At 36.0% G+C, this 144,179-nt stretch overlaps 4 protein-coding genes across 8 annotated transcripts in view; 3 read left to right on the top strand and 1 right to left on the bottom strand.

Annotated features, from left to right (window-relative positions):
* LOC127979655 (transmembrane protein 170B) overlaps positions 1 to 10,882 on the top strand; it is a 16,095-nt gene extending 5,213 nt beyond the window's left edge. For both annotated transcript variants that reach the window (XM_052585244.1, XM_052585245.1), the window contains exons 2-3: positions 3,038 to 3,208; positions 6,139 to 10,882. In XM_052585244.1, the coding sequence (XP_052441204.1) occupies positions 3,038 to 3,208; positions 6,139 to 6,269 (302 nt within the window). In that variant the 3' untranslated portion in view covers positions 6,270 to 10,882. The remainder of the gene's footprint in view (positions 1 to 3,037; positions 3,209 to 6,138) is intronic.
* A 21,606-nt stretch (positions 10,883 to 32,488) lies between these two features.
* Positions 32,489 to 89,044, top strand: LOC127978728 (zinc finger protein 40). 4 transcript variants are annotated; one of them, XM_052583598.1, is made up of 9 exons: positions 32,489 to 32,633; positions 37,302 to 37,458; positions 74,876 to 74,929; positions 78,647 to 84,354; positions 84,460 to 84,596; positions 84,686 to 84,861; positions 85,549 to 85,650; positions 86,446 to 86,990; positions 87,243 to 89,044. In XM_052583598.1, the coding sequence occupies exons 2-9, from the start codon at positions 37,419 to 37,421 to the stop codon at positions 88,392 to 88,394; spliced, it is 7,914 nt and encodes a 2,637-aa protein (XP_052439558.1). In that variant the 5' UTR covers positions 32,489 to 32,633; positions 37,302 to 37,418; the 3' UTR covers positions 88,395 to 89,044. The 4 variants fall into 4 exon arrangements, with proteins under 4 accessions (XP_052439558.1, XP_052439561.1, XP_052439559.1 ...); XM_052583601.1 differs by having other exon boundaries at positions 86,446 to 87,152; positions 87,243 to 87,391; XM_052583599.1 differs by having other exon boundaries at positions 32,540 to 32,978.
* Positions 89,045 to 90,762: 1,718 nt separating this feature from the next.
* LOC127978729 (endothelin-1-like) lies at positions 90,763 to 94,224 on the top strand. Its single transcript, XM_052583602.1, has 5 exons — positions 90,763 to 91,725; positions 92,115 to 92,265; positions 92,368 to 92,505; positions 92,802 to 92,906; positions 93,316 to 94,224. Exons 1-5 carry the CDS (start codon positions 91,665 to 91,667, stop codon positions 93,452 to 93,454), a joined length of 594 nt encoding a protein of 197 aa, XP_052439562.1. The 5' UTR covers positions 90,763 to 91,664; the 3' UTR covers positions 93,455 to 94,224.
* A 42,108-nt stretch (positions 94,225 to 136,332) lies between these two features.
* Positions 136,333 to 137,979, bottom strand: LOC127978824 (endonuclease domain-containing 1 protein-like). Its single transcript, XM_052583744.1, has 2 exons — positions 137,594 to 137,979; positions 136,333 to 137,129 (listed from the first exon to the last, which is right to left on the bottom strand). Exons 1-2 carry the CDS (start codon positions 137,900 to 137,902, stop codon positions 136,599 to 136,601), a joined length of 840 nt encoding a protein of 279 aa, XP_052439704.1. The 5' UTR covers positions 137,903 to 137,979; the 3' UTR covers positions 136,333 to 136,598.
* Positions 137,980 to 144,179: the final 6,200 nt, after the last annotated feature.

The following is a 144,179-nucleotide window of genomic DNA, read 5'->3' as shown; positions in this document are numbered from 1 at the left end:
CGTCTGCCTCAGTTTACTGATAACACAGTTTAATGGAAGACTCTCTGTGTTGCTATTGTTGATCTGTTTATAGTGGTGTGTGTGTGTGTGTGTGCCTGCATGTACGGTTTACAGGCCTCTCAGTCTGGATGTTATGTCTCACTTATCATGTGAATGGCAGTTTATAGCTTAATCAATGCATTGTGTCTGTGTGTCAGTGTTTAGTCTGGGTTACTGAGACATAGGTGATATATAGGTGAGTGAGGTTGCTTTGATTTGATCAAAATTACTGTAAAACAGTCAAATATTATTACAATAAAAATAAACAGTAATTTTTAATTATATTTCACTATTTCACTGTTTTTTTTATATATTACTGTTTGCAGTCTTGGTGTCTTCTTTAAAAGAAAAAAGTCCAAATGTTTCAATGGATGTGTGTACTAGATAATGTACATGTACTGTAAATATAATATAAATGTGTTAATTTACAAATGTACAGATCCTAAGGATCTAATGGCATAACATCTCTTCATGCTTCAGGGTAAACAAAAGCTATAATCAGCACTGTATAGCGTTGCAAGTGCAAATATGCAGTTTGTTATTTGACGCGTTCACTTTGACATGTTAAATTACGGCTGTCAGCAGTATTTCTGCCTAAGCGTGTGGTTTCTCAAGCATTTCTCATTTATGTGGAGCTGCATTGCCCAGAATTCATGACAACAGCAGTGTGATGATCGGTTTGGTGGTTGAGCTACAGTACGAGGCTCGTCCATGTCCTGGAATCTTCTGGAAGGCTCCAGAGCCGACTCATTCTTATCAGCGGAGCCAAACTGCCCATTTACTCCCCTCAGAGCTGTGTGGACAAGACACTTAAATAATAACAGTCTCCAAGCTCATGGTACAGTAGATGGAGAGAGGTATATGGAGTGTGAAAGAGAGAGTAAATGAAAGTAGAATGGACAGTTTATGAGAAAGCGAGGTTGGAGACAGTGAGACACAGAGTATTTATTGAGCTTCACTGTTTTAAGTACGTGGTGTTCTGCTCTGTTCTGATGTGTTCTGACTCAAGACTCAGAAGTACTTCTTCAAATACTGGCATATTTGGCCATGTTGACTTTAATACAGTTTGCATTTATTTTATTTTATTTGTTTCAGTAGTGCATATCCATACAGAATTCTGTCTTTTTTGTATTTTTTAGCCAACATATATCATATGCACCACATGTGAAATTGTTTAATGGCATTATGAGAAAATGACAATTTTTTTGGACTGACTGATTCTTTTGTCTTGCCAAGGCTAATTTAATTTCCAGCATTCTGCGTATCCTAAACATACACAATGACATATATTTTCATGCTTTTTGCATAATTGGACTAAATTACAGCTTGACTGAAAATGACACGCAGTAAAAGATTGTTCACAGATGATACTATTTCATTCCTTCATTGCTAATGGGATTTTGGCAAAACATTTTAATGTTTTTGAAAGTATCTTATGCTCACCAAGGCTTCATTATTTGATTATAAATACAGTGAAACAGTGTATAAATACAGTAAAACCTTAGTTTCTCAGTAAAATTAATATGATGTAACAAAAAGGTTGCATTTAATAAATTAACATATGAAGTGTACAAGTACTGTATGTTTGATTTGTTAATTTATGATAGACCTTGTTAGTAGCTTGTACCTGTGGTTGTTGATCAGTTAGTACTCTGTCAGTAAAAAAAAATCCGTTATCCATTTTTCATTTTTCATTATCCATTGTTACCCTGTACAAAATGCAAAGCATAATTTAAAATGCAGGTAAACAACCTGTGAAAAATCAATATGGAAAATTCCTTCATATTAACATAGTAGATTGTGCCCTATTTTAACAGATACTGTATTTTCTTAGAGTGCAGCATACTAACTAACTGATAATACACTGCCCAAAACCATTGTTCAGAATGTGTAGTTTTACTAGTTTACTATAAAAAAAGTGTTCAATAATTTAGTGCTGTATTTAAAAATACAGTTATTTATATTTTAATATTATATGACATTGCCCAAAACCCGCGTAATTGTCAAAATATTACTGTTATTTTGTCATGAAATGTAGCGTACATTTATACTTATATAAATGTATACGCATAGAGCAGCCTTAGCTCGGCTAGTCCTTCCGACATTTCCCGCCGGCTCTTTATTTATTAGATTAAACATGAGATACAATTCATATTGGGTAGAATTAACATGCATTGGTAGTCTCATGAATCTATTATTTGTTCCTGGTCATATCGCTTTGGCTGAGCACAAAGTTATGTTTAACTTGTGTATGTGTATGTGTATATACATTAAACTTCACCGTAGTACAGCAATTACTGTTTAGCCTATATTTTATGGAATTGTTTGCTTTTGTCTTTATTTCCTCTTATATAAGCCTCTTATATTTTATTATTGTACATTAAAACGGACATTTCACAAAAAGAGGCAGAGTTGTGCTTATAGTCACGCTTTATCGCAAGTCTAAGGGTACTGTTGTCGGTGGAAACACAAGCTGGACCAGGGTGTTTGGTCCCAATCATACCCTATTGTACTGTACTGTACTGTACTGACCTGTATCACTCGGTGGAAACGAGCCATTAGTGTTCCTTTAGCAGCAGTTCCGCAAAAAACAGTTCCTCTTCACTCATGAAAGCAGAACATTTTTTTTTTTTTTTTAAAGAAATAAGAACAAACAAGAAACCAGAATGTGTCTTGTATTTTGTTATTAGTTTATGTGGCAGTGACACAGAAAATCATAACTATGCATGATTTGGTTCAAAATTGTTCTCTACCATATTACATTTGCAGTGTGCTGTATCTCTGCTGTGTTTTACGATCTATTTCCAGTGTGAATCATCAGTAATAACTGTTTTACCCAATATTTAACTGGCTGCCACTTGCTGAATGAAACACGCAGCTGACATATTCATGAATAAGCTTCCTAAAAGAAATGCTGCTCATGTGCATTTTTGGAAACCAGCTAACTTTCTAATCGGTTTTTCTAATCTCTTTCTGTGTCTGTGTGTTCTGTCTGCAGAAATGTGGTACTGGGTCTTCCTGTGGTGTCTATTTTCGTCTCTGTTCGTTCACGGTGCCGTGGGTCTGCTGATGTGTGTGACTCTACAGCGTCATAAGAGAGGACGGCTCATCACAGTGGTGCTCATCAGCGTGGGGTTCCTGGCCTCTCTCACCGGCGGGGTCATCACAAGTCAGTACTTGCTCACTTCTGCTTTTCTTATCAGCTTTTGTGGTCTAAGCTATTTTAGAAATAAGTGTGCATGTTCTTAAACCTAATATAACATTGATATTATTAAATGTCCCTGGTTGTTTTGTGCATGATTCATTAATGCATAGTTTTAAAAAGCTTGTTTGTTACATTACTTCATTTATTTGCTTAATTCTGAAAGCACTTTTTCTGAAGTAAAACTGAGTTGTGTTTGCTTGTGCATGATGCTTTTGAGTTCTGGGAGATTTCTAGACAGTTACTAAGGATTTCACATTTACATTTAGTCATTTAGTCAATTGGGAGATACATTAAGCATTATTTTTAAAAATGCAAACAGACACAGGAAGCGCTTGTAATACCATGTTTTAGGCATTGTTCAAAGAGAAGAAATAAATAAAGATAATTTTTTTTTTGTTTTAACGATGAAGTCAAGTAGCTTTGAAATAGACAAGTTTTCAGCTGACACTTGAAAATTGTCAGGGATTCAGCATTCCAAACAGAGTTGGGAAGATCATTCCACCAGCCAGGAATGGCGAAAGAGAATGTTCTGGATAGTGATTTTGAGACTCTTTGTGATGGTACCACGAGGCATCGCTCACTAGCGGATCTCAGGGAGGGGGATGTACAGTATATCTGTAGTAGTGAGTGGATGTAGGAGTGCTGAGCCTGTGGCCGTTCTATATGCAAGCATCAATGTCTTGAACTTGATGCGAGCTGCCACCAGTAACCAGTGCAAGGAGATAAAGAGAGGTGTAACATGGGCTCGTTGAAGATCAGTCGTGCTGCTGCATTCTGTATCATTTGTAGATGTTTGATTGTGCTTGATGGAAGTCCAGCCAGAAGACCATTGCAGTAGTCTAGCCTAGAAATGACAAGGGCCTGGACAAGAAGTTGTACAGCATACTCCGTTAGAAAGGGCCTGATCTTTCTGATGTTGTGCAATACTGATGTTCTGATGTTCTGATGCCGAGATATCCACCAGGCAGCATGAGATCCGTGCAGCTACCATCGGATCATCTGCTTGAAATGAAAGATAGAGCTGTGTGTCATCAGAATAGCAAAGGTAGGAGAAGCCATGTGCCTGTATGATGTAGTGTATATGGAGAAAAGGGGTGGTCCAAGAACTGATCCCTGAGGAACCCCAGTGACCAGTTGATGTGCTTTGGACTCCTCCCCTGCCCAAGCCATCCTGAAATACCTACCAGTGAGATAGGATTCAAACCAGCGAAGTTAAATCCCTGTGATGCCCAGTGATGAGAGGGCAGAAAGCAGCAGATAGATCCAGCAGAATAAAAACAGACATGGTCTGTAACCATCTGTAGGTGAAGTGTTTAATGTAGGTTTTTTTGAGCAGTGGGGTTACCCGAGCCTGCTTGAATGCAGTGAGGAAGGTGCCTGTGAGCAGAGATGTGTTGATCATGTGTGTGAGAGCTGGTAAAAGTGTAGGAGATATTGCTTGGGGAAGGTGTGAGGGGATTGGGTCCAGAGGGCATGTTGTAGGATGGCTGGAGAGAGACATTTTGATACTTCTGCCTCTGTGAGGGGACAGAATGAGAAGATGGGAGTTTTAGCAGTGGGTGTGTTTGGTTTGGAGTCCTGTGTGTGGGGCTGAGAATTGACCACTGCTGGTTCTGGTTTTGTCTGTGAAGAATGCTGTGAAATCATCAGCTGATATAGAAGTGGTGGGAGGTGGTGGAGGGGGACAGAGGAGAGAATTTAATATTTTGAAGAGATTACGTGTGTCTGGAGAACTGTTGATCTTTTCATGGAAGTACAGAGTTTTGGCAGTATGGACTTCTGCAGAGAAAGAGGAAAGCAAAGACTGATGCATGCTCAGGTCTTATGGCTCTTTTGATTTGCGCCATTTTCTCTCTGTTAATTTCAATTTAATGTTACTGTTTCTGTCAATGATTTAAGAACTATGTTGTCCGAAACCGAAAATTAAATATATTTGTTTGGCTGTCAAAATTTTGGTGCATCTTTATAATGCAATATGTTAAAGATGTTTTAAGGACAATTGAAAGGGTGTCAGTGAACTAGCTATTAGCTGTTCTCAAGTCAGACACACAAATGGAGTTTGACTCCATTTATACATAGCCGCACATTGTAGTGCCCATTCCCAGTGGCCTGCTTTATTATTAATATGGATTTTGAAGAGAGAGAGAAAGATAGATAGATAGATAGATAGATAGATAGATAGATAGATAGATAGATAGATAGATAAAAGTGCTATCCAGTCTAGAGAAGTCTTTTATTGTTTATTAGTAAGGCTCCCAAACAGGACCTTGAGAGCACCTTCATTCTTCCAAGATTTAAATTAAACTGATCATATTTCATTTTCTTTAATTTTATGTAGATCTCCCCATCCTAGAACATTTATTGAAACAACCATGAGTTTATTAATATATGAGAAGCTAAATTATGACTAATCTAATTAGTCTGGTTTCTGCTGCTGTTTTCTTTGCTAGACTGAATTTTGAATTAGTCTGAGAATCAATATTTACAAGATATTTGCCTTTTTTTAAAAGCAGAAATTCAGTGGAAAAAATTTGGTGTCTTAATTTAACTTTTTAACTCTTAAGACTGCAAAACTGATGTTGACTTTGCAACAGCCACAGTCTCAAAAACATTTCAGATGTGATTTCCCAAAGGAAGGTTTTATCATTTACACATTTCTTTTTCGTGGCTTAGTAGACCTGAAGGTCTCTTGTAGTTTATATGTCATTTAATTATTAACTTTGCCCTTAGATGTTCTTTTTTAAATCCTCAGAACAAACAAACATGATACACTATCTATATATCTAACTGCCTATCTGTCTATCTTTAAGCTTAACATTTCAGACTAGGGTTTCTCAAGCCAACATCAATGTTTGTCTACAGTTTTATGTGAATGTTGATGTCCCCTGTCTCAGGTGCAGCAGTGGCAGGTGTGTACCGATTGGCAGGGAAGGACATGGCTCCTCTCGAAGCTCTGGTGTTTGGGGTGGGCCAGACCGCTTTCAGCGTCATCATCTCATTCTCACGGATCTTGGCCACTCTTTAAATGGACTGAAAGCATCATTGACTGACACAAAACAGCCAGTTGACCAGCAAAAGAGCCGGGGTTGAGGTGAGTGGGGTTAAACCACAGAGGTTTGTCCTGCGGTACAAAACAATTAGCTTTAAAAATCACTAATGGCAAATGGACAACTATATGAAACCCTCTGGAATGGCAGTCTTGGAGATTTTACCATTTCAAGAAGCAAAAATAGCATTATAGGCCAATGACTCAATCAACGTGCCAACTGCCTCGATGGAGGATTGAGATGAATCTTCGGATGTCTGTTTGTCTTTGTTGAACATTTGTATTGTTTTTGCACATGGATCGCTTCAGCTTTATGTAAACCGGGTGGTTTTGGAGCCGGAGCTGGGCTGTAACGCCAAGATGGATGCATTCGAAAACATCCTCCAATAATTTGACTTTCAGTGTGTCTGTCTGTCCTCTAACACACTCTAATTCTGCTCTGATAAACATTCCTGTTTGTATTAATATAGATCTTTCCCTCTGGTCCAGCCGTTTTCTTCTTCCACTTTGCACTTTCTGCATTTTGAAAAGGTGTAAGATCTGTAGAAGGTATGCTGGGATGCAATATGGACATTAATTCAAGGAGGTTAAGATGTAATCTGGTCTCTTTTAACCAATATAAAGGTATCCATAATGGAAAAACGCCTTTTAATATGGTAACACATAATGGAACATTAATATGAATTTTAACTGTGGTATGTAATCAAATGTCAGTTTTAAAGCAAAGAGGACAAGTATATTTAGAAAGTCACTATGGCCTACAACGTATTGTCCTGTGGAATCCATCAACTGCGATTATGTCATGGAAACATTCAAATCTGATCTTGTTCTTGTACACAGTATTTAATGTCTTCATGTATAATCCTTTTTTATCCAGCATTACTGTGGCAATACTCTCCCTGCTCAAATATGGGGACTTAAACCTCAGGCCTTAAAACACAAGAGAGACCAGTTTGTTAGGCTGGCTAAATCTGTAATGATGAAGAAACAAACTCATCTAGATCTTGAATGGACTGAACCTGTGTACATTTTCATTTTTGGGGGAACAATTCCTTACTGGAAAAGGTTTTGAATGGTGAAATGTGTGGAATGTGATGACAGCGGTGTGATTTAGGATGCCTCACTGCTTCAACTAGCTTTATTATTGACAAAACTTTCCTTGTTTTACCATTTCCTTCTTATAAACACCATGAATTTTAATGCCATTAATAACCTAATAGTTCAAGAACCATTTTACCTTTTTGGAAAATTCTATTTAAATTCAAATGTAAATTTTTGCAAAGAATTAAATAGTTTTTATTTGGTAGCACTATGTGTATATATAATGCATCATGAAGGTATTCATAAATATGCAGAGGCAAGAATCACTGTTATTATTGGTATAAATATATATGGTTAGGGATTTGGACAAACTACTATTAAATTGTTTAATGTAGTGTATGGAAAAATGGATGCAAACATTTCTGCACTGAATTTTTGTTAAAAACGCATCATAATAAAACCTTTAAATGATAATTCAGTTTTTCACAGAAAATGTAATTTAATGCTTTATTTGATGTCATGCTGCTTTATGTTTAAACTATAACTATAAATAGGAGTATACTAATGTATTAAAATTATTTAGTAATCAATTACAGCCGCATTTTTAAGGCATTATAAAAAAAATTGAATACCTATAAAATGCATTATATATATGCTTCGCTTCGTTGCATTTGGTATGCATCTGATTGAATTATTATTTTTAAGTATTATTTACTTTTTTCAGAGCATGTGAGCCATTTCTAAAACTCAAAAGGGGCGTTTCAATGTTTCGCCTTTTAATAGCCATCCAATCTCTTTAAGACTGATGCCAAACTTCACCTGTTTATTACTGTATTACAAAAGAGCATATTCCTAATACTTGTTTGCCTATCAACAGTCCATTCATGTATGGCTGTTGTGTCAAAGTGAATAATATGATTGTTGGTTTAATGAAACAAGTGACGTCTGAAGGCACTGAAACACAGGATCATGGGAATTGATTCCTTTTGCTTTATTGTTCCGCTGTCATTGACGTAATGTTTATTTAAGCCAAAGTATTCCATATCTCTTCAGCTTTAGGACTTTTTAATTGCATATAGTTTTTATGCAAAGCAACTTTTGTTTATGACTTTTTTTATATCATGTGTTTTTGCTTGTCAGACTTCTCAGCACTGAAACATGAAGTCTGAACAAGACTACTCCTGAAAAGACTGATTTTCCATTTGATACTGTGAAAAACATTCAGACGTTATTGATGAGGGTGTTGGATGTAATGGCTTTCTTATTTCCAATCTTATGCAACTAAAAGTTCACTATCAGTACCAGACCAGCACTGCAGAGGGCACCAGTGTACTGTGAACGAGTGTGAAACCTGCTTCTGTCAAAGGAAATGGATTGTGTCTGTAGAATTATGCAGGCCTCATGTATCGATGCATTATGTATGGAGTCGAAAAAATAATCACTTTTTGTTGATTATTAATATCATGTATTTGCTTTGTAATTGATTCATTTGGAAACTCATTACTGAACTATTCAGTTCTAAACTGTATAGTAAGACATTTTACCATGTTATTTAAACAATTTTTGTATAAACTGCTATACTGCTATAACTGTTATTTAGCATTTTTTACTTGTTTTCCAGAACAAATATCTAAGCATTCTTAACTGTCACCAGCCCCCTCAGATTTTTAAAATTAGACATTGCCTTACAATGGAAATGGTACTTCAAAATCGTATTAAAAAATATATTTTATTATAAATATATGTTTGGATAGTGCACTTTAATGTCTGTGTTCAAATGGGGGTGACATGAGTATCTACATACAAGCTATTAAGTCTTATTTTCTGAAATTTGGATCAAAATTAAGTGAGATTAAGCTTAAAACGAGACGAGAAATAATAAAATAAAAACTTTCAAATTCAAAGGGAAAATAAGTCAAGTTGGTTTTTCTTAGTCCATTGACAGATATTTGTCTTTTTAAGCATAAAAGTACTTCTTTTTATTTTATTTATTAATTAATTATTATTATTATTATTTTAGAAAAAACTAGATCTTATATTATTTTGCTTCCCAAGTTGATGTATCTTGATTTAAGACAGTTTAGATACTTTTTCTAAATACTGAATGCTAAGTAAGAAAATCATTTATGGAGTAGGCTAACCCTGATGATAACCACAAAATTGCATAAAAAATCAAAAACTTGCAATTTGATGTCATGTGACTACATTTGAAAACTGTTACATAACACATACAATTTCAAATTGTTCTGAATAAATACAAAATAAAACGTTGAGCGTAATGCATAGTATATAGAAGGCATAGTATTCCATTCTGAACGCAGCCATAGACGTCTAATATTGTTTTGACAAAATGTTTTGTATTTGAGTATATCAATTAATTTTAACTTAGTATATTTATGATTTATTCATTACACATTTGTAAAGAAAGAAAAAAAAAGCAACTATAGTTATTTTTATGCATTTTTGTGACTTTAGAGCCCTCTATAGTTAAGTGTAAAACACAGTCATAATTACAGCGGATAGCTGTTCTATTGCATTTGTTACTGCTGTAAAGCAGTCTGCAGAATTTCGTACCCGCTCACTTCAAAACTTCTTTCGGGAAAGAAACAGAAGCTATTCACCTTATAAGAAGTCAGTGAACCATCAGAATGATTTTGGAATGGATATTTCAAGGTAAAAAAAACTTGACAAACAATTGCTTTAAGTTGTAGGAAAAAGGATGGATAATTGGCTAATATAATGGCATATTTTAACATATCATGTGTGTTTAACATGATTAGCATGATGGGTGTCTGGAACACAAGCTTCAGTTGTCTGTGTTTATGAGTGAAGCAGTAGATGTGTTTAGTTTGCTGTCCGTGTGTGTACCTTTCCTATGAGGTGTGATTGATTCAGATGTTCTGATAAAGTTTGACTGAGCAGAATTGTTTTGAAATACTTTTATAGCTGCCTTTATGCGTTCATATAGCTCTGCAAAAACCCTATAACATCTCTTAATCTTTCTTTGTTGATGTAATTTATTGTTTGCACAGTTTTGAGGGCTTAGCAGCGTGAGTATAAAGCGGGCGTCTTTATGACCAAATCATGTTCAGAGCTGCTGATTGGTCAGTTGGTATCAATAAAACATAAGCGCCTGAAAAAAAGTCTTATGTTGAGTTGAAGATGTGACGTGAATGGCTGGTAATATTTCAGGCCTTGGAAAAACTTGAGATGGAGAATATTGCAATACAGAGAGGGACATATTAGGACACATCCCTGACAGAAACATTCAACACAGTCAACGTTTGCCTGCTGTCACGTGTCTGTACCTCAGTGATTGCATGCAAAAATGCAACTCCTCTCGGACTTTAAAGTGTGCAAATGGATTTCTGACAATCCTTGTTAAATGCCACTCCGCACGAAGTGGAGTGTGTAGATAGTGTAAGATATGTTCTATTTTTAATTTTGTATGAGCAAACAGCTGTGCTTTCCAGCACCTCTATTTAAGTACAAATGCTCCTCTGTAAAACACTCTGCGGTCAGTTGAAATAAAGTTGTTTTGCAGTAAAAATGACCTTGTGGTCCTCACTTACTGAGATTTTCCAACTCTCTATGTATATATTATATAAAATGCTTCGTATAAATAAATATATATGTTTATTCTACACTATAAAACAAGTTTGGGGTCAGTAAAACTTTTTTAAGAACTTGCGCTCACCAAGGTTGCATTTATTTGATGAAGATGCCATAAACACAGTAAATGTGTTAAATATTATTACAATTTAAAATAATGGTTTTCTATTTGTGTGTGTGTGTGTGTGTGTGTATATATATATATATATATATATATATATATATATATGATAAAATATAATTTCAAAAATATATAAAAATATTTCAAAATATAATTTCAAAAAAATAAATCTTACCAACCCCAAACCTTTCAGTGAAAGTGTGTATAATTTATAATAAATATTTTGTCATTTTTTTATTTACATATAAAATGTCATTTACTCCTTTTTCATGTTTATTTTTTTTGTTAAATGATTCAGATTAGGGGGGCAAACAGTTGACATTTTCTTATGAATTAAAGCGACTGATTGTCATCAACCCTTGACTCAATGTCTGGACATAGTCTGGTTTTAATATAGTCTTGGCAGACATTTGATCTTTTGGCTCCTTTTTGCTGGATGCAGGCTGAATGTTACAATGTCATGAATTGTATAACCACCCAGAAATCACAATAGAGGTCAGACTGACTCGTTTACTTTTTATAAATCACTGGTTGCAGAAATATAATGCGACAAGAAGCCGGTTCATTGCTTCATGGGTCATTTAGCCTCTACAGAGGTGCTTCATCTCTCTCAGCCATCTTTCCACAGTGTACCAAGCACGAGGCGCTGGCGTGGACGTGCAGAAGCAGTGCACCCTTACCACCCTCCTGGAGACACTCCGAGGTGCCAAGGTACTATTTTCAGAGCCACTGTTTTAATCGGAGCACTAAATATGTTAGAAATCCTTTAAAACAGATACGTGACGGATGTACAGGGGCTGCCAGAGAAAATAAGAAGTGATGTTGTGCCACACGGCACGACTCTGGCTCTGTTCCCAAATCAACAAGCTCCTTTGCTGTCCAAATAAACAACTACCTTTTAAGGCAGCAATGGAAAGCAACTCCATGCCAGTTTAATGAGTTTGCAATTAGACTTTTACGTTTGCAATACACATCCAAAGTGACTTTGTGCCACTTAATTCAAAGCCTATGATGCAATATTATAGTAAGCATACCAAAACCCACACAAATATAAAGAAAGAAATGCACCAAAACTGAGTAATATAGTCAGACTAAACTACTTCACATTATCAAAATGTCTGATTGAAATTAATTTTAGTATTTATTAGCATTTCTTTCTCTTTGTCTGCCATCTTCTATGTCCACCACTGTCTTTGTTATATATAAATATAAATATGAAACATAAGTATAAATGAGCAAAAGACAAGTCCTCCTGCTTTAGTGTCCTCCTCAAATTCAAATTACAAAAGTTGTTTTGTATGGACAGAAAGCATAAGCAAAGTATTTACTTCAATGTTTCTAATAGCTTTTGTCAAAAATAGAAAAAGTTATACTAATATACATTATAATATTTGAAACGTCTGACTAGGTTTTTTGGTATAAACTATTGTAACACTGAATTAAATTTTAGTGGGTGTCTTCTGTAAATCATGGTAAAACGATGGTCATTATTGATGATTAAAAAAAAAACAGGACCAATTAAAAAAAAATAATAATAATAATCAAAATTTAAAGCTGTATTACACTTTTATTGTTTTGAAGCTTGAAAAGCCATTTTTATTTTTGACGCACATATACAGTATATCCTGTATATATCCTTTCTGTTTTTACATCTATTTAAAAAATGTTCAAAAACCTAAAACAGGTCTGCAGTAAACCTTTGGTAACAGTTGTGTGATGAAACAAATGTCATAAGACTGTGTTTTGGGACAGAGCTACTGTTCAGTAGTACTGAATGATGGCTCAGAAAAATCATAACCATTCCCAGACAGTCTCCAAACTAAAATATGGAACTAATGCCCAGCGATTGTGTCGTCTGTCAGCCACATCACTCCCTATTTTGTCTGCACAAGCACATCAAAGCCCCAAAAATGAATATCCACTAGAATTGGCCAAGGGCAAAGTATCCTGTGTTGATGCCTCAACCCCATTTGGATGCTTAGACCTCCGAGGAGCTTTTTAAGTGAGCACAATGCTCATTCCTTTAACAGCACAGCCACGGAAGTTCAACAAGATGGTACAATAGAGTCACAGCAGAGGAATTTAATCAGCCGCTCCGGGAGTCAAAAGTTCCCTGCTGATTATCGCTCCGTTTTGTTATTGTGTTATTTTATTCCAGGATATTGTGTGCATTGTATGTGTAAAGTGTGTTTTAACATTTCTAGTTGAGTTCACTGAGGGTTGGTACAGTGTATCTACCAGTGATTCATAAGAGACATGTCTCATATTTTATGCCCCGGGGACTATTTTATTGCTAAAATATCGCTCTTTAATTGTGCACGTTTCTTATGTTTCATCTATGAATATCTCATGCGCTGCTTTTAAAGGAATAGTTCACCCAAAATAAAAATCTGGACAAGTGTAGCATTACATCACTTGATCACCAATGGATTATCTGCAGTGAATGGGTGCCGTCAGAATGAGAGTCCAAACAGCTGATAAAAACATCACAATAATCCACAAGTAATTCACGGCACTCCAGTCCATCAATTAACCTCTTGTGCAAGCAAATCAATCACTGTTTTTTTTTTTTTATATTGTTATATCTTAAAAAAGGGGGTATGTTTGTAGCAATAGCCAACAATACATTGTATGGGTCAAAATTATCGATTTTCTTTTATGCCAAAAAATCATTTGAATATTATGTAAAGATCATGCTCCATGAAGATATTTTGTAAATTTCCTACTGTAAAATATATCAATTTAACTTTTTGATTAGTAATATACATTGCCAAGGACTTAATTTGGACAACTTTACAGGTGATTTTCTCAACATTTAGACTTTTTTGTACCCTCACAGCCAAATATTGTCATATCTTAACAAACCATACATCAATGGAAAGCTTATTTATCACGATTTAAGAAGACATATAAATCACTCTCTTTTTTTTTTTTAAATGGACCCTTAGTAGAGCTAAAAATGAAAAAATGAAAACTGAAAATAAAAGCTAGTTTTAAAACATTGTGAAGTACTATACTAGTAAACGTTTTTATGTTTAAGAGAAACAATTGAAAGCACTTTTGTGATGTCTCTTTCTTCTGAATGTGTTTATGTGCTTCAGTGTGTTAAGTGTCAGACATATTATTATTCAGTGACATAGAACAGCATTTTGTCATTGATATTCTGTTTTGTCCCATTGGTTTGTGATCAAATTCCCGTCCCCTCGACCGAACCAGTCTTTATTGTGAATGTGTTTGACCTGGAAATGTTGGGAACACAGCAGGAAACTGCTGTAATGTGATCCACTTAAGAAAAGCCGTTTCCGTCAGCCCTTCTGGAATTTAAAGAATTGAACAGTGGGTCAGAAAAACAGATCCATTATCAAGGGCCAACAGTACAGTGAATGATTTCATATCAAAACAAAAACAAGAAGTGACTTTCTCTGGACTGCTGAACCAGTCACACATACAGTGTGGTCAAGTGATGGGGCACAGAGGACATCTCAGTTTGTCCAGTTTAAACCAGTTCAGCATTTTTGTTTGCAAGTGATAGCATTTCACTTTAAAAAGAAAACATCTACTTATTTCAGCTATGGAAATAGATAATAAACAAGTGATTTATTTGAAATTCTTTCAATGTAATGAATATAAAGCTGAGTTTTGGAGACAGCTGACTAAGTAAGATAAAGTCAACTGTCTCCAAAAACAGCATTTGTTCTGATTAAAGCCTGCTAGATATTATTAGGAACATTACTCAAACACTTTGAAGGACGGCCAGTAATTGTTTCTGAAATAATTAGTTCTCGATATTTATATAGCACACAGGCATTGGTCAGATCCAAGACTTCATGATGTGTGCACTGCATAAAAGGCAAGTTGTTATGCATGTACAATTTGTAAAAAAAAAAAAAAAAAAAAAAAGACATCCTGAACCTGAGGTTCAGTTGCTATTTTAAACTTTTAAGTATAATCAACTTGGTTGTACCATTGTACCAAGTCATTTCCACTTAAATTACATTAAAAAAAGTATTAAACATTTTTTTTAATTGATTTACATAATTGATGAGTTAATGCAAAAATGCAAGTTTCCATGACATATATTTTACAGTGTATCCATTTTTTTATAAATTAATTTATTTGATATTTTATTATTAGTTTGACATATATTTGATTATTTTATTTTATTTTTACTTCTATTCATTTTATTTATTTATTTATTTTTAAGAATGTAAAAAAAAAGAAAGAAAAACAGAAAGCTTGCTTTCCAGATCTGGACGCCTTTGTCTATTAATTTGTTTGTTTTTGTTTTTGTTTATCCATCCGTCTGTCCGTCAATCCATTTATTTATTATTTGGTTATTTATTTGTTTTTATATAAAATCAAATACATTTTTATTTCTATTACATTTAGATAAATTACTTTTTTTTTTTTTAATTTAATTCAACAGAGTTGTGCTGAGTTAAATACCACAGTGAAATAAATCTGATGATACTACATTTTTATTTATTAGTTTTATTCTTAATTTCAAAGTCAGTTTAATAATTTCTTAACTAATTTAGATGGCAATTTAATCGAGAACAATTAGACCTTTTAGATTTGTCTTTAATAGTTTGACTGCCACTGTTTCTGAAATTCTTCAAATGCTTTCACATCTGAAATCCTAAACTAGAAACTGATTTATGTGATTGTAAATTAAGCCATGGATTGAATTTCTGACTTCCAAATACTGTTGTTCTACTCTGTAAATCTGATGTATGAGCTCTCAGATTGACTTGTTTTATTGGTAAGACATGCTCTCGTGTCTAGAAGACATCCAGACTATAGAACTCCCTGCATTCTTGAACTTGGAGAGGGAGGGTGGCAATGAAGTAACAATGTTTGCAAGAAAACCTGACCCCATAAAGTGATCTTGAATGATGAATTCCTCCCTGGAAGCTTTGAGCTCCATGACGTGCTCCAGCAGGACCTCCAGAGCTCAGCCCCTCCCGATCCCATGCTCTGGGGATTTATGATAGTCAGTGAATCACACTATTTTTAGCAGGGCCTAGAAAATGGACTTGATCTTCTGCTCCATTGTTTCATAGCGTGATCTCGCTGGCCATTGCAGCCAAACACAAACAATGGCGTATCCTCGCCCCTCTGCAGGCGCCGAACAAGGTGCCTGTCCTTTGTTCCATTCCTCGGGGGAGTGAACGGTGGAGGGCTTTGTCGGGACAACAGCGGGCGGTCGCGTGCAAGGACAGGCCAGCTGTCACCTGCTGTCCCGGCGCCAGCCACCGACTCTTTAGAAGAGAGCCGTGGACACGTGTCACTGACTAAAAGAAGAATCACTGCCTTTGTCTTTTACCTGCTTATTTGTTCTTTGTTCCAGAAAATCCAAGAACATTAAGACTTGTATTAGACTCAGATATGTCAGTTGCATAATCAGTTGCTTTCTAAAAAAAAAAGAAAAAAAAGATGCTGGTTTTTATTTTCAGATGTGACTAAATGAAGTTCAGACATTAATCACAAAGTGTGGCTCAGTGTTATTTTAATGCAACTGATATTATTACAGTTTTGTTTGTTTGTCTATTTTTTTTATGTTAAATTTTATTTCAATTTTAGTTTAAGTTTTATACATTTTGTGTTTTTTACACCTTTATTTTTTTTAAACTTTTTTTAATGTGCTCCCTTTTTATTATTATTATAAATATATATATATATTTTTTTTAACAATTTTTGGTTTTAATTTTAGTTAAAGTTAATTTTAATTCAAATAATGTTTTTTTTTTTTTTTTTGTTTTTTTTTTTTGTGTAGGTAATAAACCTGGTTTAATTGTCTAACCATAACCACACGGTGGCGTCTGTGGCTCTCACTTTCTGTGCAGGAACATGTGTTATGGCCAAGCATTAGCTGATCTGAAGAAAGACACCATTACCAGACTCTTTTTGTTTGGATCCCTCAGTTATTGAGACTGTGTTGTTTAATAAAAAGTAAGATGTTGGATAACCATTTGGATACGAAGAGTGTATAGGGCTTCTAGTAGGCCAAGACAAATTTTGATTGACTAATTGCAATGACTTCAGGTAGATACTTGTAAATTTGGCCAGAACTAGATGTCTTACGAGGTAGCATAAAGTTGCTGCTTGGGCTTTGAAATTTATTATTTGAAAATTTAATTACTTGGGATATGTTTCTATTCTGGATTCCTGTAGCTAACACAATAGATCATGGTGTAGAAATGCCAAGGTCATGGGTTTGGTTCCCAGGGAATGCATGAACTGATAAGCTGTGTGCCTTCAGTGCAGTGTTGTTGCTTTGGATAAAAGCGTTTGCTAAATGCATAAATGTTTGATGCAAGCCAGCCTTGAACCTGCATGCATGCTGCTTACCAGTGTGCCATGTCTCCAGCTAATGCGTTTAATCAGATATTGTCAAATGTAAAATGATAATGCATTTTAACTTTAAGAAAATATTACTGTGATATTGCTGGCTACCAAACATTTTTTGCAGATGTGGTCAAGTAGATATTTTTTATTTTTATATTTTCCATGTTTATTTTAAGTTTAGCTAACGTTTACTAATGTGTTTTATAAATTTTTTTAAATAGTCCTTTTGTAATATTTTTTTTTCTAAATTTTTGTATTGTCATTTTTTATTGTTTATGTATTTAAATATTTACACTATTTTCTTTTTATATATTTTGTCATTTTTTTATATAAGATTTTATTTTAGTTATTTTAACTCATAATTATTTTTAATTAAGAATTAAACGATAATTAGATTTTTTTTTTCCAGTTATATTTTTCACGTTTCTGATGGTGTGATATTTTAATATTCTGACATCATTACTAAAACCCTTCTATGTGTGTGTATATATTATATCTTTAAAAACTAGTTGTGAGCACATTAGCAGTGCTTGGTCTCCACATCCTCATCACTTCTTTGAATAGCAATCAGCCCTGACTTTTCCCAGGTTTTCTCCATCAGTTATGCAACCTTTCTGGTTCTCTGTGAGCATGTGAAATGCCAAAGCGTGTCGGCCTCAGCAGTGGTGCACAAGGTGCAGGTCCCCAATCCTTCACAATGGCTTCAGCTCTATCAGACCTCCCCAGACATCAGCTCGTGGATCTCACCTTCCGGTCTGACCAGGGCCTGACATTTTGAAGAGGCATTCAGGCAGTGCTAATGAGCCGTCAGCAATGTTTCTCTGCAGATTTGGCCTCTCCCTGCCACCCTTCGCTCGGTGCTGTTTTTATCCAAGACATTCCAAGCAGTTCCACTAACCTTTTCCATGCCAAGCCCTTGGAAAGCCATGATTAGCTGGGGTTTCTTAAAGAAAAATGGTAAGGATAACTGAGATTACATAAGGCAAGTGACTTTGCCAAAATTGTACTAACTTGCTCTAGATTTTCTTAAACTAACAGTATACTAAACAAAATTTGGTATAGGATTTCCAATTTCCACTCAAAAATTGCAAGTAAATTAAAAAAATAATTACAAAGAAATGGCAAGAACACATTGAACCAAGCATTACAATTTCAAATAGAAGATTTTAAAGCAGATTTTCTTGTAAAATGTATTCCAATAATCTTTATTTTAATTACAACTTCAGCAAAAGTATACATTTTTTTACTGTGTAGTTGAGCTGTAAGAAAAAAATTAACATTTTGCACTTACACTCACCATAGCGCCCCCTGAGGCGATGTTGAGACTGCAGTATATACTGCATAACATTACTTGATGTTTATATGTAATTAGTTGTAAAATCTTCGAGCAATTTCTAAACCCCAAAACACACTGCATGATTTTAGCAATCCTATAAGATCACTGCATGTCACACTGCGACGTGGATCTAAAAGGAATCACTAAACGGACTAAAAATAAGATGCCTAATCAAACATTTCTTCCAGGCTGAATTCTTCAATGTGTGAGGGGTAAAAACAAAGTGAAAGGGAATGAGTCATCACCGCATACCCTCCCTAGTCTGAGTAAAAATACACACATACAGACGCTCTCAGGAGCATATGGTCTCTACACGCCACTGGTATTACCTAACTCCATGTGGGCGGCAGCCATCGCCATGTTTAATTCATCAACACTGAATTAAATCAAGCGAAAAACTTTGAAAACCGTTATTACAGCTTCTCTTCTATGCACTTTCATCTCATTTCTTTGCCAGGTTTTGTCTGCTGTACAGGTTCTCAATAAAGAATGAATCATGCATCTCATCAGTTATCAACAAAAGAGAATCGAGTTCGGGGACACTGTCTGCGAGCAAACTTTCCAAAATGAATTTATTTCAGCTACAACAGTTTTTGCACGGCATTAAATCAGTGGTTCTCAACTGGCTTTACTTCAAGATGCACATTTTATGTTGAGGATCAAATGGTGGCCAAAATTGGTCGTCTTAAAGTATTACATTTCAGTGGTAGCTAATAATTAATTGACAAGATACAAATTTGCAACTGTGATAAATTTGCACCAAAATACTGATGGATTGAATGCACAGCCTTAGACCTCAACAAAAAAAAAAAAAATAGGCTATTGTAGTTTTTTCCCTTATGCTGCAACATATAAGCATGCAATTTTTTTTCTGTCCAATTTTTCTGCACAATTATATCGTTAATTGCATTGCATTTAAAAAAAAAAAATTGGAATGGTGACCTACCAGTTGCAGGTTAATTTAATACAAATAACAATTAAACAGCTGCATAAAGCTGACATAAAAATAGAATTGAAATATTAAACAGTTTAAATATGCAAAACCTGCTAGCATAAATATTGGATTGTAAGGAATGAGTAATTAGGAATTGTCCTTGTGCTTTGGATTAAAAGCAAAAATGGCTCAAGCTATTCACTATTGTGCTGTTTTGCTTTAAAGACAGACCTTAGAGACCATTCATGTAGAAGCTACATGATGCAAGTATCTAAAACAGGGCTGTAATCTCATGTTACACAAGCAGACCCTTCAGGTTTGTGGGATAAAAACAAACGTGTTCTGTCTACAGCCCACAGGAGGCGCCAGAGCACAGACTGGAGATAAAGAAGCTGAAGTAAAGAAGTGAGTCAGGAGTCAGGACAGATCTGTCATGCTCACAATTCACTCGCTCTCATTTTGTTTCCAACATAAATGCAGTTATATATATATATATATATATATATATATATATATATATATATATATATATATATATGTGTGTGTGTGTGTGTGTATGTGTATATATGTGTATATGTATGTGTATATGTGTATGTATATATGTATATGTATATACATATGTATATACATATATATATATATATACACATATGTATATACATATATATATACATATGTATATATATATATATATATATAAATATGTATATATATATATATATATATATATATATATATATATACATATATATATATATATTTTATTAAACATAGGCTATCCTCACAACTTTTATTTGGGTTTGTTTCTCACACAAAACATTCACATGTCTTGAAAAGAAGAACACAATTCATATGGTCGTGGTCCTTTTGAAAATATCAAATGTGGAGAAGATGCTTTGAGTTCCACAGAAAAAATTAACTTGTTCACTCCGGTTCAAAACCAAATGACCAAATAATCATATTTAAAAATGTATGACAGTCACCATTTCAGACTATGATGGAGATGAAAAAAAAAAAATAATCGAAAGTTTGATTAGCCAATTTGGTCATTTGGTTTTGATCTGAAGTGAACTTGTTCACTCGTTAACGTTAGATCAAGACCAGATTATCATATAGTTTCAATTTTATGACAGTCTGAGATGGTTTCTGTTTTGGAGTTTCGATTTTACAACCATCTGATGACTTTGGTTTCTCTTTCTTATTATGAGAAGATGAAGGTTTTATCAAGAAATCAAGATATCAGTTTACGAGATGTAACATAACTTTTTGACTTTGATTTATAGTATGCAGTTAAGATACACATAATATATGAACATAACACTTTACACAGATATTTTAACCAATACTGACCCAGATTTTATTATCTAGCCTAATGGTGATGCTTCCAGGATACTTGGAAATGATGTGAAGATAATCCAGTGCTTTAAATCCAAAATCACTGGGCAGATGTGTGCAGGTTAGGGCCAAATCTAAAAAGCATGAATGTATGTGTAATGTCAGTAATATGCAATCTCTGTTCTTCTCTCTCCCATCAGCTTTTGAGACTCCAGAACTTTCCTGCTCATTGGTCAAGCACTCTTATTGATTGGTGTTGTGCTTCCATGGGGCGTTTCAGTGCCAGTTACCCAGAGATGATGCCCTTTCTTCAGGTATTTGGCAGTGCTGTGGACCCTTGAGCTGAGGAGCTAGTGGAGGATTATTAGACATGGTGTGTGGACCATAAATCAGCTGATGTTTGATCCAGCAGAAGTCTCCCCCGAGCAATGGGATTCACCCACTAAAGACGAGGATGGGTGATGTTCTGTTGCCAGGGTTTCGACACAAATCCAGATCTGTTCAGATCATTTGAGAGAACAAAATGAATAATAGCTAAACTGATTCATGGCTTGCTTTTAACTGAAGCAATATTAAGGATGTTTTGCTTAAGAGAGACTTGGATTACGTTTAAAGACATGCTGTGGGTTTTATCATCAGCATCAAAGGCATGCTGCCAGTTACCACAGACAATCATGTCAACTCCTTCTTCAGTTTGCAAAACAACAACCTCATTTACAGTAATGCAACTGCAGTAGAAGTTTACCTTAGGGCAAGACATTTCACAGGAATAAATGTTCAAACTGACATAGTGTAACACATTTAAGATAATTTTAGCAAATATATGATCTTAACACTTCTGTTTTTTAACACTGCCAGAATGCATTAGTCCGATGTATTAATGCTAAATTTAGACTTGTGGATTATTGCTATGTTTTGAACTCTTATTCTGATGGCACCCATTCACTGCAGAAGATCCAGTGGTGAGTTAGTCATGTAATGCAAATTTTTTCAAAATCTGTTCTGATGACAAAACAATCATATCTACATCTTGGATGACTCTGGGGTGTGTACATTTTCAGAAAATTATCTTTTAAGCGCAATACTGTAAACATGCTTTTGCATGTTTTCACAAACTTACACCACGAATGCTGTCCACAGAGTTCAAATTGTTTTGGAACAATTCATTTGATTGTGGTTGGAATTTTGCAAGCCACCAACCTGAATCAAACTGAAATGTGGAGTGATTTGATTTATTTTCATTTGGGAGGGACTGGAAAAGCCCAGGCTGATATTTTCCTCACTCTCTGAGTTATCTGTACAGGTCTTTATTTAGCACGTTCCATTGAGACATAACCCCGACCAACAATCATCCTGCTGGTTCTTCTGGAAAATTTGACACTGTTCTGTATTTGTTAAGGACAACATTGTTTAAAATGGACTTATGGAAAAAAGTCATGGCCATGATTTGGAACCATAAAGAAATACTTGAATTCTTCATTGTCAAGTCAAGTCTAGTCAGCTTTGTTTATTATTTATCAATAATGCAAAATGACAATAGTGAACATTCAGTTTTTAGTTAAAGGTGCGGTATGCAGGATTGTAGTCCAAATTCAAAATATTAGAGACTGTTTTTTTTCACCCAGCCCCTCCTCCTCAGACTTGACAAACACGCAGGTTGCCACATTGATGGAACAAGCTTACTTGATGATGAATGAAATGAAATACGCTGTGTTTTCCACCAACTGGCAATACGGGTCCCGAAATACAATTGGGTATACAAACCAAAACAAAGATCTACATTCCGGCCCGGATCGCACATTTTCAAAGGGGACTGTAGCATTAGTTTTCAAATAAACAAGTATGTTAACTAAGCAAGTTTCTTAAATATCTGCAAACACATTATGGAATTTTTATGCTTTAGTAGAGCCAAAATCTTACATACAGCACCTTTAAAGGCAGTTCATCATTGAATTCAGTGATGTCATCATCCAGCTCAGTTCAGTTTAAATAGTATCTGTGCAATCAAGTTGACGATATCGCTGGATATTAAGTGTCCCCAACTGAGCAAACCCAAAAACCAAAACTCGATCAGTGACCGAATGGAGAAAAACCTGATTGTGCAGAGGACTCATCTGTTTTCTGTGGTCTTGTCCTGCTGGCCGTTGAAAATAAAACACATTCTCAATACTTTCTGATCTTAAATAAGATTTCTTCTCATAACATTCTAGTCACATACAGATGGAAAAGAATATATAATTTGTGTCCTCCAATTGGATTGGTGAGAATTTTTTTTTTTTTGCCAGGACATTTAGGCTAAAGATTTTTCAATCTGCCATTCTGAATGAACATTTCCATTAGTATCCATAGGAACGCAAATCCTAAGTACTTCAACAGTGACAGCAGATTTGTGTTTAAACTTTAAATCATATTAAATTGTTCTTCCACTCCACTTCCACTTTCAACTCTAGAACATCTTTTATTACCATTACAGACATAATGATTAGGCTTTCATGGGCAGAATATGAATGAATGAAGAATTTTGGACATCGTTCCTTGACCTAAATTTACCCCCCCCCCCCCACTCCATTTACATAATGACCATTATCTGTTAGGTTTAGTATAGAGGGTACGTTTTGTTCATTTGAAACTCAATCAAGTGCTATCCTTCAGCACTGCGCACTGTAGCCTTAATTTCCAAAGTGCTACAATAAATAGGTGATATATTCCTCGTTTGTAATTATCTTTGGGTAAAGGTGTCTGCTGAATAGAAAAATGTAAACGTAATATGATATAAGTGAGCTACCATAATAAAATGTGGCCACAGTCACATTCATCTGATTTGGAGATCATGAAGTCACTTATGAAGCCTCTCTGGGTTGCCAAGTCTGTGGTTTTCCTGTGTAATTGAGCTACTTTTAAACTGGTTCTGTGGGTTGATTTTTCCTTGCTGGTTAAAGGCTTGATATATTGTACATATTGCATTTGACTGAAGTGCTTGTACTGAAATATTTTACCCATTTCATATTGGAAGCAGTGACAAAACTGTGCTAGTTGATAAGTTTTGTGAAAGAGGGGCGCCGTCACGATTTGAGCTTCTTCATGAAAACAGAATATGGTTTACATCATTTTAGGATTTCAAACAAATGTGTCAAAATACTAGTGTTTTTAAGGCCTTTATTTTAAAGGCAAATGTGAGTACATTTTAAATACTCTCTCATCACAGACATACAGGAAATATATTTTGGCCTATATTTTATATATCTCCAACCTGAACACTTATTAACTGCAAACATCTCATACCAGTGGGCCATGAGTCATTGCCTGAATCATATCAGCAGAGCCAGCTGCAAACACACTATAAAACAAGTCCGCTCAAAAGACACGAATAACCACAGAATGGTTTCCGTAAAGGTGAAGCGAGAGGAGCCAAGACCATTTAAAAAAAGGCAAAGAAATAAATCAAGAGAGGCAGATTAAATGGAGTTTAATAGATTGAGTCCATACCGGAAGCAGCATGCATTAGGAACACCTGCGCTGAAGTCCGGAGTGAAATAACATGTAATGCAGCAGTCTAGCAGATGGCTGCGAACAGAGGTCAAATGCCAGATGAATGAAGTACGGAGGAAATACTGCTGTCTGAAAAAGCACTTAGCACTGTTGCTTTAGGTCAGATCACAGAGCGAAGACAGATGAGGAAGGACCCCAGAGAGGACAAGACAGAAAAGTGAAGGGAACCAGAAAGTAAATGACCTTGGTGCAGTGATAAAACGAGGATCATACAGCCACGAGCTCGTAAAAAGATTCACAATGTTGCTATTGATATCACTCGTGTCGTGTGTGTGTGTGTGTGTGTGTGTGTGTGTACCGAGAATGGCCATGCTTTTCTCATTAGGACTGTTTGGGATACTCCGAGGTTTTCCAAAATACGGAAGTGTTGTTTGTTGATCCCACAGGCATGTTTGCATGAATTGATTTCACGGCACTGAAATGTAAGCAGATTTTAACAGCAGGAATATAAGGGCAATATTGTGGTCATGCTTGCCAATAGAGGGCTTTTATTCATTTTTTGACCTTTCTTTTGCTGTAAATAACTTGAGAAAGAAAGTTAAGAGAAAAGAAGCCAGTTTGTGAATTGTTTTTGAATTTACATTCCTTACAAATAAAGTATCACAGTATTTTTATTTATTTTGGACAGTCTGCCATAGTATCATCATGTTTTAATACAGAAATCAGCCTTTTTTAAATGTGCAACAGCATAAAAAACAGCAGCACCTTTTGATATTTAAATGCATTAAATAATAATCAAATGGTGCATGTTGCATAAACAAATGCAAATTAAATGATACATTCTTTATAATATAAAAAATATTAAGAAGAAATTTATAAATAAGTTTGCTTTGAAGTACATTGGCGTAAATGACACGGTAACATGAATATAATCTTACACTGAAATAAACTGTGTACAATTTTCACTTAAAAAAATGCTAGTAAATTCAACTAAATGGCAAGCAACACGCTGATTTTAAATACATTTTCAAGAAGAACAAATTAAATTGTGTTCTCTTGTAAACTGTACTCCAATAATGGAGAACTGTCGAACAGTGTACAATATCACAGTGTTCAATCACTCTACCATCATGTAAGAAAAACACATTCTAAAAGTACAGATCACCAATATCTAGAGCCTGAAATTGAGCTCAGTTCTCTTAGATGCAGGTCAATTGAGTGTCGACCCTTTTGTTTGAACGTGGCGTGGGGCAGAGGGACATCTGAAGCGGGAGAAGGGGGGGCGGGGCATTGGAGTCAGGCAGTTGCCTTGGCAACAGCCTCGGTTATGTAACATCATATGGTAGTGTATAAACAAAGAAGTGAGTGCAGTGATGAGAGACTGCGCTTCCCCCGCCCTAGACTACTTAAAACCATTACAACACATCACATCATATCCACATTACATAAAGCTGCTCCGCAGAGCCCACCGGACAGTTAAACACTTGACTACAGATTGTGTTATCCGCGCTGATTGACCATTTCAAAACAGAGATTTAAAAATAATCTGCATAGAAAAACTGCCATGGTTTCAATGCTGATAACAGAATGATAAATGATTCAGATATAATTGATTCTGATTTGACAGGAAAAAAACATAATCAGCCTTTTTTTTTTTTTTGCTTCAGGTTTTTTGGCTGCCTGCCACTTTTTACATATATTTTTGCCAGTTTCAGAAGGAAAGAATATGAGAAAGCAAGGCAAAAGAAAAATTTGAAAATAATTGAAAGTAAACCTGAAGGAATGAAAAGAGTGGCACTGAGAAAAGTAAAAAAAAAAAAACGAGTATAGCAGGAAAAGTTTAAAAGAAGGAAGATTTCAAAAGGAAGATTTAGAAGCATAAAAAGATAAAAGGAATATATATGCAAAATAAAAAGTGAATGTAAAAAAAAAGTAAAATAAAGTGATGGATGGATGGATGGATGGATAGATAGATAGATAGATAGATGATCCATGTGATTTGAGGAAGATGAACTCTGTACTAGTGGCTCATTGTTCCTAACAGTAGCAGATCTTCCTTCCAAGATATTAATAGCTCAGAATTCCCTTTGCTTCCAGTGTGGAAGAGCAGACTACTCTGTTTACTGGTATTGTGTGATAACTATTATGCCTATTAGGTTAAGGTCATGGTAAACCCTGGTTAAAGGGGTATTTAAAAATGGAAATTCATAATTTCCTACATTGATTTTGTTTGAAAACTAATTTTATTTACTTTACTCTGCAGAAGATATTTTTACTTTCTGGTCATGTGCTGGTCCTAAGCTGGTCCTGAGCAGGAGCTGGTAGTTTAAGACCAGCACTTGACCAGCTAAGGACCAGCTCATACCAGCTCAAACTAGCAGTCATGCTTCAAAACACAATTGTTATTATTATTGTTATTATTTAACAGGGAGAAGAGAAGATGAATGTTGCAAAACAGGTTTGGTTCCCTTTTTTCTATTGTTTTGACAAAAAAATGGAAGTCAATGGGACCAGGAACTGTTAAGTTACCAGCATTCTTCCAAATCTCTTCTTTTATGTCATCATCTTGTTTAATTCAGCAGCTTATGCGCAACAATTCCTGAATTAATACTTTTTTGAGCATTAGCTGAAACTGGGCAAAGCATTTCTATTTCCCGGCATGGGAGTGGATTGGGAGAGTAACCTAAATGTAGAAATAAAGTGTTATTTTATGTGTTTTTGGAGAAGGTTTAGAAGCAAAGAAGACTTGTTAGTGTTCAATGTTCTGGTATTTTGGGGATTTAGATGTGTTTATGTTATAGGTTTAGGAGGGCTTGTCCTGTTAATGTACAAAAAAGGCACAAAAAATTAGTATTGCATGCATAAATATACATTTCAGTGATTTGGGAATTGTAAATAAAAAATATGAGTTTCAGCACCTTGTAGTTAATAGACGATTCAACTACACAAAGGATATACAGCAGTGTATCAAAATGTAGCCCTGCTAGCCTCTTATGCTAACATTTAATTTGTTTATCCTGAAATAGCCTCTAATTAGAGAGTAAATGTAAATGAGGTCCAAAGCTGACATAGAATAGCATGTTCAGTGAGCATTCGAAGGCTTCAAGGGAGTGTAAAATGACACTGATTTCTATCTGCCCTGGATGAAGTGCTTGCTAGGGTATGCAAATAGCTTATTTTTTTTGATGTGGTGCGGCTGAAACACGATTGCTCCCAAAGGACGTCTGTTCAGACTCCAGAATGCACTTAGGATCAGACTGCATGTCACGAAAGCGGCGGCGCACACGTCTCTCGCGTTGTTCAAGGGATGATGCAACACGCCTTATTCATTGAATGTTGACAAACTATAGCTAGAATTACATGCAATTACAGATATCCATATGTTGATGTGACAGGAGGTCAAACCCATTTGGTTACCAGCATTTTTCAAAATATGTATTTTTAGGTTCCACAGAGGAAAAGAAGCCATATTGGTATAAAAAATATATATTTTGAAGAACGTTGGTAATCAAATGATCCATTTGACGTTCATAGTATGGACAAAATATGGGGACTGAGGAAACAAGTTGCTCAAGTTTAGGAGTAGGAATGTTGTCCCATTCTTGTCTAATACAGGCTTCTAGCTGCTCAACTGTCTTAGGTCTTCTTTGTCGCATCTTCCTCTTTATGATGCGCCAAATGTTTTCTATGGGTGAAAGATCTGGACTGCAGGCAGGCCATTTTAATACCTGGATCCTCCTTCTACACAGCCATAATGTTGTAATTGATGCAGTATGTGGTCCGGCATTGTCATGTTGGAAAATGCAAGGTCTTCCCTGAAAGAGACGACGTCTGGATGGGAGCATATGTTGTTCTAGAACTTGGATATACCTTTCAGCATTGATGGCGCCTTTCCAGATGTGTAAGCTGCCCATGCCACACAAACTCATCAGAGATGCAGGCTTCTGAACTGAGCCCTGATTACAACTTGGGTTGTCCTTGTCCTCTTTAGTCCAGATGACATGGAGTCCCAGTTTTCCAAAAAGAACTTCAAATTTTGATTCGTCTGAGAACAGAACAGTTTTCCACTTTGCCACAGTCCATTTTAAATGAGCCTTGGCCCAGAGAAAACACCTGCACTTCTGGATCATGTTTAGATATGGCTTCTTTTTTGACCTATAGAGTTTTAGCCGGCAAGAAAAACATTGGAGGATTTCGATATAAGCCAAGAGGAGACTGAAGTAAGGAAACTTTGCTTCTTTTGATTCTGTAAACAAACGTCAGTTTTCACGAGACTCACAGTCACATGCGCAACGCAGACCTCATATGTCATGATCCCGGAACTGCTTCTGTGTACATTTGTTAATATTACATTACATCATTATGTTTTGAATAAGGATATTTCTTACACACATCAGGTTGCTACAGGAGGCCTTTGTTCACCCTCCATGTGAGACACTTTTTTTTTTTTTTTAATGGAAGGCCGCTTTTTATTTCACTCCCTTTGGACTGAAGCAATGCAACACCTGCTGGCTGCAATGAAACAGCTTGAAAGATCAAAGACAATAGACAATTTTTAATATAACTCAGATTGGATTCGTCTGAAAGAAGAAAGTCATTTACACCTATGATGCCTCAGGGGTGAGTACAATTTTCATTTTTGGGTAAACTAACCCTTTAAGGATTTATGCAAACGCTATAGACTAAAACAACAAATACTAACCAGCTTAGCTAACTAATATCGCTTGAATAAGTTATCAAAAGTTTTGTAAATATTTTTAAGCAAACTTAAGAAAGACAGAGAGGCATAAAATGCAGGATGCCATTTTGTAATCGGTGGTGGTTAAAAGCGAGTGAGTCACCGTGTCAGAATATGGAGAGTGTGCGGGTGGCTGGTTGTCACCGAGGCATCTCTGAATGGAACATCATCACCCCCTCATACTCAGACGGGTGCTCTGCACAGGGACCTCAAGACTACGTGTGATATGACGTGCTCCTGCTCTGCGACAACAGTTCGTGGGGGGGTTTGTTATACTGTATGCACCAACTGAAATTAAAAACATGCAGAAAATGCAGTTTGTATTTCTGATTTAATACAACTTTTAATTTGTAATAATGGCAATTTAAGTGAAAAATTAAATGAATATACTTATATTAGACTTGTATGAACACAGCAATGGAGCCTGACATGAACAAAACTGCTATCTAAACTCTCTGAAATCAAGATAAATTAATATGCAACTCAGAATGACTTGAGGTATTAAGTCTTCTTTTCTGTAAAATGTATCAAAATTAAATGTATACTCCTAAAACAATCCAAATCATTTCTATTAAAAATTGGGGTAAGAATTTCTTTCTTTCTTTCAATTATGTTTATTTTTCTGACCCCACTGGCAGAGTTCTCAGCTAAATCTCACTTAATTTGTATATATTTATTTCTGAAACAAGACTTAATATCCAATGTTGCTTATATCTTGATTTAATAATGTTTAGATCTTTGTAATGGAAAACAAGTCAAAAATGCTATTATATTTTAGTATAAAATGCATTTTCATTTGTTAATATTAGTTCACTTTAATCTTTGTATAACATTTAATAATATAACATTAATCTTACCTAATTACATTAGTTATCGAGGACTAACAATGACAACATTTTAACAACTGAAAACAGTATTCAATGGACCTGAGTTAACATGAACCAAAAATGAACTATTATCAACAAAAATGAATAAATACTTTAACAAATGTATTGCTTATTGTTAATGTCAGTTGTTGCATTAACAGATGTGTGGACTAATTGTAAAATATTAAAACACAAGTGGATGATCAAGATCTCCAAGATCAATATCTTACATTTAAATGGAAGCTGGAAAATCTGATCAGTTACAAATCTGGGCTGCGTTTGATCGTATCTTCATTGCTTTCAGTGGGTCTATGATGTTAAGGAAAAGCAGCCCAGATTAGGGAACAAGAAATAGTGCAGAATCCTAACTTTCTGTGTATTTTCAGGCTTAGATGAAGAATCCCAGATTTTCAGTGTACCAGTGATCCCACTGTATGTGTGTGCTTGTTTGGGCATTTAAATATAGAACATAGAGAGAGAGGCAGAGAGGGGGAGAACACATATATCTAGCGTGACGCTGTTCGCCCCCTATTCTTCGTCACCAGCACACGTATGTATGATTCCCTGTGGGCTTGTTGCTGGAGGAAGGATAGAACAGAAGTCACCTCATCCACCTTCATTAAAGAGCTATTTATATTCTCAGGGCTGAAATACTCTGACCTTTCTCATTAAACGATGTGTCATTTTTGAACACAAACACCCATGGACATACTGTGAGACGCTTTGGATGTGGGTTAAAAATAGCCGAGAGGCATTATTTGTGCTAGCCTATCTGGTGATGCTCAGGGTGGCTTAGTATGGTTTTTTGGCCGATATGTGGTGTCCTGTGGTTCTGTACACACACATATGACTCTTGAGGTCAACATTAATTTTCATTACTGTAACATGAGGCAATTGTTTACATATTCAAAGAAAATAATGACATCATTGAGAGAACAAGCAAAACATCCCTCAATAAATCAGTTTTAGTTTTAAGCACCATAACTGTAAAAACCTCTTATTGCTATTTTAATGTTTTGGTAATGCATTGATTAGTTGGTTTACCATGGGCTGTGATTGTCTCTCTGAGCAAGGTTCATTGCCGACAACCAGATGGTCAGGACAGGCTTAACTCCAAATATAAATTGCAAAGCAAACATTTCTTCTTGCATTTGGGTCTATCTTCTGAAAATCAGTGTTTTTTTTTTCTTTCTTTGAAATATGATTTTTATGTTTAGATATCACCACTGTAGGTCTTCATGGATTCTGTAAAGCTGCTTTGCAAGATATGTATTGTGAACAGAGCTAGCCTATAAATATATAATATATATTTAAAGCATAAACAACCATGAATATAACATTACATTAATAGTTTTATAATATGTTTCCTTTCGACATGTACTGATTTGTCATTGGCGGTTGTGTAAACTGCTGGGTAGATTACAATATGTAGTTTGTTACTAATTACAGATTACATGACGAAAAGTGTAGTTACGTAATCTAGGTTTATGTAATTCTGTAGTTATGTATTATGTATATGTAGTTATGTATTCTGACTGCTTTGTAGATTACTTTTAGATGACTTATTACCTAACTTGCTTTCAACTTACCATTAAATGTACCACATTCAAATAAAAAGAAATCTGAAAGAAAATATAATTCATTCTTTAAAATGCATTAAAATTACATAACTCTATGGTTTTATAAAACGCTTTTCATATCTCTTACACTGGTTGTCTGTGTAGACAGTCAAAATAAAGTTGATTTCCCCCTAAGCTCCTCCTTTCTCGGTACCTAGTTCGCATACTGCAACTAACCGCAACGGAATTATTAAAGGGATAATAGAAAACCTAAAAGTGGATAACTATAGTTTTATGCATTTTATATGCACATAAATGCAAAAACTTATCAGTGGCTGTAACGTGCATATTTTTCTTTGAAACATGAGTCCTAAAACGAGCCCACTCGGTGCTTTCAGTTTTGCATGACTGTGAAACATTACAGTCGAAGCGTTTACAATTCCGATATGATTTTGCGTATAATTACACCGCAATCACACTCTGTGCTGTATTCTCCATTGTTTGCCTGAATCTGTGCGGGAAAGCCCAGCGCTGGTTGAGGGGCACAACGTGACCTAACAAACAAGGAACCTCCGGGAACACCGTCAGTCCTGAACTATGCGCACATGGGGCCTATCTGAGGGATCCCGCGAGAAGCGACGCTTTACAAATGACTCTTAAAATGAGCTTTTGCAAATGCCTCTCGGTAAACCGCATTCATTTCGCATTTGTGCTATGTTTATGAGGAAAATGTACAATATTAGTCACTCAGGTGGTGCTTAACGCGTTTTATTCATGTGCTCCATCGGCCGTCAGGACACCCCCTGAGCGCGTTTGCTTCGCTTGGGAGGCGGAGACGGGACCCCCGTTGACGTCAGTGGGCCTGTCGGTTTCCTGCAATAGAAAGTGAGGGAAGATAGAGCGAGAGAGGGGAAAAACAGACCTCTGACCGTTGAAACCCTTGACAACAGTTCAGACTGCACCTGTAAGTACCGAAAGTTAAGAAATACACGCGACTTAATAAGCGTTTAGACGCATAGCCCAGTGTGTAGCGAACGCATGCGGTGCGTAAACGCACCTCAAAGAGCTGTTGTTTTGAAACACAATGTTTCCAAAAACATTTATGGGTTGTTTAAACTAGTGAGCATGTTTGTGTGAGTTTTACGCTGATTTTGCCTGGCGTCGGTCGATCTGTCTGTACCGAGCCGGCCCGTGTTTTGTATCTCGCCGAGAGCGCACGTCTCCAGAATCCTAATACGCGGGGTGTAAATGTTTATCAAGCCCGCAACGCTGCTGGAGAGAGTCTCCGAAGCACCGACCGCGACGGCAGGTAAGCGCCAAAACACCTTCCCTTGACAATGGGATGCAAATGAAAGCATTCCGAATGCGCTTTGCACGTCTTCGGCTGGTTTAAAGGGCATTTTGTTGTCGAATTAGGGAAGTGTTTCTTGTTCATGTCCTGTTGCAGAGGGGTTTTCCCCGGCTCCGCCCTCTTCATGTGTTTCTTAAAGGCAGTAATGCGCAATTCATCCAGTGCGCACCTGGATTTGGCACTGGACTGTGGCATGTAAGCTTAGTGGCTTTTATTGAAAAACGTGGTGGTTTTGTGTCAGGCTTGGACACATGGTTGGCTCATCGCATGCTGTTCTTATAGGGTGTAAGCATGTCAGTTTGTCACTGGCACGGTCTGCCTTACAGGAGCAACCCCCGTTTAGTGCCATCTTATTTGCCATTGCACGCATGCCAAGTAGGCTATTTATGTGTCCTATGTGCAGCAGTTTCTGTTGGCTCTGTGGTTTCAGTGTGTTCCCTTATATCTTGATCGATAGATTCTTTTAACATTTTGCATTCATGCATTTTGCAGATGCATGTCGAATTTTATTAGTATGTGTATTCTCTGGGAATCAACCCCCCTGACCTTGGTGTTGCTTGTCTGGCTACATACATTGTGATATAACGTAGTATTGAAATTCTGCAGTAATACTGAAACATTCTAATTCTGATGTAGCAACATTACAATTATTCTGTAACATAGTAAAATCTCAGTTCTGCAACGTCCTGTTCAAATTCTGCAGCAACATGTTGAAACAACAAAATATTTAAATTATTCAGTAACACTGTACATTTGCAATTTTGAAATGACTAAATATTTAAATTCTCCAGTAACATTGTACCATTCCAATTTCAAAATTATGTAATATTCCACTTCTGCAGTAACATTGCATAATTCAATTTTTGAAATTATGAATGTTGGAATGTTACAATGTTACGAATTGACATTAATTCTTTACTAACATTGTAACGTTCCAATTCTGAAATGATGTAATATTCAAATTATTCAGTAAGATTGTAACATTCCAGTTCTGAAATGAAGTCATATTCAAATTCTACAGTAACATTTTAGCTTTGAAAAAAAAAAATCTAATTCTGCAGTAACTTTCAAATTCTTAATTGATACAATTCTGCAGTAGCATTGCAACCTTTCAGTTCTGCAGTGTCAATATTCAAATTCTGTAGCATTCCAATTCTGAAATAGCTAAATATTTAGATTCTGCAGAAAAAAATGCAACATTTCAATTTTGCAGTGTCATATTTAAATTCTTCAGTATGTATTATCGTTTATGCATAAATGTATTTTTCCAGTTCTGCTATGGGTAGATGAAATCATTTTGAAAAGTAGAGATGCAGTGTAACATAGGCTACATCATTTTGTGGACTGTTTTATACCTATAATTCAGGAACTACATGTTATATTTCTGCTTTTAAATTACACTCGTACTCGTCACATTACAGAAAGTTTAAAATAAGTGTGGAAAAAAAGTGTTCGAAAGACAACCAGTTACAAGACCAAAGGTACAAGTTTACACTGTAACAATATATATATTCTTATATTAGTATTTGTTGATTAAAAAAAGAAACAAAGTAATTGCACATTATGCATCAACATATTTATAAGGGGGGATTTTTTTCTATTATTTATGATTTATTTATTGAATTTTCAAAACAACCATAAGACAGACAGCAAGTAATAAAACTAACAAACCTCAAAGGAAAAGGAGAAAAAAAAAACTAAACTAAGTAAAAAAAAAACATAATAATATATAATAATAATTATAGTAATAATAATAAAAAATAAATAAATAGCTTAGTTGGGGAATGTTATTTCAACACACACTGACTGTCCTTTGACAGTATTTCTCAATCCTTGTCCTGGAAAAAAAATATCTCTCTAATCAAACGCACCTAACTCCATGCCCTGAAATGGATGCCTCAAATATTCCAAAATGTGCAGTGCAGGCGGGCTTCCTGGACCTGGAGTGAGAAACACTATTCTAGATGTGCGTGAAACCTGGTGTATGTGCTGTGTGTGTGAGTGTTTGTGTGTATGCTGAAATCCTCAGGGAGGTGATGTCATTGCTGTAGAGCTGCACACAGAGGAAAATCATGCACACTCGTAGTAAGCGTTATATAATGTGGTGAGACGTAACATTCGCGTGGAATCTGGCACACGCCGTGACGGGATGCATGCGGGAATGCATGGGCGAGGCATGTCAGATGTTTGCTTTATGCTACAATGGAGCCGGGGAACATACAGAAACAAAAACTTCCTAAACATTGAAACAAAGAGGATCTTGTGCAGAATGTGGGGCTTATTTGCATCTATTCCTGCAGAGCCAAAATAATGCCTTGGCCATTTTGAGAGCTGCAGTTTTGAAATGTTTTAAAGACTGGTGATTTTCGTCATAAACAACCTGTCAACATTATTGTGGAGGATATATATAAACCAGGCTGATTAATTGGATATTTATCAGCACTGATACGGTCTCTGGATAATGCACATTTCCTATTTTTAATGTAGTTGAATAATATATCTCTCCATCTCTATCAGTTGACAACAAGTTGATGTTCTCTGGTGTTTTCATTGCATTTATGGTTTGGGTTCATTTTAAAACTGTGTGTTTTAAAGTTTAGGAGGTATATATTTTTTATCTTTTTAAATAAATAAAATTTATTTTTTAAATAATAAATACGATTGTATATTCTATTTAGCAAATAAATGTATTTTTCATAGTTATTTAAAGGGTTCGTATGATGTTGCTAAAAAGAACATTATTTTGTGTACTTGGTGTAATGAAATGTGTTTATGTGGTTTAAGGTTCAAAAACACATTATTTTCCACATACTGTACATTATTGTTTCTCCTCTGTTCCCCACCTTTCTTAAATGCATAGTTTTTTACAAAGCTCATTATTCTGAATAGCGAGGTGTGCTCTGATTGGCCAACTATCCAGTGGATTGTGATTGGCCGAATGCCTCAAGCATGTGACAGAAATTTTATGTCCCTTAACATACTGTGATGCATGTCCCTGCGCAACAAGACAAATACAATAAAACCCATTACTAACATTTGTTGCGTCCAGTGGGGAAATAATTATGGATTATAATGACCTATACAGTTTTTTTTATGCGTTGTGTTGCATCGCGCTGCGTAAACATAAAACCGTGTCTGTATTAGTGATCAGAGAAACGACAAACAACAAGCTCTACTTTACACTGCTCTAAACTCGTGTTTGAATCATCAGTGGCAAATTCTTTAAATATGAAAACATACTTACAGACTGTGAGTCAGAACAGTCGGCATTGTAGTCTTCTCTCCCAGGATCAGGGAACAGTCCTCCCTAAAATGTGCAGCACACATCTGAATATTTGGGTTGAGCTGTTCTGGAACAGTGTTATAAATACAACTTATCCACTGATTTCTAGTTCTGATCTCTTTTGGAAGGCCAAACAAAGTAGTTTTGCTTTCACAGTGAAACACAGCATCTCCACAACATGGCACCGGTGGCAACAGTGAGAATCAAAGTCACGGTCTCTTTCTTTGCGTGAACATTTGAGCGGCATTATACAAATCTTCCTACATCGTGACAAGGGCTGTAACGATATGCAATATGAAATCAAAATCGCCATACGCAGGTCCACGAACCTGTATCGCAATGTGAGGAGACAGAATCGCGACACACCCCTCCTAGAGTTATCCTTCCTGTTCAGATCCAATGCTACCACATTTTTTATAAAAATATATATTTTTCCTCAAAATATCTTTGGATTGTTTAGTCTTTGCAACTTTAGGAATCGTATCTATTCACAAACATCTTGTAATGCTACAAAGAGAAAGGAAAACTTAAATCGCCTCATATGACCCCTTTAAAACATATTTGTGGGCCCTTTTTTATTGTGCCGTTTGGATATATATGTTAAATTGCTGTAAATTGTCCTGACAATATTTAATATGTTTAATATATTTATATTTGCACTTTGAAAATTCCCTGGAGAGTTTGCAGCGCAGCAGAAATAACAGTGTAATTTTTCTGTGTTTGATGTCTGATAAATGCAAGTGTGTGCAAGTGCAGTTAGTCAATGCATCGATGACAGAACAGACTATTAAGATCAGAAATCTGATTACTGCTCACACTTCTATATCTGTGTCAGTCCAGCTAAAACATTGCTTCTTACTGACAACACTAGTGATCTGTCACAGTAGCTGGAGCGAGAGAAAGACAAAGCCACACTAGGGTTGTTACCAGAAGCAAGAGTATGTGTTTGTGGTCTGTTTTGTTTCTGCTTGAGTTTACTTGTCTCTCATCTGTCCCAGATGTGCAGAGGGTGTCTTTCCTGTGCGGAATAGGAGTCTTTCCTCCCTGTGTCCAGCTGCATTCCATCCAGCATCTTTCCTAGGATGTGTCACTGAGCCAGCGGAAAAACCCTGAAAATGCCACGTACAAAGCAAAACAACCCTAAAAACCTGAAAGGTAAGTGTGGTCTTCCGTTTGACCAGATTTCTGTTTGCTTAAGGTTGTTTTTGTTGGGTCATGCCTTTTCCTGTCTCTGTGTGGTTGAAGTGTCTGTGAAGTTTCTTCATAGAAGGGAAATATTTGTTTAGTAAATAGAAAAGCGTAGGTTTCCCAGTCAAACTGGTGCATTTATGTGTGACTTGGGCTATTTTTGTATATTTTTGTTCTGTGTGAAATCACACATTTATTTACCACAAATTAGTTAGTCATTGGGAGACTTGTGTGAGTGAAAACTGTATGGTTTCAGTTCTATGTGTTTCAGAAAGTGTTTCTAATAATCCTATTTTGATGATTCTGTGAAGTCAATTGACTGGCACAGTTTTCTTTTTTTTTCTGTGTTGGTGTATTTCCTATTAAAACAGGAAGTAGTTACTGGCAAGTGGCGTTTGAGGGAGGGACATCCTTTTTCTATAAAGTGATTTTGTGGATCAATATTTATTGACATTTTCCGGAAGAGATGTATGCTAACTGTGACTTGTAGTCAATGTTTAAGAGTACACTAGCATGTAGAGAAGACCACAGAAATTAAAATGATAACTGTTTCTTGATTAAAAGCAATTTTATGATTTTAGAAGGTTATGAAGGTGTTGTCACATATTGACATGAAAGTTCTAGATTTTATTAGTAACACTTTGGTCTTGTAAAAATTATTGATCTTTAATTTCTTAAATGACAAGCAGATTTTAAATAGTGCCCTATACACACAATGAGAACCATCAGGGAAACACACATAAAACTAATGCAGAAAACTAATAACAAAAATTAGAAAAAACTAAATTATAATAAACATTAAAGTTTTGAGAGAATGTACTGTTTTCCACTGTAAATTATTCAGAAATTCTAAGCTTACAAAAAACATAAATGTGAGACTATTTTACAGAAAATGGTATATAATGCAATATTGGTTAACCGCAGATTACACACCAGAATTGTTTTTTTTAATGGCATAAGCATTTTTCACACAGAAATTGATTGTAAATTTCACAAATAGTTACAATGTAGTGACAAGTAACAGATTAAATTAAACATGAAATAATGAAAACTGTAAAATGGACTAAAATAATCCGGTATTTATTTATTTTTATTTTTGGTAACACTTCAGAATAAGGTTCCATTAGTTAATGTTAGTTAATGTATTAATTAACATGAACAAACAATGAATAATACATTTATTACTGTATTTATTCATCTTCGTTAATATTACTTAATGAAAATACAGTTATTCATTGTTAGTTCATGGTAATTCACAGTGCATTAACTAATGTTAACAAGCACAACTTTTGATTTAAATAATGCATTAGTAAATGTTGAAATTAACATGAACTAAGACTTATAAATGCTGTAGAAGGATTGTTCTTGCTTAGTTCATGTTAACATAAGTAGTTAACTAACATTAACTAATGGAACCTTATTCTAAAGTGTTACCTTATTTTTTATTTAAACAGTGAACTGAGCTAATTAACAAGCTTTACTTGTCACTTTTTTTCTATAAATCTTTTTTTTTTTTTTTACAATGCAAAACATTTTTACAATGCATTAATAAAAAGGTACCAAGCAGTTTTGAAGATACAGTATACTATATCAAATATAAAATATATCAAATACTTTATTTAACTTTAATCCTCTCCAGAACAAATAATGTTTTAGTGACGTAGGGCCTATTACTCAAATCTAAGGTTCCTTTAAATGTTTCTGTAATCGCGGGAAGGAAATGCACAAATCATGTCCTTACACACAGAAATTGTGCTCCCATGCGTGACGTTTCTGTGGAATCCTAGACATTTCCTTTTTACCAAGAAAGCCCCCACCTCAAAGTCCGGCCACAATTCATGCCATTTCATGTTCAAAAGCGAAGTTCCTTGTCATTTATGAAATCGAAACTCAATATTTTATAAAGAATCTAAGTGCAGTTTGAATGTTGAAATGCAATAATGAAATGCAATAAAAATGGCTTTGGGTGTGTGAATGAAAATGGCTTTGCAGTAATGGTTTGAAAGAACGTAAAGTATGAAAGAGAAAGAAAAATAGCCGAACAAGGAACTAGAGGATTCCCTCCTTTGTGTTAGGTGGCTGTGTTATTGGTGTCATGGATACAGAGGTGACCTCTGTCTATCAGCAGAACACACCCATTCTAAAGCATGTCATAATCGAGTCAGACGGTCAAAGCTTAAAAGCATAACGCTTTCATTGTTCTTTGAAGTTGCTGTGTTTACTGTTAGGTAGCATGTTGAAATCATTGCTAGGTGCAGACTCCGCCAACATGTCAGTCTGTGTTTTGTTTCGTGCATGTGCGTCTCGTGACTTCAGAGCAGAGCAGGAATGCTTCAGTGACGCAGTTTGCGGGTAAACGGGCAGGAAGTAAGGAACCTCTTCCCCCCGTTTGGACTCAGTATGTTTACTCTTCAGAAACAGCTGGTCTCCAAGCACACATTGCTGGCATCACATAGTTGTCAACCTTTAATTCACCTGTTTTCTATATAAAAAATTGTTAACCATTGAGGGACAGTGTTGGAGCCAAAGATAAGATACTAATCTGTCACACATATGTTTTTTTATGCCTTTAAACCTTTTTAACAGTATTTTACCATTACTAGCTAAAGGGGTATTTAATTTATTTGTTTAGTTACCCTCAAGTTGTTCAAAACCCATATGACTTTCTTTTTACAGTAGAACAAAACTTCACAAAGGTCTTTTTTAAATGACACTTCACGTTAACCATCGTTTTTAGCTCCACAACAGGCTTTTAAGTTAAATTTTTGACTCGGTATTAGTAAATTATTTCCTCACAGAACGATATCTTACTGCAGAAGATGTGAAATGTGGAATAGTAGTCATTTAGACTGCTTTATTGAGTTTATTTGAAGCTTATCAGGTGTAGCCGCTAGTGCTGTTGTTATGTAGTGTAAAGCTGTGTGAAATATTCTTCACAATTTTGATTGGCGTGAGGGTGAATAAATAATCACTGAGTTTTCCTTTTTGTGTGAATGATTGCTTTAAAAAGTGCTTTTAAAAAATGTTTAAAGCAACCTTCTTTTTGTTAGAATGTTGTTCCTTTTCATGAGTGTTTTGTTAAATATAATAGAAGGGGGTCAGAGCGCTTGAAAAATCCGTACAGTAGTGAGTTTTCCGCTTGTAAACGTACCGTGAAAGGAGCACAAGGTGTTGAAAAGCTGGAAAAAGCGTTTCTGGTGGAAAGACTTGAAGTCATGAAATTCCAAAGTCAGTTTATTGTTAATTTAGCTGTTAAGGGGTTTTTCTGAGTGCATGACTTTATATAAATATACTGTTTAAAACTATTTCAGGGTACATAAATACAGTAAAAGCCGTAAAAATGTGAAATATTATTGCAATTTAACAGCTATTTTCCTGTGATGCAAAGCTGAAGTTTCAGCATCATTACTCCAGTTTTCAGCGTCACATGATCCTTCACAAATCATTTTCATTTTCTGATATCCTAATATTAATAATGCTGAAAACATGATATTTCAGTGGTATAAAGCTGTTTGAAAAACAAGTCTGCTGAATATTATGAATTTACTGTCCTCATCCTTGTTTTTTTTAACAGTTCGTAGAAGTCCAATTTGTATGCGTGCAAATCATTCTGTTGGGATTGCCTAGGAAAAAACTAAACTGTGGTTACCAAAACAATGTAAATTAGTCGCGTCCTGGTGTCTGCTTCCTTTAAACCTGTTCTGCTTTTCTGCAGAATGCATTAGTTGTTTATTTGCATGCAGAAAGACCGTAAAGCATGCTCTTTAGAAATGTGGGAGTATGTTGAATGTCAGACCACGTTGCCTTTAACCGTCCTCATAACATTTTAGAGTTGTATTGTTGGCGCAGTGACCGTAGGTGGGAAAATTGTGGCATGCCAATGCAGGAAGTTTCTCCTGCGGGCCTTCCTTTACTTCCCATTTCTAAAGCGCCCATTAAAACGTTCTCTGAGACATTGAATCAACTTGCTCTCGGTCTAACACACTTCACCCACGCACAGGTGGTGCGGCTCGCAGACTGTTGCAGCTTGTGTTGGTGGTAGATGACCGCAGAACACAGAAATGGAAAAGCCCTTTTAGTGCAGCACTTGCTCAGTAGTCGTACGAGACAGACGCTGGAACGTCTCCCCCAGAGAAGCTGTTAATAATTGACTCTCGGGTTAGTTTGCTGACCTCTGTGGAGTCCACGTGGGCGCTGATAATCTCAGGTGTCACGTGCATTGGGCTTCTCACGGCCGTGATGGATGGGTCACTTTAAAAAGTTTTTCTGGCAGATGCCACTGTTTCTGTCTCAATTCAGTCTGACTTCTCCGTTGGCACAGGATGAGACTAACCTCCTTTAGGAAAAATACGGAGGAGACACACGCATAGTAGCGCTGTCGAGTGTTTATCAAGGTTTATGAGGTGTGGGAGGTTGATTCGATGTCCTCCTGCATGGCTGAGCCAAGTTTGACGTCAAAAAAAAAAACAACAACCTCTGTGTAGGAGTCTGTATATCTATAGACACACAGTATACGATTTTGGGTTTGACATTTCAGGTGGGCTCAAGCTAAAAAAAGAGCCTCTTAGATCCACCTATAGAGGCTGCTTTTGCTGATGCATTTAAACACCCTCTTTACACATGAAATGATCAACAGCCATTGTTACACCCATGTGCGGTTTGGTAGTTCGCTGTGAGGTTTATCCTAATTGTAGTTCGCAGAATTATATTTCGGTTGTAATTTGTTATTAATTATTTGTTCTAGGATAAAATTTGCCAGTAAATGAACATTCCCATTCTCTGTTCAAAGGAATAAAATAGTCCCTTTGCAGAAAATTGCCACAAAATTGAAACAGAAGCTATAGCTATTGTGGGATATAAGATGTAATGTCGGTTGATGATATTGCTATAATCGAATAAGGTTTTCTTCTCTGGGAAAATTAAGCAACATGACTTGTTGAGGCAAAGTCACATGACTTTTTAACATGCATATAGGAAAATCTGATTTCACGGTAGTTTGAGTATACCTTTTTACAAAATTAAAAATGTATACATGTCAAGTTATTGGATAAATATTTTACAGATTTTTTTTTTTGTATCTCGACATTTGTTTAAGGGTCCTTAAGATGTTTCCATGTTTTTAAAAGAAGCCTCTTATGAACGCCAAGGCTGCATTTATTTGATCAAAAGTACATTAAAAACAGACATTGAATAAAAATATTTTATAATTTAAAATAACTGCATTCTGTTTCTAATTTTTTTAAATCGACTATTCCTGTGATGCAAAGTTTAATTTCATTCTGATATTTTGATTTCCTCCAGAAACATTTATTTTTTCTGTGTTGAAAACAGTTTGTGTGTGTGTGTGTGTGTGTGTGTAAACCATGATACATCTGATTCTCAGGATTCTTTGATGAAGTGAATGATAAAAAGATCAGTTTTTATTTTGATATGGAAATATTTTGTAAGTTTATAGATGTCGTTAACGTCTTATCTTTAATCAATTCAGCACTTCCTTACTGAAAATGATTAGCTTTTGAGACTTTTTGGAGTAAATTTTAAGTTCTGAATGTACAACAAACTGTTTTATTTCAAAAGATCAAAAACATAAATTCTCATATCATGACCGGTTGAATGATGCGTTAACCCAGGGCGCACATTTGTTTCAGTGCTGCAGCGGTCTGACCCTAAGCATCAGAGGTCAAGAGGTCAGGCTTGGGGTTAAGAAAGGGTCTTGAACCTAATGTAGGTCCTGAATTCTAGTCTGTCTAATCCCAGAGACAGACCCCATGAATATCCCGGAGTTGTTTCTGTCTAAAGTTGAATGGTTCTGGCATTTCTGTTCTTTTTATAACATTTCAAACGTAAGGCTACAGTGGCAGCTGATGTGAAATCAGCAGAAGCTGTCCTTTCACACTGAAATATAAATCAGTCAGTTATTTCATGAGAATAAGGTTCATGTTTGAAGGCCTGGTCTCAAACAAAGAAAATGAATATTTCTGAAAAAAACATGATATCGAAATTAAAGCAGTGCATATAGATGTGTTGACATCGCCATTTATCAGATGACAGAACTAGGGTTTCCCTTTTTTTCTTCTGCTTCCTCCTTTTTGTTTTTAAGTGTTTTGCTAACCATTTGGTAGCAGAGCTGTTGTGCTTATTGTAAATCCTTTAGTTTTATGATCGTTTGCTAACTTTTGACTAGTCTTTGTTTTTATGTTCTCACCAAGGTAAAAAAAAAAACCATTCACTCCGAGAAATATTAGTATTGGTTTTGGAGTGAACAGGACTTGTTGAAATATGGTAATTATTAGCAATGACAGTATTAGAAGAGTTTGTTGTTTATAATATAATATAATATATATATATATATATATATATATATTTTAAATGTATGTTTTATTATAAATCAGTGGAAGACAATTTTCGCCACAAAATAAAAGATCGTAAAATAATAAAAGGGTAATTTTGAGTTTTTATCATTCATTTCTGACTTTTCTTCACAACTTTTACAAATTACTTTTTTTAGCATGTTTTTTGTTTGCCACGAAATAAAAAAATCTCACATTTCTGACTTTTCCCCCCCAAGAATCGCAATTCTGAGTTTATAACTCGCAATTGCAAGAAAAAAGTGATAATTGTGAAATAACCTTGGAATTTCAAGTGAGAAAAAAAGAATTGTGTGATTTACCTTTTACAATTTCTTTATTCTGTAGCAGAAACAGATTTTCATATGAATCTTTTTTATGTGCTTCTTTAAAAAGTTCTTAAATTTCAAAAAAGCAATTGTATGTATACATTGTAAGTATACACAATATTATGCATTTAAATATTTATTTGAATTATTTTTATTACTGTACTACATTGAGTTTTAGAGTTAAATGTGATTTTATGAACGAAACTGTTACACAAGAGGTTCAAGAGTTGACTCAGATTTGTGAAGATGTAAATTCAGTTAAGTTCAGACCCTGACGATGTAGATGAACTCTGGTAACCGTTTCAGATCATCTCAATAGAGATCCTATGATGGAGTTTTGATGAGGCTTCAGATGGCTGGATTTGTACCTGTTGTGTCATGCTTATGAGGGCAAAGCATTATTTCCGCACTTTACTGTACAGTTTGAGTAAGTGAAACCCATGCTGTTCTCTCTCTCTTTCTCGCGCTCCTTGTTCCCTGCGGCTGGGATCACCCTCCGTTTTAGCAACAGTAACTAAAACAGATGCGCAGCAACAGGTTTGGCCATGTCTGTTTTTTTTCAGGGAAATTTAAGAGTGTGTGAGAGAACAAAAACTGAATGAGACAATTGTGCATGTCTGTGTTATCAAAACCAGTTTTGCTCTGGTCAGCTAAGATTTTTAAAACCGCTTCAGGACATGTTTGTATAATGAGGTGAAAAGATATAATTCTGCTTTTTATTCCTTGAAGGAATAATTACTTTTCCCCCATCCACGGAAACACTGACTCTTTCCAGTAATTAAGCTATAAATTTAACAGCTTAGCTCTTAAAAAGTATATTTTTACTGCCCGAAAAGAAACTGGGTCCAGCATGTTTTGGTTTTGCAGTCATGCACCATGTTTCTTTGTTTGCTCAGCATGGGCTTTTCCTGGCATAGGTGGAGAAATGCAGGCCATTATTTTAGGGTCATTGGTCAGAAACTAGTTACACTTGTCTACTGTAGTGCGACAATATGTCTTCCATTCTAATCAGTGAGATGTTGCACTTGTAGTGCAAAAAAAGAAACTCAATTGCACATTAAAACGTATTTCACAGTTGATGGGTAAATTATACTTTGGTGTATTTTTAACACACTATGTGTCTCGTTTATGAATAATGAGGAATGTATGTGTAATATTAGTGCATTATGTCAGTTATTACATTCGAAATGTACAATGTATTAATCCTGATTCTTGCCTACTTAGGGTGGAATTTTTTTTTTTGTCATGATTCTCCTATATCTGTATCACAGAAAAAAAAAAACTTGTGCTTTATGAGTGAGACTATGATTTGTATGCACTAATTCTGATTCTCACGTACTACTTAGGGGGCAGTGTCTTAATCGGGATGCTGTCTTTCTCTTTCTGCTATGTGATGTGACGTTTGTTTGCTCATATAAAAAGTATTTGAAATCTATGATAACATAAATGACTGACAAACTGGTTAAGATCTGTTACAAAAGCAAGGTGTCACGTTTCAGTTTGTGATAGCTTTTGTGCAACACGCCAAGGTTGTGTCGAGATATATATTTTCACAGTTCTTTGATTTGTTCCTGTTATAAAAGAATCCCTTACAAAAAAAAAAAAAAGTACTATACCAGTAGTTTTTGCTAAAAGCTACAACAAAATATACTGCGGTAACTCGATATCAGCCTCCATTGTCTTCGCTTTTGGCTTTTACAGTAGCATAAGTAAGTGTAGTATCAGTGTTTTGGTGGAAACTACGGTTACCATGGTAAAAATGACCCTTGTATTCTTCTGTGAGGCTTTTAGATGTTCTGTAAATCCTCAAATTGCTTCCTCTCATATGGTTTACAATACTGCCGGAGTAAAATTGCAGCTCACTGCTTCCCTCTTACTGCATACAAGGTCTTTTTTGGCTATTGTTCGTTCTAGCATTTTTTTTTTCTCGTTCATTCCACCCCCACATCATGCCTGAACACCATTCAGACTTTCGTTCTGAATGTCTGTCAAGCTCTGACTGTGTATCGGACCGAAGTGACTAATGCTGGACAGACGCCACCCACCTGCTATAAGCTGAAAGGGTTGTGCGAGTGTGTGTGTTCTTATACTTCAGGCTTGCGTGTTGCCTTATTTTCTCCTCCGAGCTGATTCACAGAGGTATTTCGGTGTGAGCGCTGCAAGTTTAATATTTCGAAGAGATTGTGTGTTTACATGCACATTTTCAGGGGATACGCCCACATACGCCCGTATACAGGAGTTTAGGCCTTCGGGTTTTGTGTTGAAAACAGCTTTGTTTGGCATGACAGATTAAGAAACCGTGTGGAAACAGTGTGTTTTGTTTCTCTCTCTGTGTTTTCACGCAGTCAGTGCACCACATGCTCATTGCCGCTGTGTCTGTCAGCATGCTGTAATGCTCTTTTCTTGTGTCTGTTTAAACGCATTGCAGTTCAAACACTACGGCACACTAGTGGACAGAATATTCCAGTGTGTTTTGTTTCTTGCGGTTACAAAAAACGCTGCTTGTGAATAAAAAAAAAATAACTCCAAACTTGTTAAATTTTACTATGCGGCTTTCAAGTTCATAGAACGGCACAGATGAATTAAATCCCAGAAATGTATCCCAGATCCAGTGAACATTCCTGCTGGTCTTAAATGTGTAACCCTGCAGCGATTGTTCTTTTTAAGCTGAACAGCGGTTTTGGGTGCGTTTGAGTCTTGAGGGCTTCTGTTCTAAAAGTCATAAAACTGCATTTGTGACCCGTTTTGTTTTCATAGGATTTTATTTCTAAGTGAAATAATGTTCAACAAGAAAAAATATATAATACAAATGTAAAACTGATTCATAATGTATTCACATTCATAATGTGTGTGTGTGTGTGTGTCTAATAAAATACTAAAATCTGATGTACGGTAAAAAAAAGGCAGCTGTGGTACCTTACCAGTTAAAAATATTAGGGATGCAACAATACCATTTTTTCAGATCCGATCTGATCCGATACCGAACATTCTGAGTATCTGTTGGATTAGCGTTGCATTTCCTAACAGGTGACGTCAGTCAAAATGGAAAGTCATTGTTCAAGTTGATAAAATATTGCAAACATTGAGTATCATACATTGATGGATTGTGCACAATAAGCCTATAGCAATAGGAAAGCAAATAGACAAAATTTTGATTTCATCTCAACTTTAAAGCAAAGACGTCATCTAACGTTGCACACTTCATTTTTTGTGAATGCGGCTTTGTTTGAAAGCAGAATTGCTCTAAAGATGTCAAACCTTGACTGCAGACCACCGGAAACCCTTATAAGGGTGTTGTGTAGGGCTTGCCTAAGAGTGTGTGCGAGTACGTGTATGTGTGTGTGTGTGTGTGTGTGTGTGTGTGCGTGTGTGTGTGTGTGCGCTAGACAACACTGGCAAAGCCTAGCGGTTTACACAAGCGAAGCTCGATCTAGCTGTTGCTAGGGCAACAGGAGCAGCATGAGACTGTGTGTGCAGGTGCCGTTCCTGCGTCTGACTGCGGGAGGAAGCACGGCGAGAAAGAGAGGGTCTTTTCTTTTTTAAGGAAGGAGGATTGACTGGCTGAACGATTGATTATCTGTGGGAGAGACCCCAATGGGAATGGGAGGATGATGAAAGAGGAGAAGAAAGGATTAAGAGAGAAGGAAAGGTAGTTTGATAGAGAGACAGCCCTGAACGGGAGCCCAAGGACCCAGCGGGAGTCCGGTAACCCGAGTGACTTTCATACAGAGAGGAAAGGATGTAATAATGCAGTAAATTCAGACATAGCAACTAATAAATTGATTATGTCGAGCTCCAAAAGTGCAAAAAAAAAAACACTATGAAAGACTCATGCTATATTTCGGGTCTATTCGCTGGCCAACACTGTACGATAGTGTTTTTGGGAGGTTTTTATATTTTGGGTGAACTATTCCTTTAAGGATTTATTTAGCCTATGTGTGCGTGTGTACTTAGATCTCACAGCCAGGAAAATCTGCTGCCTGCGCTGCGTTCTCTCTTGTGTGTTGTGTGTGTTTTCAGAGGCGCACAAAAGCAGATTTCCCCAGCACAATGCCAGATTCACCCGGTCCATTTTGGAAATTCCTCCAGTTCTGAAGGGGAATCTGGGCTTCTCCAGCAGCTGTGCCTACCGCTTTCCTCCTCCATTCACACATCTCCAATCCCTCGTGTCTTTTCTGAGGTCACAAGCATAACAGACAGTACAGAGACTCTGTATCATGAGACTAAAAACAATGAGGGCAAGTGTTTGTGGCAGATATCTGGTTTTAAGCCCAGCTGATGCTGTATATGACTGGAATGATAGCAAATGAGATGTAAATAATTTTAGCAATTTTGTGTGCACTTATTTAAATACACACTGTCAGTAAGCTATTTTTTTTCTAATCAGTTTTATTCAGCAAGAATGCATTCAATTTATCAAAACAGATATTTACAATGTTAGAAAAGATTTTTCTCTCAAACAAAAGCTTTTTTTTTTTTTTTTTTTTTACTTTATATTCATCAGAGAATCCTGAATAAAATGTATCAGTTTCCACAAAAATATTTAGCAACACAACTGTTTTTAACACTGATAATAATAATAATAATAATGATGAGAAAAATAAATGTTTCTCCCTAACACCATTACATCCAAAGTAGACTTTGAAATATATTTAAATCAAAACTTAAATTGTAATAATTATGTAATAATGTGTTTGGTCAAAAACATGCAGCCTTTGGTGAGCGTAAGACACTTCTTTCATATAGATTAAACAAATCTTACTGATCCCAAACTTTTGGGATGGTAGATGCTGTCAGAATAATACAATACATAATGTAGCATTGTAATAAGATAAATAAGTAAAAAAAAAAAAAAAAACAAGGTTGTGATGTGTTTCAAACATCCAGGTGAAATGACTCTATCATGTGGTCAAAAACTGTGCATTCTAAACATTCATAGTCCTATAAACCAATGAGAATTTCATACAAATGTGACCAGCTTTTGAAAATTTAATTTGCGATACTCCTGCTTGATTTTGAGACTTTTAAAATAGATATAGTACATTACCATCTGCCAAACATTTTGAGAAAATCTCTAAGACAGTCAGGAATGGTTTTAGAGTTTACCTTCTGTTCATCACAAGTGTTGCCATCACAGGCTTTCTCTTGCCCTTTGAATGTTGCAGTCTGTCCCTTAAAGGAAATGTTTGTGTTTCTGTACAGGTGTAAGTGTGTAAAATACGACTCTTCCCCTTTAAAACTGATTCACACCCTCAGTGGAAGAGAGCGAGAGAGTGAGTTTTGACCCTCACCACAATCTGTCCACCAGCAGGACACTTCCCTCTCTCTCTCTCTCTCTCTCTCTCTGATTTCAGCCTTGGCTTTGTCCTTGTCCTTCAGAGCTAAGTGAATTTTGTTATTTTCAACTCAGATGGAAAAGTCACATAATATCACATTCATGAACAGGGCTTGACATTAACTTTTTTGCAAAGTTACTAGCCACACAGCATTTTTACTAGCCACATTTTTGTTATTGTGAAATTACCTGATAAAAGTTGACTATGCCGTGCTAATATTTACTTGAACTAGATTAACAACCCTTTTAAATGTAAAACCACTGTACACACCTAAATCAAGACTACATAAATGTATAACAATACAGGTCATTATCATTAGCGCTGATGAGGTTGTGTGTAAAGCTCCTTTTTTTAAATTAAACCATGTATTAAGACAAAGACATACAAAAGTAGCTTCTTATTGCATAATAAAAGAGATCCATGGATGTAGAAGATTAACAAAAAAGATAAAAAACTAAACTAAAAAAAAAAAAACCCATTTAGGATTAGAAACGCTGTCTGTTTAAATATCCGAATCAGACTCAGGATTACTTTATTGAATCACACTGGGAAATTCTTTGTTACAAGTTGAAATGGAAAGTAGGTCAGTCTTATAACCTCACGAAAAATGCATGCCATAGTTCGGACAAAGTTGCTTTTATCTTCATTAAAATTTGAGGGGAATGTTCCTCTCATAATAAAGAACACATTTCAGTTTGTGTAACTTTTGTGCTCAGGCCCTAACAATGACCCGCATTTGGCCCTGTTCATGAATACAATGAATACATACAAATTTATTTGTATATCGCTTTTCAAAATACACTTTGTTTTAAAGCAACTTTAAAGAAAATCATGATGTTAATGTTTATAATATCTTAATATCTTTATCCTCATATTTAACAATTGTAAATTTTATTTCAGCTTAATTTCACTTTAAAAGTATATTTTTACTTTTAGTATCTTCGTAATAATAATAACAACTCTGCATTAAAGTCAATGTAAATTGTCATTCCCAACTAACTGACTGACCACTGTAGCGTGGGATTTGATTATATCTATAGATTTGTATTATTTTTTTTATCCAGAAAATGTGTAGTCCAAAAGGATTTAGGAACTTAGATATTCCTTCCTTTGAACCCAGAATAGAGAGAAAAATCCATTTAAATCCCGAAGATGAATATGTGATGACATCATAATTATATTTCTGGTTTATTATGATAAAGGGAGTGAACTAAATGATTTGAGAGGCACAGATGATTTAAATCGAAGAGGTTGTGAAATATAATAATGCTCAGTATTGATTTCTGCAGAGAAATGACCGTCAGGGCGTGCTTGGGAATAAGTCACGCTCACAGAAGGAGTCGAGATTGATTGCTGAACAAGAGCTAAAGAGGCACGTGAAAACGTGAGTGCAACAACCAGATGAATTTGGAGAGATTATGAGCAGGAAGGGGTTAAACCAGTCTGCCGTGAACATACTGAGAGAGTGAGCTGGAATGAATGGATGTATGAAAAAAATTGAAAGTTAGATGAAAGAAATGATTGGCAGAAAAGGATGAATGGGGAAGAGGTGGATTGATGTTGAGCAGGAGACGTAGGCGGAGTTTAGAAGGGGCTGTCTCCAGACGAGAGCCAATAAGGATTTTGTCTGAGCTATGGAGAAATATCAAAATTTAAGAATTCACATCTTCTCATTTTATTGGTACAATATTGTTATTTTAGTGTTTAGAATAAGTAAATTTTAGGCTAAATTAATTTAAGCACCATATCCTTAAGTGTCGCGAATCATGATTCTCAACTTGAGCAAATGTAAGAGGACTCTCTTTTTGTTATTTTCCCAAACAGTTTGGCATTTTCTGTTTAATTTTTAATTTTTTAATTTTTTATTTTTTTTATGTTGGATATATGTTATATAAATATATAAAAAGTGTTTGTGGCTCGTCTGCCCGTGGGTGCCCCCCCAAGCATAAAAGTGAAGCTCCACCTATGGCAGGAGATGGTTGTGGTTCATGCGTGTGCTTATTTGCCCTCCGGCAGAGCTCATATTGATGCATATCAGGGGCCGTTCCTTCAGCAGCCGTTGCTATGGGAATTCTGCAAATGGGGGTGTTCGAGCATTCCTGTGAATCTCCTCCGAGTCTTCCCTCTTCTTTCATAGATTCACAAAACAGAAACAAATTAGTTGGAAAACGCGCATTTCCTGTTTGGGGAACAAACGGGCGGCAACTGTCAGAATGAAGATTTCATCAGTGTTTGCACTGGAATGCTTGACTGTTGTGCAATTTATGTTGTACACTTTTGAAGTACTGCCATTTAAAAAAGCCTTTTTTTCAAATAGAGAATACTAAAAGAAATGTTTCATGGGTTGCTCTGCATTTGTTTTCAACATTGATAATAATAACTTTTTCTTGAGCAGCAAATCGGCATATTAGAATGTTTTCATTAATGATGCTGGAAATTCAGTAGGAATAAATTACATTTTAAATGTATTCAAATTGAAAACAGTTACATAAAAATATTTTACAATATGCCTGTTTTTGCTGTATTTTTTTTATTAAATGTAGCCTCGGTGAGCATAAAAACCTTGTTTTGAAACAACAAATTTGAATGAAGCATTATGCAAAGATACAATTTTAAACAAGTCACATGACCTCTTTATTTAGCGTGTTTAATTTAGCCCTTGAGTTATCATCTAACAAATAAACTATTTTGTGTAAAAATGTCTGATCACATGAATAAAAATTGGTTAATATTGTTTACGTCGAATTGAAACACCTGGAGATTGACGGTCAGATCTACTGCGTTGCATTGTGGGTTCAGTGATTTGCATAATGCATTCTACAAAAACCAGCCAAGCTGTGTGGTAGGATGTTATTCACAGCCTAGTCTTTGTTTTTATTTCTAGCTTGTAGTTAGTATTTTAGGATTTTTAGCATTTAAAGTATGAGTCTGTTTGTGAATGTGTGAGGGCTTGTTTATAGGATATAGGTTGTGAAAGTGTGTGTGATTTTTGTGTGCTTTGAGCGTGAGAACCGCTGGGCTCTGACTAACTGCGCCTGTGTGTGTAAGTCTAGGTGTACGATGACTAACTCTGTGTCCATGTGTGTGTCTGTATGAGTGTGAGAACAGAGCTCATCCACCCATAACACGCAGCTCTAGCAGGTTTTAACCAGAGATTCACAGACAGCTGTGTAGGTATGCATGAGCTTGTGTGTGTTTGCAAGCTTTCCAGTGTGTTAGTATCTAGTACACAGCTGTGGGACTGTGGTCCTCTATTTCTATATGTGTGTGTGGGTGTAGTTTACCACAGCAGATGACAGAAACATGTCATGATTATTACTGGCCATGTTTTTTTTTAGTTTTTATTTAGCACTTTTAGTCATTTTACATAGCCTGTAAATAGTCATTTGTGTGTTGTGATCCCTAAATGTGGTTTACAATATGAGTTTCTCATTGCCCGACACTGATATATAACTCACTTTTGTCATATAACATGCCATGTGATCTAAGGAAGTGAGATGTACACAGTGCCCTTATGCTTATTTTATATAATATATATACAAAAATTAATTAGCGTTGTCATTGAGGCTGTCTGTAGATTTTGAAAGACAAAGAAATTAGCACTTCTGTTAATGGGCAAAGTCAGTATGATTATATTACGATGTAGATCTCAACAGATTTGAATGAAATTGGTAAGTATCAGTATCAGTTTATGGTGATAATCTTAAAATGTTTCGATGTAACATCTCTGTACAGCCTAATTATGTGGTTATTGGTTGATGATCTAAAAGATAATGTTATATAAATGTGATTGTTAATTGGAAAATTATTCATCAAACAGCTTATACTGATCATAAAAAAAATATGTACTGTAAATCTGAATGTATATCTCAGTGTTTTGTGGTTACTGGTTTTGGCTGGATAACAAATAATTGGCCAGTTAGTTAGTAATCTCAAAATATTGTTCATTTAGTGGTTTAACAGCCTGTTACTTCTAAATATTGTAATTTTAATATCATAATATACCAAAAATGTTTATATAAATCCCAGATTTTCATTTGGTTATTGGTGGAAATTGATCATCAAAAATGTACATTATTTAAATATGAACATTTATTTTGTATATTGTTAGTTGTTTAAAGGCCATTGATCATTTCAATTATTAGTTATCTGTTGAGTTATCCGAGAATATTGTTTGATTGATTGGTTAAAAGCCTGTAACATTTTAATATTGCAAGTTGCAACTCAATATTGTAGTGTAACCTTAATCTGTTGTGATTTATTGACATCAGTTGACAATGGAATAACCAGCCCTAATAATATATCTACGTTTTGTTGTCCACTTTGAAATATCAACTGATTTAATGTGTTATTTACCAATGTCTCATAATATTGACATTTTAATATTGTAATGTAGCATAAATCTTGATACAGTTCTCAGAAAACCACCTGACGTTTTGGTAATTCTCCATTTTTGACAATCTAAAAGCGTTATACTATTATATGAATGTTTATGTACATTTCAAAATATTTGTTGATAATATTGACACAGTCGATCATTGTATTGATTACCGGCATCAAATGACAACTGGGTAATCAGCCTCCAAATAATATCCAAATTTTGAATGACTGTTGGTAGTATAAAAATGTAGTTGACTGTAAATCTCAGAATACTGGCTTAATTGCTGTAACTGGCCTGGTAGACTCAGATGTTTTTGTGTTTGCATCTGTGCATGTTTCTAAGCACGTTTATGTTTTTTTTGTTGTTGTTTTTGAGTGGGCGGCCATGCTGTGTGGAGTGTGTGGGCCCGAGTCGTGTATTAATAGGAGTGTGTGGCGGTAACGTGGGCGGCGACTCTCTGCAAGTGGGTTAGAAGCTAATCTGATGCTGACAAACTCTCGGCTTCCACCGCTGTGTGCGTGGCTCGAAGCGTTCAGCCGAAGGAATTAGGCAGCCAGATTCTTATAGACCTTCCGTCCTGCTTTGTGTCTCTCCCTCTCTTTTTCATTCGCTGAGAGAGGAAGTCAGTGTGGTGGTAGTCAGGGCTTTCCCTGATTTAGCGCAGGGATTAAAAACACTGAAAAAAGTAGCTGGCAAAAAAAAAAGAGTTCAGGAGGAGGAGACACAGATACAGGGAAGGAGGGAACAAGGGAGGGTTGGTAAACGGTAGCTATAGAGTGAGTGAGTGAGTGAGTGAGCTATCAATACCCAGCCGGCTTTTCAGACGAAAGCGAAAGAAACAGAAAGAGAGAGTTTCTAGGCGAGGTCTGTCCGCTGTGTTGTGGTCGGAGGTGGTTATGCGGTGTGTGTGTGTGTGTGTTTGAGAGAGAGGACACACTCTGAGGGGAGGTCCAGGCGTTCCCCAGCGGCGTTCCTCTGCGAATCAGGGAAATCCAGCTTGTCCTGATACAGACACACTTTCACTGGGAGACAAAATACTGAAGCAGCCCTGCCGTATATCAGCACTGCATGCTCAGGTACTCGATGTGGAGGTGTGCAATCATATGTATGCTGACTTCTTCTTTTTATAGTCTTGTTGACTAGTTCTGTTTTAAATATTGTATGATTGACTGTTTATGTCTTGTATGATTGGTCAGATTGGTGTTGCACGACTGCCTGGTTGATGTTTGCATTATATATATATATATATATATATATATATATATATATATATATATATATATATATATATATATATATATATATATATATATATATATATATATGCTTTGGGAAATTGCAGCTTTGAATTTGTATACATTTTTTGTTTGTTTAAAATTTAGCTTAATAGGTCAGTTTAAAAATGGTATACTATTTTCTAATTGTTGCTAAATTATTTCTAATTGTTACATTTTTAAAAGAATGGTTGAATGATTTGGACAGTTTGATTATTATTATTTTATTATTGAGTTTATTATATATATTTTTTTCAATAATATTTTGTTCAGTTTTGTGGTTGTAATGTTGAAAGTGTGCAAATGGAAAGATTATTCTGCTAGATGTTATTGTTTGTTTGTTTTTAAATAACTGCTGCAAGTTTTGCCAGCTTTTTTGGAGTGTTGCATTATTGGTTAGTTATGAATTATTATAATTTTTTAATGTTTTTTTTGTATGTATGTATTTATTAATTTATTTAGCATGGTGTTTGTATCGTCTGATTGTTGCCCTTTTTAACTGTTGCAGGAATAGGCCAGTTAATGTTTTTTAAAAACTAGTCAGCTTTACAGTTGTACGTGTGAAAGTGTGAAACTGGCCAGATTTGTGTTCATCCATTTTTTATAAACTGCAGAACGATTGGCCAGACTAACGCTTGAGATTTTGGAGGGTTGCATGATTGGTCAGCTTAATATTTTTATTTTATGAGCATGTTGTACATTTGGTCAGCCTTGCAGTTTTTCTGTTAATTTATTTGTTGTTTGATAGGTCAACTTAAATTTGCATTTTTGTTTTGATACTCAAATTTTTTTCTTGTGCATGTCAGATTACCCTAGGTAATCTTATGGTTGATTAGTGCAGCAAGGTCATGAAACTCTCTGTCTGGTCCTAGGGTTAATACTATTAATAAGGCCTACTTTATCACTGACCATTGCCAGAACAAAATTATACATGCTCTTCTTCAATTTTTTTTTTTTCCCTGTGTGACTATTTTGCTACCAGAGATTCCTGCTAACATTTGGGAGTCGTGATTGAGGTTCGGTGGGGTCACGGGGGATATTTCCCCTCCTCCACCCCGAGAACTGAGTGACTGATGGGTTGGGTGGAGAGGATCAGCCCAGAATGGATAAGCCCACAGCAGTTACGTAACTCAGTCAGAGATGGGCGCAGTGCTATAAACACACAGTACAGACCTGGCTCGAGAGTTCTGGTTTACATTAACACCAGAAAGACAAATGACCCCCATTAGCATTACCAAGAGTACTGTTAACAGAGTCACAGGATGTTTCATGCAACCACGTGTGTTTGTTGGAGGAAGAGAGTTTGTTTATGGACTGGGAGTTTGAAATTGTCATTTGATGTGAGACCTTCATCATATGGATGAATCAGACAGAGAGAAAGACAGGGAGCTCTAAGCATGAATCAAGTTAGCAAAGTAATGTTTGTTTAAGCAGGGCTCAACGGTAAAGATATGTGTGTGTGTGTGTGTGTGTGTGTGTGTGTGTGTGTGTGTGTGTGTGTATATATTTGTTATTACATAAAAAAAGGTGAAAAAGGAGGTGTGGGGGAATAGAGGAGAAAAAAATTTGATGAAATTAAGGTGTATGGCTTAAAATGTAAAGATGAAGGGAGAAATGGATAATTGTTATTTGTAGATTCTCCGCTTTGCTCGTCTCACTGTGTTAGATTACATAATGCTGCCTCCAGCCAGGCTCTAATCGGAGTGGGAAAACACGGAAAACAACTCACAAACACACACACACACTGTTCTGATGGTCTGTATCTCGTCATGTTGCTTTGGCTGACTCTGAAGCACCGGGCAGCCTGACATACACACGCTCACACACATGCTGCTTCAAAAGAGCCAACAGAAATCAAATCTTATTCTCACAATATTTCCCGTAATCTGGTGCCACAGATTTTGTGTATTGGCTGCATCCTAATTCAAATAGGTCCTGTGTAGACTAGGATTAGTGCAATGTTTTCAGTGGATTTAAAAAAAAATATGCACTGGTGAATATATTATCCACATTCCCTTGTGATTTGAAGGAGGAGTTTTGACAGAACAGTCTAAAATGAACACGTGTCATATAAGAGTACGAATGGGATTTGTTTAGTAAAGTGTGTAAAATGTTAGTTTACTTATGACCTTCGAGTTTCAGCATTAGATTGGTTTCAGGTTGAATTGTACAAAATGTAGTCTTCTCTTTGATGATGCAAGTGTCAAGATGATCTCATTTTACCATAAGAAAGAAAAATACTTGTTGCAACTTCTAATTTACATTTTGCAATTCAATTCAGTGGAAAGGTTGTCATATATCTTTTTGTTCTCCAGAATTCCATGTTGGAAATTATGGAATCATCCTTGTGTCACCTAGGAAGAACAAAATCAAATTGCTGTATACACACTGTAAAGTGACAACCACATTTAAATTAGACTGAACCTCCTAAGTTATCAATTTTATGTGTCTAGGGAACAGTCATTTCCTAAAAATTCCTGAATTGTGGAAAAGGGTGAATTGACATCCAAATGTAGCTGTTGTGTGTACATGGCCAGTGTGTTATGTGGTTTACAAAACAGTCCAGCCACACAAAACATGTTCATACTTCAGAATCCAAATGATTGTGACTGAAGAGAACAGATGTTGGTGTGTTTTTATCAGGTGATCACTACCGGATACAGATCCAAGGCCAGGTATGAAGGTATCGAAGGCTTGGGATTTTTTCTGGCATGTGCCATTCTGAGTCAGTCTGTATGAAGACAGGAAGTGTAAACTTCAGATGAACCAGCCGGAGGGACTCTCAGTTATTCCCAAACAGACAGAAAGAGCCCAGAGGGGCAGAGAAACACCTGTCACCTGTCTCCTGAGACTCTCTTTCTCACACACACACACATACACATATATGCAGGAAGTCAGATGATTAGTGTGCTGTTCTATTGACACCATAACATGACTAGTACTATTACTCATCCTTTAATAAACTTTGCTATGTAGCTCTGCTGCATTTGTGCTCCAGACATGAATGTCTCTCAATGCTTGTGTTTTGTTGGGGAGAGGTGTGATGTTACTTTACGAGGCAGATGAATGTACATTATTCATCTGGCAGACAATAAAACCAAAAAAGCCCAATAGACTTACATTACAGGAGGAACCTGAGTAATAACTAGAGGCCACAATCTGGAATATCACTGAGACATTAACCAACCAGAGCATCTTAGCAACAGCACAGCAATGCCATAAAAACCACTGGTCATGCTAAAACATGTTCGTTATTTCATCATGTAGATCATGTGACACTGAAGACTGTAGTAACGGCTGCTTAAAAAAATTAGATTCGCATCACCTTGTGAATTATGTTTAAAATATTTTCAAATAGAAAACGGTTATTTTGATATAATAATACTTCACAATATACAATTTCCATAAGAAAACTCCTTCAAGAACATAAATTAACATCTTAGTTATTTCACATTTTTGTCTTACTATCTATTTCTCTCTCTCTCTCTCTCTCTCTCTCAGCTTAAACTGTCTCAGGCTGTTTTCTAGTCTTAGCTGGTCTTTCAGCTGGTTTGAGAGAGGTTTTGGCCCCTTTTTCAGATTGTCAGACTCTGAAACAAGATTGGTCAGATTATGAGACCAGCGTAAACCAATTAAGACCAGCAAACCATCATAAGATGTTTTTAGCTTTGCCTTTTTTGGGGTTTTATATGAGCGGCAACCTCCCGCTCTCTCTATACTCTATATTCTCTACTAGTGAAGCCAATAAGGAAGTGACTAAAACTGTAATTCATCGACTGGCCGCTTGAGGCTGGCTGCAAAATGGAGTCAGTCCCATAGACTTCCCATGTTAAAATGCCCAACTTTATAGCAGAAAAAAAAAAACATGTTTACAGCCTGGTGCAAAAAAAAGATTTTGGTCTAAATAGCTAATTTTGGCCTTCATGACAACTGTGAGGGGGATGAATTTTTTCATAACTCATCTGTTTAAATCATATTAAGACTTAAAGTTCTGCATAATTAAGGGCGTGGTCACTTGGGTGACAGGTGTTTCGCCGCTGCTATCATCGCTGTCGCACTAGGTGGGCGTGGCTTCAGCAACCAACTCCCTCCTTTTTGCCTATTTTCGATCGGCCAGGAGAGTCGCGCGGTGACGCACTACCAAGATGGTGACGGCACGCTCTGCACACTTTAAGCTTCAAAAACGCTCTTAAGGAGTTTACGGGTGACGTCACGGACACTATTCCATGTTTTTATACAGTCTATGGTTTTATAATAAATTCCCCTGCTTGGCAAAAAAAAAAAAAACTAAAACCAGCCTATTCTGGTTAGAAGGTCTCATCTGGTTTAAGGATGTAGCTGGTTTAAACTGCTAGTAAATTTCTCGCAAACAGAAAAGTTCACAGGTAGCTCTTTTTTCTTTCTGCACTCATATTTGTTTAGGAAATAAAAATCTAGTTTGAAAACCAGTCTACAATTTGATGCTAGCTATACTGTTGTGACCAGTAAAATGGTTAACATGATGCATGTTTACAAAAACACCTCATTTGGATTTAACTGCTAAATGGATTCAGTTGAATTTTGTAGAAAGTACAGCTCTTTAGCCAATCAGTAAATTAAGGCCTAATAGCATCTACATAGTGTTATTGTTAATTAAAGCCTTGTAGGAAATTGTACCAATTTAATTTCTTCCGTTCTGTTTCTTTTACAGTGACACTTTGGAATTTCGTAACATATATAATCCAGGTTACCCAGCAGCACTAATTCAGTGAGAGAATTCCATGAATGAATGCTAAACATCACTGTCTTAATGAGCTCGGAGGGATTAGCATGTTCCCTCTAAACATGACCCATACGAATCTCCTCGGCTGCCCCGTAACACATGGCGTTTCCTGCCGTTTTAGCCCTCGTCATAATTACAGCGCTGTTGACTTGGCTAAATCCATTTAGCGGGGAACTCACAAATTCTCTTCCACATAGGCGGTAGCAAGTGTGGGCTATAGTTGTCGGCGGACGCTGCCTAGAGAGATTAATGTTCTGAGAGGGAGGAGGTGGAGAGTGACATGAGAGGTTACGCTAATTTAATGCGTTTGCATAAAGCCCGAAAAATCCTGCCCTCGATTCTATCAAAGAACTGCTTGAGATTTTTTATTTTTTTTTGGTTCTTGTTAAAGTAATGATGTCATGTGAGAACAATCTAGTATTGGAACAGTTTTCATAATGTAAGCTGTTTTGTATTAAGTTCTTACAAAATGGAGTTAATTATGCAGTATTATGTTTTAATATAAAATAAATAATATACAGTTTTTAAATGTTTTTTTTTTTTAAAGTGTCTTGTGCTCACCAAGGCTGCATTTGTTGGTTTGTTTTTTGGTTTGTAATATTTTTACACTTTAAAAAAAACCTGTTTTCCATTTTAAAATATTTTAAAGTATACTTTATTTCTGTGATGCAAAGATACATTCTCAGCAGCCTCTATGTCTGTTTTCAATGTCACATGATCTTTCAGAAATCATTCTAATATGCTAAATTGGTACTTAAGAAACATTTATTATTATTACTATTATTATTATTATGAAGTTGTGCTGTTTGTTCTGTTCAATATTTTTATGGAAATCCTGATATTTTTCTTACAATTCTTTAATGAATAGAAAATTCGAAAGTACAGCATTTACTTTGAATGAAAATATTTTGTAACATCATAAATTACTTTACACAATTGCTGCATAAAATTATTTATTTATTTATATATTTTGGTATTTTTTATTTATTTTATTTTGTAGTCTGAAATTATCCTTTGTGAAAAATATTGCATGTCTGTGGTGCTTATGTGGGCATCAAACATGGGCTGTTTTTGCCAGTATAAAGAAGCAAAATCCCAGAAAATAAATAAAAATATAATCTAGAGAGGAAAGCCAGTCTTTACTGCGTTAAACAGTCCATCTACAACACGTTGTGTAATTACCGTAAATGGCACGCCAGCATTCAAAAGAATGCATTGCCCTTTTCTTCTTTTCATACGGTAATATTAATTTTTGATGAGAGCTGGATTCTTTTGCTTCGCTGGAAGTAGGGATAAAAAAACCTCAGTGGCATAAAGGGCGGGAGTGAATGTGCTTTTGTGTTGGTGCGATACAGTCGCGATGACAGCTGCATTCTACACGAACTCCGCAATTCTCCTCTGAAAGGAAACGGTGATGGAAGAGAGATTTCTGCCTCCACTGTGAGGCCTTTTCTCTTTCTTATTATTCAAACTGTCCTTTTGTCACATTCAGATCAGTTTCAGATTCATATGCAAAGAGACTCTTATTGCAAAGCTGGATTCAGTTTGAGGGAGTGAGAGAGAGAGAGAGTGATTTCCTTTCAAATATGTGTAAAACAGGTACGTTTAAGCACAGGTACATTCATTTCTAGCCTCATTAGGTTCTAAGGACTTTGCTACAGTAGTTTGTTTGCTGCTACTTTTCTAAGGTAGTGAATGCATGATTTTCAATAGATGTTAAAACTGGCAAATAATTCCACAGAGTCTCATTTTTCTCTGTACATCTTTAAACGTGTGAAGTGTGTGTAACAGTCCCCTCTATGACCGTTTAACCATTTATTTTTAACTAACCAGTGAGGGGCTTTGGCTAACCTGCCAAAGTGTCCCCAATATGAAAGTATAAACATCTTATAAAATAAGAATATGGGGATTTCCTACGTGATTGTTTGTTTTTGCACTTACTTTGACCTTTTATTCATATGTAGCCTAAACAAGAATGTGTTTATGTAACTGTGAGCTGATAAGGTTTGAGTGTGTGTGTAATACATGTGTGAAATATGTCTGGGTTCTGGGATCTTTAAATCACTAGAACTTTGATGAAATTACAGAATAAAACATTCTTTGTGCAGTATTCTACACGCTGTTTTTTGTGCTGATTGGAAGCTATTTTTTTTAGGGTGTTCACACAAATGCACACACAGAAATGTTTCCAGAACAATCAGGGCTGAGAGCTTTTTTTTTTTTTTCCAAAAACAAATTACAAAGTGCAATCTTGTTATCCTGACTATTTAGATCTCGGATTAGGCTGTGTCTGTTTCTAAACCGAGCGCTGATTGGAAGTGACACTAATTTCCTTTGCCAAGCGTCATGGAGTTTTTGCTGTTCTGTCCAGTGCCGAATATTGGAAAAGCGGTCAGGAAGGACTTTGTGAAGAAGACCAAAGTGGTTTCAAGTTCAACATTTTATTACAACATTATTTAATGGACCTCAGCTGACTTTAGCTAAAAATGAACAGTTTTTATTTTTATTAACTAACATTAAAAAAAGATTGGTGAATACTGTTACAAATGTGTTGCTCATTGTAAGGTAATGTTAGTTGTAACTGATGAGACCTTATGATAAGATCTGAATTATGAGCTCAATTGTCATAAAATAAAAAACAAAACAAAAATAATAATACTTTTTTGGTAATGGTTTATATTACAGTATATCTAATTATACATTATAATGCTTACTATAATTATGCATAATTTCATGCAAATAACTAGGGGTGTCCCTGACTAAAGATTTAGATAGTCGAATCACAGTTGTTGAATCTTGCCGATAGTCGACTGATAGTTGAATCATGTGTTTGGGGGCAGGGGACAAAAAGTCAGACATTTGACAGCCATAATTCTGCATTTCTGTTTTTAGCGCCGCACGCTAAAGATGACAACATGCAGAAACACGGCAACTAAACTATAAAAATGCACAGTGTTTTATTATAATAGTTTAAAAAAGTGTAAATGTATATGACAGTCCCAGTCATAGTTGTTAATATTCTGCATTGTTGTTTGTACAGGCCCGGTTCTACAGGGGGTGCTAGAGGGTGCTGCATTGTAAAATGTGACAAGTTGACTGATTCACTTCATTTTTGTACAAAGATCATCAGTTACATTTTACAGTGTAATCACCCTCAAACGAAATCAATAGCACCCTCAGTTAATGCTGTGATAATGTCATTTCATTGCAGATTTGGAAAACTATCCATTGCTTTATGGTTTGAGCTTTGGAGATCAGTTTCTTTTTCAACATCTATAATATATAATATATATTAATACAATATATATATACACAACATATATAAATTGGCTGAAATGTTTTGAAATGACTGCTATCTGTAACCTGATAGAATCGAAACCATAGAATGTTTGACTATTTGTTTTTTTTTTGACTATATTGTTTTTATTTTGGATTTTGGTTTGAAATGTGACCTGGACTTGTTTTTGTGAGGTTCATTCTTTAAGTTTATCCTGTGTAATCATGTTTATTGTGATGTCCAGAGTGGGTTCAGCCCAGTGTTTAGAGGGTTAACCCTGCCCGAGAGAAAGAGAAAGTAAAAGAGAAGTCCAAGAGAGAGTCTTGCACATAAAGGAGGGATTGTGTGGGATTGTGTGAGGCAGGATAGAACAGGATCACCCACGCTCAGCCCCAGCTAATGATGACATCATCTGTTTGTTTGGTCAGGAACGGCTCGGCCTGCCCTGACAGGGATTCCCCGTCCACTTCACAGGGACACCGTGTGACTCCGCTTGTGTGTGTGTGTGTGTGTGTGGTTGAATGCCTGCAGTGCACAGTCACATTTATACAAGTGCCTCCTATTTTGTGGAGTAAAGGGTGTGGTTGCTTTAACTGGGCAAGCAGGACTTCTTAGAGGAAAGAACACACACACACACTTTTGTTGCTGATGCCAGAATTACGTCTAGGTCATAGTTCAACCAGAACTTTCAGAAATTGTATTTTGCATAAAAAAAAAAAAAAAAACATTTTATATTATTTTTGCAAAAAATAATTTCCCAGTGACAAACTGGCTCATCTCCCTTTCAAATGTGACTTATTGTAATGTAAAAATTATGATTTATTAAAATTACATTTATTTATTAATCATTATATTTTATATTACTGCCTTATAATAATTTGACAGTTTTGTCAGAAGATTGATGGCTGTTTTTATGATTCTTATATTTATAAAAATGTACAAAAACTCAGTCAGGAGCAGTGTTATGTTAGTCTCATTGTGATACTATTACATTTTTGATCATATTTTGTGCTTGTTTTAATTTTCTTTTTTCATTTTAGTTAAAGTTGAGTTGGTTTGTTTATTTGCCATGTTTATTATTATTTGGTTGTTTGTTTATAGTTATACATTTTTGTTCCAGTTTTATTTATGTTTTATTTTTTGTGTATTAACTAAAATCTAAATGAGAAGTCCTGCCTTCGAAACCAGCTGAAATAAAATAAGTTTAGGGTTTTATGTTTTATTTAGTTTAATTTCAAATTTGTTATTTTGAGTAGCTAAAATCTTTTAGTTTTAGTTAACTATATAATAATAACCCTGGTCAGAAGATTCTGAGTGAGTATCGTGTCTTTAATGAATGAACACATGGCTGTGTGTGTGTATTTGCATGTGCTGTCCACTGTTAAATGCCAGAGTGCAATAAGAGAAACTGATGTTATGGGAGGCGACAGGGAGCAGCTATTCTGCTGTCAGTCAGGCAGACGGCTGTAAACGGACAGCCTCACACACATATACACACACACACATATACACACACAATGCTGCTGCACTCTGTTCCAGATCACTCTGGATGCGATTTATTATCCCGACACAATGAGGAAATGAAAACTCACTTCAGAGGAGTGTCACAGATTTAAACATGTCAGCTCTGCCTAAAGAAAACAGGTTTGCCAGTCTTAAATTCTTAATTCTGAAAATATACTGATTCTGTATTTAGGGTTCTGTTTCAGTTGATATTGTTATTGCAAACAATTTTCTTTTTGGGAGGGGGGGGGGTCCCTTTTGTTTAATGGATCTCTTATTTCTCTTGAATACTGTTAAAAGGGTGAATAGGTAAATGTTACAAAATTTCGTAATTCTAAACTTAAGTTGGTTTTACTTTTGGTGTGTGTATTTGGGTGAATGTCATTTTTACAACTAATTATTCAATTTGTTTTGATTCATATAATAAATACATTTATGTAATTCAAAATAACAACTAATTAAAACATAAACACCGGAATCTGAAAATAGTCAATCATTTGAAAAAATCATTCTAAAAAACAAAACTTGTAACCTGTTGCTTTCACATCTGGTTGCGGATGTATGTTTGAAAAACATTGAAATATTGACTTAATGGTAAATGGGCAAATTTTTGAGTTAGGGAAGCTTTGTGTCATTGTCAGTTCACACTTGTGTTTCCCTGTTTGTGAATTGTGAAATGTTTCCCCCATCTGAAATGTGAAAAAAGTAAATTAATTAGCAGCATTTTTATAGTATATTGTCTTCTTAAATTTTCTTTCTAGACATGGTAATTTCAGTAAGTTTGCGTTAATAACTTTGATGTCATATGGCCAGCTTTTGACATATGAACCTCTGTCAGTGTTGCTTTTTTGTTTTTGGTTAAATCATGAAATATTTTGAGTCAAATTAGAAAACTTGTACACTATAATAATTGAAATTCATTCAATCCATTTAAATTTTTCTAAATTTCAGATATGCTTGTTGGTAATGTTTGAATTCAGCAAATGGATTATATTATGGAGTGGCCAATACTGTTTTTTAAAATTCTGTTTGTGTGCATGTCCCCCATTTCATTTCTTGAAGTTCATTGTTGTTTGTGTACTCTTTATTTTAATCCATTGCTCTGGCTGGGAGCTGTGGTGTCAGACTGTAATGCACTGGGTTGGTTTCATTTCCTCTTTATAGGAGGTACAAACAGGAGCATGCTATTTTGTGCAAAGGCTCATATTCGACCGCCGATTCTTCCCGTTTCCAGTGGCGCGATGTCTTTAGCAATAACAGCCGTGAACATTGCAGCATCAATATGAGACATGCAGCACATTTTTGTTTATCCTCATTCGCTCTTGAGCGAATCCACAGAGCAACAGAGCGAGTTTAATCATTAGAGCGTGTGTGTGTGTGTGTGTGTAAAGATGCGCAATGCGTAAAAGTGACTCCCACTTCCGAGTGCAGGTGAACAGCGACGGGAAACACATCTACCCTGCGGATTCTCTTTGTTAGTCTGTTTAGCATTAGTGTTCATTAATTATTTAACACAACAAGTGGTAGTCTCAGGTAGATCAACCATTGATGAATAATTAAAGCTGTGAATGAGGTGTGTGTGTGTGTGTGTGTTTGCGAGAACAAGAGCGAGCCGATGAATCATCCCCGTAGCTGGATCCAGCGGGAACCTCATTGAGAGACGCAGGGTAATTTATGAAGGGAGTCGGTGTGAAAAATCTCAGCATGAACCACAGGAGTAACTTGACTTTCTTTTTAACAAAACGATTAAATCATTAAGATTAATCAATTATTAACAATCCCGAACACACTAGCCAACTGCATAGCAACACCCTGACAACCACCTGGAACACCCTAGATATAAAAACACACTGACAACAATTCAGAACAACCTAGCATCACATAACAACTCCATGACAACTACCCTGAACACCCTAGCAACTGCATAGCACACTGCGACAACCATCAACCCATCTAGAACACCCTTGGTTTCCAAAATCAAGAAAGAAATATATAGAATATGATGAATGTAGATGAATAGGATGCACTCAGTCGTCTCACGCTCTCTCTGCGTGTTTGCATTATGGGATATAAATATAAGCGTAGTCTAGGAGGTGTATGTTTGTACTGCACTGGATCAATTTTTCACCAGCGTGCCCACGCAGACTTCACTATCAGCTCCGTCTACTGCTGCATCCACCCACCACTTCCTGCGGGGGCAGTCTCGCCGCACATGTGTGTGTGTGTGTGTGTGTGTGTGTGTGTGTTTGAGAAGAGCTGACAACAAATGGTACTGATTTGTAAGCATTCTCGGTGGGTGAAGCGAAGACGTGTGATTCGATGCACACAGAGATGCTAGTGCACAGGATATCACTGACAGATGCGTGTGTGGGTGGGACGTAGAGGTCCTGATCTAGGAGTGTGGTGTTAAATCTCAGGAAAGCAGATTAATCTTATTTTGCATCTGTAGAGGTGCTGTCAAACATTGCAAACAGCGGTTCTCATTTCTGAACTCTGTTGGAAGCTAAATGCATTTTAAACTGTGCAGCATCTGTGACATAATGTAGATTATCAAAGAAAATCCTTGTTTTGTTGTAAATTTGGCAAAAATTGTGTTTACAGTAATGCACTTATAATAGAAATCCATGTATTGTACTGAAATAAACTTATATATTAAATGTTAAATATAATCTATATATTATTATTTATTTTTTTATTATGTGATATGAAGCTGAATTTTCAGCATCATTACACTCCAGTCTTCAGTGTCATGATTCTTCAGAAATCATTTTAATATGATGGTTTTCTGCTCATGAAACAATTATTATTATCAGTGTTGCAACAATTGTTGCTAAATTCTGTGGAATCTGTGATATATTTATTTTTTTGTCAGAATTTTTTTGATGAATAAAAAGTTGAAAAAAGTTATTTGAAATAGGAATCTTTTGTAACATTATAAATGTCTTTGCTGATCAATTTTCTGTGGTAAACACAACTTCTATTCAGCCCTTTCCAGCTCCACCACTTGTGAATCTTTATTGATTTATAATGTTATTTTTTTTAAGTATTTATTGAGGAAAATGTAGGATGCTCAAGTACAGCTCTGCATTTGAAAGTTTCTTTTCACTTCGCTCTCATTCTTCGTGATTCCAGCCGTCTCTTTATTGTTATGCATTATTAAGAGCGGCCGTGGGCTCACAGTAATGCGCCTTATCAATAATGTGCCATTCTTTGCCGCTGACTCTAGAAACATCTAACACAAACTCTCCAGATGTTCCTAAAAGTGCTGCATGTTCTCAGACGAGAAACACCCTGAAAGACAGATCCTGAAAAGGGTTATTGAGAACACTTCCAGTTTTCAGGATCTTTGCTTTTGTGTAAATGAAACCATTCGGAGCACTGCAGAACCTGATGTTGTATGTCATCTTATCTCGACTCTCAACAGGGGAGTCAGGGAATTAGAAAAAGAGAGATTTCTCATTTCAGGAGAAAGATAAGAGGAAGTTTGGACAGCAAGTGATGATGCAGCTAATGAAGACAGAGTGTTGTGTAATGCAGTCTGAGATGCTGTAGTCCTGCAGTGAAGTATGTGTGTGTGTGTGTATTTGTTTGTGTTGGGGTGTGTGTGTGTGGGCTCTGACAGTAATGAGGAGGGGAAGGTTACTGACTCCGCTTCTGGTAAGCAGCTCCCTTGTTTGTCTCCTGCGTGCTGATTGGTAGCTTTAGGCTCATCCGAGCTTCCTGTAAGGAAACCTTGAGAACCCTGTATACTCTTGAAGATGGCCTTTTCTCTAGCAGATGATGGTAAATATACCATTTTCCACTGTATGAACAGTGTTTTGTATTGTCTTCCAGGTTTCCTTGTGCTCTCTGGTCATTGGGCTGAAACTAAACTTTGCATTGTTTTACCTTCAGGTCTTGATTTAACAGGGTCAAATTTTAAGAAATCAAATTTTCTTAATTTTTTTTTTTTTTTTTTTTTAAATATCAGAATTTGATCTGAAATTAAAACTTTAAGAATACAAAACAGTCCAAAATTGATTGAACATCAACTTGGCGGATCCAGTAATGTTAAAATAATACACAAAAATGTGAGAACTTTAATGAAAAAAAATAGTCTAACATTTGTATATCACTGTTCAACAGTTTGTGGTCAGTAAGACTTTTTTTAATGCCTTCGAAAGAAGACTTTTGCACAGCACAGATACATTTATTTGAATCAAAATAAAGTAAAAACAGTATTATAATGAAATATTATTGTTATTTAAAATCCCTGTTTTCTATTTTAAAATGTAATTTATTTTCAGCAACTACTATTCCAATCTTCACTGTCGCATGATCCTTCAGAAATCAAACTAATATGCTGATGGGAGTTTTTTTTTTTTTTTTTTTATTACCATCAATGTTGAAAACAATTGTGCTGCTTAATATGAAGAATAGCTTACTGTCAAAGATTTGCTTACTGTCACTTTCGATCAAAGTAATATCTCCTTCCTAAAAAAAAAAAAAAAAAATCTAAAAATGTGATATGACCCTTTTTAAATGCGAGGTTACTGTACATGTAATCAGAAGGCTTTCTCAAGTGCAAATTTGACATGAGAAATAGCACAAATGTTCTAGGCGGATGTTATTTCAGTCCCACTGCAAAATTCAGGGGTTTCAATCTCAAAACTGATCCAGTGTGGTTTTGTATGGAAATCCTTGAGAAATCAACTGAGGTTTTTGGCTCCATTTCTCCCAGCAGAACAGCGTGGGATTGCTGGATTTGAGGGAATCCTGGAGTGAATTCCATGGAAGTGTGTGTGTTGAGTACTTGCATGCTCAGATATTAGTTTCTAAAGAAGAAGTATTCATGTGCCTGCAAGAGGCAACATAAAAGACATGCAAAGGAAGTGCTAAGTTTACTATACATTCTTGCAGATATTTCCTCCTGAACGGCATGGTTCTTTTGTTCTTTCTGTGTTTTTGTGGATGTGTTGGTGTGTTACTGCATGCATGACAGGAGGCATATAGGTTGCATAAGATGCTTTAGACATGTGATTCCCACAGATTGACATAAAACCAGAGATGCTGTATGCTTTAATCAGATCTGGGATGGAAGTACGAATGCTCTGTTGAATGTTTGGACATTTCACTCTGATTTAGTAATTACCGTTCCCTAAATTAGATGCCATAGCATTAGATTGTACGCTGTTTTTTTTTTTGTTTTTTTTTTAAGTGTGTATTTGAGAGTGTGTGAAAGACTGGCTGGTTTACAGGCGTTCAACCTCTATATGCCATAACAAGTCCTAAGCTATCAGGCAAATTACTTTAACCTTTTGACACCTACTCTGTTAGTTGTCAAAACACATGGTGTGGAAAACTAACAGTAGTTTTACACTGCAACACTGCCTCTGATGATTTGCATGCTTCATACTGATGAGCAGGATGTTGTAAACTGTTTTGTAAGTCTGTTTTGTCACTGTAGATTAGATAAAATATAATTGTATCTATATATAAAATAGCCTGTGCATTCTGTTTATAACATATTTGTAGCCTATATATATTTTAAAAATGAGTATTAAATAGATCTTATTACTCTTTTTTTTATGTACATGTGTTTTTAATTTAAATTCAATTCAAACTGTGTATTGCAGTAGTGGATTTTGACAGGTCTTGCCATTTCTGTTGCATTATGCATCAGAAGGCAAATGAACAGTCTGAGGCTGAGACTATTTTCTAATGACCTTCCTCTTTAGGACAGGTACACGCAGTCCAGCTCCTATTTTAAATTTGTTTATGTGAATAAGCGCTACCCACTCATGTACTGATATTTATACCCACACGCTGCTCAAGCTGCCACGGCCATTAAAACTAGAGCTCTGATCATATTAAATTTCCATTAGCTTCTATGTCATTAGCGCATTCGCTAACATCTAATGAAGTCTCCCGGACCAATCGAGATGACCAATGGGTGTTCCTTCGAGGAAGAAAGCAGTTTCAGAATTCCTTGTTGTCATGGCAGCATTAACCAGGGGAAATTTCAGCCTGTTTTATCGTCCTCATTTGCCACCCCTGTGCAGCATCTCTGTTTTCCAACTCTCCTCGCTAAGTGTTCCACTGAATCTGAGGTTTGGATTTGGTGTGGTTGCTGGTTTGGAAGGAAAATCTTGTGTGCTGGAGGAAAGAAGGTGTGTGTCGGAGAGAATGATGGATGAATAGAACAAGAAGAACTAAAAGTGGACCAATTGTTGCCCATCTACTGCCATTCAATGGTAGTTGGTCGTCATTTCATTTGATTGGAAGCAATTGGTCCACAGTCCAGGGAGTTCCTCACAAAACACTACAAGAGATCCACCACATCTGCAGATCTGCTATGATTTGAGAACACTATCAGAGTTGAAAAGAGGAAGGGAAAATCTCTAGAGGAGATTCTTTGCATTGGGTTCATGACTAGCAACTTTCTGAAGTGTTTCAGTTCTTCTTTCACTCTTAATTTTGTCATGAGGTTCCTTTCCTGTCAGGTCATCAGACTGCAATGTGTTTGACATTATTTTCATTGCTTGGTATCAATTTTGGTATTGTGTTGAGTAACCTCAGTCACAGTGGAATCTCATTGGTCCAAAATCTCACTCCACTTTGCTTTGTATTAAACAAACTGTTCTTATTGGCTGTGATTGTGATGTGTCATGCAGCATTTGCTTTTTTAGTGTAAACCGATAAATTGCTCGTCACTGGAAGGTTTTCCTGGTTAAATCACGTTGAAACCAAGCGTAATTATCTTTGGTAATGATTTTCCTATACTATACTGTATGCAAAGAAGCTCAACAATGCTCTTGTGTTTGAAGCCCATATGGATTCGGTTGGTGCACATTTAAGGAAGCAACATTCTCAACCACTCTCTTTTGGGTCAACAAGAATATTTTTATTTCTGATTCACAGGATTTCAGTTCTTCCATCCCTGGTGGAGTTCACAAACATTATTTCGGAATTCTGGGATAGGGTTAACGGAGGAGATTCTCTTGGGGGTTCATTGAGTATTATTGTTATCTGATCCCTCATATACTGGTATCCATATGATCCATTGATTGCTCTAAACGATTTAGGGTAGGACCAGTACATCTGGATGTGTGGTTAGACCAAGCTGTTCTAGCCCTTCAACAGCTGTGGTGACTCCGCATCGAGAAATCCCCCAAATGATGGTGCACAATGTGATGCTGTTATAATTGGTGATGAATTAGATGTTGTGATGCTTGAGGTAGTTAAGTAGTAAGCAAACAAGCAAGGATTGATGCGATGCGATAGAAAAGACTAGCGTGGGAATCAGGGTTTAGATGAGACCTCCGGAGATATGGAGGAAGTTCAGGCTCTCACGGACACACCAATCATGATGACCTTGGAAATTTAGAGGTTTTTTTGCATGTTTTCATACAGTAACAGTTAACTGTTGTGCATTACATGGACAAAAGTCAATTTGTTTTCACCAGGGTTTGTGTGGTGAGTGATGCTGGATATTAGTTAAAGGGAAAGATTTGCTACGATTGGGTTATGTATATAAATTAGTGCTGTCAATCGATTAAAAAAAATTAACTAATTAATCGCACAATTTTTTAAAATTAATCGCGATTAATCGCAATTAAAAGACTGAATCTTTTTGGATATGTAAATGTAAAATGTAAATAATTAATGTAAACTCAAGACAAAGAAACTATTTAAATTCAAAATATGATTGTTTATTGGAATTTTTGTTTAATTTGTAACAAAGATTTTCTCATGTAAACAACATACCTGCAATAAACCATCAATATCCTCCAAATTAACTGTTGGCTTGAAAGCCATATTTATTACAGAAATAAAAACACAGGCATGTAAGTACCATTTGAATTTCAAAACAATCAATGCCAATAAAAAACAAAAATGATTTCCATGTTGAATTCTAAGTGGACTGCAAAAAAATTCCAAAGTATAGTCATTGCCAGTGCTTTAAGTGGGCCGGTACGCACCAGTACTCAGTACCGCCACTTCCAAATATAGCTCTTGAGCGTACTGCCACCTCTCCATGCGCCCAGAACGTGCTTGTAGCGTACCGGTACGCTCATTTGGACATCTGTTTTAATAGAGGTTTTAATCTTTTACCTGCACTGCCGATTTTCAGAGCGCCCTTCACAATGCAAGCTTCCTAATTCATCCCACTCAGAGCAGAAACTACATTACCCATTCACCCTTAAGTTATACAAGTGAATAGCGCATGCGTCGCTTTTCCCACTGTTAAGTGTCAACAACTCAACGTGGCCGGAGAAGGTGTGTGAAACTCGTTATGAGTGTCCACGACTCTCGATTCGGTTAAAAATCAAATACAGTTAACAACAACACTTAATATGTTTTCTTGGCTTCGGACTCTGAATACTGCAAGAACAAGACGAGAATCAGATGATTCGCTGACTGACACCTCACCAAATTCGAATCGTATCACCGCAGGTCAGACTCAAGCTAATGAAGTAATGCAGCTCTTTCATGAAGGGTGATCAGACGTCCCGAAAAATTCGGGACAGTCCCGAAATCTAAACTGTTGTCCCGACTCCCGAATCTGGCCCTAATTGTCCCGGAAGTTATACTAAAGCAAAATATTGAGTATTTATTGTCTGATAAACATTAAAAACTGTCTGCGGAGGTTGAGTCGTCCTGCAGCCCCCGCTGGCTGCTCATTGGCTGCAGCATATTTTTTCTAAGTTCTAAAATACCGTAGACGGCAAGGCACAAATTTAGATATTCATTTATCTAATTAATCTATAGCCTATGCACAAATACAATATGATCTTTTTGTCCCCTTTTTGTTTTAAAGCTTGATGAAGAGAGAGAGCGCAAGTTGCTGCAGCTGCGAAGAGGACAGTGATGCACGCGCACAGGAGTGATTGACAGTTCGCGGCACTGTGTACAAAAAATACTCCGCTACACTATTATTTTGTTATTTTCGTTTAAGCTTATTAACGTTAAGTGTTACAGAAAGGTCTGATTTACGCACTGTTACAGTCATTGTTTTTTTTTTTTTTTTTTTTTTTACAATGACATTTGAGTTCATGATTTTAATGTTGCTGTTTCTTGTGGCAGACTGAATGAAGAGTAATGTTTTTTATACTGAAACTTTCCGTCTAAAAGTGCTTCCTTGGTCTTATCCATATTTCTTTGCACGTTGAACACACATAGGCCACAACTGGAAATAAAAAAAACTGCAACCGCGTTAATTGCGTTATTTTTTTTTTACGCGTTAAATATTTCAAATTAATCGAATGCGTTAACGCGCTAATTTTGACAGCACTAATATAAATACATTGGGTTTTATAACAAATTGAGTTGCTGAGAAAGAAAGAGAGGGGTGGGAGGGTTAATCAAGGGTGTGCCTTTAGGCCACTCATCGTGACAAAAAATGCTGTGACCTCGGTCACTGGGCACCCCCTTACCACTCCACCCTGTTTTGCTTGCAGTGAAGAGAGTCTTTCCCATTACAGTGTCCGGGAGTCTCTTAGTGGCCACGGTATTTTTCCAAACAGCAAATGAGGATATTTTCCGAAACTGCTTTGGTTCTTGCTTCACAGTGAGGCGTTGTTTTCAAAGCAGACTAGAGTTTGCTCATGCATTGTAATAGGGTTTTGTGGTTGAAACACACCACACCAATCTCTTCTGCTTTTCAATGCTTTTTTTGTATTTGGGTATGCAGTGGGTGGGTGTGTATGAGTGTGTGACTTAAGGTATTGAAAGAAGATGATTGCTTCTCATTCCCCACATCTTAGAGCACATGTACATGCATACAGTAGATACAAACACACACACACACACACACACACACTCCTGCCTGCTCTTATATAATAATCAGTAATTGCATTCTAATATTGGGTATATTCTTAGTATGCATATCCCTCCCACACATACAGAGCAGATGATAAGAAATTTGAAATGTCTGCTGTACATGTGAAATATAGGGAAGAAAGGTCAAGTGTCTTTTTATGGCCATTACTGTCTGTAATTCTATTATATTTTTATAAAATATTTCTAGTATTGATGATACTGTGTACTGTATATATAAAGAGATACATTTCTTCTTCCATATTTGACACACTTTAATGTTCTGTTTTAAAAGCTGAATTTTGAAATGCCACATCATTGAGCCATTATTATTCAATATTGGATTTAGCTAAAATAAAACTCTCTGTATTTTTCAGATAAAATAGAGGAGGCACAGAAGGAGCTCAAAGACCCCAAAGTTGTGCACAAAGGTAGGTTCATCATATAAAACAACATTCCTTTCAAATGCAACATCAACAGGAAGCTTCTCTCTTCATCTCCTTTATATCAAGGATGTACAAGCTCATTTGGGTTTAAAGGGGAATAGCTGGGTTTCTTTGTGCAGCGGTTGAATTGATCTGTTCATTACAGCTATCACGTTTCAAGGCTGTCTGCGTTGAATCCAGTGCAAATTCCAGAATATTGTTTCAAACATACCTTGATTGGGCTTCCCAAAGCAAACACCCATTTGCTTGTACTGGACTGCATCTGTGACCATGTTCTCTGGTCTGCCAGCATGCTGCTTTCAAATGTGTACTGGATGTCCTGCGGGGTCTCCAGAAGTTCCAGGACCTCTGTTGGTCACAGCATTTAACTCTGCTGCACTTGCACTCTGTGAATAAACCTGCCACACTGTACATCATTAGCTTGATCATAAGAAAAATGTAGGAGCAGCTATTTAAAAGTCACGTTTCACCAGCATGCATGGAAAAACAGCATAGATGTTACATAATAAGCTGGAATTGAAACGTGTTATGGATTATGTAAAAGCAAAAATGAAAACTCTGAAGTGAATAAGCTGTTACAGTCGTTGTTTATATGAGAATATGGCACTATGAAGCAGCACCTAACACAATGTAATAGTGTTATCACGGTAGCGAAATTTCAGTATTCGTTACCGATACCAGTGAAAATCCACGGTTCTCGGTACCAATTTCGGTAACAAAGCAAAACTCAAAAATATGGTAATTAAAAGAAAAACTAAAACAAATGCCATTTTTTATACTTATTTACAATTGTGTTTAAAGTTTTTCTACAAGTAATATAATTATAAAAAAACAGTAAACCAGTTTCACCCAAATTTAATTTGTCTTTTAATTAATAAAATTTTAACACATTTTATTATATGCTATTAAAATTAAAACATGGAATAAATATTGTGCGATTTATTTCTTTTAAAAAAAAGTTTTATTAATTTTTTCAACAGTAGTAGCAGTATCACATACATTCTACAAAAAAAATAGTAATATTTCTAGCACAATGCCTTTATAGAAAAATGAACTTTTATTTTGACCGGTTGACGTGAATACCTTTATGTCTCCAGTACATGCAGGATTCATATTTCAACCAACATTTGCGGCTTAACATTTACAGATACTGGTCGATATGGAGATTTGATTTGATTAATTTATGTTAACTTTGACAAATTCCGTGACTGTCCATATTAAAATGTAAGGTTCATTATCATGACTGGATTTTGAGATTCCGTCCTTGTTTTCTGCTTCGCGGAAATCAAAGCAATGTATGCGTCAAGAACCGGGTTGACCGGGTACTCAGTACCACCGGTACTTAAAGAAACATGGTACTGTGATATTTATTTTTTTTTGCACCAACTTGGTACAGAAGTACCGGGTCTTTTGACAACACTACAATGTAAATAAATGTAATCTTTTGTTACAATAATATGACCATACTCATCTACAATGGTAGCATGAAGGTTGTTTTCTGCTTCGCGGAAATCAAAGCAATGTATGCGTCAAGAACCGGGTTGACCGGGTACTCAGTACCACCGGTACTTAAAGAAACATGGTACTGTGATATTTATTTTTTTTTGCACCAACTTGGTACAGAAGTACCGGGTCTTTTGACAACACTACAATGTAAATAAATGTAATCTTTTGTTACAATAATATGACCATACTCATCTACAATGGTAGCATGAAGGATTCATTTTGCATATTGTATGTTCAGTTTACTCTGGCCCTATTTTTCTTACTGGTCATGTTGGGACAGGTTACATCATAATGCAACTGGTTTAAACCACTTTTAAAAATACAGCAGGCAGTGATGTCAGAAGTCATCTCCACGTTAATCCTGAATCCGTTAAAGGCAGTTAATTAGCTCAGAGCTCAAGGATGTCCTCACATCCTCTTTCTGCATTCTCTAGAAACATGTAAGGAAGTTTGTCTGTTGATTACTGACTTACTAAGGTTACAAACAAAATAAAATTAGATTGAAGTATTGGTGAAATCCTAACAGGCCTTTTGAATTTCTGGAGACTTCCTGCGGCATCCAGGAAATGATGACTTTGTAGTTCTAACACCTAACCACTTCTCTCCACCGACCATGCCAAGCAAAGTAAAGAAGGGAAACCCTAATAAGTGCAGGGTTGCCACAGATGTTCAGGCTTGGTTATGTGTTTTGTAACTACTTGGCATCATGCACACAAAGAGCCTTCAGTATAACTTTAAGACCACAGGGAGTCAAAACACAGCAAAACACAGGTGAACTCTGCCCATCAATGAGTAAATGTGGACAATATTCAGTTGTGTATGTACTTCGCCATGTTTCCATTTCCAAATTAAGAGTGATTTGTTTTCTGCCAGTTGTTGACTTAGGTGCTCAGGTCTTACTGCCCAGAGTATCTGGATCATGTTCAATCCAGGGACAGATTTAATTAATTTACAAAAGGTTTTTCATCCACATAAATACCTACATGCAACTTATTTTGTATTGTCTTTCTCTGCCAATTGACCGAAAGAGAATAGAAAAAATAGAACAAGGTAAGGCTCATCCTAACTAACACAATTACAGTATTGAATGAGGTGTAGGAGAGCAAGTTAGGGAGGGTTGGGAGAGGGAGAGCAAGAGAGGGATGGTGACTGAGGGCTGAGAAACGGAGAGTGGGTTTTGTACATAATGGTGCGTGGGCCTCAGTAGCAGCTCAGGAGATCTTCTAGATTCCAAAACAGTCTTGTCTATGTGCTAGCTGTCAGATGCACTGGTGCAGCTTATAGAGACCTGGGTTTGCTAAAAAAAAAAAAGGATTACTTTATTTCATTGTAAATTGAAGAGCTTCATCCACCTTACAATTCATCAAAACCCGTTGCTTAGGTATGTTTTGGTTTGTCTGATAATCGCAAGATTTTTGCTGTTGTTGACTTGTCTGTATTTCATTTTGGGTAATTTGTTCTGTTAAATATAGAGTTTATCTTGATGTTTCAGTGTTGTAGAAAGTGCAGTCTATGATTTGGTTTTGCTTACGTACTTTGCATGATGAAAGGTATTCTGCTAGATGAGGAGGAAATGAAAGCAGAAAATAACAGACGTGTTTGTTTTGAAGATTGTTAGGAAAATGCATGGGCAATTTGTGTGTTGAAAGATGATATAAATGTTGTCTACAATCATATATCAATCAATACAAAGATTTGTATAATTTTTAGGTCTTTTTCTGTGACTAAGTCATAAGATACACATTCTATGTTATTGTGCACTACACTGAATTGCACTGTCAAAAATAAAACATAATTTTTTATTAAAATAATTTTATATTATTGTAATATATCAAAAATGAATTGCGTAGATGCCAGTTGTTTCAGCTAACATTCTTGTTATAATAAAAATTCGAAGGATGAGGTAATCAAAGGACATGATTTATTTTATTTTGAGAAATAAAAAATTATATATTTGAAAATATGTATTATTTAACCTTTACAAACCTCTTTGATGAATTGTCTAACCCTATTGATTTTTTTCTTTAAGGTATAAGTATTTTTTAAGTAACATTTGTGGTTGTTCATAAAAATGTATGTATTTAAATATTTTTTTGTTTTTTTATTTTTTTTAAATCACAAAAGGTATTGGGCATAATGAAGAATTTTTGGGGGGATTATTTTTATTATAATTTTTGTTTTTTGTTTTTCCTATAGACATAAATGAAAGTACTGGCAAAAGCTCTGAAAGCATCAAAGGACTGAAGAGGAAAAAAGTTGGGGCACAAAACCAGCTTAAGAAAATACCCAAATCTCCTGTCAAAAAGCAATCACAGAACAAGAAACCCATTTCTCCAACTATATCTTCCGAGGAAGCCACACCCTCCTATTCTTTTTCAAGCAGTCCATCGCATGGATTGCCTGAACCTCAAGATACTGAAGATGCACCACAGGATGCATCTGGATCAAAAGCAGTAAAAGTGGAGCACAAGGATTTATTAACTTTAGAGCCACAGGCTCTGAGCTGCAAAAGTGCTGCAGAGGAACCTTGTGCTTCAAGGCCTGTGCAAACAGAAAGCTGGTGTGGCAACGCCAGCAACAAAATCGCATCTCCTTCTCACACAAGTGCTCCCCTTGAGGTACTGCTCAAGGCTATGGAGCCAGATTTCAATAAACTGACAGAAAGGAAGAACAGCAGTCCAATAGGGCATCTTGGAAAATCAGTTTCCATTCCTGTCACTTATTCAGACTATGCTATGACTATGCGTCCTGTAAATTTCAATGTCCAGTCACAACCCTCCTTTGTGCCAGCATTCAATGCAGCCAAACAGTTCTACAGCAGTGTGGCATCTACAGGGCAACACACAACACAGCAGTATGTGAACATGTCAGGAAATCGTCAGCAGGACAAACCAGGATTCCAGAAAAGCTATAGTGTGGGTCCTTCACATACCTTGACACACGCACCTGTTCCATCTGGATCAGGTGGCTTCCCTCAGAGCCAGCCTCCTGTTGTTCAAACATGCCAGTCTTTGTCAGCCACAGTACCAAACTCAGTTCAAGTCCCTGTAACACCAGGTTTCAACCCTGTTCAGATGACAGCTGTAGTCAACTTCGGTGCAAGCCAAGTATATGATATCTCTGCAAAAGATCAAAAACCAAAAAAGCAAGGGAAGTATGTCTGTGAATATTGTAAAAGAGCTTGTGCCAAGCCAAGTGTGCTTCTAAAACACATACGGTCCCACACAGGTGAGAGACCTTACCCATGTGTGACATGTGGTTTTTCATTTAAGACAAAGAGTAACTTGTACAAGCATAAGAAGTCTCATGCGCATGCTATCAAACTGGGTCTGGTAAAAGACTCCGGAAGTGGATCCCTCTCTCAAGAGTCAGACAAAGGCCTTGCCACACATTCTGATGTGGAGGAAAGTGGGGACAGTGATGAGGAAGGTAGTGCAGCAGACTTAGACCCAGACTCTTCACAAAGCAGCCTGACGGCATTGTCTGAGAGCAGTCTGCAGAGTGCAGGCATGGTACCAGGAAGCCAAGGAGAATCGGAGCCTTTGCTGGTGTTTGAAACTCTGAAACCACAGGTTTCTCAGAAAGGATGTGAGCCAAAGGTCACTGCTGCTCTCCCTAAAGTGGTTGTACACCCTGTAAATGTTTCGCCTTTGCGTGCAGACAGCCCAAGAGTTACAGATTTGGCACCTGAACATGCCACAGCCCAGAGGCAACGGGATTTCCAGACAGCAAACATAAGGTCAAATGTAATGGTTCTGTCCTCACTGAAAGAAGTGGATTGCACAAGTCCTCTACAAGATTCAGTCAGTGAAGATGAAGATCAGCATTGTAAATCACCACTAGGAGGCAGCCATGCCCAGCTACAAAGGCAACAAGCAACTGATTACTCACAACAACCACAAGGCAAGTGTCTTCTTAGTCCTCGGAGTCTTGGAAGCACTGACTCAGGCTACTTTTCACGTTCTGAGAGTGCAGATCAAGCTATGAGTCCCCCAAGTCCTTTTGTTAAGATAACTCCGCCAGCAGAAACTGACATTACAAAAGCCCCACAAATTCACCCTTCCCCAGTTGTGGCAACTGTCATGCATGTAGCACCTGTTGAGAAGCCTCGGGTTCCTTCAGGACAAATGCGTCCTCCATTAGAAACCAAAGCTCTATCTCTCGAGGAGCGTATCTCAAAGCTGATCTCAGACAATGAGGCTGTTGTGGATGACAAACAACTAGACAGTGTCAAACCCAGGAGGACTTCCCTTTCACGAAGGGGTAGCATTGACTCCCCTAAATCTTACATATTTAAAGACTCTTTTCAGTTTGATCTAAAACCACCGGTAAGAAGATCTAGTTCCAACTCCGACATACCAAAATCTCCATTCACGCCCACAGACAAATCCAAGCCAGTTTTTCTTCTTTCTGTACCACCTCAGTATCCGGCTATGGACTGTTTACCAATTACAAGAAGCAATTCGATGCCTACATCACCTGGTCAGTCAGCTCTCTTCCCCAGTGTAACACCTCAGCCTCACCCACTAAGGATCTGTCATTCATTTGATGACAAGATTAGTTCACTAAATGATGATGTGTTCTCTTCAGCTCCTTCTACTCCAAACCCTGCTGTACATCCTCGTACACTAGTGAGACAGATAGCAGTTGAGGATTTGTCCACAAATGATGGTCATGTTCTTATCTCTGTTCATTCCATGGATGAGAGTCATCATGGACCAAGTATTACACATGAACTGCGAAGTAAGTCTTTTGAGCATGCAACAGAAAGAAACCGAAAACCCCAGCAAAACAAAGGGACAATGTACGAATGTGAGACTTGCCGTAACCGTTACAGAAAACTGGAAAATTTTGAAAATCATAAGAAGTTTTATTGTTCAGAACTGCATGGTCCAAAAAACAAGCCTATGCATGCCAGAGAAATTGAGCCAGAAGTTTTCAGACGTGGAATTCAGCAGCCCCTTTTAAACAGAAATGCTGTAATTACCGGCATTGTAGAGCAACCACTCATGGTAAGAAAAAGAAGGAAAATTAAAAGTGTTGGAGATGATGATGACCAGTCTCCAACTGAGACCACTCCTCCATGTTCAAGAAGTTTTGACTCCTGCCAGACCTCCACAGGTTCGATAGGACAACCTTATTCTCAACATACGCAGTCCTTAGGTAACACTGCTGTTTTAGGACAAATACAGATCATTGGCAGAACTACAGAATCACAGGAGTCAAGACTATCTCCAATAAGAGAGGCTCAGATCAGCACACCAAATAAAGAAAGAGGAGACCTCCAGAGACAAGGAAGTGGAACTTCAGTCATTCGACATACCAACTCCCTCAGCCGACCAAATTCTTTTGAAACATCTGACTCCATTGACAGGTCATCTCCAGTTGATCCTGTGGAAAAGGAAGTAAAGAGCTCTGTAAAAGGTCATAAAGAGACCGCAGTGAATTTATCTTCACAAAGTTACCATGACAGAATGTCTACACCCAAATGTGCCAGTCAAGGAATGGAATCTCATGGAAAGCAAAGCTTTGCCATTACTAGTGATGGCACACCTGTACAGCAATCACGACTTGTACGGCAGAACAACATTCAGGTTCCTGAAATCTTAGTAACAGAGGAACCAGACAGAGATCATGAAACTCCAGTTGTAGAATCCACAGAGAAACCTGCAGAAACATTCAACTGGCCTCAGAGGAGTGAGAGCTTATCTAAACTGCCAACAGAAAAACTCCCCCCAAAGAAAAAGCGCATAAGACTTGCGCAAATGGAACACTCTTCTGGTGAATCTAGCTTTGAGTCAAGTCTATCTCGTAGCCTCAGTAGAGACAGTAGCTTGTCAAGGTGCTCTAGTATTTCAGCATCTTTTGACAGAGATGATCCACCAAGATCTGACAGTCCATCAAGGGCTGATAGTGTTGGGAAGCCACCAGAAGCTCAAGGGATCCCTGTAGCAAACAACACTCTTGGAGTGCCAGGCATGATGAGACGTGCTACCTCAGAACAAATCAGCTGCACTCAGTCATCATTGGAGATTTCTTGTGACTACCGTAGCAAATCCTTTGACTGCAGCAGCATGTCACCCAGCAGGCCTTTGTCACCAATGCAGACTGCCCTGCCAAAAATGACACATTGTCCTCCAACTACCCAGGTGCCTCTCATTGAAAGAAGAAGGGGTCCTCTGGTACGTCAGATGTCCTTGAAGATTGCACCAGAACCTCAGTTTCCAGTGAAACAGACTCCCCCTATTCAAAGAGTCCCCTTCACTAATGAATGCTCTGGGTCCCAACCTAGATCAGTAAATATAAACACATCTACACTTGTTCAGTCTGTTGATCTACATTCTGGAGAGGCCCCTCTACCGAAAAATGAGCAAGTGGTTCAAAGCATCAACCTTGGAAGCCAAACCCAACAACCCCAAGTTCATGGTCTTCCACATCCATGGCATCAGACCTCAAGGGTTGTGGCATGCCATGTGCAACCTCTGGTCCAGATGGTGGCTGGTCAGACAGATGTTCAGAAGAGCTCTGATGAAAAAAATAAGAGCTTTGCACCTAAATACCAAATGAATTGCCCTGTTCTAAAAACAGTCCAGACATATTCTTTAGCAGGTGTACAAGGCACGCAGATCACTTTGCCAGTGATAACTGTACCATTGGCTAATGAAATTAAAGTCCCTCAGTCAAATGATGGAATGCAAAATGTCTATGTAGCACAACCAGGTTATCAGGCTGTAATCAAAAAGCCCCCAATTGTAATGCCTGCTGGTCTGCAAGTGGATACAGCGTCTCATATAACACCAGTATCTACGCCTTTACCACAGATTCTGATCACCCATGAGCACACCCTAGCACCTGCTTCTGTGGCTTCTAAGGTTAACTTCCCTACGGTCCATGTTGCAAACTGTGATTCAAAGACTAGACCAGAAATTCAAGCTCACAGGCAACCAGGGTCTGTTGATATACAGATGAAAAACAACAATATTAAATCTACTGAACAAAACAAAACCACTGAGCAAAGCATCTTGTCCCTCAGTTCACTGCATTGTACACAAAAACTGATATCTGCAAATTTATGCCCCCAAGAGTCTCCTGCCTCAAGTAAGCGTATGCTCTCTCCTGCGAACAGCCTGGACATTGCTATGGAAAAAACACAGAAACGGGCTAAAGATGAGCATGGAGCTGCATGTCTCACTGATGGTAGATCTCTAAACTATTTGAACTCAAAGATGTCAGAAATGACCAGGCAGAGGAAGTTAATGCTGGTTAGACAGGTTTGCACCACAGAGCCAGTGGATAGCCCAATTGAGACTGATGCCCCAGAACAATTGCCAGAGACTTCAGAAGCTGACAAGAACACCCAGACACCAGTATCTCAGACAACAACTGAGGTCAGTGAACAGCAAATGGAGAGCAGGATACCTACCACAACACTTGCAACATGTTCTTCACCCACAGTTCAAAGCTATACCATGCAAGAGAATTCCACTCTGAAGCCACAAGAAAAACCTGAGGAGCACCGTTGGTCTCCATCCAAATCTCCTCTGAGGCCACCAACATTTCAGGGACAGGTGAAGTTAGCTTCTTCTGTGTCTGTTGTCAACACCAGAGACAGTCATCGCCTGTCTTTCCCTAGTCTGAAAACAGCTACAACCTTCACCTGGTGTTTTCTCATGAAAAGGAAACCCCTCCATATTCAACAGGCAGACCAGAGGATTTCTGCCTACTCTGCATGGGTAGTAAACCCCAACAATCCCAATCCATTGGGTCTTCCCACAAAAGTGGTCATGTCTTTGTTTGACTCCAAACAGACATCCAAGAAAATATACTACACCCAAGCAAAAACAACAACTTTGAAATCTGACATCTTGACCTACTCTGGGAAGCTGAAGGACATCTTGCCAAAAGTAAGAGCATTTTGAACATATAGTTTGATATTTTACATTTGAATGCATTTGTAATGCATTGGTACATGCATGATTAACATATTCTTGTATTTTGTATTGCTTCAGGTTTTGATTCAGCAAAGATCTATGCCAACTGATAATAGTGGAAAAACAAAACCAGAGACTCAACCAATTAATCAGACAGAGTCAGACAGAGATTCTTCCAAATCTGAACCCCAACGAGTGAAGATCTTTGATGGAGGGTTTGTAAATCTCATTTGTTTTACCCTACTTCACCAATATTTAACAGAACATTGTGTTCTGAAGTGTGCTATCTGTGGTATGTTTTCAGTTACAAGTCGAATGAGGAGTATGTGTACGTTAGAGGGCGTGGAAGAGGAAAGTACATCTGTGAGGAATGTGGAATACGTTGCAAGAAACCTAGCATGCTGCGGAAACACATCCGTACTCATTCGGACATCCGTCCATTTCACTGCACGCACTGCAACTTCTCTTTCAAAACCAAAGGTGAGTTCTGTCCCAAACACTGATTTGAAAGCTAAGTTATATTAAAAATAGTTTTTTCCCTCAAATGGTAATATTAATTTATTACAAATAATAAACAGAACTTATACAAATTGTTTCAAATAATAAATGGGATAAAAAGATTGTTTAAAAAAAAAAAAAAAAATATATATATATATATATATATATATATATATATATATATATATATATATATATATATATATATATATATATATATAAGTACCTCTGGTTCTTGTCTTCCAACAAAAATGGCCAACTTACACACTTTCATAAAGAAAAATCTAAACATGTTAACTTGAATGGTTTCTTTTTTTATATATAAAATGTGTCAGGATTTAAGAACAGTCAGGTAATTTAGATAAGTCTTAGGGATGGGTGGATATTATTTCTGTTCTGTTCTTTTTTTTTCTTACCTGCTCTTTTGAAGACTGTGCCTGTTCTCTTAAAAAAGCCAGTATGATTCATCACAGTTGAACTTCCCACATGGCACTGCAGAACAGCACACAGTGTCATACCAGCCCACGTTCCTTAAAGAACTTCTTTATCAGATACTCACCCATTACATAGAGCTAGTGCTTAGGAACATGACATGCTTATGTAAACCACTCCCATGCCCTGTATCTGCCTCCCACTTTAGTGACCTCTTTGTTCCCTTTAACTACACAGGGAACCTAACCAAGCACATGAAGTCCAAAGCCCACAGCAAGAAGTGCATGGAAATGGGAGTTGCTGTGGGTATTATTGAGGACCAGGACACCGAAGACTCAGGTAGAAGTCTCTTACGTGCTTTTGGAAATAAGAGTCACAGTAATCTTAACCAGACCATTGAATAGGGGAGTTTATTTCATAAGGACCAACACCAAACCAACTAACTTGAGAAAGCAGAAACTATTTGTTTAGACCATTACATAGGCTATTCATTTTTAACAACAGAATCAACCGGACCATTAATAGGCTTACTAATAATAGCACCATCTGCTAAATGTGGATTGTCCCTGGCTATGCTCTGTTGCAGTGATGATCAGTGGCAATGCCATGGTCCAATTAGAGATTCTAAACGCAGTCTTTTTCCTTGTTAACTCTTGGTGTATGTGGGCGGTATACACAGCGTTTACTGCGAGGAAATTGCTGCATCTAATTTTAGCAGGAAAGAGAGAGAGAGAGGCTGTGAGCTTTCTCTGGTTTCAGTTACAGAGAGCATATTTGTTTTCCTCTCACACAGTTCCACACAAGCTGTCAAGCACAGGCTGCATTTGTGGTCTGAGGTACTAATGTCTTCCCTATATAATATGATGGGTATTTCTAGACCAATCATCCCTTTTTTGCTATGCGGTAGATATGAAAGCTATATCTCTGAAAAGTGAAAGCTGTTGAAAAAACAAACATTACTTTAAAGATTCAGTTTAAATATGTCATCTTTAGGTCACACTATTTAGGTCACACTAGGATTGTGAAAAGTCCTTGGGAGAATTTGCTCTTTTATAGATGTATCCGCTTGGATTGGCTGTGCTATATTACATGATTATTCCTACTCTTTTTGTTAAGTTGTTTTTTTCCCCAAAGGTGATCGAGGAAGACCAGGAAGTGCTGACAGACAGGACTCAGATGGTGATGACTCTGATGGCCCAGATGACGAAGATAACGATGGGGAAGAGGAAGACGAGGAGGACAGTCAGGCAGAGTCTGGCCTCTCTGCAACACCCTCTGTTTCTGCAAGCCCACAACATTTTCCTGCTAACCAGGCTGACATGGTTCCTAGCTCTCTGCTGGCGAAGATGTCCATCAGCCCAAATCTTATCCCAGCTCCCCAAACTCAGCCTCCTCAAGCTTCAGACTCCCAGACTTCAGACAGAGAGTCTGTGGCTATGACAAGTCCAGTTTTGTTGGTCAGACAGATGTCAATTTCTGCATCCTGCTCAAGTCCTGGCCCTTGTCCCACCTTTTTCACTTCCCACCCTGCCCCTGCCTCAGAATCCCACACATCTGATACTGACTCTGTACACATGATGAGCCCAGTGTCACCTTGCAGGCAGATGTCCATCGACTACCCTGACTTTGATGATCCCCCTAGTCCCCCAGTGCCAGGCAAGGGTGGCAAGCTCAGCAAGGTGAGACCCGTGTCCTCGCAGTCATTGTCTTTCCCACCATGCATCCCTCCCTCTCTACATGTACACCTCACCCCATACCAGTACCCGACCCCATATGCATTCCAATGTCTTGAGTCTCGCATGCCTGGCACGTCAGCAAAACTGCTTTGAATGCATGAAAAGGTGAATAGAATTTTAATGTATTCACTGTCTGCTATTGTTGTGTTGTTTGACAGTGTTGATAAAAGTATTCATAATGTTTTTATTTAACAGGAAGGAGTGTCAAGCACCATTTCCCAGCCTGCAAATGAGTGCAATGGCAACGTTGACCGTGGTACTCAGACCTCTTCTGACCCTCTTCAGGGAACCTTGCACTTTCCAAATGCAGATCTGATCCACAAGCCCAGAGTGGAAGCCACTACTCATCTCTTCAGCCACCTGCCCTTGCACTCCCAACAGCCCCCTCGTTCCCCATACAGCATGGTACCTGTGGGTGGCATCCAGCTTGTTCCCGCGGGCTTGGCTGCTTACTCCACATTTGTACCCATTCAAGCCGGACCAGTCCAGCTTACCATCCCTGCACTCAGTGTGATCCACAGGCAGACTGGAAGCCCTCTCCCAGCCCCCAGCACCTCGCCCCGGCCAGAGGGTTCCCCGACCCATCCGCTGGTAGTTCAGGAACCAGTCAGCAGTTTACTGCCTTGTTTCCCCCTGGGCCAAGTGGCAGGGCTTCAGACACTAGGTGCTCCCCAAACTGCCCTGCAGCCTGTGGGTTTGGAAACCTTGAGCGTGTTGGGTTTAGCCAACTCCACCCAGCTGGTTCCTCAACAGAGTCTGCCATTAAATGCTACCCTAGGCTTACAAGTGTTGGCAGCTAGCCCTGCCCCTCAGTGCAGCACTGCTTCCCCAGCACAAATCCCTGGCCTGCAGATCCTCAACATTGCCCTGCCAGCACTTATACCATCCCTCAGCCCCCTCTCAGCTCTCAGTCCACTTCCTGCAGCCCAGGACAAGCCACACAGCCCTGAGGGTGTAGCATCTGTACCTCCACCAGCACAGGTTGCAGAATCGCCACCAGCACCTACTTCTTCAGCCAGTCCTCCAACAGCTAATCTAGGAGATGTTCCTACAAATGCAAAGCCATCCACAGAGCCAAAACAGGTCTCTCAAAACAGCCCTAGCGCTGGATCTAAGGACACAGGGGGTGCTGAAAAGACCACAGCCATGATGGACAAACCGAAAATACCACCACAACCATCTTCTCCCTCATCCTCTAATGAGAGAGGCTGTGAGGTTGCACTCAAGGTAACAGCAGGTGGGGCTAGTGAAGTGAAACCACAGCAACCTGTCTTTAGACAACCAGTGACTGATGACTACAATGAAGCCTCCAGTGATGATGAGGATAGACTTGTCATAGCTACCTGAGAGTCCCAATAAAAGCTCTTTCTTTTCTTCCTATGAATTTCTTTCTCTTTCCACCTCTTTCTCCTTCTTTTTTGTATAACTTTGTCACTTTGTAAAACTGAAACACTTCAGGAAGTTTGCAGCACTGCAAGCTTTCTATAAAAGCACATTTTCTGACAGTCATATTGTATGTGCAATCATAAATGATGACCAATTATTTTATTTTATACTTTTTTTGTCAGCACGAGACATTTTTTCTTTTCTTTTTGTACATGTTGTATAGACAATTGTGCCTTTTGGAGTTTCTCGTTTAGAAACCTGTATATAATATCTTATAAATCTAGTAGTTATCTATTTGGAAGTTAAGTTGATATGGAAGTTAAAGAATGGAGGAAATGTTTTTTATTTTTTAAATGTTTTCTTTTTGAAAAGTTTTATGTCTCTCATAAATTGATGGGGAAATTAATGTTGTACTGATATATAAACATTTATATGGCTTTTGGGGGGCAGTATTCTTGTGCACAGATGTTGTGGTCAAGTATTTATTATATTCCACCTGGTGCCCATTTTGAACTCCATAAGTCCATAGGTATGAGTAAAATGGTGGCTTTACATTTGCTGTATCTATACTATCGACAGTATCAGTAAAACCTTGTTTACAAGTGCAGAAATGCCTCTGAAGTCTCCTTTTTTAAGTGTTGTAATTAGCTATTTGATTTATCTTTTTTTCTTCCTTTAATCAATCCTGTAGAAAGGGTTGTTCCCGGGGCTCTTCAAGACTCTTGAATTTTTTTAGCAGTTCAAATCACTAACGCGGAGCTTGGAGTGGCCAGCAAATGATGTCACCAATCCGTTCCTTCATGAGCTTTTAATGACTACGACACTGTCCTTGTCTCAAGAGGCTTGGAGCAAAAGCTCTCATTACAGCCTCAGAATGACTCATTCAGTTGATAGTATTGCTGTTGCCTGCCGCTGCACTCCACCAAAACTGTGACTCAATAACGCCACCTGCTGGACTGGTTGTTTTATTGCATACAGAGGAGTGCAGGGCACATCATGCAGGAAGGTGGGGTGGTGGAGGATGTTGCTTAGTTACCCAGCCCACAGAAGAGTATGAGAGTGGGTGAGACTCTCTGAAAACAGCTCCGAACATTCGGTCCTTCCAAACCTGATGAATTTAGCTAAAGTGAGAGTAGAACATTAAAACTCACTAGTGAACACTAAACGATTCTGCAATGGGAACGACATTCCTGATTTGACCATAATGTTGATGTGTATGAATTTTGAACTTTCCACCTCATTCTAATACATAAAAATACTTTTTCTGTCATCGGCAAATGTCAATGCATGTCTGCATCAGTTGTATTCTGTAGAGGGGGAAAAAAAGTTTCATCATTAGGACCTGTTTGTGCAGGCGAAGCTTAGCCTTGTCTAGGAGTATGATGTCAGAATATCTGAAAAATATTAATGCAGTCATGCCACCCTTGCCTGAGGAGAACAACCCTTAAAAACAGAACTGCATTTTTCCGTAATTGTCCTTAATACGGCATCCATATTCAGCTGATCTTAATAGATTGCTTTTATTGTTGTCCTAATTCTCTGTCTTCGATTCAACAGGCATGAACAGGCTACACGTATGGAATCTTTGAGCTGTAATATCGAATACATTTTTGGAGCGGGTGGAGGGTAGCCATTTGTGAGCGTAAACTGGCCTGAGTTTCGATTATCTGGGTTTTCCATTGGGCAGGGACAGAGCTAGAGGCTAAACTCCTGCTATTGTTGCTTAATATACTTCATCTGCAATGATTCATAAACAACAAAATGATTTGAAATAACTCTCTGAATCTAAATCAATTACAATTACAAACTATTTGATTAACAAATTACATTGTGCTAAAAAGCCTATACTGTTTAATAGCAGGTAAATCTGTGACAATTTACCCCATTTTGAGTTCTCCCGTTGACCTTTACTTGACAATATGAATATGAATATGTTCAATAGTTTTTTCGCCACCAAAACTTTTAAGTAAAATAATGATAATAATAAAATTATATTTCGATTTACCTACACGATGAAACTTAATTATCCCCAGTCTACACTATATACAGTAAATATATAATCAGTGTTGTTGGGAAAGCTACTTCGGAAATGTTATAGGTTACAGATTACAAATAATTATTTTAAATGTTACTAGTACTATTTCAATTACTTTATCAAAGTAATGTAACTGATTACATTTGATTAGGCTAAATTTCTAACAAAAGTTTTCAACTGATAACCATTTTCAAACCTTTGAACCAGGCAGGGTTAACTTTACAGTACTCTACATTGATTACTGTCAGATTTTCTGAATCCATCATCATTTGAATTAAGATTATAATAATGTATTTTTAAAGAACTGCCACCACAAACTAACTATGATCTACTCTGAGATCATTCAGATGTTAAATACTTTTTTTTTTAATTTACAAGGAATAGTTTAATAGCTGTGATACTGTTTTTGAAGTCAAATATTTGCATTGCTATGACATTCAGATGTAACCCCCTTTGTAATAATTAACATTTTCATAAGTAACTATAGTAGTTAACATTTGAAGTGGATCAAAAAAGTTAATGAAAGTTGTCCTAAGACAAAAACGCGTTTTAGGTTTTGATCCATTTCGAATGTTGACTAGTGTAATTTTATTACACTTTTCTTCTCGGTAAGTGTAACTGATTACGGTTACATTTATTTTTTAATTAAATCACGTACCTCCGTTACACGTAACTAGTTACTCCCCAACACACTGCATATAATAGGCAGAAAATGTAGAATACAAATGACACCAAATGTATTACTCGCAGTAGTATTCCTGAAGAGAAACCTCCTTTGGAGTCTCAGGTCTGAGGGGTCTGTATTCGCGCGCCCTCTACTGTCCCGTATGAAAACTCTACTCAGTTCAGACACCTTACTTACCATTAAAAAAAAAACTTGGCACCAGTTGGCCGCCCGGCGTCTCCATCCCGCTGGAATCTCAGGAATACAAAGTTCTTATCTCGCTCCACACGTTGCTTGTCGGTGACTATTAACAAACAGCATTGTGTTCGCGTGAGCGAGCGGGCGGGAGGCGGAGAGCGCGCGTATATAAGCGCTCCTGTATAGGAGTGTTCTCTGGACTACAGAAAGATGCATGAGTGCATTGAGAAGACTGCAGCTTAATAGTGCAAAACAGAACCTTTTGAGCAGTTTGCGAATTTATTGGATTATCACAATTTGCTTCGAATCAGGGACTTGCGTTATATGAAATAAAATGAATCTGAGGATTATTTTCCCAGTGTTGTCCATGCTGTCATCTGGAATTTTTGACCTGGGTACGTATTTACTCTACATCCAATATTTATGTTAAAGATTATTTGAGTGCTTTTAAATAGTTTTCTTAATTACTGTTAAAAGTTTTTTAAAGTTTACATTAAGTATTAAACAGTCTTTAATGTGTCAAAATAGACCAAAAAGTGCAGGTGTAATTATGTATAAGAGTAGTGCTTTAAGACCTTGCTTAAACAACCTATAAACACATGCAAGATAAAGTTATAATATTTTCAGAAGCTATATGATGAGCATCAATGTCATTTTTAATTGAGCGTGACAAATTCTAGCTTTTCCAGTCCATCAAACACAGTGTAAAATTCACAATGCGTGCTTGTAGGTAGAATTCTTTGTTACAAAACCTTATAAATGTAATATAATGTTATGATTTTAGCTGCTCCAGCATCTTTGGGTCATGGCACAGCACAAGGCACATCGATCTCTGTGCGACACTCCAGGACTAAGAGATGTTCCTGCGCGAGTTTTATGGATAAAGAGTGTGTCTACTTTTGCCACCTGGACATAATATGGGTCAACACACCAGAGTAAGTCATTATAGTTCATGACTTAAATAAATAAATATTTAAATCATTATTGAAGGATGGCATGACTAACATTGTTTTCTAATTCTTTTTTCTTTCCCCCAGGCGAACAGTGTCATATGGACTTGGAAACGCTCCACGTAAGAAGCGCTCAGTAACAGAACCTGTTGTGCCCAAGTCACGCTGCAAATGTGCAGATACCCAAGACAAAACATGCTCTTCATTCTGTCAGCTGAACAATGCGTAAGTACACGCTGAATGCTAATAACATGAGTGTCATCATAGTTCAAAGCCAGATAGGTTTAATCCGAAGACCAGTTTCAAGGTCACAAAACTTTTTAACTTTAAAATATTTGGGACACACTTGTTTTCCCGTGCACTAGCTGTGTGTGGGAACCTCAGTAATGCTCTAAGGCATAATAGCTGTCATTGCATGACTTAACGAACTTGCAGAAACAGGTTTTAGTTCTATTTGTGGACTTTTATCAAACTTGTTCAGGAATCGACTGCTCATGCCTCATATGAACTTTCTTTTTTAGGCATAAAGCAGCATCAGACAAGGCAATCCATGCCGCCCAGGGCCAAGATTGTACCGAGAAGCATTGCAAACACAAGCTGGCAGACAAACCGACAAAGATTAAACGGTAAGACAAACCGCATCCACTAAAAAAAAAAAAACATGTATATAAATGTAGCAGCACATTCACATTCTCACCTACATTTAAGAAATAATTGGGTGCTTTAATTACAAGCCTCTGTAAGACTGATGTCTATTGTGGCTGTGAGAAATTACCTGTCATTAATGTTCATAGCAGATATAAGCACATTACATTAAATAGTTTTTTTAAGACTGCAGTAAAAAGGTAATTTTCCATTCAATGTGTTTAGCTATATACATTTTAAACAAGAGTCTTAAATACAAATTTGGGGTCACCAGTGTTGTTTTTCATCCTGTATACACATAAATACAACTAGCACTTGACAGGTAAATCTGATCAAGGGTTCCACCTGTGTTTGCTGTGATATTAACCTCATTGTTTTGTTTTTCTATAGAGTGAAAAACACAGAACAGATTGGTGACATCCTCTCCAGGGTGAGGGCCATCAAGAGGATCCATCTTCTCCTAGAGAAATGGCGAATGAGACAGCACCACAGGGCACGAGCGTGGACGTCTGAAAACGCTGCCTCGTAGAGATCTGGCCCAGCTTTAGCCCTTTGCTGATCCACCACAGGATTGACCTGAATAAAAGGCTCCTCTCTGCTCATTCATCACACACGTCTTGTGTATTCATGCCATTGGGTGCCGTCAGGTGTGCTGGAATACCTGCAGATGCAAGTGTCTTGGATCGTGGTGTTTGTCATGTGGTCTCCACCCAGGTGTGTCGGCATCACTGTGGAGTTGTGGAGCTCAATGGGATGAAAAACCAAGGAAGATGCTGACTAAAACAAACCTAAATTATAAATACTAACCTCTATCAACTCTAAACGTTTCTGAACTAGACCTTTGGTGCATGGGATAACTAGTTGGACAAACCAAGTGGGACATTTAAATTAAACTGATTGCATATAAAGACTATGCATTGAAGATACTTGTTGCACAGGAGGAATATGCTGTAACTACATGAAACTGTGGAATCAGGGATTCCAGGAACCTAAAGCGATGTGAGACGCCCATCAGAGGACACTGAACATCCAGCCACTGCATGCCAAAGACTCTTTCTTGGATCTTGTTACTGGACTCATTCACTTTATTCACTGTAAACCGATGAAGCTCTGAAAATGCATCAATGCATCAATGGAATTGCTATTTTTTGCATTTATGTTAAATATTTATCTTTAGCCATATTGGTTAATAAGATTTTTCTTAATGTTATTTCCATGAAATGATAACATTTAAATGACATTAATGTGGTAAACATTGTTAGGTAATAATAAATATTTAGATTTATTTAAACAACTTCATTTGATTGTGCATTTGTATTATTACAAATAATACAATAATATTTATATTATTTACATCCTACTGAAATGTATAATTGAATTCATTCCAACATTAACATTTAATAGTACAAAATCATGTGCGCCAACTACAGTATATGTAAATATATATATATATATATATATATATATATATATATATATACATATATATATATATATACATATATATATATATATATACATATATATTGTGTAAAAGTAAGCAGTCTCTGAGCTGATTTTGTGCATTCTTGAGCAAATGTGACAGATAAAAGACAAAGAGTAAACACTTTCAATAATATGGTTTTTTAATAGAGGTTTTTTTTTTTTTTTTTTTGAAGAGCCCAAGGATGCTTCATAAGCATAAACAAGTCTTTTCAAAAACATAAACAATCATGCATGACTGGAAAACAAAAAGAACAGGTAACATTCAGAGACATTACAGGGATTATTCAGTTGAAGAACAGTGCATTCGTTTTAAATGTGGTCTTAAAGCTCTAGAGAGATGTGCTTCACTGAAAGCCTTACCACCTACAATAGAGTTTAACCAGGTGCAGAAAGCAAGCTTTCAATGAACACAGGTCAGGATGTTTATGTGTGAGCTGAAATGGGCCCATGAGAGATGAAAGGTGAAGCAAATTGGATATGGCAAACTAGTTTTCATCCATGATACAGTTATAAACCAAAACAACGGGTATCATCTTAGAGGAAAGTGAATCTTACTAAAACAAATGGAAAAGGATCCCCAAGTATGTAGAACTCACCCAGCAAAAAGATTAGACTTTCAAATTTGTAATGGTTTAGGATTTACTTTGAAACAATTTTCACTTTCAGTTAAATATATGGGCTGAAATAGTTAGTAAAATGTTCTCCAAAAAAAACAGGACTTGTGTAAAAAAACATATGCATGGCAAAACATCATCACTGAACCACAAAGTCTGTCTGGCTCCAGGTGTGAGGTCTTGGCAGGTTTGGGTCTTGGATATTTTGGTCTGAACAATTCTGACTATTAGCCTGTGAAATAATGCATAAAATTAAAAAATTAAAAATATCCCTAATGTTTTATCAAAGAATTAATAAAACTCCACCTACACTGCATTCCTGCTTTACAAGAGCTGTAGAAAAGACACATAATAAAATACACCCTGCAGGGAATTTCCAATAGCTCCTTTTGATTGGTGAATTTTAGCCCGTCTTTGTCCATACGTGCAGAGGGGAGAAGAAAGAGAAAAAAAGAAATATTACTGGATCAGCCTGTAAAAGTCGAGCACAAAGGCTATCTCTCCTTCTAAACTGTGCACTATACGCATGCGGGTCTCCAGGGGCCGGGAAAACTGGCGTTAAGTCATTATGGCTTGAATAGAGCTTGAGCACAAATAATAGCCCATTATGGCACAAGGAATCTCCTCGAACCGACAGGCATTGAGCAAACAATGGAAGATACTTAGGGAGGGGCGGACACGCCTCGGGCTTCTGACGTCTCCGCGTGCTGCCGGGGTCACCGCCCTCAGTTACCTTCACACACACACACAAACACACACACACACATATACAAACAATGCATCCACCTTACACACACCAACCATGCCATATAATAACAACACATTGACGCAAACGTAAATTCCAAGGGCATCCCGGGACTGTGATTTTGAGGCTGATGGCTGTTTCAGCTGAAACCCTTCACTCATCATCTACGAACGAGACGGTGTTATGAGAGATGATTGATGGGATCAGGACTTGTTGAATGGGTGCTGATCAGTGTTTTAAATTATCTAGGCTGTCTTTTACACTCATAAAAGTCCCAGTTATACTTTAGCTGGGCCAGAGATTCTCCCCGATAAATAAATGTGTCACGGGAGTGTAAATTCCACAGGTGTGTTGTCTCACTAATATGTCTGCGGTCGACCATCCACCTGGTGGAGAGTGATGACACATTAGCTCTGTTGCAAAACTTGGCAGCATATGCACACTGTCTTGGAAAACTGTGCCCCGCTACACTGCTTGGGCCAAATTTTAAGATGGCTTTGCATGTATTCTGCATGAATTTCACATTTCCAGAATGTAGTGCAATAAACTATGTGAGGACATTTTTATTTCAAGAGAGCAGAAATATAATTATACACAATATTTGTGTACTTCTACAGTTATTAGAAGCCACATCATTAGCTTTGCAACAAGCTAACATCATCTATTGTGAGACAACATTATAGAAAATCCGTATTTATGCTTACCACGGCTGCATTTGGTGGATTAAAAAGACAGTAAAACACAATTACAAAAACACAATTACAATTCAAATGAACTGTTCTATAAGAATATATTTAAAAAATGTATATATTTCTGCAAAGGCAAAGCTGAATTTTCAGCATCATTACTCCAGTCTTCAGTGTCACATGATCCTTAAGAAATCATTTTAATATGCTGATTTTCTTCTCAAGAACATTTTTTTTTTTTTATATATAATTATCAAAAAAGTTTGATTTTGAAAATTTAATAGAAAGGTCAAAAGAACAGTGTTAATTTGAATATATTACCTGGCCTCAGAATTTGGCATTTAGAATTTGAAACAGAGCTTTCATTTCACAAGGTCATTTACAAAAATCGGCATTAGGCTTCATTCAGCAAACTGTCTTTTCACCTTAATCCATCTTTCTCTGTGGTAAACACACAACTCAGACATACACACACACACACACACACCCTCTACGCCTCCAGCCATCTCCATCAGCAACAAAACAACCTCTGAAAGCTATTATGGAAGATCCCCAAAACATTCTCAGAATTCTTTTTTGACAGAAAGCAATTTGCAAATATCTAATGAGCTCAGATGTACCCACTTTAATTACTGTGCTTGTCTAATATCAAAATGTAGCACAATTGATGGCAGGAACATTCAAGTCATCTATAAATTAGATGTGGTATCACAATCTGGACTATTGACTATTTACACTACAAAATGTCTTTTTCTCCATCAAAATTTTTGAAAAGCATTAATAGTATTAATTACTAGTGTTTGCAAACTTTGACACAATGCTGTCCATGTGAAGTTATTGGAAAACTCTAAACGGTACTGAGATGAAGAGACTGATTCCTTGTACACAATGTCACATCAGACATATCAGAGAATAATCACAATATTGGGTTTTATACAATTTACTAAATAGTAAAGTTGCCATTTTGACTTACATATTTCCATTGCATTCTAATTTTACATCACTCTAATTAACTAAACTAGTAAGTATATTACAGTATATCCCTAACAGAGGTAAACTTGTTCAACGCCAGCTAGACTTGATATAACACGCATTATTTTTAGATCAGATCCCATCTTTTGAAAGTGCCAGACAGGAGAACATCATGTGTTCCCAGAAGAAGAAACCGAAAGTTACACTGCCTTTTTACCAGAATAAAACAGTGTATGTTTCATATTTCACCTGCAGAGCCATCTACAACAATAACAAACCTATAGCTTTCAGTTCACAAAAACTGGCATAAAAAACAAACAAAACAACAACGAAAACATTTCACATAAATACTGTTATTTTCAACAATTAATTAAAGAATCCTGAACAAGCAGTTGCCACAAAAATATTAAATGTTTAGCATTCATTGTAATAATAAATGTTTCTGGTAGTCATTTTCAATGTGTACACAATACGTACCTGCTAGCAATTATATAACAAGGTAATTTAACTAGGTAACCTTAACCCACGTAGTGACCTTGAAGTACATGTACTGTAAAATAAAGTGTAAGCATGTTTCTTTGACACCAAATCTGCAGATTAAAATGATTTCTAAAGAAAAACAGGATCAAACCTACAGCTTTCAATTCACAAAAACTGGAATAAACCTGAAGATAAGTTATTATTCAAGCACTTCATTACTAAAAACATCTCGTAACAGAATACGTCACACAAGTGTTTTGAGTAATATTCTGTGATACAAAAAGAGTGCGTGCGAATGGGCTGTGGTCATGAACTCATCTAGTCTTTCAGATGATACTGTATTCCCTTGCACTTGACATTTAAACACCCAAAAGATAAAACACCATATATAGATGCTCCACGCAAAACCCACATGCTAACAACATACTGAAAATAGAAAAGTGCTCCGAGTGCATTCCAGCATGCTGCATCATCAAAGCATCATCAAAGCATCCTGGCACCAAACACAAAGGCCTCTGGGTACTCTAAGGTCCCCTGCTGCCACATGCCAGACAACGCCTTCTACCTTTTTTCCAGGTGAGTGGAAATGTCTCCTTTGGCTGAACCATCTCTGTTTAGGAAGTCTGGTTTTGAAAAGGAACGCCTATGCCAAATCTTGTCTTTCTTTAGGAGGATACCATTCTGGTAAATTCCTGTTAAAATGCAGAATAATTTTATGCCACCAAAAATTTCAGAGCTGTGCAAATGAGCTCAAACCAGCTGTAATATGAAATATCTTTTATAGGAAGGAAGAAAGGAAGAAAGGAAGAAAGAAAGAAAGAAAGAAAAAAAAGAAAGATGCATTAAATTGATCAGAAGTGACAGTGAAGACATTTATAATATTAAAAAAACATTTACATTTTTAAATTAATTCTGTTCTTTTAAACTTTCTATTCATCAAAGAATAATATATATATATATATATATATATATATATATATATATATATATATATATATATATATATATATATATATATATATATATATATGTATGTGTGTGTGTGTGTGTGTGTGTGTGTATATATATATATATATATATATATATATATATATTAACTGTATTTTATTATTATTTTTTACTTTCAGAAAAATGAAAAAAAATATAAAAGTCATGTAACGGCTGCAAGTTTAATATAAGTCGTCTTATTTACAATTTGAAACAATCCAGACAGACAAAGCTATGATGGAAAAAAAGATCTAAAGATATCCCCCTGGAATTAATGCCACAAAACAAGACACTGTTTTATGTTGGAGGCTCCTGACAGCACTAATGGGGCTCTGTTAAGCCGAGGACACACATTCTTTCATGGATTTTTGTTCAAAAACAGCTTTTTTTTCGTACTCCCCTCAATCTCATGTACTGTAACTGAAGACCACTTGACTTTACATACCACACTAACAGGCTGAACAAAAACAAATAAGATTGGAAACACTATCCTGGGGAAGGGGTTCCTCCTCTATGCTGAAATTCACTGACCTCATTTTCAACAAAATTGCACTGAATCCTCTATATAGGAAATTCCCCTTAAGGTTAGAGCACTTAAGTCTGAGTACTCATAGGTGTTATCTAGCACAACATGATTTACTCAAGCACAACACTGACATGTAGCATCATGATACTTAATATTCAAAAATATTAAGTAGGACCAATATTTCAACACTAAAAATAGTAAGATATGTTTATTTTTTCAAGCAGAAAATCAGAATTTTAGAATGATTACATTTTAAAATATATTCAGTTAGAAAATGGTTATTCTGAATTGCAATAATATCGCACAATAATGCTGATAGTTTTTCCTGTATTTTTATGTCACACAAATGTAGACTTGATGTGCGTAAGAGTCTTTCAAAAACATGACCCAAACTTTTGAGCATGTGGGTTTAAAATCATAGCACTGAGCCAATCTCTGATCCCGAGGTGCCAATTTTTGTGAATGGGGTTTCAGTCTCAGTGTAACCCATTAAAATGTCATTTCAGACACAATATGGACAGCCAGTGCTCTGGCTCTGCTTCTATTATCCTCAACTTTCCAACATATGAAGACAGACAGGAAGAACAGAGCTATTATCTTACTTCTATTATCTTATGACACTGAAACACCAGCAGCACACCACAGACTGTTCTGGCAGAAGTTACAGAATAAAAACACAAACAGATGCATAATGTTTCCGGAAATGATTTAGTCACTGGTGATCAATCAGTGCATGCTTCTACAGTGTTTCAGAAGAGATTAGCTGAGGAAACACTCTTATAGCCACCTGCTCTTTTTTTTTTACATTAAGGCCTAATGACTTGACCTCTTCCCCTTCGGCTTCTCATGCACTCAACATGATTTATGTCAAAACACTAAACACCAGCTTTTATTGGGGCAATTCAGAGGGTTTCCAAGCTATTCAGAGCGCCCTTGTGAAAATACGATTCATTTGAAGCCTCTTCTGTAAGAAACCTTGCAACTGCTATTGAGAAATCCAGTCTGTAGTTAATGTGTGAACTGCTCGAATGTCATTCAGATAGACCTCCATCCAATAAAACCTTTAGGTTTCTCTATAAAAATTGTTTATACTAAATATAGGCCTACTTAATTATGCAGTTTAAATAAGACAAACAAGGTATAGTGAAAATACAGTTGTAAAATGTTTTAGCACACTGTTGCAACTTGCAAGAAATCCAATATTGAAAAAGAAACGTGACTTCTTTAGATACTGGCACAATACGAAATGCCTCAAGAAGACCTCATGAGCAAAATAAATATTGCTGTGCCAATGAAGATTAGATTTCTAGCAAGCCATGGCAGTGTGATGGATTTTCTTTGTAATTTGTCCAGCACACACCTGCCACTATTCAGGTTTGCAAAAAGAGTGTTTACTAAACAGTTCCTTTATCAGTCCTTCAGCGGTTCCTTATTTAGAATCTTTTATTAGTCTTTTAAAATGATATATTTGTTAAGCAATTTAATTAATTTTTAAATAGAACAATATAGTCCAATCTAAAGGTAAAACACCAACAGCAAATAAATAAATACATACATTTTGGTTTCAAATAATAAAAATTTAGTTAAATTAATTTAATTATTTTAATCAAATAAATGAATATAATTTAGGAGACAAATTAGGAGAAAACAAAAAACAACAACAACAACAAAAAAATTCCCATTAGCAAATTTCCCATTTGGAAAATACTATTTTTTTTTAAAATAATTTTCTTGTATTTTCTGGTATTTTCATCTTCACTGTCAAACACAAAATACAATATCTTAATTTCAGTCTTATAGAAATAGTGTTACTTAAAACACTCACAGTTTGCCCAAACAATGATGGAGAGAGAGTGACATGACATAGAAGAAAAGAGAGAGAGAAAAAAGTTTTATAATGTCAGTGTGACTGCAAGTAAGAATCTGTGTTTTGTCTGATAATGTGACACAAATAAATGTAGAGATTTTTTGGCAAAAAAAAAAAAAAATGAACAGGCAAAATGAATCACACGTTAATTTGTATGTTTGAATTGAACAAAATCATATAAATATACAGAAATTATAATATATATATATATTTAAATTGCAATAAAATAAAAAAGTAGAGAGGTTAAGTTTAACTTTAGTTATATGTAGCTAAAGTTAACAACAAATGAGTCTGTGAGGTGTGTGTGATAGTGTTCGGTGAAGGAAAGCAGGCTGTCTGGACTCACACTGGGATGTTTTCACACAGATACTGATGTCACTGCCCTGAATCCATCTCTCCAGCAGACGTGTGTCTCGAGGCACGAAACAGGTCAAAGCAGGGGCCACGAGCATGGAAAACATACAAAATACCTGTCTGTCAGTTCGATTTCAGAGAGAAATAGCTCACATTCCCAACTGTTATTGCATTAAATCGATCATTTACAGCACAATGTAAAACCTAATGAGTTCAGATGATAAGGAAACCAAATGCTTTGGAAAAAACGAATGAAATAAAAGGTCTATAAATTGCACTGCTGTTCACATGTTTGGGGTTGTTACAATTGTATGTTCTTGAAAGACTTTTCTTGTACTCACCAAAGCTGCATTTATTTGATCAAAAACAGCAAAATTGTGAAATAATATTACAATTTAAAATAAATGTTTTCTAATTGAATATCATTTAAAATTTTATTTATACCTGTGATGTAAAGCTGCATTTTCAGTTTCATTACACCAGACCAGTCTTATGTTCTTATTATTTTGAATTTCTTAGTAGCCTTTGACAAATAAAAAAGCAAAAAATAGCAACATTTATTTGAAATAGAAATCTTTTGTAACATTATTAATGTTTTACAGTAACTGCCACTTTCCATCCATGTAATGCATCCTTGCCAAATAAAAAAACTGACTCCAGACATTTAAGAATATTTCCTTAGTTGTTAAGATTTTGTAACAAGTAAAATGATAACAAGTAGTTATTATTCAAGGTCAACAGTGCCAGATAATTTAATGAATATGAACAGTAATTATTGCAGTAAAGCTTGCAGCAAAATACAAACAGAGTGATTCACTATTTAAATATTACTATTGTATATTGCAATAACAGCACATCTGCTCTCAATAATGTTGAAAAGAAATATCGTCTTTACATTGAATGCATAGAATTGATGTGGTTGTTTTCAAGTGTACCTATTCCATCAATCCATACAGCCTCTGTCTCTCTGATATCAGGCCTGAGAAGGGGACGCCCAGAGTGTTTTTGTGGTTTCTGCAGCTGTGGGTGTCTTTGTCTCTCATGCAGACAGTCAGCAGGGAATTCCCAATGCCCATGCTCTGCCATGGAAATCTGGGTGGCTGGAGCCACAGAGGTCACCACACAGCAATGATTCACTCCACAGACATTGACCACACTGTGCATTCAAGGTTTGAATAAGACAAATAAGTTTTGAAGAAAATGTGAGTGCCCTGTTGCAACTTGCAAGAAATTCAATATGGGGAAAAAAGTTCAGTCACGCGACTAACAATGTGAAATACCTCAAGAAGGCCAAATATTTATTGCTGTGCCAAATTATATTCGATTTCTAGCAAGCTATGGCAGTGGGAGGGATTTTCTTTGTAATATGTCCAACACGCTAGCAACCATTCAGGTGTTTATTTACAGTTTCATCAGCTAGGTGATATATGATAATAATTTAGTTAAATAATTAATAATAATATAAACAAATTTAATCTAAGTCAAGGGTAAAATGCCACTGCTTAAATAAAATAAAATAAAATAAAATAAAAATGTCAATTCACTTTTGAGAAATAATTTATTGTTGATTTCCAATGAAGATTTAGTTAAGTAGTTAAACTTAAATAATGACCAAGATAAATAGTTTACTGAAAGGGTAAATGGCAATAGCCGCAAAAAAATAAATAAAAATATTATCTTTTCTCAGCTAAATAAGTTATGATTCTAAATGTGTTAATTAATTATTTCAAATTAATATTTATATAAAATAATTACATTTTATATAAGGGAAAAATGCCAACAGTGACAAAATAAAATAAAATTTCCTTATTTATTTATTTATTTTGCTGGTGGCATATATATACATATATATATATATATACATATATATATATATATATATATACATATATATATATATATATATATATATATATACATATATATATATATATATATATATATATATATATACATATATATATATATATATATATATATATATATATATATACATATATATATATATATATATATATACATATATATATATATATATACATATATATATATATATATGTATATATATATATATATATATATGTATATATATATACGTATATATATAATTGTTGAGGGCCATTTTCAATGCGATCACCATCATCATGTTCGTCAAAGGAATTTCTACAATTCAGTACAGTAGTTTATAGGAGGGGTTACTGTACATGGCAACTTACACTACTGGAATTCCTGGCCATAAATTAATAACCTTGACGTATTTGCATTTTGTCAAGTGCCAGGAATCTATGATGCCATTTAAATCCAGAGGCACTCATAGTTTCAACCTATTAAACACACACACACACACACACACACACACACACACACACACACACATTAGCACATTAAAAATTCACTAGCAGATATAAAAAATTTAATGTTTAATATATATTTTAAAATAATAACTGTAATTTTAATTGTGTTACCATATGATTTTTTTGTCCTCCTATCTTATAAACATTCATATTATGCATATGTAAAGGACTAGATACCTTCCACCTTCTGTAGACAAGCAGATTTAGCTTTTTACATAAATAAAACTATACAGTGATACCCACAAGACGATTTTCTAGTGCATTACAATCTTTGCATAGTGGGGTTTTAATGTAGCCATAAATAGAGCTCATAATAAAAGATGTACTGTAGGACCTTCAGTAGTCACAGATTGGCCAGGCTCACTCACCACCCAATCACAGCGCACACCTTCACCTGAGTTTTCGGAACACACACCTGCTCCTCATGATCACCCTCATCAAGACTGCTTCATGAGCACACACCTCACATCACTCACAGTGTCTGGTCTCACCTATACGAAGTGGACTCTTTATGTTACACCAGCCTTGAAATCCTTGAAATCCAAGTCACATCAAACGATGAGGTGTGTGCTATCAGCCTTCCAACTCCCAACAATTCCACGAGCTCCTGTAAGAGTATACGGAGTATTACTGCTGACCGCTATCATTCTGGGAACCTACCCATTCATCTACCAACTCCAGTGCCATTCTCCACTTTGCATCTGTTGATATTAATAAATACACCTTTTCATACTAATCTACTGTCTGAGCCTCCTACCGTAATAACTGGGGGTGAAACCACATTTTAGCACCTTACTGAGTAAAATAATTTTACAAATTAGGTAGGCCAAACTTGCACACCAAATAAATGCTGATTGCAATTACTTTTGCATGCATGGGTAAACACCAACAGCAATGCAATGCAATGAAATGCAATGAAATTAATTACGCATAATCTCTGTTCCATATATTTTCCTGCCAGAAGCACTTTACAGATTAAACTGGAATGCAGTGCTAAACTAACAGGGCCAAAAGGTCCCGCCTGGACATAGCAGTACAAACGCATTTATCGTGCCGTCCAATGCTGTTTGCTCAAGTGACAACTGCATCCTGTCTGAAAAGTGTCGCTCTCGTTTTCAGACCTCTGCATCCGAAGCAGACTGCAGTCTGGCTCGTATCGCACGCTTATCTCCCGCCTCAAACATGCCAAACGCTGGCTGAAATTCAGACATCTGCACGCTACAGGACAGTGCAGAATTTCCCTTTCAGAGGAAGAGTGCATTGGATACAGCAAGGTATATCTGAGTTTGGCATGAGATAACTTGCATTCTTTAGCAGACTGTTTATGTACTTAAAGGGATAGTTCACAAAAACAAAACAAAAATTCTCAGAAAAATCCTTAAATCTTATTTTTAAAATTTTGCTTTTGCATTTCAAAGAAAAAAGATTGTTTTGGAATAACAAGAAGGTGAGTATATGATGACAGAATTTTCATTTTCACTATTCTTTTTTTTCTTCGTTATCTTGCACATTGTTGAGATAACGATGGATTGCATTGAATGAAGAATGAAAAGATAGATGCATGAAACACACTACCCTCATCCTCTCAGTTTATCTTGGCACTTTGTTTGTTATTTTAGCCTCTATGTTTCATGTCGGAATTCTAGTGTCCTCTTGTCACGAGCAGAGATTCTACGAGAATCCAAACAAACAGCTTTCAGAGGCTCTTTTGAGGAGCAGGGCTGTGCGCTCATGAGCGATGGGCTCTGGGCTGCAGAAGGACGCTCTCATTAGAGGTGACTGGTGTGGAAGCGGGTGGCTGCTGGTGTTAGTTCAGGGTCAACTCATACATTCATACAAGTTTCTGCGTACACAAACATGTCCAGAGCTCTGACACATGAAGAAACACTAAAACACACACGCATGCACACAAACTGCTCTGAGTATCACATCTGATCAAAATCATTGCAGCTGCAGGAGAGTTTAAAAGATAAGAGTAAAGAGAAAATGTTTTTTGTTTCAGAAAATGTATCACAATTTCCACAAAGGTATCAGCACAGAGATACACTACGGAGCTTCACATCAACATAAAAATGTTCTTATGCACAATTTATTAGTGCATGTCATTCTGAAGAATAATTCATTATCTTTAATTAAAATATCTATAAACTTGCTCTACAACTGACTTTATTTTCTGAATTGTGCCATCAATTCCTCTCATTTTATCAAAATGTCTCAACCACCTGACAGGAGAGTCCAAAACAGCCTACCATCAAACATAGAGTCTAAAATGAATAACAACAACAAAAATAACAACAAACAAAAAGGCAATGAAAAGTTTTGTAAATTTTAGTCTTTTAAATTTTTGTTACAAGACTAATAAAAAAAATCTAAAAATTAAGTAACTTAATTCATCTACATCATTGGATATTTAGGATGACAAACAAGAGAAAAAAAATATAAAAAATACCTGGAGAAAATATTAAATAAACATGCATATATATATATATATATATATATATATATATATATATATATATATATATAAAACCCTCTTAATTTACTGGGGGTCTAGGAAACATCTATTAGGAGCAAAAATGTAATGAAATGCAAAAAAATGTAGAACCTCTTAATTATATTTGTTGAATGTTTAGTAAGACAAAAAAGTGACGAAAACAAATAAAAACTTTGTTTTTATTAAAGGTACTTAAAGGTACTTTTGCACCTTTAAATTCTTTGACTAGTTGTCTTCAACTAAATCATTAGTTACTGTTAGTCAGTTAGTTATTTGTCTATTAATTCAATATCTGCTGAACAAATAAATGTATCTAGATCTCTTTTCTTTGTTATTGGTTACACTTTAGATTATTATTCACTATTAACTAAGAGTTTTCTAACAGCTTCTGCAGCTTATATTTAGTTACATTTCTGTGTCATTTAGTCAGTAAGGTAGTTGTTAAGTTTAGGTATGTTGCAGGGTTAAGGGATCTAGAATATGGTTATGCAGAACAAGGCATTAATATGTGCATCTACTATGTACTAATAAACAGCCAATATGCTAGTAATATGCATGTTAATAAGCAGCTAGTTAATACTGAGAACTGGTCCTTAAAATAAAGTATTGCACAATATTTTTAGCAGCTTAGCTTTAAAGGGGTTGAATTCAGAGACATAGTTTCTCCGAGAGGGTTTTAGACAGTCTGTCAGCACACTGCTACTCCGCTAATCACCGCTACAGCCATCAAAGCCACATTCACCACCTTCAGTAATATATTTCACCATAATTACTGTCATCAGCTGGGATCTGAAGTTCAACAGAAGCCAGCGAAAAATCCTTCACCAGCTTTGATTGAGTTTATGATGAGGCCAAAGGTCAGCCGGGTGATGAGCCTAAAGAAAAAAGAAAAATAACCTGACTGAACAAAGCCTTCCATCGTCCCTCGACCATGTCTGTGCCGTTTTCACCCCGGCTTCCCTGAAAAGCAATGAACCTTAAAAAAGTGTGTTATTCTGAGAGGAAAGAAAGACTAGACAACAAAGACTAAGGGTGCAGAGAGAGAGAGGGTCCTTTCAATGAGAGGCTAAAGGTGATAAGTTACTCTCAGGAGGCGCCGTGGTTTAAAGAGGATCTGCTGGTGGGCCTGGACTCACTCCATGCGCTGAATAGACTATAGACCGGCCATTATGCCCCAGTCAAAACCTCAGGATTGAGTTACGGCTGGGCTTCAAAGGCCTTCAGCTCTATACCTGCCGTTCCACTTCATCAGCCCCGTGTTCTTCACTTCCTTCCACTCACTTCTCTTTCTTTCCCTTTCATTAAGCATTAGCAGCATATTTCCGTTAGAAATGAATGCGAGTGCAGAGCTTTTGTGCAACTTTTTTGGCTCCCTTTCAAAATATGAAGTTTAATTAGAATTGGAATGACAGGATGAGGAAAGTAGACATCAGGTTGTCAAACCAAAACATTTATTTCCTTATATCTGCTTTTTTTTTTTCTTAGACATATGTTCAGTACTGTCATAACAATTTGAACTTTTAATAATTAATGTTTTTTAATTTTGATAGATAGCACACTACTTTAAGTTTGCGGTGAGTAAGATTTTTTTGAAGTTTTTGAAAAAACTATTTGATGACCAAGTCTGCATTTATCTGATAAAAAAAAGAAAAGAAAATGACTCCATTACTCCAGTTTTCAGTGTCACATGATCCTTCAGAAATCATTCTAATATGCTGATTTGCTTATGAATATTTGGAATATGGAAAAAGTGATTTTTTTTTATTAAGTCTGCGATGAATAGAGAGTTCAAAAGAACAGGATTCCCCCATTAAAAACAAACAGAATAACCTTTTTTGTCTAGATGGTTCCATAAAGAACCTTTAACTTCTGAAGAACCTTTCTGTTTCACAAAAGGTTCTTTGTGGCAAAAGAAGGTTCTTCAGATTTTAAAAAGGTAAGAAAGATATGGTTCTTTAAAGAACCTTTTGACCGAATGTTTCTTTGTGGAACCAACAATGGTTCTTCTATGGCATTGCTTGAAGAATCTTTTGAAGCACCAAACTTTTGAACGGTTGCATATGTAATATAATATAATTAATAATGCTTACACAGAACATTCTATTGGTGTCAAAGTTTTTAGATGAATTTCTTCTATATTATATTACATCCTTTTTTTAAAAAAATTCAAATGAACTGAACTCGGTGAACTCTGCGTGGCACGCGATAAAAGCTATTTATTATTTTAATAATCCATTGTGATACACTTAACATATAAAATGAAACCATAGTGTCTCACATTCAACATTTCCAAAACACTGACTCACTTGTTTTGCCACTGAAGGCTTTTGCAGTTGAAATTTCTGCACCAAGTTTCCTCACAGACATTAACTCAGCTTGTGCGGTATTCTTAGCCGCCTCCAAAAAGCAAATATTTTCAGGCGTGTATCTACTGTACAATGAATATATGAGTCTCGCATATTCAGTTTCTTTCTTTCCACAAAGGTGTGGCTTGGCTTTATTGAATTCACCTGCCATTTCAGAGAGCAGCATCTGTGGGCATGCGTTGCCAACCGCTGTGTTGACACCCTTTGTTTGTAGATACCATAGAAAACTTTCGCTGCCGGCTGCAATAATTTCATACCTGATGAATCATGCGTATTATCAGAGGAGTGCTTACTGTAAACGACCCAGATTGCTATCGTATTCAGAAGTGTTTATTACTAAACCTTCATACATTCTTTAGCACCAAGTATAGCGATTGTTTATTCTGTGGAATCATGCAGAAAAGCTGTACATAACATTATAATCTTGTGCCATTGATGCTCATTGGCTGGATAATAATAAGGGTGAAAGTCCACATGGTCGAAAACAACCTTATCTGCATTTTCCAACTGAATCATATGCTGGTTTATCTTTGTCCATTACGATGCTGAACTATTTGCGGTGTTTTCTTTTCCTTAACCCTGGATAACACCTACGCACAACCATCCAGACACCTAGTGCTCACTTCCAAGGAACTAATGCATGCTTGGGTAAATATAAAATCATTTCCCTCGTGACCCTAGGCCATCCAGGATGTAGATGAGTTGGTTTCTGGATCAGAACAGATTTGGAGAAATTTATCATCACCTCTCTTGCTCACCAATGTGAATGGGTGCCGTCAGAATGAGAGTCCAAACAGCTGATAAAAACATCACAATAATCCACAAGTAATCCACAAGACTCCACTCCATCAATTAACATATTTTGAAGAAAAATAAATATATTTTTGTAATAAATAAATTCATCAAGATATTTTAAACTTTCAAATGTTGCCTCCAATAATATTCCTTTCTCCAGTGAAAAAGTTGTGGTGCCAGAAGCAAAGGTTTAAATTATAAATGCCTTGATGATGGATTTGATTCTTACAAACATACAGCTTTTCATTACACAATATTTTAATCAATAGAACGGATACATGAGGATTATTTGTGGATTACTGTGATGTTTTTATCAACTCCAATTCTGACGGCACCCATTCACTGCAGAGGATCCACTGGTGAGCCAGTACTGTCACACTATATTTCTCCAAGTTCTGATGGAAAAACAAACTTATCTACATCTTGTATGCCCTGAGAGTGAGTAAATATTTAGAATACTTTAGTTTTTGGGTGAACTATTCCTTTAAATTGTCAATATGAAACACTGATCACAACCAGTTTTACATAACCCTTGAATGGTGTTCGGGTCTGTGGGACCCATTTTCGCTTTTGCCAAAATAAAAATTATATAATTGACTATTTTTTCAAACTCAAACAATTCAGCCTCGCAATCACAGGAATAAATTACTATATATATATATATATATATATATATATATATATATATATATATATATATATGCAGCTTTGTTGATATAAGACTCTAACCCAAGTTTTGAATTGTAGTGTATATATTACGGGGAAGTCATGGCCTAATGATTAGAGAGTTTGACTCCTAACCCTAAGGTTGTGGGTTCATGTCTTGGGCTGACAATACCATGACTTAGGTGCCCTTGAGCAAGGCACTGAACCCCAACTGCTTCAGCATAAATGGCTGCCCACTGCTCCGGGTGTGTGTTCATGATGTGTGTGTGCACTTTGGATGAGTTAAATGCAGAGCACAAATTCTGAGACAACAATCACCATAGTTGGCTGTATGTCACTTCACATTACAATCCATGCATTTTCATAAAAAAAAGAGGCAAGTTTTTAGTTTGTATCAGATAGAGTGAGAGTATTGGGCTCCAGTGCACAGCCTGCATGTTATGTCACACACCAAACCCCAAAGCACTGATGTGCTGTAAATGCCAATAAACTGCTCTTTTTGCTGGAATGAAACAGCGTTGGTTCTGAGCAAGGGCGTCAAGCTTCATCTCACGCTAGGCTCCTGTGACACACGGAGAGCACGCTAACACATATCAGGGAGGAACCCCAAACACGCTTAACTGCTCTCACACATGCGCACGCTCTGAAATGCGGCTCTTTTAGACGGCTAATCCACAAGACTGATGGGAGGATGAGAGAGAGACACGGCAGGTGTCTGGGACCTCCGGGCTCAGAGGGTGTGAGCTGATGTCACTCTGCTTGACCGACCCCAAACTCTAATGAATACATCCATCAGCACCGCAGGGACGGGACGGGACTCACTCTGGGTCTACACAGCTAGGAAAAGTTCCCACTGTACCAACTCAGATTTGATTAAGAAATGTTTTTCTAATGGGTTTTTTGTGAACATAACTGATGAGATAGAAGTACAAACTAAAGTTAACTTTTACATGTTTTGGAGAAAGTATGAGTGGTTCTTTCTTGTGGAAAGAGACATTTATCCAAATTCAAATAACTTTTGAGCTTGGGGCTATGATGTTAAAACAGTAATATTATATAATAATTAAAAAAAATCTGTTTTCTCTTTAAATATATATTTCAAAATGTAATTTATTCCTGTGATTCTAAGCTGTTCAGTGTCACACGAGCTTTCAGAAATCATTCTAATATGCTGATTTGCTATTATTTGCTAAAATTATTCTTATCGTTTGTAACATTACAAATATCTTTAGTGTCACTTTCATCTAGTTTACAGTAATGTGTCCTTTCTGAATAAAAATATAATAAAAAAAAAAAAAAAATCTTATGGACCCCAAACCTGAACCAGCACACATCCACCTTTATAAATCTTTTAATTTTTTTTTTAATTTTTTTTTTTTTTTTTTTTTTTGCTGTTTAGAACAATCTTTGTGTCAAGATTGTGATACCTAAAAACATTGTCATAGAACAAGAACATTGCACATGACCATCTGGAATATCTAAGATGAATCTGTGCTGTCAGTAATTAATAATCAAGACCTCACAGGCATTTCACACATCTAGTTTAAGTGCATGAAAAAGCTCTTGGTGATTGACGGCAATGGAAATACATTTTTAACACATTTTTACTCTGCTAAGTGTGCGGTATGACATTAAGACAGAATGACGAATGACTCTCCTGAAATTAGGAATGTAAAGTTCAGAGTCGGAATGTAAAGTTCTAAGTTTGGAATCTATGTACAGTGATTTAATGGAAGCCACGTGTGAAAAAAATCGACAGAAAAGATGGAGTAAGATGGAGCGATGAGACAGACTCAGCATGAGTAATGAGAGATGAGGAGAGAACATGCAACACTCTTAAATAGAAAGGTTCCTCAGTGCTTCTGGGAAACACTTTAGTTTCAGACACAAAACACATGGACACATGTGTATTAAATATTTTTACTTCAAAATTATTTATTAACATTTATTAAACATTTACTATATTGCATTGTGAAATTAAGGTAAAATGCAGTCTGTGTAAAGTCAGGTGTAAAAACACATTAGGAGAAAATGGCCTTTAAAGATCTGTATTTGTCATTGAAATCTACAGATGCTAATAGGTGAAGTGCAATAAAACAAACACTGTGTATTTTGCTTTTCACAAATCTCAAAGAAGATGGAAAATAAGCCCAAAATCTCAAAGGTGATCTATGCCTGAAAAAAAAAATGTATGTACAGTCTTGCCTTCAGCATTAATTTACCCTTTATTTCTTAGTATTAACTCAGAAGTAAAACTCAAAAACTCAAAAGTTTAAGTTCAAAACTCTAACACTTTAGTATAGCGACCAATTCTCATTTTTAACTAGTTGCTTATTAGCATGCCTATTATTATCATATTGGCTGTTAGTACTTATAAATCACATATTTAGCATGACCACTCATGATTTCTACATTTTACATCCCTAATCCTACCCAGTACCTTAAATGAATACATACCTTACTAACTGTTACTAAGCAGCAAATTAGAAGTTTATTGAGGAAAATGTCATAGTTAATGGTTTCTTAATAGTGAGAATTGTACCTTAAAATGAAGTGTGACCAAGTTAAGCATGCAGGAAATTTTGGGGGAAAGGAATGGCATATGTGTGTACAAAGTGAAGAATGCTTCAAACGCAAGCTAAAATGAGACAGTGCAGAGCCCGCAGGGAGCGTTACAAGTACAGTCTGGATGCCAAGAGGCACCTGCAAAGAATTGCAGGCGAGAAACTTTGCATTCATGCACAGTGACCTCACAGTTCACACAGGAACATTCCAGAGGCGCTGAGGTGGAGAATCAGAGCACATTCCAGAACCATATGTGAAGCTTCTGATATCATACTGCTGCAGTGCGATCTCACATGAGTGCAATGTGCAAATATCTAATATGATTTTGTGGGTTATAGAGTAAATGGATTGTAGTTGGGTAAATAGTGGCACAAGATAATGCGGCAATCTACAGAGAGTCAATGAATTCACATAGGAAATGCATAAATCAGTGAGGTTGAAAATATTGACAAAACGAACGAAAACCAAATGAAAAACGAACGAAAACCAAATGAAACGGGGGAAAAAAACTGATACATTATGGCATAAATTGTGCACAGTTAATAAATAAATAAATGTTTGTGCTAGGATTTGTTGTACTCACTTATATAATGCTGATTTTAATTATATTATATTATATCATTTTTAAGTTTGTTTTCAGAAAATGTAAAACGTAAGTCTATTAGTGGTTCTCGTATAAATCAAATAAAAGCTTAATGCTTTAACATTTGAAAATGGAGAATCTAAGACAGTCATACAAAACTATATTTTCACATGAAAAAGTATTTTTTTGTGCTAGTATTTGTTGTACTTAAATTGATGCTGATTTAAATCAATTATGCATTTTATTATTTTTACAGTAAAATATATATCATTTTATAATAAAATATAAAATACTGCATTACATGTAGACACTCAAATTTGCTAGTTTTTCAAACACATAACGAAAGCATGCGTAGATCTTCTCATTACACATTTTGTTCTGTTCTGGAGTAACAGATAGCGTGCATCACTCAAAGCACTCATGTCTGGGGTTTGTGTGTACTCCTTTGAGGAATCTGGGATGTATGAAGGATGGCAGAGGATATTTGGGTGAGGAGCGTAATGTGATATTTATAGATTGAGATGTGTCGGCTGACCACAATGCCCTGACAGGAAGAGCCATGCTGGAGAGCCACCACCTGGAAGTAGTTCTCAGAGGTCGGAGGTCAAATCTATTGAACATGAGTGACAACATCTACACACAAACATACTGACATCAGTCCGTGGATTAGAGAGACACTGAGATTTAGCCTCAAGCCTGTTGTTCAGATACCAACTCAAAGATGTTAATTTAAGATATCTTTCAAGCAAAAATTAAAGTTCTGTCATAATTTATCTGCCCTCATTTTTGTACCAGACCTGTATGCCTTTATTTTTTCTGTGGAACGCAGAAAGTTCATGCTGCTTTTCCGTATAATAAAAGCAAATGAAGAAGAATGCTGTCAAGCTCCGAAGAAAAATCCATATGAAAAGCTTTCTGTGCTTCACAGAAGAATAAAGAGTGAGCAGTTAATATAACTGGACAGTTAACTGAAATAAAGCTAAAATTGCAACATGTGTGACTTTTTTTTATATGTCAGCAGCTCATGATCTCCTGTTTTCAGCAGCTTGGTTCACAGCAAATGCAAATACAAAAAATAAATAAATAAATAAACAAACAAACAAACACAAAAAGTTTGAGCTGCTTATAATGTGCATTTGGAAACACAACTTGCACCAATCATCTTACCAAATACAGTATAAAAATAAGTGTTTATAAACAAGCTACCTGATAAATACAAATACATCTTGGTGGATGGTTTAATGTTTGAAAATATTTAAATAAATAAAATAAAATAAAAACTAGTGTAATTTTATAGTTATACTGTAAATAAAATAATATTTATTCATTCATTAATTTACTCACTAGTTTATGGTCTATTATATATAGTATATTATATAATTATATATAATAAAAAATTTAGCCAAATTGTAAAGATAAACATAATTAAACAAAGTTTCAACTTAAAAATTAAATGTTCAGTTTAGTTTATTCAACACAAATATCCAAGCTATCTCTTAAGAGTTTCATTTTATATAAAATAATAATAATAATAAATAAATAAATAAATAAAACTTTAAAACATGGCAGCACGAAAGTTTTATATTATGATTTTTTTTTATGTAAAGTTGCAAACAGTTATCATGATGTTTTTTATTTAACAAAAAATATGTGTTATTACAATAAATAAATGAAATATTTACAAATCTATAAATTCTATAATATTTTAGTACTTTATTTTTAATCACAGATTTTTTTAATCACAGATCCCTAACACCCCCAATGATACAGCTCTAGTAAATGATGACATAATGTTTAAGAACCATTAAATGATTCTTTATCACCCCCCCCCCCAAAAAAAAGAACCCCACCCCACACACTGCCAGTCACATGACCTTAAGTCACATCACGAAACCCACAACATACAGCAAAGACAAATGAGTTCACAGTGAATTCACTCAAATGAGCCATGTTTCCTTCATGTGTCCTTGAAACTACTGCAGTTGCTTCAATAAATGGAGTCCCTCACACAATGATAGGAAACATTAAAATGCTTTAATATCGTGCCGTGCATCTCCTGCAACAATAAGATTTGTTAAAGAGCCAGAAATAAGAAAGGGCTGATTAAATGTTAGTAGCCGAGGTTTAATTATAGGGGCTGTGTCCTCATGAACAGGCCAGATGAGAACTGTTATTTAAATCAGTTAATCTTAACTAGATCTGTTTTGTTTTTTTGTTTTTATAAAGGAAACTAAAGTATAATTATATAATACAACATTAAATAAAATTCAATAGTCCACTAAATTCATAAATCAGCTTTTTAAATATGGGAACAGGATACTAAAATTGTTACTATAATCAATCACTGAAATGTATTTAAAATAAAATAAAATAAAATAATAAAATAAAAATTATGAAAAAATATATTAAATGAATAAAAAGAAAAAAAATATATATAAGAATTTTTTTTCAAGAAGGGGACCAGGAAGACCAAACTCAGTAAAGTAAGTGATAAAGTTTTCCATACCAACTAAAAGAAAACATTTCACAAGTTTCAACAAATGTGAGCATATCACTAGTTTTTGCGTGTCGCAGACGATAAGATGCATCCTTGTCTCAAGAATGCACTTCATTTTTAAGTCAACAAGGAAACGTCCTGATCCAGAACCACGCTGATAAATTTGTTCAGATTAACTTCATCTGAAATGAGGGAAAGAAGCCTGCTTTACCGAGCTGACCTGAAACCTGACCCAGTAATGTGGGTGACATTAGCAAAGGCTGCAGGCTCGACCGAGGGACCCTTATTTAGTCTGTTCAGCCCTCTGACAGAAATAACATCAGCGGCATAGTTTTCATCATGTCTCGACCGATGAAGGAATGCCAAATACCGAAATCTGTGAGTCACAGTATAACATACATTCACAAAAGAATAATTCTCAACACTTGTGACCCTCCATCTAAAACAAGGGGGGCAACTTCCTGTTTTGTTCTTTCAACCATAGCTCTGATCCATATATAGGATTACAAATATATATGTAGATATATATTGATTAAAACAATGCAAGTTCCTTAAAGTGAGGTCATTCATCATCTCATTATTTAATTGATGTCATAATGTTAAGTTACAAGCAGGGAGCACAAAACATTATCTGCACCTTGAGCAAACATTATTAATAATGGGTGCATCACTCAAAAATATGTCCAGTTCACATTTCATAACAAAATTAATTTTATATTTTACATAAAGAAAATGCAGCCTATTATATGTCCATTAGGGTTTTGTTCTTGTTATTCTTATTATAACTAACACGTTTTAATAACAATTAAGCAAAATTTCCCTCTGAAATCTATAGCATATGTCTGTTTAATTTAGCTTTTCTTGTATATTTTAATTCGCTTTTTTTTTATTGTATTATTATTATTTTTTAATTTGTTTTACTTTTAAATCAGCATAAATAAAGGTATCAAAACAGATAAAACCATGATGTTTAAATACTTTGCATACTATGATGTATAAATAGTGCAATTTATAATAACATTAATATTATATCAGCATTTTTTTTCTCTCTCTCTCATTGGAATATGTAAATCTATTTTATGTCTCTGTTGTTCTTGCGATTTATTTTGAATGGATGTTATGAGGTTATTTGTTGTTATATGAAAAAAATTATAAAAAGTTGATAAAAAAACATGATATCTGCATTGTTTTTTACATTATTGTAATGAGATTTTTACTAATTTAGTTTTTCATTCATGGCATAACAATAGAATGTGAGTTTTGGAAATAATTAAAACATTACACAAGATTGTATTTATTTTGGGATGAAGCATAAAGGACACATTCCGTTCAGTTCACCCAATTCTTTCCACAAAAAGTCATGTGCATTGTTGTGAAGTTCTATGTTAAAAACAAAATTCCTCGATCACAACAGCATCGGAAACTACCCATTTAAAAACAATTAACTTGTTATGTCACATATTCTTCTAAACCGCACAGATTAGTTTCTAATAAAACACACGTCTATTAATATCAACAGCATATGGGCCATATTGTCTTGCTTTCCAACACAATATAAACTCTCCAGCTACAGGAAAAACACATTGGGCCCGGTTCAAGCTTTCCAGCAATTTGGGAAGACCAGCGCAGTGTGAACAGGCAGGACAGGGTCTCCTTTTATTGCAATTGCTGATTGTTCTCGAACGTCAAAACAACGCACGCAGGGCCTACCATTGGCTGGCATTGTAATAACAAACAATCTGAGTCCTTTGCTGTGGTGCTGCACACAATCTGAATTGTTCAATGGTGAAAAAGCCGGTGGATCATTGCACAGCCAAACTGGGTGCACGGATCGGCCTCCGTGACATGAAACCGCAATAACAGGAACCACTAACCGCCCTCTGCAGTGGTGCAGATAAGAGCCGTGCTGAATGAAGCCCAGAACGCACCGTTAATGTAATGATAACAACAGAATAGTGACTGGAATGCCAAAGATGCAGGTAATAAAACAAACACAGCCTGACTTCAAATAAAAGGTGGAGAACTGATGGAAAGTGATACAAACAAGCCCATAACAGGCATCCCAGCACACCTTTAACTGACTCTGGAATGCCATTAACTATAAGGATGTGTCAGATGAAAAGTGTTTCTTTTGACAAGCCCAGAATCCACACAAAAGCCCGGGCGAGTGCTGGTAGTTTCAAGTGTAATGGAAAACTCATTTGAGAAACTCTTTACGGTTTACTCAGAGTCTGTTATGTCTGTTCAACCATGTGAACACTCATAATTCCTAAAAAAAAACAACACAAGATGTGTCAGATAGCATTACTATCATCAATACAGCCTGGCATGTTGATTAATAGTCTGGCTCGTTAAACTAATTGTGTTATGGAATTTAAGTGGTTTTTAAAACAGTGTGAAGTCGCTACTTGATTATGTCATCATGCAACACAAGGCACATCAGTTATATAGAATGCAACAGTCGAAAAAAAAAAAAAAAAAAAAAAGTTTTAACTATAACATAAAACTTTAAACCTTTTGTGACCTCTGCAGTGAATGGGTGCCATCAGAATGAAAGTACAAATAGCTGATAAAAACGTCATTATAATCCACACAACTCCAGTCTATCAAAATACTGTATTAAGTAAAAATCTGCATGTTTGAAATAAACCAATCCATCATTAAGATGTTTTTTCATTTCAAACTGTTGAATACATAATATACATTATATATTTTTTTAAGTAATCTCATCAGTATCAAGAGAGAAATATGCACCGATCAAGCACCTTTTAGAAGTGAAAACAGTCTATACCTGCTCTAAACAAATATGTTGGTGAATTTTGATGTGAAAGGACAACATAGATGGACCTTTTGCACTTGAAGAAGCATTATTATGGATTATGAAGTTGTATTTTGGCCAGAAGTGATGATTTAAAGGTTGAATGCCTTAATGATGGATTCGTTTATTTTACAAGCAAGCAACTCTTTGCTTCACATGACATTAATTGAAAGACTGGAGTTGTGTGGATTAGTTGTGGATTATTGTGATGTCTTTATCAGATGTCTGGACTCTCATTCTGACGGCACCCATTCACTGTAGAGGATCCATTGGTGAGCAAGTGATGTAATGCTACAGTACATTTCTTCAAATCTGTCATGATGAACAAACAAACTAATTTAAAATTTGGATGGCCTGTGGGTGAGCAAACTGTAAGCAAATTTTCAAATTTGGGTGAACTGTTCCTTTAATCAGTGGCACTGCTTTTGTTGGAGATATTTTTAAAATAATCGTGCTTTACAGCAGAATTTATTAATTTTTTTTACCCATGAATGCTGTACAGAAAATGTCAGTAATCGAAGTTACAACAAGCAACTTGTTTTTGAAATCACTATTGGGAAAAATGAATAAAAAATGATAAAATAAATAAGTAAATAAAAGTCTTCTGTTACCAAAACCAAATCCACTGCAACAGTCACAATCCTGAGCAACAGAGGGAAAGGTTATATAAAAGGTATAGAACTGTCTATTTAAACAGGTGTGCCTGTTTTCAAGGCCCTATACATAATGATGAGCAGTATTTTCCAAAATCAAATCCAATATTTTTTCTTGTTTTCCTAGAACATGCATTGATTTTTTTTTTATATGCTAGTGGGACAAAAAATAAATGTTATGGAAATTGTATTTGCAAAATCAAAATATCAGTTATTATTATCTGAATGGGAAAAGAGAGCAGAGGGTCAAGAGTCTTCCATCTTACATAAGTATGTGGAACAGTGTTTTTTCTCACTCTGTATTATCAAGATGTTAACCTGCTAATGGGGCTTCTGTAATGCGCCTGGTGTAAACACAACCACATTATTGCCCAGACCTGCCTCTCCAAGTGCGCAGCCCTCATCACAACTATAGATTAATCACCACAAATACAGACACACTAGAAACGGTCCTGTCTTCAGGCGTTGGGCGCGTGCCAGCACAGAAGCCAGGTATTAGGGTCAATGGAGAGCCAGTGCCTGTAGGTGCGGGGCAGGGCTTGTTTGTGTGAGTTTGGGCAATTCTGGTCCACCTCTGTATCTACGGTCTCTGTCCGCCCTTCTTTTCACATGTTAGCAAAAAGAACAACATTAAGGAGTGGTTGAACTGATTGTTTTGCTGGAATAACTATCAGGTGGAAGCTCAGTAAAATGCATAAAACAACCATCCATAAATGACTTTTCATAAATCGATCAATCAATCTACCTATCACATAAACAATACAAATGTATCTATTATATATTATGTATTAATAATCCATAGTGAAAGCCCATTTCCGCCAGTGAATTAAAAAAATAATAATTTTCTCACAATTGCAAAGTTAACATCTCGCAATTGTGACTTTTTCAGAATTGCATGATATAAATCACAATTGTGAGAAATAAAGTAAGAATTGCAAAATATATAGTCAGAATTGCAGGATATAAATTCACAATTGTGAGAAATAAAGTAAGAATTGCGACATATAAACTCACAATTACAAGAAAAAAAGTCAGAATTGTGAGTTATAATGTCCAGTTCTGAAAAAGAAGAAAAAAAAAAAGACATGTTCTCAGAATTGCAAGTTTATATCTCACAATTTTGACTCCATTTTTCTGAATTGCAAGTTTAGATCTCATGACTCTAACTTCATTTCTCACAATTGTGATTTTATATTTAACAGTTCTGAGAAAAAAAATGTCAGAACTGTGAATTTGTATGTCACAATTCTGAGAAAAGAAAATTGTGTCAGAACTGTGAGTTTGCATCAGGCAATGCTGGGAAAAAAAATTCACAATTATCTTTTCGGAAACGAGTAATCATATCATATCTGTCTATTTGTCTATTTATATATATATATATATATATATATATATTAACCAATTTACTTTTTTACAATATTAATTTAAATATTGGTCTAACTATCTATTGTATAAACTATATACATCTATCTATCTGTCTGTCTGGGTTAGGGTTAGGGTTAAAAATCTGTGGTAGTGTCAAGCCTGAAGCACCAAAGCCATGGAACTGTTCTAAATTTCCTAGAGCACTGCATGACAAATAACAGGAAATCACCCTTCAAATTAGTGGCCTTTCACAATTTATGTCTAAATGCGGGAAAACCAAAGGGTTGGAGTAAACTAACAAAGTGTTCTCCTCCGACAGAATAACAATGCCCCTGCATGACGCCCATGTTTGCCTCTCTGCTCTTGGCTGTTTGTGTGATCCATATTTGCCCAGGAAAGCAACTCACTCCATCTTTGAAACTTCTACATCTGGGGTGTAGTTTTGGGATGTTATGTTGCTGAGGACAGTTTTTCCTGTAACAAGAGAAAGAACAAAATGTGATTGTGATGTTCTGTGCATGTTAAGTATATTTCCAAACAGGTCGATACAAGTTCAAATGGATCAGCTGTCTACTCGACTGATCCCAGACAAACCGCAGCTCATTTACAGTCTATTCATGACAGCTAGAGATTGCTGCATGTCTGACACCTGCATGCATACTCTGACCTAAAGTACATTCTTATGATTTCTGCCATTTCTGTTTTAATTGCTTTGAAAATTGAGGAGATCATCATCATTGTATAAGGCATGGATTTAAGCCAAAAACAAGCAGATCAAGCCCAAAATGTCAAATCTTCAAGAAAACACAAAATTAAATGAAAAATGAACAAATCCTGCAAGTTTGCTGAAAATGTATTCATTGTGGTCATCTAAGATGCAGAGGATTTGGAGAAATTTAGCTTTACATCACTTGCTCACCAATGGATCCTCTGTAGTGAATGGGTGCCATCAGAATTTAAATGGCTCATAAAAACATCACATTAATTCACAACATGGGTCCAGTCCATCAATTCATGTCTTGTGGAATGAAAACTGCAAGTTTGTAAAAACAAATCCATTATTAAGAGTCTTTTAACCTCAAACTGTTGCTTCTGGCTAAAACTCGAGTGCTCTATCCATAAAATTCCTTTCTCCGGGGAAAAAAAAGTCTGAATCATGAGAGAAATATTCACAGATCAAGAATTGTTTACAAGAGAAAACAGTCCAAATCTTTTCCAAATTTTGACTTGTTAGGACAACAGAGAATGGATCTTTAAACTGTAGGAAGCTTTATTATGAATTATGGGTATTTTGGCCAAATATTAGGGCTTGAAAATTTCTTAATGATGGATTTGTTTCTTACAAACATGCAACTTTTTGTTTCACTAGATGTTAACCGATGAACTGAAGTCATGTGGATTACTCGTGGATTATTGTGATGTTTTTATTTGCTGTTTTGACGCTCATTCTCATGGCACCCATTCACTGCAGAGGATCCACTAGTGAGCTAGAGTGATGTAATGCTACATTTCTCCAAATCTGTTCCCATAAAGAAACAAACTCATCTTGAATGGCTTGAGGGGGTATACATTTTAAGCAAATTTCCTTTTGGCACCAGCCACAAAAATGATGTTTGTGCATTTAATTTTCAACCATAAATGAAAGATTTAAATAGCCCTACTTCAGTTTTTAAGATGCAATCAGCATCTGTGTGTGATGCACATGCCCCTAAATTTCTCTAATTATACAAAAACATCTCTAAAACATACTATTCATTCAGACAACTCACCAGTTAGTATTTTAAATGATGAAATTACGCTCTTTGTAAATATTCAATGTAGATAATATCAGAGCGAAATAGGAAGTCAGAGAGATCTTGCATAATGTTCTCCAAGACTTCAATTCTGTGAAAAGACATGTAGAGGCAATGGCTTCTATAAAAACAAGCCCGGTATGCTGAACATGTGCCAGTCAGAAGACCAACTGAACAGAGAAGAGTACCAAAAACCAGATCCATGTCAGTCTGGACGACCTATGACAGCACATCCATGTGAATAACGTGCCCTTCATTTCCGAGTCACAATAAACGGCACTGACTGGAAGTGGGTAGCAATGTGGTTTTGAAAGGGAGCCCAGATGCCTAGAGAAACATCTTCAGACTTTACACTCTCCTGTGACACCGTAGTCAAGCACGTCACTTCGCGTTTTTGGCAGAAACTGAGGTAAAGGTTACATTTTGCGTCTTAGACCCCGAGGGTGTATAAATATTTGCTGAGCCCATGTCTGGTTGCATAGGGGATTAGAGAAGCCAATCTCTTTGCACGCTTCATTCCTGGACTCATGCCACTGAGAAGGGATTGCTTTAAGGACGGCATGCTGCAGAGTTCACAGTTATTGCACAGAGAGCCTCATGCATGACTCTTGCCTGTATGGGGGACGCTATGAAGTCACAAACACCCACATGGGATTAGGGTATGAGAGCTGCCCATCATATCACATCGGACAGGGCAAATGAATCAGACAGGGTGAACATGCACTCATCAAAAATACCTGCATGCAAAAGAGCAAAAGTACAGAAGAAAGAAACAAGTTTGAATTTTGGCATGTTTAAATTTAAGACTTTTTTATTTATATCATATTATATAATACCACCATTCAAAAGTGGGTCAAGACATTTCTTTTATTTAAATAATTAATGTTGTTATTCAGCAAGGATGCATATTAAAATTTATAAAAAATATTATTACAAACACATTACTACATTTTACATGAATGTAAAAAGTGTCACAGTATTAAAAAAAAGAAGTAAATAAAAAAATAAAAGAAACTTGAGTAAGAAATTCTTGAGCAGAAACATCAGCATATTGAAATTATTTCTGAAGGATCATGTGACAACTGAAGACTAGACTAATGATGCTGAAAATTCAGCTCTAAATTGCAGGAATGAATATAAAAATTTAAATATATTAATAGAAAACTTTTGTTTTAAATTGTAATAATATTTCAAAATATTACTCTTAGTGTAATAAAACTTATTTGCCCCACCATCACAGACTGTATGCAAACTAACTGAATAACATCATTGCACACTGCCTTGTAAAGAAAAATTTAATTCATTAACTAAATTAATTATAAAGAATGATATGAATCTGCCTTAACTCTTATTTTCCTTCTCCCTATTACATACAAAATCCTTCTCACTAGTAAAAACGATAGGGGTGCCCCGACTAAGGATTCTCATAGTCGAATCGGAAATTTCGAATCTTGCCGGTATTCGACTGATAGTCGAATAATATATTTTTTCGGGGCGGGTAAAAATATATTAATAAGAGTCAAGTCAGACATTCAACTAAAATAATTACTGATGTTAACACACAGGGAAAATATGTAACGAACACCTTGCAGATATGAACGGGGCAAATAATGTTTTATGTTTTGGTGAACAGATAGATAATTGGCAAAACCATAATAACGTTAGCCTAAAATGTTAGCAGTTAATGTTTTGCGCTGCTTGTGCTGAAGATCACACATTCGATAGCAAGTTTTTAATCAATGGGATTTAACTCAAACTCATAATTTCATATAGAATACGCTTCGTTATTTATACAACATAATGTTAATATTAAGACTTATAGCCTATTTGCAAAAAGGGCCCAAAGGCACACAAACATATCTACGGGCCTCTGAATGAACTCCTTTTGTGGATGCGTTCTTCACGAAGCAATGTGCAGAAACACGGCAGCTAAACTCTAAAGATTCATAGCATTTTAGTATAATGGTCTTCTCATTATAATAGTATGTACAGTATATAACAGTCCCAGTCATAGTTATTAATATTCTGCATTGTAGTTCGACCTGCTCGTGCTGTCCACTGAAGAGAAAGAGATATCACCGTAGTACTACAATGAAGCGCTTGACTCACTTGAGTCTTGGTAAAGTTTTAAATCCCTGCCGCCAAAGTGCTCCTCTGTCGGTCACGGATTATGGAAAGTGAGACAGAAATCTATAGGGGTGGTTGGGTTTATTCAAGCACTTTAAAACATTTGAAGCTTCTTTCTTTTCAGATTCTTACAGCTTTATCATAATAGGCTGTACATTAACTTATTGGGAGAAAACCGTTAGTTCTATGTGAAAATATGTGAAATTTGTGCTCCCTCATATAGTCAAAATGGCATAATCAATAACACCCCGCGAATATTTGACTGTTAGATTGGTAGTCGAATCAGGCTCCTCGAATCAAACCATCGATTTGGGGGTCACCCCTGGAAAACGAACTAAATAAATAAACATGAAAGCATTTCTGAAGCAAAATCTTTTGTGCATCAATGTTGGGTGCTGGTTGTGCATTTTAAACATGACACATACCACACAATTGCATACTCAACCTCAACGTGTAGATTTTCAACAGGTAAGAGATTTCAAACCAAAATGGCTACTGCTTTCCCCGTTATCAAGTGTTAAACCACCTAGCATTAGCAAGAGTTGACAATATGACTGTTCAATAAACAGATTAGAATTTGTTGTGTGATGAGGTTGACATGGGAAATCTTGTCAAGCATGAAAAACAACACAAGAAGAGTACTGTCAACTTAAGTTTTTCAACATGGCTCCTCTGGAGGCCAATGATGTCACTTCCTCTTTCCTAAAATTGTGTAGCATAATATAAATTAAAGTTTGTAATTATTTTTTATTGTATATTAAGCTTAAAAAAAATACTTTTTTTGTTTAGCGGACCTAAAATAAGTAAATAAATTACTGTTTTAGAACAAATGCTTTATAGAAAAATGAAAACATGGAGTATTATAGCAGATTGTGTCAAACAGAAAATAGATTCTTGAGATGTCAAGACATAAACCAAGTGAGAATAAATAAACAAACAGGTAGAATGTTCGGGTCAGATTTCTACCAGCATGTTTACTGCATGGCTGTAGAAACACGTCCCTCGTAGCTTACTATACATAGTGTTAGCTAAAGTGAGGAGAGGATGTTTTCAGACCCATTATCATCCACCAAAACCAAGCTCCACCATGGATGTCAGGGGACTTTTTCATCTCTTCTTTTCATGAGGGCTTGAAGCCTTTCCCCTCTGCTTTCTAAACTTATGAGCAGCTCTCAGAACTGGAGTTGCATCCATAACTGCGTGTGAGCTGTTGCCATCAATTTACAGTTCACTATCAATAATAATGTCCATTAGACCAGCTAAAACCAACAAATCACCTCGGATTGATTACAGATGATTTATAGCAAGCTATTTGCCCACGACACCTGGCACTCTAATGGTAACTTTTGCACCATCATATTTTCCTCAGTAGTTGTTGAATTCCCTTCCAGACATCTGTCAAGGTAAATAACCCTGTTGCGATTAATATATTTTTAAAATACACTGCACATTACAAAACAACAGATTCTAGCAAAACAAAAAGATACTACTACTACTACTACCTCAAAAAATAAACAATGCACATTATATACATGGGTTAATAATGTTTTTTCTTCTCTGACTGGACATTTCAAAATGCAAACTTAAAAAAAAAAAAAAAAAAAAATCACATTAAATATTAGTTTTTATATTGTAAGTTTATAAATGGTTTTGAATGATATATTTAAGCATGCAAACACTTTTTGTATTTAGTGCACTTTTTTGTGTCTGTTTTTCTTGCTGTTGAAGGATCTGAGATGGCAGGTCAACCACAAGTATGCAATTATGAAAAGCAAGACACCACTAAATGTGCCAGCAGTGAACAGTGATGGGAGACTCAGAACACACACACACACACACACACACACACACACACACACACACACAGTGCATCGTCTTTTATAACAGAAAATTATATGAATGAATGATTGCTTTTAAATATATATTTGCATTCTGGGGAAAAAACAAACTGCAATATAATGAAAAAATCACCTCAAATGAGAACCGTGAGTGTGTTATCTTCTGGGCCATCAGCATGGTTTGGAGAGATGGCTTTAGTCCAGCGTAAAAAGAGGGTCTCTCCATAATTCTGGCATGAGTTCAGCTCCAGCATTACATAATATTTGCAGGAATGTGTCAGAAGATATGCGAGATCTGTGGAAACGATTCATAGTTTCATTAAATATAATCTGGCATTATGAGGTTTGAATTGATTCTCTCCTCTAAGGAAGAATTTTAGGAGAGTTTAGCAGTTGAGTTCCAAAATGCAAATCACTGAACATGTTCTAGCACAGTTTGATGTAATAATTTGGCTGGAATGCAAAATCAACCTGTATAAATACTGCTGAAATCTACATGCACATTCTGAAGTACCATGCACACTCATGCATTTAAGCGGCCTCTTGCACATATATACATAGCTTTTGCAAGCATTAACAAACCACATGTAAAGACACATCAAACATGCATACTTACCCTAATCATTCCTGTGAATTTGTTTGGCATACAGGATGTAGGCCCAAGGCAAACTTAACAGTGATTTGTCTGATTCGAGCCGGTGCTATCAATCAATTTGTGTGTGTGTTTAAACCTTATGCCGAAGGAGAGTTAAAAATGATCATGTATCTATAACTGCATAGATCATTGGTTCTCGACTGGATTTGTTCCAGGACGCATGGTTTAAACCGTAGCCTGAGGGAGGGTTTAAAATGATCCTGTATATAAAACTATATATATATATGTGTGTGGTTTTGAGCTGGATTTGTCTCAGAATTGTTGATCATATAAAGTAAGCAAAAATGTCTTGAAGGAATAGTTAACCTAAAAATGAAAATTTGCTGAAAATGTGCTCACCCTCAAGCCAATAAAGATGGAAATGAGCTTGTTTCTTCAGAAACAGATTTTGAGAAATGTAGCATTACATCACTTGCTCACCAATGGATCCTCTGCAGTGAATGGGTGCCGTCAGGATGAGAGTCCAAACAGATGATAAAAACATTACAGTAATCCACCAGTAATCCTCATGCCTGCAGTCCATCAATTAATGTCAAAAGCTGACTGGTTCATGGATATTATCGCTGTATGCATATTAAGGATCAACTTCCTGTATTTGTTTGCAGCAGCAGTAATAATCTACAACTACAGCAATAACCAGCAGCAGCCAAGACCATATACATTAACATTGTCGTACCCATCACCATGATAAAATCTTCAGACAGTTGTCATGATTAAACTTAAATGATTAAACAGTTAGTCATTTTGTCTGAATCAGGAGAGAAATATGCACGGATCAAGCACTGTTTACAAGTGAAACCGTTAACACTGTTTCATGCAACCTGTTGAGTTTCTACAAGTGACTTATGAACTGGCAGTTTGAATGGATGCAAGTGTAGTCTCCTTTTAAAAAGATGAAAAGCTTATAAAGATAATTACATGCTTTGTTGCATTTAGACATCAGTTAAGAGACAATTATTAAATATTAAACCATTTTATCTCATTTATGATGTTTAAGTCATGTTTGATTTACAGTTTTTTTACGATTACTATGATAATTTTTTCAATACTTTTAACAACTTTCCTAAACTCTTAATGCACCAATACACCTATAACACACAATTGTCAAAACAGTTCATTTCATGCTCAAAATAACACATTGTAAACAAAACTCCAACACTAATTTTCTTAATACAAGAATGCATTAACACAATATACTTACATATGTACACAATAACACATGTTCTCTTCCAACAGGATCATTTAGTCCATTATAGCACAATGTAATAAAAACTCTAAAAACATAAAAACTGTAAGCCAGGGAGGAAACAGGAAGAACTTGGAGCAGGAGGAGATGCCACGAGATCACGAGACAGGAGGATGCCAAGGATCCAGGGGTCAGGGTGGAGCTGAGGGCTCTGACGACCGAGAGGCAGAGATCCGTGGAGGAGCCAGAGTGACTGAGGACCAAGGTGAAGCTGGCAGGTGGAAGGAGCCCAATGGAGCTGGTGAGATGTATGTGCAGCTGGAGGATGATGGCTCTCCATCATTGGTGGGCTCGGGCTAATGCTCCGCACCGCCGGGAGATTGTGTCCACTCCATGAAGGCATTGAAATTCTCTCGATGACCATCTTTGGATGAATGTGCTGATTGTCTGGGTAGCTGGTGGCTAACAACTGGAACAGTGTCGTATGGTCCTCGAGAGATCTGTCCTCCTGCTCCAGCAGGGGAAGGGATCCATTAGGGGAAACACAAGCGAAGCTAAAACGCTGAGAGAAAAAATGGAAACAAAAAAGAGGGTTGACACACGGAGGTAAATGTATTCAGTCTGATCTTCTGTCACAATACGAACCACGGGAACGACGTGGAGATTTCACAAAACAAGAGTCTTTTTAATGATCCAATAGGGAGACACAGAGAACAAGGATGACGTTCACAACGAGCAGACCCGACAGAGGAGAAACACACAGACTAGAACTTATAAACACAGGACAGTTACCAAACACAGATTGACTACTAAATGAGGATACTGCACTGCAGATTCTTTTGAAACCTCTCTACATTTTAATTTTGTTGTGTTAAGTAATTGCATGCATTTTGTTTTGTTTTTTCATGCAGAAATTCAGTACAAAAAAAGTAAATGACCCAGGTGCCTTTATATAATTTATGATTTATGGAAAGAAGAAAAAAAAAGATGCCAATGTAAGTAAAAGAGATGAGGATGTTGAAGATCTTGATGAAAATGATTATTACAGCATAGCAGTGACAAAGTACTGTACATGGGGTACCTTGGGTTCAATGGAGTCAGAATGAACCCAGAACATCCTAAGCTCAAACCTTTTATACATTTTCAGTTTACTACCCTTCATGTGTATGAAGTTGCTTCTGTTGTAACAGCTGTAGTCTGTATGTTAATTAAGTTCTGACACCCCTTTGTCTGAGGCAGTTCTTTCACCAAAGGTTATCACACTATTTGTAAAAAAATATAAAATAATAAAAAATTATATATATATATATATATTTTTTTTTTTTTTTTTTTTTTTTTTTTTAACATTCTATCCTTGATGTCGATAACTGTTATCATAAGAAATGCAAATCAGTGTTTCAGAATGAGTTCTGAAGGATCATGTGACACTGAAGACGAGTAAGGATGCTGAAAATTCATCTGCGCATCACAGGAATAAATAACATTTTAAAATATATTTTAAATGTAAATCTGGAGTGTGTCACTCATGAAATCAAAATACATTGTAAATCAATTAGTAGTATGATAGATGATAGTTTTTTATTCTCTTTTTACAAGATGTCTTCTTCTAGAAAACATCCAGTGACAGTGGCGACTGGATTTATCATCTGTTTAATTTCACCTGGTACAGCTCTAACATTTGTCATGCACTGGATGTTTGCTTCAAGACCAAAAGCTCTGGCATAAACCGGTTGGAGGTGTTTGCTCCTTACCATAGCAACAGAACCAGATCTCGCTGGCCGTTCAGGAAGTGCTACAACAAGGACAACAGGAAGTGCCCTGGCTCCGTCGGCCAGACTTCGAAGAATTCCAGGAAGTTATTGTACTGTGTGGAATGAGCACTGGAATGCAGCATGTCTGCAACGCAGTGAGGTCCCTGGCTGTGTTGTGAGTCACCAGGCGACAGCTTTTGAAGATATGGCTTGTTTTTTCATGCATATATGGCATAACGCTGGCAGAGGCCTGGGCCTGGCTGGCATTTCTTCTTCATGCAACACAGACAGGTCATTAACTAAAACTGAAACTATTAAAAACACAATTGTTACTTGAAGTTTATTTTATTTGTAATAAAGAACTTGAAATAAAGCTGAAATATAATAAACTATAAATATTAGATAAACACTTAAGCTAAATTAAAATTACAAATGCTGGCAACTGGATGCGTCCATTTTATTATGGTCGAAATCCAACCGCTTAGAAAAGCAAATATTACAGTATTTATCCAAGAAACTCACTGAAATTGCTTATAGACAGGAACTCTCTGTTTCTTACAAAGCTCAAGTGCTTCTTAATTTGTAAAAAAAAAAATATATATATATATATATATATATATATATATATATATATATATATATATATATATATATATATATATATATATATATATATATATATATATATATATATATATATATATATAAAGAAGTGAATCAGAAGAGCATAAATGCATTATCATGTTTGTATGTTGAATGGGTGTTTAAAAAACTATGTGAGCTTCAATGAATCTGGAACCAATTTCCAATTATTAGCATTAATAGGAACTGTATGTCTTCTTAGAATTATCTGTGCTTTTTCTAAATCTGGATTGCAACATATTCCATGGTGTTTAAAAATAACCCAAGGAAATTGCATGATTTTATTCTTCTAGAGGAAAAATATGTTTCTTGGAAAGGTCAAATAAAAATAAATTTAAAAAGTGAGTATAGTGACTATATAAGGTTTGAGTAGAGTATAAATGCAGCATCAGCACGTTTTTACTAACAGCAGCATTAACAGGAAAGGAAGAGCATTTCAGTGGCTTTCTGCTGATTTGCACAATTAATTTATTATTTTGCACACTTAGAGTTAGGAATTTATTTGCAAAAAAGCCTAGTAAGCCTTTGCATGCAACTTAACCTCAAGTCTTGTCTAAAATAGGAAACTACATGGAAATGAACTAAAATGCTTTAGTAGCAACAACCATCTACAACACCTAAACCTCATGGTGGCAACTTCTGTATAGGCAAACGCTACTAAAATCTAGTTATTCTACTCTTTTCCTCCAGACTAATCTGATTTTTATTCCATCTTTCAGTTTCTCTTTCATCTGTTCCTCCTCTAGTTCCACAGGCTTAACTGGCAACATCCCTGACCAATCAGAGCGAGGAAAGGGAGCGTTCCGGAAGGTTCCGCCTGACAGTCAATCTCTCTAACGCGTGGACAGAGGTCCGCAGGCTGAAGGGCAGGGGTGTAAGGTCAAAGGTCAACCCTGGTGGCTAAGCTTTAGCAGAAAACATGGCTTTGACATTCTGAGCGACACACTTTCTTCTCGCTGACATGGAAAGCCTCAAAGCTCCTCAAAACAAACCCTGCCTCGACTGGCTTTTACTGGATTAACATAACTGATCTGAAAGACCCCAACAGTAAATAAAAAAACACATCCCTTCCAAATAACTTTCTAAACCGCATCCTGGAAATTTGCAAAGTTAATTAAGAAGACAGAGTTATTGCAGAGTAGTTTCAGTTAATGCTTATTTTATTTTATTATTTTTAGGGTTTTTAGTTAATCATAAAAAAAATAGTAAAATAGTACTATTAATCTATACAATTGATAGCAGCTCAGAAGACTTTAGCTTGAAAGAATTTGATAGGAAATGTTTGAGATCTCTCCCTAAACTCTATTGGAGACTGAAATTCAATCACATTTCACACGCCTCTATAGGTACAGAATATAATAATGTCATTATTCAGTTTAATTCAGCTCAATATTGATTCAGCACAGTCAAAAAATAAGATTAAAGAGATCTTATTTTATCTTGTTTTATCATTTCAGAATGTGAAACTACTTTGTGTCTGTCACTCTGGATGAAAAACAAATACTAAAAAATCCAAATGTAAACTAACAACCAATAATAATCCTGAATAAATACATTTTAAACATCCTTTTCTGACTAAATAGACTGAAATCAAACACTTAAGTGGCTACAGTGTGAATGCATTTCAGAAACAGAAAGCAAAGCAGACAAAATAAACAAACATGTATGTGTTTACAAATGTTATAGAGAAAACTTCTTGATTGAATTTTTGATTGAATTTAGACTAATGCAAATACAAGATCCTGAGAGACTGAAGCAGCAGCGGGAAGGTGTGTGTCTGTGTGTGTGTGTGTGTGTGTGCAGTGTTGACAGAGTGTTTTGGTATGTGATCCTATGATGTGTTTGGTGTAGAAAATGCCATGTTGGCTCACACTCCTAGAGTGTGTTTCAGCAGTAAGGTTAATGACTTTGACCTCTGATGAATCCCTCCTGTTCCTGCCATGCCGTTTAGTGAAACTCAGGAGATAAAAATCTGAATCTGTGTAGGTACCTGATAATCACACTCACTTTCATGCCAAACCAAAGGACAGCAAAACAAGAGACAAATTGGGTTGAATTGGGTGAAAGTGATGTAAAAATGTACTAACTGAAGACTGTTCCCCTTAAATTTTTGATATGCACCTTTAGGACTCCCTTCAACAAAACACAGTTACCAAACTACCTCCGCTGTTATTTATTGTTATTATTATTATTTACCACTATCATTGCAATAATTCTATAAATACATAGTTTCTGTAAATCCACAACTCCTGTTTACAATGTATGCATTTTATTTATCCAGTTACATGTTTACATTCTCTAGGAATATTAATTTTATTTTATACATTTATATATTTATTTATAAAAGTGTTGTTTTTCTTTACATGCTGCTCAACATGCCTCGTAATTGCCCCCTGACAAATAAAGTTTTTCAACTGAACTCATTTAAACTTACTGTAGTCAGTAGCATCTCTAATAGACTATTTCCTAATGTGTAGCTGACAAGCAAAATATTTGTAGTGGTATATGAATATAAATGCCTTAATCTTAATACTTATAATGTTGAAAACATACTTTGGTCACAATGTAACCCAGAACAGATCTTTATAACTCCGAACATCTGACATAAGAGGAAGAGGAGAACTGTGGTCAACAGTAAGCTTATGTTTCGATGTCAATGTGGGAAGCTAGTTGTATGGCATATTGCGTTTATTCACGTAAGTATGAATCAGCTTTATTTTTAAATCATCCTTTCAAAACGAGTATAAAACACTATCGGTTTAAGATTTAATTTATTAACTTAGCATGTGGAGATCTCATGGCTCACGACTCATTTTGTGCTTGCGTTTGTCGCCCTCTAGTGCAACCTACATCTCAGATCGTCTTTTTTGGAGTGATGTCATGTTTTGTCCGTTGTGGTCAGCACTCATCTAGCCTAAAAAACATCACCTTGACCCTGACTTACTGTAGTGTTTATTCATGCAACGACATTGCAGCATACTTTCCAATCATGATGCAAAACAGTTGAGTTCAGAATAACATAAAACTATACTGCTTTTTTTGCTGTTGTAGCCTATGAAGTAAATAAATGAGAAAGGGAAAGGTTGTCAATGAGGAAAGATGCCTTTTGACTGTAGAATAGTGTAGTTACTGCATCTACCTACAGATCTAATTGACCACATGCTGAGCAACCAAGTCTTAATTTATGGCCCATTGTTGTTTGCTACAGTATCGCAAATAATGAATATATTATATTGTCAATGTACTGTTTTCAACACGATAATGCCGCTTGAGCACAAAATCAATGTATTAGAATGATCTCTTAAGGATTATATGACTCTGATGACTGGATTAATGATGCTGAAAGTTCAGCTTTGCCATCACAGAAATACATTTATTAAAAAACAAAGCAATTAAATTTGAACAATATTTCACAATATTGATGTATTTTTCATCAAATAAATGCAGCTTTTTGTGAGCATTAGAGATATATTACTTAATACAAAAGTATTTTTAGCATGGAGCACTGCTTTGGCTCTTCATCTATCAGAAGCAGGATCTTGAGTCAATCAGCAGCACCATGGACAGCTCCAGAAGACCACAGGATGTCCAAAATGACCCAAAGGAAACATGCCTGAACTCAGTCAACAAATACATCTGATACACATAAGAGATCAAGTACAGTAGAACACAGTAACTCAGTCCATCAGCAAATAAATAATTAAATAAATTTATATATATATATATATATATATATATATATATATATATATATATATATATATATATATATATATATATATATATATATATATATATATATATATATATATATATATATACACACATCCCTGCTCCTTACCAGCTCTACTTACCTGAATCACTGAGCCAGTATGCTATTGGTAAGGTCTATCTACCTTCTTGTTTGGTCTCATCTGGCAGCCAAATGGAAATATGGTGAACTCAAGAGAGATATTCAAGTATAAGCCTAGGAATTTTTCCTTAAACAAGAATTGCTGTTATGGTAATGCTCTTCTTTCTATCTAGATCAGGATTAACAGACTAAAATTTTTATATTTCACTGTATATTTATTTTTATATATACTTGCTTTATATTATATCAATAATGATTTTTGTTTTAAAATAGTAGTGCACGTCTCCAGCCATACTTGTTGCTGTTATGATTTCCTGAATTTTAGAAACTGGCTTAGTAGTAGAGATGTTAATATTTAACACACACATGCACCCAAACACGTACACAGATCCTGTGAACTCACAAACCTTAAAATTAGAGCTTGAGTGTGAGTTTCCTTTCATCATCTACTCACCAAGCACTTTAACATGTTTAGTGCATTTGCATTTTAGAAAAAAGGTTGAAATCTACATAGCTTCCATCTGTTTAGTTTTCTTATGTGATGTAAATTAGGACGCAGCCAGATCCAGCTTTTCTTATTATCTTAGGACTTGTCCTTTCTACCTAATTTGACACTATAGAATGTTAATAATGTGGGAAGTTGCAATTTTAACTAATATTTGTATATTTAAAAAATGTATTTTTAGGTTTTTATTTGTTTTCATAGCAATATCTGGCAACAATGAGTAGCCGGAATTTAAACTGACAGTAATCAAAAGCATGGACATGTTTTTGCTGACAGGAATGCACATTCGGAGTAGAGTTAGGTTTAGGGGTAGGGATTGGGTTAAGTCAATATTTTTGGACAGTAATTTTGGACAGGAACAGGAACATGTCTTACGACAAATCACGATAACCAGACAAATTAAAGAAAACTATAACAGTAATGTGTATTGTTGCATTGAAACCCCTAACCTACAGTAATGATGCAATATGATATAATGCTCAATCATTCAGAGAAAACGTTCACAAATATCATCTGTCTCTTGGCACCTCAGCAGTGCCACAAACTGATCACCTCCATGCCACGCCGAATTGAGGCAGTAATTAAAGCAAAAGGAGTCCATACCAAGTATTGAGTACATGTACAGTAAATGAACATACTTTCCAGAAGGCCAACAATTCGTCACAATTAAAAGAACCAAAGACTTAAACTACTTCAGTCTGTGTGCATTGAATCTATTTATACAAGAGTTTCACAATTTGAGTTAAATTGTGGAATAAATGAAATTTTCCATCACATTTTAATTTATTGAGATGCACCTCTATATGTATATGAGTTGTATTTGTATGGGTTATTATAACAAAATTCTTAACCCCACCCCAGACATCACAAACCCTGGCTAGGACTATGGATCTGAGGTGTCTTTTATTTTCAGTCTAACTGTGCAACTTTAATTGTTCTGTACAAAATAATAAATTGTATGTATGTTTATTTACTTAAATGGCACTTATATGGCACTTAAAAAAAGGATAGATTTTTTAAGCATGGCAGTATAAATCTCCAATTAATTGTAAAGACGACCTCAAACATTCTGCCATTCAAACATTCAGACATTCAAGTTTTCCCAGTAGTGCCCCAGATATAAAATAGTATAAACAGATCATGATGAGACATAAATTCAAAGTCAAATCACTACAGAGGCTTGGATTAATCTGCATGATTTAAAAGCATTTATTTGTTTTGCATTGCATATGGTCAAAGAAATAACAGGGTCAGGGTGACTAACAGAATTCTGTTAATGTTATTCTTTTATACAACCTTCAAATTTTGGCAAGTTTTTAAGCTTATATGTGCATGACTTCAGCGATCATTTAGCTGGATAATCAGGTCCAAACTGATACTGCAATGTATTTAATAATGGACCTGTATTATTCTTGCTTTATAAATTATTACTTTTTAAAATTTTTGAACAGTCAACACCATGAAACAGTGATACTGAACCATATGTTTTCTCCATAAACTTCTGTAATTCCTCCACAGATCTTGGTTTGATTGTATTTTCCGTATTTTTTTTCATTTTTGTTATCAGCCCAGTGAGCCTGGGACTCCCATGTGCTGGTTTTGGAGTTATAGCAGCAGAACACTGTCCACATTGATGAGGGAATGTTTACTCTTTTGTTCAAGAGGTTTTTATTGCTTGGCACAGCTCCTGTCAGCACAAATGCCGAGATATGATCAGATTTGTTACGGCAGTGAGAATTCATGGTACTTCTAACTGTTATCTCCGTTTTATTCCAGCTACCCTTATTAAAGCTTTCATACTGTGGTGCAGTATTGGTCAGTGTGAATGTAGATATAGCAGTGATATTATCGGCTGCATGACAATTGGGAAAAAAGTGACCGCGAGTCAACTTATCTTGAGTCATTGGTTTCTGTGCCCAGTAGTCTCCTGGGAAGGCCTGGTTGACACATGGTTCACGCATAGCAGCATCATAAGTTTCAAGCTATAAACACAAAAATAATTTAGTTCCTGATTTCATCATATTCTATCCATATTTCTCTATGTAAAAAGTAAACCCATATAAATAAAGCACAGACAAAATACATTTTTAAGACACAATAATATGGTTGGTAACACTTTACTTAAAGCTTTTTTGTATAATGCATTATAAAAACAGTTTAAATGCATTTATTAATGCCTTGTAATGCACTGAATAATTATAACCACAGTTAATACATTATAACACTTATCAATTCATTGTTACACTATGCATTTTAAATTCAGTTATGATTATTTACGACAAGATATGATGTATTACAAGGCACATTAAGAAGAATTATAATGCATTAAAGCCTTTAATAACCCTTCATAATGCATTATATATAAAAGCTTTAAGTAAAGTGTTACCTTATGGTTTCTCTCAAACACAACAGGAATAAAAAAATAGAAAATGTAACAAAAAATCACCTGTGGCTCAATCATCCATGGAATATGTGGTCTCCCTTTATAACTCCCAGTATATCTGTAAGCTGAGAAAACGGGGATCTTTGTTTGTGTGTCATAGAGAGTTGCGAATCTGTAAGCGTTTTGATATTTCTGACAGATTAGTTTGTAGCGATTGTTATCCCGTGAAATTGAATTTTCCAGAATGCCAGGAATCACTGGAGGCTGTTCATTTAAAAAGAAATCGCTGCATTTGCTGAATGAATCTACAAGTTCAGTCTTGATGGAAGAAAAACCAAAAACCAGCAGCATCGACACAAAAAGAAAACGCATCTTCACCTATGCTGGTCCGACTCGCAAACCAAAAAAGCTGATGTGGATGCAGAAAGCTCTCTAAATGGACTCTCTGCTCTCAGTTAAATAGTGCAACAACAGAGTCAACTCCTACACACACTCCCTACTTCAAGCTCAACTCTCAGTTGATAAAGTTTAACCTAATTTTTACAGTTTTTGACATTTGCTAAGACATGAAACCACATTCTCTGAACCAAATTCTCAATAGCCTAAACCAATTTGTCAAAGGAATCATGGTAACACTTTATAACTTTCGTTAATAAAACTTTAACAATAAAACATTAATAAACATGAACATTAGTGAACACTATATAATGTTTAACTAACCATTACTTAATATACTGTAGATTCAGAAATCTGAAGATATAAGATAATGTGCTTGTTAATGTTAATTAATTAATTTATTAAACATTACCAAGTGACTAACAGATCATCAATGTAAATTTAAATGCTTACAAATGTCATTCAACATTCAAATCAAATTATCATAAAGTTAAAAAGAAAACAAAACTTCAAATGATCTTGACAGATGGTTTACAATGATTAAAAGCTTCTTTAATAAATCATTAACAAACATTATATAATGCTTAACTGATCATGAGTTAATGTTTACAAATGTCATTAAACTTTCAATGCTTTTAAAAAATGTACAAAATATTTAAACGTTCAGTAGCTTAAATTATACAATGATTACAAGTTTATTTGTTAATGAACTGTTGAATGCTTACAAGTGTCATTAAGCTTCAGTTCACATATTAACTAATGCTTATTTTTACATTTACAAATGTTGTGAAAATGTAGCTTAATTATGAACTTTAAGCACTTTACAAACTATTCATGTTTATATATCCATTAAATTATAATCACAGTCTTTATATGTTATATATTTGGTCTTTGGTTGTTGTGTAGACTTCAACTTGCACATCTTAAATAATTTATTAATTATTTGTTAACGTTTTTGCAGTATGCAATCTAAAGTGGAAACTATTTATAAATTGTAAATGTTTATAAAGTTGTTTTAGTTTTCTTTACGCACAAAAAGTATTCTTGTAGCTTCATTAAACTGAGGTTGAACCACTTGGACCATTTTAACGATGTCTTTACTATGTTTCTGTGTCTTCTGTAAAGGTCTTATTGACAGAATGTTCATTTTTGGGTGAACTATCCCATTAAAGTTTGTGTGTTGCAAAACTGTCTACATGTATAGAGAGGGTGGTTTACGTTATTTTCTTTATGGTTATTTCAGTTGAACACAGGTAAAGGTCAGTCTGTTTACCATGATGCCTCTGTGCAGCTGGTGCTAAACGTATGGACAATTTTATTAAATGCAGGGACTTTTTTTTCCTGTGAAAAACCATAAAGCAATATAGCTGTTTAAAAACAACTGTACATAAATATGTACACCCAAATTAAAGTAGCTGAAAGGTCCAGAAACATTATACTATCCATTATTTTGCTTGCAGGATGAGGAACAGTAATGCAAAATTAGCTTTTTTCATGTTAGTGTCACAAAACAGACTCTGTGAAAGATCCCAGTGCAGCTTTTAATAAAGTAATTAAAAACAGTAATCCATACACTGAAAAAAAAAAAATAGAAGCACCAGTTCAAGGTAATTCAATTCAGAACAGACACCAGCAAATACACAGAGGAATGGTGCAATCCTTCAACAAACAAAGCTCGTGCAAATGTTCACATATTAGATTCATCGTCTAAAGGAAAATGAGGACCAGTATTTTTTGTTGAGTGTGGTGTTAAAGGTGCATATATGTATAGCCCTTACCAAAAAGTAGTACACTTCAAATGTATTTTATTGAGTATACTTATGTAAAATGCAAGTATATTTTTAAGTACAGTTTCTGTAGTAAGTATACAAATATCAGTGTACTTGTAGTATACTTGCATTGTTTCAATACTTCTTGGGACTAAACTGGCCCACTTTCTGATATATAAAAATATGCTTTTAAGTATACTTTAAGTATAACAGTAGTACACTTTGAGTAAACAACTAGTTTACATCAATGTTTTTAGCTTGTACGACAACTATACTAAAAGTGAACTTGTACAGTACAGTATAATGATAGTTAACTAATCAAATACTTGTAGTAGCATTTTTAAATGTTATATTTTCTTCTAAGACATTTTTGTAAAAGTTAACTTAATTTAACTAATCCCTAGCCCTGCCTGAAGCTAAGCCCCATTTGCGAAACTGGCCTAAATATACTGTAATGTCCCTATTTAAGTTTTAATTTGTATATATTTTGTTATAGCATACAAAACATCAAAAGAAAGAACAGGGTATCTGCTTGTAAACAAAAACATTTTATTCTAGCTTCATGCAATCTCTTTTTAAACACTTGAATGTGGGTAAGTTTCATAAATAAAAAATATATAAAATAAATAACATTTTGAACAAAAAGATCAATATGTGGATGGAGTCGATCAACAACCCATAACGTTACACAGTTTTGATGCTGTTTTATGGCTGATGATTGTGGAACCATCTGTTGTTTCGGTTTCTTCTTCATGTGTTTTATGGAAATGCTATACAGAAGATGTGTACTTGCGCCTCCTACCGTGTAGCAATGAAAACACAGGTTCTAGGAGCCAGGTATAACTCAAATTAGGGGTGGAACAGTTCAACATTTTCACAGTTCGGTTTGTTTCACGGTTTTAGAGTCATGGTTTCGGTACGGTATGTGCTATGTTTATGGAGAAACTTAAAAAGTATATCTATCTAACTACAAGCAACAGCACAAATAAATAAAATCGAGTAAAGATACAAATAAAATAAACTGTGATTTTCAGTGTTTTTGTTTTTGTTTTGTTTTTTGAGAGAGAGAGGTCTAGCATTAGTTTTTTTTTAGGTACAGAAATTGAATAAAGTAATCAAATGTAAAACAACATTGCATATTGGACTGTATAAATTAAAGTAAATAATTTATTTGTTGTTACTGTTATTTTAATATAAAGACTGTCCCTTTAAGAGAGTGCGCTGATACAGTAGGCCTACGTTCAGCCGGCTATGTCTGCTGTGGGATACTTATCAAAACATTTTGGGCATTTTGACATAATTTTGTATGAATTTGTCCATTTGAACAGAGAGAGCTAAATATTTGCACACTTTCTGAGGCGCAGGTTGGCACGCTTTGGATGAGTGCACAAATCTTCTCACCGCACACGCAGGCTTGCAATCCTTTGGCTCTTAAATGTTTAAACTGACAAAGCACAAATGAGTTTAGTTTAAACACAAAAATCAACGTGTTCTGTTCAGGTCTCACCTGTGCACGCGTGCTATCAGCACCCGGGTGATGACTGAATAAACATAAACATAAACATCATAGCTTTGTTTTCTGGGAAGTCAGAATGTGCATCCATCAACAGAAACAATGCATAAGAAACTGAACCCTGTTTGTTTTACATGTTATTTATACCATGTTTAAACCATATTTTAAGTTAAACCGCGGTCCCAGCGCGTGACGAACCGTATGTGGAGAACCGAATGGTTCGATTTTTTTTTACAACATACATCCTATACCAACTACGCACACATTTACTATCATGTATGGCTATGAAAGACGATCAAACCAATCAGAGTAGTTATGAGGTGGGGCGACACATGCAACCCCTCCTCAGATGGAGCCCCGCCATGATCTGCAGGCTGCAGCCGGGTATACTTGTCAAAAACTACTCTTTTCAGAGCAAGCCGTTTTGTAGCATTTTCCTTTAAATGCAAATTAGCTCTGCTGACCCCGCCCCTGCCCCCGAAACTGTTTACTTAGCTGCATTCATCGTGAAACTTTTTTAATTTGCACATTATTTGGAAATTCAATTTGCAAAGATTCATTACTCCCTACTGTTGGTGAAGCTAGATTCCGAATGATTTGCACACATTTAGGCAGATCGGGGGCTCATTCCCTTCAAAAACAAATACACTGCATCTTCAGCGGTTCAGATGTCAGGAGTAAATGACAACTGCAATGTTTATTATTACATCCAGCAACAGAACACTCAATTGCTTAGGAGTCATTCTTGTCTACATCTGCTCCGGTGGCAAAACAATGGCAGACTGATGACAGCTTAATCAGGGCGGGTCTAAATTAAGATGCCAGTCCAGTCTATGCTGAAACGCTACTGTCAATCAAACTATTGTGGGAGGGGCCTGTATCTATGATGTCACAAAGACAGGAAACTGAGATCTTCTCGATTTGAGAAATGGGAAATGATTTAACGAGATTGAAATAAAACACATAGTGGATTTTATTATTATAAGGTGGTTGTATACATTAACTGCGAGCACACATTTCAGTTCAAACAACTTGTCTCATCTGATGACCCCTTTAATGTTGTGAGGCTGTTTTTTTTTCCGGAGGTCCTCTTGTTCAAATGCAGATAAAAAATCGAATCCTGACTGCCTCTGTAAATTATGAGATATAAAGTTATTTCCCTTCATATTGCCTTGTGGTTACACTAAAACAACAACAAAAAATTCTTGGTTCATTTAAGCAGTGTGGTTTTGTTTTGTTTTGTTTTTTTGTATCCGCTGATTAAGAAAAGCTCTTGCACAAGTACAATGCAGCCAAAAACTGCCTCTCTTTATGCACTGGTGAGTGGATAAATCCTTTCAAGAAAATTTACTTACTGCTTTCTTTTGTCATATTCTGTGCTTTATTTAATTTTTCTGCTCTGTTGCTTGCAGTCAATGATCATAGTTTTTCAGTTAATATCACTAGGGAGATTATCAGTTATGGTTTTAAACATAATTTCCAGGATTTGTAACTCCATCTTGTCAGCCCTGTGAGGATGGCTGGACAGCACATCGTGGAAAGTGTTATTTCTTGATTTGAGAGTCGTGATTCATGTGTAGCATCAAAAGCTGATCTCGTCTTCAGAAACAACAAAGAAATGCTGAAACACTGGATTGGTCTCAGGGATCTTGAAATAGATTGACACTGGGTTTGGATGAATAACCAAACTCTCAGTGAAACTGGAGTACAGTAAGCATATATGTGTGAATGAGCTGGGCTTTGGTTTTCTAAATCTATTGTGAATTGCAGTATGATGCATTACAGATATTTCTTGTATTTTCTTGCCTGTTTACCTATACAAAATACTGAAGTCTGTTGTCTTTTCTTGAAATGTTATGATTTATGACTTTGTTATGACTTTGGGAAGTCGTGGCCTAATGGTTAGAGGGTAGGACTCCCAATCGAAGGGTTGTGAGTTCTAGTCTCAGGCCGGACGGAATTGTGGGTGGGGATAGTGCATGTACAGCTCTCTCTCCACCTTCAATACCATGACTTAGGTGCCCTTGAGCAAGGCATCGAACCCCCAACTGCTCCCTGGGCGCCGCAGCATAAATGGCTGCCCACTGCTCCGGGTGTGTGCTCACAGTGTGTGTGTGTGTGTTCACTGCTCTGTGTGTGTGCATTTCGGATGGGTTAAATGCAGAGCACAAATTCTGAGTATGGGTCACCATACTTGGCTGAATGTCACTTCACTTCACTTCACTTAATGCATTTTTCACATCAACTTAAACTCCCTGTTTCTGCTTCTACAGGTTCTGGCACATGAGAGAATCTCGGCCAAGTGTCCCGGATAGCTGAAAAGAAGACGATCATTCAGGAGAAAACTGTGTTAGTCTGGGAAACTGGGATGGTTTTTTGAATGGTTTGATTCTGAAAAGTTTATCTGTGAAAAGAAAAATACATTACCCCCCAATTGATGATATCTAAAAGAACACCGTACACTTAGATTGATGTTCATCATATTAATGTTTTTTTTAATAGTGAGCTTTTTTATTTTAACAAATCAGTGCTTAAACAATAAAAGAAAGTATAATTTTTTTTATTTTATATTTTTAATCTGTATTTTTAATACAGTTTTTAACTGGTTTTAGTATTGCAGCACTGAAGAAGATAAATGGTAAAAGTGTTTAAAATCTCTTCAACATCAAATAAAAACCAAGCTGGCAGCCTGGCACGCTGTCACAAAATCAAGATCGAGGAGACACCAAAAAGGAAACTGTTCTTTATTTTCACTTTGCACCACAAGGCTAAAGCAGGCAATGTAATTGCTATCTATAATAACTGAAGTTGGTGCCAACTTTTTTCTTTGAGATTTTGTACACAGGGCTCCAAGTTTGTTGAACAGTTAGTAAAATGAAAATGATCTACAATAATAAAATGGAGTGTTATTCCTTCTATTCTCCAAAAGAGGACGCTATTAAGCCTTCTTTACTGTAGTAGAACCTCTCTC

Source organism: Carassius gibelio, chromosome B19 (assembly GCF_023724105.1).
Source record: "Carassius gibelio isolate Cgi1373 ecotype wild population from Czech Republic chromosome B19, carGib1.2-hapl.c, whole genome shotgun sequence".
NCBI lineage: Eukaryota > Metazoa > Chordata > Actinopteri > Cypriniformes > Cyprinidae > Carassius > Carassius gibelio.
Note: the sequence above shows the minus strand (reverse complement) of the source record. Positions and strands in the feature narration are given on the sequence as shown.

Bases quoted from the DNA above. Each gene is read 5' to 3' on its own strand.
- LOC127978824 (XM_052583744.1), bottom strand. From the start codon at position 137,902: ATGCGTTTTCTTTTTGTGTCGATGCTGCTGGTTTTTGGTTTTTCTTCC. The intron at 137,130-137,593 runs GTGATTTTTTGT...TTGTGTTTATAG, and splicing joins CATGGATGATTGAGCCACAG to CTTGAAACTTATGATGCTGC.
- LOC127978729 (XM_052583602.1), top strand. From the start codon at position 91,665: ATGAATCTGAGGATTATTTTCCCAGTGTTGTCCATGCTGTCATCTGGA. The intron at 92,506-92,801 runs GTAAGTACACGC...TTTCTTTTTTAG, and splicing joins TTCTGTCAGCTGAACAATGC to GCATAAAGCAGCATCAGACA. The intron at 92,907-93,315 runs GTAAGACAAACC...GTTTTTCTATAG, and splicing joins AAACCGACAAAGATTAAACG to AGTGAAAAACACAGAACAGA.
- LOC127978728 (XM_052583598.1), top strand. From the start codon at position 37,419: ATGCCACGTACAAAGCAAAACAACCCTAAAAACCTGAAAG. The intron at 84,862-85,548 runs GTGAGTTCTGTC...TTAACTACACAG, and splicing joins CTTCTCTTTCAAAACCAAAG to GGAACCTAACCAAGCACATG. The intron at 86,991-87,242 runs GTGAGACCCGTG...TTTATTTAACAG, and splicing joins AGGGTGGCAAGCTCAGCAAG to GAAGGAGTGTCAAGCACCAT.